The following is a 144,179-nucleotide window of genomic DNA, read 5'->3' as shown; positions in this document are numbered from 1 at the left end:
TGTTTTTTGTGCTGGATATATCTATCTATCTATCCTTCTATCTACCTATCTTCACAACACAGGCCTTCTGGCTACGTGCAAAAGTTGTGCACATTGAAAACGAGGAACCTATGACTAATTTAATCTCTGTTTTCAGCCAAAGGCCAAAGTTGACACGCTCTATATTCTTTAACTGCAACAGTCTTAGTTAATTATACTCTTTGGGCTCACCTGGTAACTGCTGCCCCGAGGACACTAAAGTGGTTTTATGCCTTATATAAAGTGTAAGGAAAACCACACGGGATGTGCCCCAACTTTCATCCCACGATCAAACAGCGTCGGCTGTTTCCGAAAGCATATCTCAAGCGTACATATTTGTTTGAAATCGATTGCACGGCATTGTGAAATGTGGACGCTGACACCTTTGACAAAAGCGATCTTCTCCTTCTATCGTTGGCCAATCTTGGCTTTGAAGGGTTGGACTTGTGTAGCAATTGACTCGTACGGTACCTTCACCCCGCCTGCTCTCACTCGTGGTAATTATAAAGCAAAAGAAATGAGTCAGTTCTATTGTAAAGGGAGGAGAAAAAGGCAAGGTAAGACGAGTCCTTATGTAGCTATGTGTTTATTGTCATTTTTTTTCTTTTGTGTGGGAACCAGTGCCTTCCCCCAGACCCCTCCACCTTTACTAACTGGGGCTTGTGGGTAATTATCAGGAGATGGTGATCTAGGTGACCCGCCACACCCCACATTTAGTTCGGCATGTTGTCTGTGCTCCCTGGGTCGTGCCTGCTCGTCTATGCATGACAATAGGCTAGGCAATGGACCCGGTAATTACAGGCCGGGACGGCTATTCAACGACCCAGCCTGAAACTCTCTCTGAGGAGCAGAAGTCATACCTCGGCTGACCCCATCTCAATCATGCAAACAAACGGGTCTGGGACAACCTGGGAATTCCCATTGGAGAGCCATTTGTAGCGGCCATTGTTGTGTTCGGTGTTGTTGCCCCTTCAAAAGAATATTTTATTGCATTTGAGTTGTTTAATGAACCTCCAGGACTGATTCATTTAGACATGCACACACAGGCATATACATGCATATATAGGCTACATAAAAAAAAGTAATACTTTTAATCAACAAGGATGCATTAAATTGATCAAAAGTGACAGTAAAGACATTTATAATGTCACAAAAGATTTCTATTTCAAATAAATATTGTTCTTTTGAACTCATCATTATTGATAATAATCAGAAATGTTAGCAGCGAATCATCATATTAGAATGATTTCTGAAGGATCATGTGACACTGAGACTGGAGTAATGATGCTGAAAATTCAGCTTTGGTCACAGGAATAAATTACACTTTACTGTATATTCACATAGAAACCAGTTATTTTAAATTCTAAAACATTGCACAATATTACTGTCTTTACTGTATAACTGCACGCTTGGTGAGCATAACTGAAATTTTAGGTAAAAAATAATTATGACTATAAATAAAATGGCAAACAATCCCTAAATTATGTTTTTAAAAGGCCCATTATACCCTTTTGTCTGTTCATTTGTTAATCAAACATACTATTGAAGATAGTTTTCAGTGTGGTGTAGAATGTCACACCGCATGACATGTTGATTTCCCTTATGCAAACAATCCCGAACAAGACATTTTTAATAAGCTGTATTTCAATATGCAAATGCATTTTCAGTTTGAAACAAAATCCGCAAATATAGCTAGTCAACACAGATGTTGCTTGACACTTGCATGCACTTTGCATAATATTCACATTAAATACAGAATGTAAGTAAGCCCGACCTGGTCAAAACAGCCCCAAAAAAAGTTTGTTTGGTTAGTTATGACCACTAGAGAGCGCTCTCATTCTCCGTGAGGGTGGTCTTCACAAAGAGCCGTCATGAGAAGAAAATAAAGTGAAAATAAAGTCCAGTGTGGTTTTTTATACATATCTATAAAACTTACTTTGACAGCAACTCATTTGAACAGCCTTTAAATGTAAATCAACTCTGTAGAAAAAGAAAACAAACTAAAAGGATCCTAAAAAAAAAAAAAATTAGTTACTGGTATATTAATTATACAGGCCTGTTTAACATGTCTGGCGAATTGGAATCTTGTAAATCTGGAAATATGATTATGGTTTGCGTTCGCTGCCCAGAGGAAAATTGTATTGCTCATTGATTGTGATGATGTTTCTCTCAAAAGAAAATAAAGCTATGCACAAACTAGACGATAGCATGCAGTAGGAGAGTAAACTATCAAACGAATGTGGATAGCAACTCTGATCACATGATCCCGAAGAATCTGAGGAGAAATGTTTGAGGTCGTATTTTGACATTTGCTTGCAGACTTTGGTATCTTGGAAATCTGAGACATTTTTGAAACTCTAGAGGAGACACTTACTGAAGAAGCTTACTGAAGTCTTTCTCTCAGAAGAAGCATCTGAGACCAGGAGCCCTTTCTGTTCTCCGTTTAATCTCACTGCTTTCTAGGAGAAACAGATACAAGAGAGTATTTAGAAATTAAAGAGAGCTCATTCGTGTTTTCGCCAAATGCTGAATAATTACATTTCTTGTATCTTAAAAAGAAAAACTTTCTCAATTAACTCTAATTGTAACTCGAAGCCTTATATAAAGCGCAGAGGTCAGATCATGTTCAATCCTATACACATCTGATGGAATATGGAAATGCTGCTGCTCACGATATCCATGTCTTGAGGTTATTCCAGACAGATAAACACACGATACACAAGCAGTGAGTGTTTGACAACCCTGAGCAACTTAACATCTGCCTCTGAGCTTCTCTCAACCCATGATGCTCTTTTAATTAATGAGGAGGCTTTAGCGCCAAAGGCTGCCTTATAACAACCATTACGACGGCAGTGAATTAAAACAAATGTGAGTAAGCGAAGGTTGCCATCCGACTGTCCGTTGAGTGGAAATGACGGCCTCAACAAGGTCATCTTTAATTAATTCCCGCCATTTCCCACCAGGGCATAATGACGTAATCAACCGCACACAAAAAGTCGGGACTTACATTTTCGTTGTGCTCTATGCACGGTTTTTAAATAAAAAAAATTTACTTTAAAAAAGTAACATTTGTTTGTTTAATACCTTTTACTCCTAAATATAAGACTAAATTTGTATTATATTTATACACATTAAATTACAATGCATGTATGAGGGGCCGTACAAGCCAAAATCCATTCTTCTACTGTCACACACATACATTCTCCTTTCACATACATACATTTCTGCTCTCACACACACATACATTCTCCTTTCACATACAGTACATTTCTACTCTCACACACACATACATTCTCCTTTCACATATACATTTCTATACAAACACACACATACATTCTCCTTTCACATAGGCTACATACATTTCTATACAAACACACATACATTCTCCTTTCACATACAGTACATTTCTACTCTCACACACATACATTCTCCTTTCACATACATACATTTCTACTCTCTCACACACATGCATTCTCCTTTCACATACATACATTTCTGCTCTCTCACACACAGTCTCCTTTCACATACATACATTTCTGCTCTCTCACACACAGTCTCCTTTCACATACATACATTTCTGCTCTCTCACACACAGTCTCCTTTCACATACATACATTACTCTCACACACACACACATTTCTACTCTCACACACACTTACATTCTCCTTTCACAAACATATATTTCTACTCTCACACACACATTCTCCTTATATGCCTATATACTGTAAAAAAAGATTAAAAAAATAAGTTGTCTCAACTAATTATTATTAGTTCTACAGAATTTATATATATTTTGTGCAAATATTTACATATACATCATCAATCTATAGCCTATATATGTATAAAAGTGAAGATGTCTGAAAGTGCTTGGACTCAATAGTTTTATTTGTGATAATAACGCAATCAAACATGCCAAGTTGCACGGACATCATTTTTGGCCAGGCTGTCATGCAGACAAATTTTAAACACATGCAAAAACAAGAGAAACCAATGAAATATTCATAACTGATTATGTTGTAGTCAGTGTTTTACCTGTGAGCTTTTAATTTTTTTCTATACCTGTTTTTGTTGTTGCATAGAATAAAACCTGTAGCTGTAGTTTGCCTGTTTTTGCCAAATAATTTTGTCAGATAAAATACCTTAAACCAAGTTTAGTGTTTTGTTCTTCCCTCATATTTGAAATATGTAAAAAATCATATATCATATTTCATATTTCAAAAATCCTCATATTTTGGTTTAATCAAACTCGTAAGGTCATTAAAAACAAATATCACTCATTCACATTGTTATCTTTCTGTGCTAATTTTCACATTCATATATAATGGTGATTTGTTTTCTGTGTCGTAGTGTGTGTGTGTGTGTGACTCCTCATCACATCTGCTTCACAGTCCCAGTAACATGAAACTGTCCCGTCTGCAGCGGTTCAGAGGCAGATGAGTGTGTGGATCAGGGAGGAGTCGTGTCGTCATGATGTTCAGCGCTGGGAACTCTGAGCACATTCAGCTTACACTGGGAACTCTGGGGTTTACCACGCTTAAACATGGACCTCTTTCAGACACACGTAATAATCAGTGTACTGTGGGAAGATAAATTTAGTTAAATGAGGCGGATGTAATGAGGTGCTTGATGACATTTGATGAGTTTGGTCACTATATCTGAGCATAAAGATCTTATTATTTTTTATGTTCCACTTCTGCTTTAATGACAGCAATATGAACACAACCTGAAGATCATATTCTCCGGCGTGATTTGAGATGATCTTGAGCGTCACTGGAAGAATAATAATAAAAAAAAAAATGCAGCATCTATAATATTTCTCATAAATTTGACCAGATTGTCAATATGGTTACAGACTTTTGGCTCAAATTTTTTATAAAATTATTGGCCTATACATTTCGGCTCCCACATATTATAAAGAGAGCAAAACTAAATTTGGACACCTTTCAAAAAGTGAAATATCTGTCAGTGAATTGATATTTTCACTTATATGCATAACAAAGCAAACATTAAATATCAGGAAAATTGCCTGTAAATGCCATGAGGCCTTTCCCATAGATAGATAATATAAACCTTACGCTCTGCTTTGAAATGTGTCATCGGCTAAAAATTCCTCTTTGTGAGTACAATAAAAATCACCAGTAAGAAGAAAAGCGTTGTGTAATCCAGTGGTCAAATGCTGTGTGAACTCATATTTAATCTAAAAGAAAGCATGCTGAAAGCAACATCAGTGTCTTGTTGTACATGTACACACACACAGTCTCTTTTTAGTACAAAGTTCTCGTTTGAAGTTCGCATTCTGATCAGCATGATAAAAATGAAACATTCTCCAAAGAGACTGAAGGGGAAAACAGCTCCTTCACCTCAGGGCAAGTGCTCTTTATCCTCATCAATCTTCTACGCTTGGCTTTGATCCTATTTAAAATGATTAGTCATTGGTTGTTTAGGTAAGGTATAATGCTTTGTCTGTACTAAAACTAAAAACTTCAAAACTGGCAACATTTCTGCTTCATCGGAATACAAGAATTATAGTAAAACTGTTACACCGTGTGATATATTCTCTCTTCTACAAAATAACTTGCATAATAAAGACTTAAATATATGAAAAATTAATCAATAAGAGTGTTAAGGTAAACATTCAGCATAAATACATTAATTTGGAAGTAAATAGAGAAGACTAAACACTTACCGCACAGATATGTTGTTCGGCTTGAAAGGTTTCTTGTCAGCTGTGTAACTTCAGGCCTAAAGGCTTTTCGTATCGACAGAATCAGTTTCATGTTTCCAATCTGCAAAACTGTGGAACAAATGCACACAAATCCATTTCTTATTATAACTGTCTTGTTCTCTCCGTTTAATGTAAAACAATTTCTGTCAGGACCACTATCGTCAAATATGATTGACAATTATAGCAAACAGTTTGGATTGGCGGTATGGTTCTGTTCTGGGCAAGAATCCCTGAGCATCTAGCGATACCCATACACAAAATAAATATATTTGAAATATATTTTCAGTATATATTTTGGAATATATGCAAATATTTGAAATTGGCCCAATAAATATATTTCATACTTACATTTCATATATTTTTGTTATATTTCAGAATATATTTCAATGTATTTGGAATATATGCCACATATATTTTTGACACTTTTGGGGACCCATACAGAAAAAAATACATTGAAATATATTCTGAAATATAACAAAAATATATGAAATATAAGTATGAAATATATTTTTTGGGCCAATTTCAAATATTTGCATATATTCCAAAATATATACTGAAAATATACTAAAATATACTATAAAGTATATACTAAAATATATACTGAAAATATACTGAAAACAGCACAGAACCGACATGAATGTATTGCAGATATGTGACCCTGGACCACAAAACCAGTCACATGGGTACATTTTTTGAAATTTAGATTTATGCATCAGTTGAAAGCTGAATGCTTTCCATTGACGTATGGTTTGTTATGATAGGACAATATGTGGCCGAGATACGACTATTGAAAATCTGGAATCTGAGGGTGCAAAAAAATCGAAACATTGAGAAAATCTCCTTTAAAGTTGTGCATTTATGTTCGTGATTGTGCTGCTCCACTCACAAAAATAAATGTTTTATATATTTACGGTGGAAACTTACTAAATATCTTCATGGAACATGATCTTTATCCTAATGATTTTTGGCATAAAAGGAAAATCGATCATTTTGATCCATACAATGTATTGTTGGCTATTGCCACAGATATACCCGTGCGACTCGTGACTGGTTTTGTGATCCAGGGTCACATATCATTAATTCAAGATTTTAAAGTACAAGAGAATTTATTCTGATTCAAGGGGAATCAGAATGCCAAATCCTGACTGATGAGAGGTGGAGCTGGGGAGGGAGGAGGGTAATTCACTCCTGAGAAACGCGATAGCTGCTGATAAGGAGCTTATATATGTATACGGTGATAGGCGTCGTATTCCTATAGGTAGACGTGGATCAGCTGAGAGTCAGCTGATGCGAGATTGACTAACGTGACCTGCCAGAACTGACGCTATACGCTTAGTGTGTGACACTTAAGGGAATGCTCAGGGTTCAAGCAGAAATGTGATCTTTTTGTTTCAGCTAATTCTGTATTGTTGTCCTTTTCTTTTACCTACTTTTCTAGGTGAATGAAATTCTGGTTATGCATTACAAGTAATTCCTGCGGGTGGATTATCTTTCCTTTCTTTTTTTTTGCAAAAAAAAAAAAAAAACCCAGATATGACCGATATCTGTCACTGTGCTCAATGATCTGAATGTGCAAACAGAAGCAGTTCATATGATGGAGCTTTACTGTAAACCAGACTGACAGTGAAACGCTTCATAAATAATCAGGGCAGTAGATCAGTAAACTGCTGTTGCTAAATGTATGTCATATGGCGGATGAGTTTTCCCCAGATTACTAGATAATATACTTTGAACAGTGGGAAAATAGCCCATATGTATGTTAAATAAAAAAAGGTTTTATTTTTTTATTCAAACCTGTAAATAAACAGAACATTTTGAATAACTGATAATGTGACTTTGCATAAACGGTCAGATCTTCTTGCTTCCATTGAAACTCAAGATGCGCTTTCGAAAATAATCTCAAATCATGATCATCACGTTTTGTTGATGTAGCTCAAGTTCTGCTCTCGTTAAAGCAAAAGAGAAATAAATACTGAGGAATTTTCATTTGCATGTTAAAGTTCACATTTTACTTCTGCAATCTGATGTATTTCAGGCGAAACAATCTATTCAAAAAGAATAAACGTGTGCGCAGGGGTGGGGGAGCTTTATTTATCATGAATAGATTAAATCACATATCGAAGGAAGGTGTTTGGGGATAATGGACTGCAAAACAGCAAAAGGGGCTGTACTTTAAGTGTACTGTACGTTAAGGGAACAATCCATTGTATCATTTTGCAAACATGGGAATGTTACTTTTGAACGTTCTCAGAACATTCCGAAACAAGTAACATTTAAAAAATGTTATATGAACATCGACCTAAAACTTCTGAGAACGTTCTCTGTTAGCTGTAAATAGCATCAGTTTTAAATTCATGTTCACTTTGACATTTTTCAAATCGACTTCATTAATTGTTTTGCTGAGAATTTACTTTATAAATTGTGTTAAAGCAGATAAAAGCAAAATAGAAGCATTATCACTCTGAGACTTGGAGACTTGGACTGCACATGTAATTGAGAAAACGCAAGAGAACTGTTGAAAGCACATTTCTCAAACTCTCTCGTCTCGCTGGGATGGAAACAATTAGTGGAGAACAAAGCAAAAAAAAAATGTAAAGTCAAGAGGAAATGTTGAAAACATGAGTTTGGTAAATGACCTCATAAACACCAGCCTCACCAGCCCAAACACACACACACACACACACACACACAATTCCTGAACAGCTTCGTCTGCGTCCCCCCAGTACGACTGTTTCATCTGGAATTCATATGGGCTTCATTTCACCCCCCTCCTGCAATCCTTCCCCAAACTATTTCCTTTTTCAATTTCCAGAGGAAGTTGTTAAATGGTTCCTGAACCAAACAAGCTTTTTTTTTTTCCTCTCCTTGCTCTCACCCCCATCCCTGCGCTGCCCGACACCAACATTTACAGCCATTACCAACAACAACGTTCAGAATATTACATCGCATTTATAAGCCACTGCGTTTACGCTAATGAGGGGAAAGCCGTCAGGGGTTTTTCAAATAAAACCAGGGGCTGGATCCTTAAAAAGTAGTTATAGGTAAGAAAAATCACAAATGAGATCTCTTTAATGTCTCAAATGTTTCTCTTGGGACATCAACGACATTAAATGGAGAGAAAATGGAAAAGTCTGATTTTTTTCTGAGAAAAAGAACCCCAATAATGTCATGTCTGCTTTGGGGGTTAAGAAAAGATCTCAACAATGTCTCAAAATCTGCTTTTATTCTGCCTTTTGAATTTTTGAGAAACATCTGAGACAAAGATGGCACTTGAATGAAATATAAATGAAAACCCTTAAGTCTTCTGTGCTAATAAAGAGTAACCTCTGAGAATGTTTTTTCTATATACACAAAAGGAACATTGACATCAATGAAATATTTTTCTCCTCAAACCCCATTGATCTCACATGTGAGATGTCAAAAAATGTCTCAAATGTGCTCAGAAGTGAGTCTCATTTTTCCTACAGAATTTTAAGAGAAACATCTGAGACGTCTCACGAGCTATAAAAGAGTGACCTCTGAGAAATGTATGCTCATTTGAAACCTACACATAAAAATCTCTTTATTACCTCAATTAAGTCTTCTAGACTATTCTCAGATTTGCCAAGATGCAAAGTCAGCAATCAAAAGTCAAAATGAACTCAAACATTTCTCATCAAAAATGATGCCCTCCATATTCATTTTGCAGCTCTTCTCATATTGGATAATGACTTATTTGTCTTTTTTAGAATGTTAGGAGAAACATCTGAGACAAAGTTAATACTGAAATTAAACAAAACTCATCTGAGAAATTTAAGAGCAACCAATAAGATCACATGGAGACATCCTCTCTTCTGCTCATATACCAAAGTCTACGATCAAAAGTCACTATGAACTCAAAGTGATCAGAGCTGCGCTCCACATTCATTGTATAGACCTTATGTACCAGAGAAACAAGGGCGCCGCCATCTTTAGAAAATTGTCTTTGAACTTCCGTTTTTGTGGTCGCTCTGGATAATGCTCTATGGCATTGCTGTCCAGGAGTAATTAGCTGGTATTTACTTCATTTAAAGTTAACGAAAGTCATCATGAGGATTGTAATGTTTAAAGTAGATGTCTTAACAAATGTCAGTCGACCGGGAAAGTTTTAAAACGAGCCGTTCATTCATAAATACGCAAGATCGCAGTGAAAATACAGACCGGAAGTCAAAAGACAACGAGCGCCGCGCTGAAAAGGGGCGGGGCTACATACGGGATACGGCCTATCGCTCTATACTCTTCCTGGATGACAACTACTGACTCTATTGAGTCTATTTTTGACTGCACTGACACTAAATAAAGACACTATTGTCTTCTGAAGAGCTGCTTTACTGCAGAATTAACCTTGTTTCATAATTAACTTACTTTACACAGTCATTAAACTAAACTGAAAAACGCCATTATTATCTTGCTACAGCTGCTTTCCAGCAGAATTTGAATGTATCATAGCCTATTTGATGAAGTTTGCTTTCCTGTTTATTACTCTGAAAAACTGCTTTGAAATTTTTTATATTGTATACTAAAAAATAAAGGTTGACTATTTTTATAGCTCCAACAGAAAATTAGGAGAAACATCTGCTAACGAAAAAGCATTTGTCCTCCCGGTGTATTTACAAACAACTCCGGAATTGTTGGTTTCCTCCATCTATTCTAGTGAGGTTTAAATGAATATCCTCTCTGTGTTGAGCTCTGGTCAGTTCTCGAGGGCATGTTGCTTTGAAGGACACGGCGTGCTTTCTTCCGAGGCAGACGTTGGCCATCCCGTGCCTTCCTCTCCAGTCCGTGCCCGCTAACCCTGCTGTGGGACGGGGTGAACCCGAGCTGTGGTGTGAGGGGAACGCTGGAGGTGTTGAGCAGCAGGTCCTCACAGTAAGCTGTGGTGACAGGTGTCAGTGGCACACACACTCGCCGCTCTGACGACTGTCCCTCTCGCTTACGATCCGACGCACGGCACTTTTCACCAGTCATAGAAACACTCACATTTGTTAGCACGTGTACGAACACACACACACACACACACAGACAGACAGACACTAATGTAGCTCAAGGCTCTAGACTTCTGTTCTGGCATCCCACACACGCCTGCTGCCAACTCTGGTTATGTGATGGAGAAAGAGAGAAAACAGCCAAAGTTACCACCACAGTCAATTAGAATGAAAACTACATTTTTGATGAAATTATGAGTGATGTTTGGGAGCTATAATTTTGTAAAAGTGTAGTTGAACTGCTTTAAATTATGGGCATTTTATGCTTTCCTGGAAGGCAGCTGCCTATGTAGGAAGCACACAGCAAAGTTGTTTCATTCTATGAACTTGACCTCGGCTCTATTCAGGCATTTTGCTCGTGTGTGTATCACAGGCCTGGGTGTGAAGAGGGTGTGTGAGTCTGTAATGGGTCACAGTGGGAGACTAGGTTTGGCTCCGTCCATGCGGAGCGGCCATTAGATCATGATAATTAGCTGTTGCATCTCAGTGGGCCCTCGGTAGGAGATCAAATGCTTCTCAGGACCCTCACACACACACACACACACACACACACAACTAATGAACACAACTACCCAATTCTCCTCCTCACCCCATTCACACCCTCCAACAGTGTCTGAAAACGCTCTGTCCTCAGTCCACCTTTTCACACGGCTGTCTGCGTTATTGGAGCGCCATCAGCGCCAGGACACAAAAGCACAGTGTTTATTTAACATTCCTTTTTATCTGGACTAAAAAAATACCCGCTTCTCTGTGTTAGGCCTCACATTTAATTCTCCTTCCATTCTCCTCAGGTTGCAATGCATTTTGAAAAAAAAAAAGGGAAAAATGAAATTAAACATTATTTAAAAAATTAGCATATGAATTTATTCATCTCATAATCATTTACTAGTTACATGTTAGGAACTCCTTCAATTAAAATGTGACTACTTATAAATCTTTAACAGGAAAGACATTTATAATAAATGCTGTTATTTTTAACATTTTTTTTATCAAAGAATCCTGAGAAAGAAAATAACCTCGGTTTCCACAAAAATATGAAGCACCACAACTGTTTTCAACACTGATAATAATCAGAAATCATCATATTAGAATGATTTCTGAAGGATCATGTGACACTGAAGACTGGAGTAATGATGCTGACAATTCTGCTTTGATCACAGGAATAAATTACATTTTAAAATGTATTAAAATAGAAAATATGTTTTTCAATAAAATTAAAAAATATGTTCATAATGCCCATAATCAGCGTACAATGGAAAAATGTTTGATGAGGTAACTTGAAAATATGCGTTATATGCACGTAATAAAACTAAATAAATGTGGACAAATAAATAAAAGCTAATGGCACGGCCTGTTTCATATTACTTTAACATGCTGCTTGAATCTTGCTGAGAAGAAGCAGATTTGCTGTTCTCTTGTGCAACGTGAGAAAATCAGACGCAATGCATAAGGTTTATGTGTTTTAATGTATTCATGTTCTGCTTGATGATGAGGCTGCAGTAGCACTATGTTTTAATTAAGACACTTTGTGCTCTTTGTGTCCCACTAATTAGTGTCAGATTTGAGCAAATATTGCAGCAGGAGACAAAGCGCCAAGTGCTATGATTTTAATATTCGTGAGAATAACCGCAATGACATTTTGACAAGTTACTTTCTCACCAAACGATTCCATGCCATAAAAACAGCGAGTCAATGACGTTTGACGTTTTAATGTGCTTCCCCCCCAAGACCTGGCCAAACCTAATCCCAACAATGTCATTTGCATTTATGCAGATTAATCTTCTAATCTGCATGTCTTGCTAATGAAGAAGACAGAAATTGTGTGTGTGTGTGTGTGTGCGTGTGTGTGCACGTGTGTGAGAGAGAGAGAGAGAGAGAGAGAGAGAGAGAGAGAGAGAGAGAGAGAGAGAGAGAGAGAGAGAGAGAGAGAGAGAGAGAGAGAGAGAGAGAGAGAGAGAGAGAGAGCACTTGGTTAATTAGCAAATCTTTGCTTTGAATTCCTAAAGGTCAAAGTGCCAGAGGCTCACATACGCTCCCTTTATAACATGACATGCAAGAAGTGACAAGTGCACTGACAGCTCGTTCTTATTTATGTTCGTTCATTCTTTCTTACAAGATTCCAAATCTGGTACTCAGAGCATGTTGCATACAAGGTTTTTTTTTTTTTTTTTTTTTTTAAAGTAAATTCTTCTCATTTTGATTTGTTAAAACGCAGGGCTATTTATGTGAAATTGAAAAAATGGTAATAAATAAATAAATAAAATGGCCAAAACATGTCGTTGCCACAAAAACCATGGTATACCATCATGATACAGGCAAAAAAAAAAAAAAAGAGCATGCACAATCCTTCATAGTACTATGATACGTGTTCTGACAGCATCTATAATATACACTTCCACTTATAAATTGTAATAAAAAAAAGAAAATTGTGCTGGAAAAAAAACATTTTCCATGTTGTTTGTCAACTGCTTATATACAGAACTGCATGCATTTGTTGAATAACTTAATATTTGGATTCGATATTTAAACTACATCCACTCGCAGATTTTATCAATAATGCACATTGAAACTAAAGTGGTGCATATTGTAATTTTTAAGTGTGACGGAGGCGCGTTTAGAGCAGTGGCGCACGTGAGGATGCGCTCAATAATGAAATCCAGATGAATCTGTAATTTCCAGAGTAATTCCCTGATTATCCCTGGCTCCGAACACACACAGCACTCATTTTCCCTGTCCTCGAACAACCTTCTTGAAAAGAGTCGACACGCAAAGTCTAGAGTGTGTATCACCTTCAAAGGAAGAAAAGTTAAAGGGGTAGTTCACCCAAAAATTACAGTTCTGTCATGCATTTACTCACCCTCATGACTGTATGACTTTCTTTCTTCCTTCCTTCTTACTTACTTTCTTCCTTCTGTGGAAAAATGATTTCTAAATCTAATATAAAGATAAAGTTATACAAGTTTAGAACAACATGAGGGTAACTGATGAAATGATTATTATCATTTTAAGTGAATTATCCACACAACCATCCAAAAACATGTAATATCATGGTACCATGTTTAAAAAACATGTACTATTATTTGTCAAAAAAAAAAAAACGTTTTAAACCCTTGATAATGTCAAAATAAAATAAAATAAAAAGATCATGACTAGTAATTTGAAACCAAACATGTGAATCTGGTCTGTGAGACTGAACAAAAAGCTTTCTCGCGCTGTCATGGTCAAAGGTATGTTGCTTTTCTGAAGTGATTGACAGCTCTGACAGATGCATGGAGCAAGTGGCGGCCAGAGAGAGAGAGAGAGAGAGAGAGAGAGAGAGCCGTAGGGCCCTTCAGAGACAGTCAGTCAGTCAGTCAGTCTGTCTGGATGGAGAACTGTCAAAACTGAGCTGCTCCAATTGCTTAATAGACAGCTGACAATAAGAATAACATCTCAATAAATGAATGGAGCAGAATAATTTGCAGTCATTTTATTTAAAGGCCTTCAAAAAAGTACCATAGTAACACCATTAGTTGATGCATTTCTTTGTTTAATTATTTCAAAGATATAACACATTTTTTAAATCCTGAACATATTGACATTTTACTTGGGTTTATAGCATTTTAACATAAAACAGCCTGAAATAACCTTGCCATGTTTGCCATATTTAAAGAAACGAACTTGCCTTGACACACCTGGTGTGTCCCAATCGGCCGTAAGTAGACTACGAAGTGGACTTCACGGGGCATTCTGCCATCTGAAGTGAGATTGTCTTTCTTTGATGAAGTTGCTGTTCCAAATGAGCGATTATTGTCAGCGAAGATTATTGAAAACTTCAACGTGTATCGCGTGCTGAGGGAGTAGGGAGCAGTGAACGCTGTATAGGAACCATGTCAATTGGAATGCATCTACAGACATCTTTGTGATGTCACTTCCTGTTTTAAGGTTTTCTTGCCACATGACAGCCTCCAACCTAGACAATTTGCCACAATTTTTTTTTTTAAATAAATAATATTTCAACATGATGGTTAAACAGATGCTTTTTTGGTGTAACCTCTGTCATCTTGCTTTAACACAAAGAGATGCCAATTGTTTATTTGATGTTTTCTGTGATGAGAGGAGGAAAATATAACTGTCCCAAGAGTGTAAACATCACAGAAAACTCAAAGTGGGAATTCAGAGCCGTATCATGGGCTAAACATCTCACTGCAAACAGAACAAAGCTGGATGTAAGGATGGATGGATGGAGAGACAGACATATAGACAGATGGACAGATGGTTTTTTGTACATCAAGTATCATGTCACATGAATGGTAATGAACAGTAGGCCTACTATGGTATGTCTCCAAGTACCATGGTATTTTTCTTCTTTCTATCTATTTCCTTGACAACCATGAGTCATTCTGAACAATAAGAATCCACTAAGTCAATCGTTGTTAAAAGTGCAGTTATAATTTTATAATAGCTTGCATGTGAATACATGCTGTGTGTTTGCTCATGCATATGCGCGCGCAGATGCGCGTTTTATCCCACAAGGTGCGTTTCTACCCGCGCTGGTGATGACTATAAAACAACAACCTCCCCAAAACTGACAGACAGGATTTCAAGAAGCAACAGATAAGACTCAGTATATGGATTAGCCTACATGTTCTCAGCACGCAACTTCTGTCTTCACCTCAGGATTTCAGAGTTTACAAAACGACAAAAGCCGCCCTCTGCACACAGCCCGACTGACAACATTTCCCACGATGCACTGAAACCCAGTTGCTGAACCATGAATCTCTTCTGAAACGACTCTTAAATGCATTTCCAAGAGTGAAGCACGACGGGCATATTTCTGAACACAAATTAAACGGATCTATGAGCGGTGTTATGAGTGAGGCGTCGTGAGAGGTATGCGAAAAGGTGAGCGTTGGAAAGTCTCCTGAAGCACGAGCCTCATGCCTGTGGTAAACAAGACAAGTCGCTGCAGGCTTGAAGATGTTCATGCTTGACAGGAGTGCAACACTTCACTATTACAACTGGAACTGCACTTTATGAAGTTTAGCTGCCCTTACTAACCTGCAGTTTGTGTATTTTGGTAGAAAAGGTCTCGAGGTGAACTTGTCCATGTGTTGTTTTAAAAAGCCTGTGTGCATTCAGACGAGGGAGAATCGTGCGAGTCGTCCTGTTCGTTGAGTTGCGCTCGTAAAACTTCAACGGAAAGGATTGATTCATTGGTTGCTTCATTCTGACGCCCAATAAAAAAGCTTCCTGACATATACTCTACATACCTTCACTTTTTTATGTGTATGGCCTACATTTAAAATATATACACTTCTGTTTAAAAGTTTGGGGTCGGTATAGATTTTTTTATGTTTTTGATATAAGCCTCGTCTGCTCACCAAGGCATTTATTTGATCAAAAATCAGTAAAAACTGTAATGAAATATTATTGAAGTGTTTTCTGTTTGAATTTATCGTAAAATGTAATTTATTCCTGTGATCAGAGGTGAATTTTCAGCATCATTACTCCAGTCTTCAGTGTCACATGATCCTTCAGAAATCATTCTAATATGATGATTTGATGCTGATTCATATTTTTGTGGAAAGCATGATGTTTTTCCGCATTCTTTGATGAATAGAAAGAACTACATTTATTTGAAATAAATAGAATCACTTTGCAACACATTATAAATGTCCATACTGACACTTTTGATAAATGTAATGCATCCTTGCAAAGTATTCATTTCTTCTTATTTTTTTAACTCAAACTTTTAAAAATGAGTGAATTGAAGCATGAACCTGAGACATATCTATCAAGCATAATACAAAAGAGAGGAAATGTTCCTTAGTAACATTAATGTGGCTTTCACTTTTGATGGTCCCTTTAACACAATCTGTTTGACTACAAGTAACGCTGCCCTACATGTCCACTAACTCTCATTAGACTGTTAGTAGAGTATAAGTAGACTGGGGTTAAGGTGATGATACACAGGGCAACTTTTTGAGCAATTTTGCTGGGCAATCTTGCCGAGCGATTGTTGCTTGGGCACTTTCCCATTGAAAATGGGCAATAAATTTATATCTGGATAATTTAGATCGGTCGTGGGCCCTGTGTCTTATCTGGTTGCCCGTTGACGGCAACATTGCCCAGCAACATTGCTCAAAAAGTTGCCCTGTGTATCATCACCAGTAGAATAAGTTGACATGTAGTTGCAAAGTTATTTACAGTCATTAGAACGTCTGTTGGAGGACCAACACAATAAAGTGTTAGCGGATATTAAGCAGACAGTCTACAAATACTCTAATGACTGATAGTTGACATGTAGTTGCAAAAATAGTCAACAGAATGTTCAAAATAAAGTGTTACCAAAATTTGTTATTGATGTCAGAGATTTGGCCCAATATGCCAACCATCAAAACCATAATAACCTATGAACATCCTAGAACACACTCAAAACACCTTGGCAACAGTGAAGCGTTAGAATTTAGAGACATGAATTTGTACTCTTGACTTGCGCCAGTAAGAAATGATCTAGCAACACTCGCTGCGTCTGAAATCGAGTAGGTACTATTTGAATTTGAATTTACTTCGTGACCGTTAAAAAAGTACACTCTATACAGTGCGAATATGGGTAGTATGAATGAAATTCGGACGTACTTCATCCGCCATGTTTTTACTGTCACGTGACCTTCCAGCTTCAGTTGTGTCGCTTCACTTCCATTCATAAATCCCGTCCCGTGGCCTCATGGGATAGTAAAGTGTCCATCGAATGTGCACTTCAGAATCTCAGAGGAAGTAGTTGGTCATCCGGGGACATTTCGTCCTATACGATGTATTCAGACTAGAGGTCTGCTACCCTCTATTAATGATTAAAAATGAACTATTAATGTTTAATGAATAGCCTCGGGTTCGGGTCGGGTTCTGGTTTGTAACTAAGAAAAACTATATAGGCTATACATATGTATAGTTTGCATGCCGTGTGCTTGCTGTGTTGTAACCGAAAGAGCACGTGAGAGAAAAGGCACATGCACAGTTAAATATATATATATATATCAAAGTTTCGTAATTAGTATGTCAGTGCTTTTTCTCTTTTTTTTCTTGTGTGCTGAGGGGGCCACTGTTCCTTCGTGAAACTGTGTTTGTACATGTATTTGTTCAATTATCATTGCAAGCAATCATAAAATACAGCATAATGCAAAAAAAATAAAATAAATTAAAGGTAGTTACTGTTTGAAATGGACTTAGGGTTTGGGTCGGTTTCAGGCTTAGAAATGATTTCGGGTAAGAGCCGGGTTCAGCCCGTGCAGACCTCTAATTCAGACATCCTACTCTTTTGTCGTTCTGTTTTTCTCTTGCTATATAGTATGGAAGTATTTGATTTCAGGTGCAGCGTCTATCTTCAATCACTAGCAACACACTAAAAACCATTTAAAACACCTCAGCAACCATAAACCGTATCTTTGCACTTTGGCTGCTTGATTTGCCCTGAAAACCATAAGAGAAGCGCATCCCTACACCTCACTTTTGCACACGCATGTACACCCAAAACTCTCACACCTGCCTCTCACACTCCTTCCCATCGCGGGATGCTATTATCTGGCGGTCCTGTCAACGCAAACCCACACCTTCCCCAAACACACAGTCGCCCCCCTTCTCCGCAACATGCCGTCCTTTGATGAGGAAAAAACTGGCAGTAAATTCCAGCTCTTTCTGCGAGCTCCTTCTGCGATTAGCGAGGTTAACAAGCTTCCCCAGCTTAAGCTAATGAGAAGCGTCTATACGCAGGGGTCACCGCGGGGCCCCCGCGACTCAGAGCCGAGACGCCCCTTTCTTGGCTCCTCAGTTTCTCCTCCTTTATTTGTCCTTTCTCTCCGCAGAGCCGGCCCTCTCTCCGTCCTGCTGGGGACAGATGGGGGTTCTCATTAAGACAGGATGTACCAATGTGCTGTAAACTACTTTCCCCCCCTTTTTTCTTTTACTCCCTTTTGCTTTCTCTCTCTCGCTCTCTGAGAATCTTTGGTCTGGTGGAGATCAGTTGCAGATGTAGAGGGACTGAAAGCAGACACACTGTCGGCCATCGCAGAAGGAGTCTCGCGGATCACCGCAGAGAGGAACAAACATCTAAATTTACACAGGGCTGTGTGCCACGGGACAGTTGGAGAGTCAATGGTTCTTCTTATCAAGAACCATTTTGGGCTATATGGGGTTTTTGAGTTGGCTATATGGTTCCCTGGAGATGTTTTTTTTTAAAGAACTGGAGCGGTATTACAGAAACATCCCAACTCGGAATCGTATCAATATAGTAACCATGGTGACTTCCGTTAAGTTCTGATTTAGAACACTGAACCTCTGAGATCTTGACTCCAGACTTAAAGGAACAGGTCACCTAAAAATGCTAAAATATAGCTAAATATATATATAATTCTAAAATGAAAATCACCTAAAAATATAAATAGCATATTTTTCATTTATGAGTTTCTTTCTTACGCAGAACAAAACATTTTTTTTTTTTCATACAGTGAACATCAGTGGTGTCCAAAACTACTTAAGATTGGACGTTACCACCCCAAGTTTTAAAAGTTCATCTTTTGGGTTTTGATTACAACCTTTATTTTGGGAAAACTTGAGGGACATATGTGGGACCAGAATATCACAGTTTCATCCAGTGACATGCTAGTACACAGAACTCCACATTATATCACCTGTCAATCATCAGCACAGTGACTCCACACAGCAGCACAAACTTCCTCTTATTGAGCGAGAACATGCCTCAACTTGCATCTGTGTTCGTGTGTCATACATTTACATGTCAGAAATGATAATGTTCCATGTTGAGCAACAGGCAAATACCTGGAACAATGCAATCTGCTGACTTGAGCATCTGAATGTCAATTTATCTTAATTTAAGTATGTGCCATCTCTAAATATCCCTGTTTGAACTTGTGCATATAAAAAAAAGCATAATTTTTTTAATTCTTGCATAATTCTACATAACTAATACTCAAAACATGCCATTCACAACCTGTCATCAGATGTATCCCTGAATGAAAGATGTTCAGCAAGCAAAGACTTTTATGTATCTGGAACTGATTGGATCCTTTAAAGTGGACGTTGCAACCATAATGTGATCGTGACTGTGATAACGGTGATCTTACACCGTTAAAAATGTTAGAGAGATTTACAATGTCAAAAGAAAGTGAATTGATATTGTGCACAACAAGATCATGAAATGTGCATTTAAGTAAAGAGTGTCAGTTTTGAATTATGGTGCCTTTAAATGAGAGACGCCATGGAATAAAGATGAAAAAAAGTCTAAATGCACTCAAATATACACATTTTCCTTGTATTTAAATATGAATTTTAGGATGAAATATTGGTGTTAAACATTATTTATCAAATATACACACACATACATATCATTCACACAGTGGCGTATGTGAGGTCATGCAGCTGAAGTGGGGTTACATGCATGTATGTGTGTATTCCTCTCTCCTCACATTAAACTCACGAGCTGTCGCTGAAGGCAGGACGTCTAACACGATGGAGGACAATGCAAAGAGAATAATCAGGACAGGGCGTAATGATAATTCAATTAAAAGGTCCCCCTCCCCACAGGAACTTGAGAAAGCTTCTGTTTAGATCTAATTGAGTGCACCTCCTAGGGCAGGAGGCGTGGCTAAAGTCCGGAGGGAGACTCAGTTAATTCACTAATTAATCTTCACCAGACTCATCTGCATGGCCAAAGGGGAGACGGAAAGATGGATAGATAAGAGAGACAATACAAATGAACTGTCTTCTGTATTATTGGAAGCTTTTGACCTTCCCTGTTCTTACAGTGCGGCACTGTTTCAAAACCACCTAGACAGCACCATAAGTTAAAGCTCCTAATGTTAAGGTTGTTAAATAATGTTGCCTACTTAACGGAATAGTTCACTTAAAAATTACAATTATGTCATAATTTACTCGCCCTCAAGTTGATTAAAACCTGTATGAGTTTCTTTCTTCTGCAGAATACAAAGGAAGATATTTTGAAGAATGTCGGTAACCAAACAGTTGATGGACCATCATGAATCGTTCTAATGATTGACACGATGACTCACTTCTGCTTTGTCCCTGAATGAATCAGTCGTTTTGAATGATTCATTTGACTGAATGATTCAGTGACTTCAATGGCCTCCGACTGTTTCTCTGAAACGGGCCTCCGAATTGCAAAGGCGGCCTCTGTTTGTAACAGTATTGTAAAGTGAAAAGCATGAAAAATAGTAATGATAGTTTATGATAGTAATGACTTACGTGTTGCTGCATCTTCTAATCTAAAGGAATTACTAATTATTTGGAACAGTTTTCTAAAGTGAAGATCATAGTAACCCACTAGTAATGACTCAAGTATTACCAAATCCCATTACCAAATATTAATTATTTGGAACAGTAAAGTTACGATCATAGTAACCCACTAGTAATGACTCAAGTATTACCAATCCTATTACCAAATATTAATTATTTGGAACAGTATTCTAAAGTGACGATCATAGTAACCCACTAATGACTCAAGTATAACCAAATCCCATTACCAAATATTAATTATTTGGAACAGTATTCTAAAGTGACGATCATAGTAACCCACTAGTAATGACTCAAGTATTACCAAATCCCATTACCAAATATTAATTATTTGGAACAGTATTCTAAAGTGACGATCATAGTAACCCACTAGTAATGACTCAAGTATAACCAAATCCCATTACCAAATATTAATTATTTGGAACAGTATTCTAAAGTGACGATCATAGTAACCCACTAGTAATGACTCAAGTATTACCAAATCCCATTACCAAATATTAATTATTTGGAACAGTATTCTAAAGTGACGATCATAGTAACCCACTAATGACTCAAGTATAACCAAATCCCATTACCAAATATTAATTATTTGGAACAGTATTCTAAAGTGACGATCATAGTAACCCACTAGTAATGACTCAAGTATAACCAAATCCCATTACCAAATATTAATTATTTGGAACAGTATTCTAAAGTGACGATCATAGTAACCCACTAGTAATGACTCAAGTATTACCAAATCCCATTACCAAATATTAATTATTTGGAACAGTATTCTAAAGTTACGATCATAGTAACCCACTAGTAATGACTCAAGTATTACCAAATCCCATTACCAAATATTAATTATTTGGGACAGTTTTCTAAAGTGACGATCATAGTAACCCACTAATAATGACTCAAGTATTACCAAATCCCATTACCAAATATTAATTATTTGGAACAGTATTCTAAAGTGACGATCATAGTAACTCACTAGTAATGACTCAAGTATTACCAAATCCCATTACCAAATATTAATTATTTGGAACAGTATTCTAAAGTGACGATCATAGTAACTCACTAGTAATGACTCAAGTATTACCAAATCCCATTACCAAATATTAATTATTTGGGACAGTTTTCTAAAGTGACGATCATAGTAACTCACTAGTAATGACTCAAGTATTACCAAATCCCATTACCAAATATTAATTATTTGGAACAGTATTCTAAAGTGACGATCATAGTAACCCACTAGTAATGACTCAAGTATTACCAAATCCCATTACCAAATATTAATTATTTGGAACAGTAAAGTTACGATCATAGTAACCCACTAGTAATGACTCAAGTATTACCAAATCCCATTACCAAATATTAATTATTTGGAACAGTAAAGTTACGATCATAGTAACCCACTAGTAATGACTCAAGTATTACCAAATCCCATTACCAAATATTAATTATTTGGAACAGTAAAGTTACGATCATAGTAACCCACTAGTAATGACTCAAGTATTACCAAATCCCATTACCAAATATTAATTATTTGGAACAGTAAAGTTACGATCATAGTAACCCACTAGTAATGACTCAAGTATTACCAAATCCCATTACCAAATATTAATTATTTGGAACAGTAAAGTTACGATCATAGTAACCCACTAGTAATGACTCAAGTATTACCAAATCCCATTACCAAATATTAATTATTTGGAACAGTAAAGTTACGATCATAGTAACCCACTAGTAATGACTCAAGTATTACCAAATCCCATTACCAAATATTAATTATTTGGAACAGTAAAGTTACGATCATAGTAACCCACTAGTAATGACTCAAGTATTACCAAATCCCATTACCAAATATTAATTATTTGGAACAGTAAAGTTACGATCATAGTAACCCACTAGTAATGACTCAAGTATTACCAAATCCCATTACCAAATATTAATTATTTGGAACAGTAAAGTTACGATCATAGTAACCCACTAGTAATGCCTCAAGTATTACCAAATCCCATTACCAAATATTAATTATTTGGAACAGTAAAGTTACGATCATAGTAACCCACTAGTAATGACTCAAGTATTACCAATCCTATTACCAAATATTAATAATTTGGAACAGTATTCTAAAGTGAAGATCATAATAACCTACTAGTAATGACTCAAGTATTACCAAATCCCATTACCAAATATTAATTATTTGGAACAGTAAAGTTACGATCATAGTAACCCACTAGTAATGACTCAAGTATTACCAATCCTATTACCAAATATTAATAATTTGGAACAGTATTCTAAAGTGAAGATCATAATAACCTACTAGTAATGACTCAAGTATTACCAAATCCCATTACCAAATATGAATTATTTGGAACAGTAAAGTTACGATCATAGTAACCCACTAGTAATGACTCAAGTATTACCAATCCTATTACCAAATATTAATAATTTGGAACAGTATTCTAAAGTGACGATCATAGTAACTCACTAGTAATGACTCAAGTATTACCAATCCTATTACCAAATATTAATAATTTGGAACAGTATTCTAAAGTGACGATCATAGTAACTCACTAGTAATGACTGAAGCCAGTGCAAGCATTTGAGGTTTTTGGATTGTAATTTCTTCTGACGGATCTGATAACACCACTAGTGGCGTACCATGATCTTATAAAAGCAAGGTAGTGTTTTGGAACAGATTGTTCTGATTTGGTGGGCTGTTCTGTTTTAAGGCTTATTGGTGATTAAATAAGAGATCTGAGACATCCACACTACTCTGGTGGTAAAGTTCTTCATCATGTTAGTCTTCCAAGAGTGTAACCCGCCTGTCTTACTCCATTACACTTTAATAGAAATGGTGTTTTATGGTGTGCAGTGACTGCTCTGTGCCGATAAGTAGTGTGTGTGTGTGTGTGTGTGTTCTTCGGGGTTACACTGAGCTCTGGGGAAGGACAGCAGTGTGTGTGACAATGTGATGCTCACTGGAAGAGACAGCGATGTAATTTGCCCTTCCAACACCACAGGCTCTTGCATAATATGCCCCCCTTCCACTTGCGGAGCATTAAAGGGCTTGTATGTACATTTCGAACGGCACAAAATAAAACATTCTGTTCTGGCAATCATTTAAAGAATAATAATAGAAATAAAAATACACCATAAAAGCACTGTAATACAGTACTGAACACACAGTAGTGAATTTAGAATTGCATGAGAGTTTATTATAAGTTAATTATCTGTGCACATCAATATATATGTTTTTTAATTCATGTGCGCCCGTAATTTTAAATTTGTAATAACTTCCCTTGCAGCGACATCTCTTCTCTTCTCTGATGACGAGGGCGGGGCTATAACCTGTCACTCACGTGAGATCCACCAATAGCAAACCACAGCCATCCAATCAATTCCCCGTGAACAAATTCAAGCCCCGCCCCACATTAGATCTTGTTCTACGTTTGTTCTTGTTCGATCAGCCGTTTCGCTCGGCTATACGTGTCACGGTGTGGCGCAGGCAGAAGAAGTTGAGGAGACAAAAGTTCCAATACAAACTTTTACTTATAATAATATCCAACGGGTACAGACAGGCAGAAGGTTACACACACTAAAATAGGACTGACTGAACTGAACTGAAGGAACTAAATACAAACACTGATGAACATGATTAACTGAAAACAGGTGACACAGATGACGATGATTAACTGATACAGAAGAACTAATTAAGGTTGACATGGAAACGGATGAGTGGCGGGAAAACAGAACAAAAGACATGTGACTAACACAAACAGAACACAACTGTGACAATACGTCACAACCGGGGAGAAAAGACTATCGCATATTAGGGACACTTAAAGTGCAGGCTATAAGAAGACATGAAATGGACATGTCTATTTTAAACATGCACTTTAAGTCTAATATCAATATTAGTATAACAAACACAACATAATCATTATGTAAATATAAGCAGTTACACTTGCCATGTCTGTAACAGAAGTGCATTTTTGTGTTATTTAACACCCAGTTCGGGATCCCAAGCAAGCAATGAGACTTTCTACTGTATCTGTGTCTATGAGATTCAGTTATATGACATTTCCTTCTGTTACATACATGAATCGGGGCGTTGTCATCACATGCACTATTACGAAAACTGTCCCTGCGCTACAGATGAGAACAATTAGATGAAACAAATTGTGATAAATTGGCTTGGTATGCCTCCTTAAAATGCAATCAATCCAAAGCTCTGCACTGTAAAAGATACATATGATTATGAGAAAGTAAAAATAGACTAAATAAACTAGTCAGCACTGAGTAAAGAAACCAACACAGACTTGTTGCAATAAAAAAAAAAGAAGGTGTGTGTGTGTGTGTGTGTGTGTGTGTGTGTGTGTGTGTGTGTGTGTGTGTGTGTGTGTGTTCCATTCTGTCACTTTACCTCCAGTAAAACCCTGCGTGTTTAAACACGTCTCTCTTAAACTCTCTGACATTAGCATTATCTCAAACTGGCTTGAACGGCAGAGAAGTTACAACTAGATTTTTACATTCTCCTAATAAAACTGAATAATATTTGCTTGTGTTGTGTTGTCACTCAGGCCGTTGCTATTCAGTTGAAAAAATATTTCCAAAGAATAAACTGCAAATGATCACAAGAAACGTGCTGATTATAAAAACTTTTAGGTGCAAACTGAAAGAAAAAAACAGCATTAAGAACTGAATCTAATTGCTTGATTTCACACACACGCATGCACACACACACACTCACTTAGCAGTCAAAATGGGCCCATACTTTAGAAAACATTTTGCAATTTTAAAATAAAATAAAAATCGCTTTAGAGATTAATATAGTGACTACTGTACAGCATAAGTATGTAAGCCCCTCTCAGACAGTATTTGCAGCAGGACATTCCCTCCAGTCTCTGTTATGCTGAAATATACTCTGCTGTCCAGCAAACCGATGGGAACTGAAGCCTGTGACCGCTTGTGTCTGACCATATGCAGTGTGCCACTCAAACACCGAGCCTGACCGCAGCAATACTGTGAGAGATCTACACACAAACACACATTCACACACATAGAGTTTAGTATCAGACCACAGTAGTGCTATCATTGACTTAAACCAAACCTATTAACATTTCTTTCATTGAAATAAAACACAATAAAAATAAACTCAATAAACTCAATAAAACACAATAAACACTTGAAAAAAACCTTAAAAACTACCAAAAATGACAAAAGCACATAACAAAATTACCAAAACTTCAATAAACAGAAAATCTAACAATAAAAGCTCATTTAAAATATGAATAAACGCCATAATAGTATGAAAATATTATGATGTGGGCATGGTAATGCAATTTTTTTGTATTTTATAAACACAAACACTGTTCAAAATATAAATTACTATCAAATTGTTTAATATCGCCATTTTATCAGCCACCCTGGTCTCTGTATATTGACAAACCCACATTGCCCGATGACAAGCGTGCATAGATATAGATAAAGCACAAGATCACCAAACATGAGCATCATTATGCAGATCTTCTGAGATGATCTCCTTGTGTTTAATATGAATGCATTGTGTCATTTGATCAGTGTAAGGAACAGCTGCACCACAGGGCTTGTGCCTTCAGACATGCATACCGGTGCACGAGGAATAAAGACATGCTCCTCTGTCACAGTTTATTATGTTGATCTCAATAATGAGAATCTCGTGCAGCTGAATGTGTGTGAGATATCCACGTGTACAGTCTGCGAGAGCTACAAGATGTGATGGTTTCCTTCTGCGTTTGTGTGTATCCGCCTTGAGAAGCGTGCCGTGTCAGATGAGATCTCAGAGAACTGCAGTGTTCTTCAGCTGAGAGCTGCAGGTTGTGTTGTCCACCTCCAGAAGCTCTAACACTCGTGATGCCAATCCTCCCTCGCGCCCGAACGCCTGCCCTCGGGACACGCCAACACTGCCTGTCTGCATCCATCTTCCTCTCTTCCTCTCTTCCTCTCAACGTCTTCAGACCTTTGCCATGGGCGGCACTTTGTTTTAAAAAAAAACGGTGGTGGGAGAACAGACCCTTTTCACACTTGACATCAACATTAGAGTTTGATTTTAAAAATTATAAATGTATATTATCATGGCATTACATTTAAGAAAAATTGCCATCTTTCTCTCTTCTGACCAGCTCTGAGAACCCCAGAAATGTGAAAGGGGTCCATATGGGTGTTAAGTATTACAGTAATATGCCACATATTGTAATTCATATAAAGTGCATTTTCAATAGTTGGAACTTCCCGTATGCTAATAGACTTCTATTATATCACACCAACTTGAGATTGAGGCACAAATGTTTTACTGTTTTAATGTAATAAATTGATCTTTAAATGATCTTGAAGCTTTTTTGAACAAATCAAGTGCTTTAAATTTAAATGACTGAAGAAATACAATATTTAATAAATAATTACAATATCTTTTTAAACATGATAAAAATTAGATATGTTGAATATATACATTTTGAGTCGTATTTTTTTTAAAGAAATTCATACTTTTATTCAGCAAGAATGTATTAAATTGATCAAAAGTGAAAGTAAAGATTTTATAATTATATAACACACACACACATACACATATATATATATATATATATATATATATATATATATATAAAATTGTATATAAAATGTAGCGAAATTGTTTTATAAATAATGGTGCAAAAGATTTTTTTTTTTTTAAATAAAAGCTTTTCTTTTTAACTTTCTATTCATCAAAGAATCCAAAAAAAAAAAAAAACATTGCATTTTCCACAGAAATCTGAAGTGGCAAAACTGTTTTCAGCACTGATAATAATCAGAAATGTTATCAAATCATCATATTAGAATGATTTCTGAAGGATCATGTGACACTGAAGACTGGAGTAATGATACTGAAAATTCAGCTTTGATCACAGGAATAAATTACACTTTAAAATGCATTAAAACGTTTTTTTTTTTTTTATCAAAAAATATATTGGTGAGCATACGCCACTTTCAAAAACAAAAAAATCTTAAAAAAATTCTTACCAACCCCAAACCTTTGACCGGTAGTATGTGGAAGTGAATTTTGTCTTGGTTTTTTAACTTGTTTAAGCTTGACACAAAAAATATGGCAATGCCACAAGACAAAACACTTTTGTTTTTGGTGACATAAAGTGGTGGAGACAAAATCATCCATGGCAAAAAACACGTTCTCACTGTAAATGACATCTTTGCCATTTACCCATCACTGTACTCTCTCTCTCTCTCTCTCTCTCTCTCTCTTTTTCCACCCTTCGTCCCCCCAGATTTTCTGGGAATATAGCTGAGGGCCAGATGAAGGCTTTGGCTGCCTCTCTGCGTTACCAGCAAAGACAAATATTTCCCAGGATGAGTCCCGTTGCCCGCAGGATGTTTACATGCAGCTCCTCTCCCACCCTCGGCCTTGCTTTGCCTCTTTCATCGTCTTCCTTCGCTTCGACCCCCCCAGACACACACGCAGATACACAGACCAACACAAAGAGCCCGTATCGAGGAGATCACCTTCACACCTGACCTCAGACCTGTGTGATCGAGCACACAGAACAGCCTCTGTCAGTGAGAACATGCAGATCATCCACAACACAATGATACTGTCGAGTCTAGACGGAGGAATGTCTCAAATAAACAGGCTGAATCAACAACAAACTGAAGTGAAAATAAAAGTAGTGATTGGACTGATTTCAATGAGTGCACTTGGGTTCGTGAAACATCGCAGATATTTGATCATTTAGACAAGCAACATCTGTGAAAGAATGCATCATCTGGAAAGTGTACTTTTTTAGGATATTTATTTTTGTGTGCGCAAACATTGTAAAGATACTTAAATAGCTGGATGTTTCACCTACAATGGACTTTCAGAGCTTACAAATAGCACTTAAAACACTCTTTCCACACTGTAGTTTATTTCATTTGACACGTTCTGTGGCGGAAATAGCCATTTTTCATAGACTAATGTCATAGCCATGCATCTGAAATCCACACACTACTATTTTTACACTTAAATACCATAATTTGCTATTGCACAATAACAATATTGTGTTCACCAGGGATATTTACTTTCTGAATGTCACATGTCTCATATTTCATCTCAAGCTTTTCAATGACGTCGCCTCGGTAAACAATATACTAACATAAAACATTACTTGGGGCAAAGTTGCTGGTTGTGGAGACAGTGACGCCATAACTGAGGGAAAGTACAGAAATGTATTTTAAAAAATAATAAATTTAGCTTATGGTTTAATAGTTTATGGTCTTATTTAGATAACTACAATAATAATAATGTAATATATATAGATATGTATGTATGTATATATTATATATATATATATATATATATATATATATATATATATATATATATATATATATATATATAACATTATTATTGCAATTTTTATTACATTACATGTATATCGATCCATATTTTTATGGTGGATTTACAAATTTTAAGATTGAAAATGGGGGATGAATATATCTTAATATATATTAATTTTAAGACTGAAACATCATAAACTATTTCAATATTTTGTGTAAAATGTATGATTCCCTCAAGTATAAATAGCAAAAGTAAAGACGAAACGTTTTAATGTGACCTTCGCAAAACAAAAAGTGGGAAAGTTGAAGTAATAAAACTCAAACCTCTAAACATAAAAGCATGCAAAGTTGAACAACCCTAGATATGGTCAGTTGGCATCCCACCAATACGACACCATTCGTTTAACCAGCAGAACAGATGCCAACTAGAGACTTGAATGAATCAGTGTGAACGAGACACAACACTTTGTGAATACAGAGGCAGAATAGTGTCCTAATGTCAAGAGCAGATCACATAGGCCTATAAGGTTTCGTCAATCTGGGTTGAATCATTACTAAGTGCCTAAATATCTTGTCTTGTTTTGACCTGAATATAAAAGTCTTTTAAACCTCTGGATAGCATCCATCTTTACGCACATAAAAGTCTTTATCTGAAATTAGGCCTGGTTTTGTTGCATGTCTTCTTGATAGAAGGCTAACACTGAGAGGTCAATGAGTGCATTTGGGTTTATGAAGTGAGCCTTTACTTACTAACTAACCATAAATAAATACAACAGACCATGACGGGAGAAGAAAAAGAGACAGAAAGAAAGAACAAGGGGGGAAAAACCCCAAGAAGTGGCATTCGTTTCATTTCAGAGTGTTTGTAAAATCCTTGATTAACATGATCTCACCTAATGCTTCTTATTTTGGAAACATCCGGTAACATTTGTATTCTCTCGTTCTGTAAATCCTTTCAGTTGATTAAGTGGAATTAAGGGCTTTTCTTCTCTCATGCTGCGTGTAAAGGGTTACACTTCTCGCCTTATTACATGTACTGTGTGAATTCAGCAAAACATGTCACAGCTTGACACGTTCTGACTGGAACTCTCTCACGGCTGCATACTTCTGCTGCTTCACAAGACATAAACATAATAATGTGAGAACTCCATTTTTACATTGTCTTATTTTTTTTATTTTTTGGCCCATACAAAACTATATTACAACAATACAAGGGTGATGTGGGTGATTTTCATGGCGGTGCAATGCAGTTACCGCCTGTTTTATCATCCACGTGGCATTAATCTTCTCAGAAAAAAACGAAGACGTGAGATTTTATATATATATAAAACCATTTTTAATTGCGATACTTTCCTTTTCCGCAAGAATTGCATGTGGACATCGGCTTAAATTTGATTAAAATGAAGATCCTAGGAGAATACAGGATACTTAAGTTGTCCACATTTTTGGAAAAGCCTTCGCATCAGGAAAACACTTCTGATGCCTTAAAGTGCACCATATTATGCTTTTTCGAATATTACCTTTCATGCAGTGTGTAAAATAGCTATTTGTGAAGGTAAAAGGTCTGCAAAGTTTTAAATATCAAAGTGCACGACAAATGAAGTTATTGTCTCCTAAAAGACGATCGATTCTGAACTCCCGAAACAAGGCGTCAGTAATTCCAGTCTCACTTCCTGTTACAATCCTGCGTAACAATGTAACACATTTGTATAATCCCAGCCTACGGTCTCCATTGGCTGCCCGCGAACAGTTTTGCCCCGCCCTCAAACACTTTAGCAGTATTACCAGATATGGTAATGGACATTTAGTAAGCTGTAAGCTGTCGACCAATCACAACAGACTAGGGCATCTGACCAATCAGAGCAGAGCAGGCTTGCGGAAAGGAGGGGTTTAGAGAGACTTAATCTTCAATTAATACATACATAATTTCTTCTAGATCTGCTATACAGCAGAAACAAACTTTGTTGGATTATTTTCCTTTTATCGGCTGCTTTGAAACCACCTGTATTGTAATAATCGTTATAAATAAAGGTGACTTGACTTGCTATTAATTAAAATTAGTAGTACTGGAAATACAGAATAAGAACATATTTTGAAATGCAACGTTGAAGACAACTACAAGTAATAGCGGAATATTGTCCCTCCAACTGTTGACTGGAAATCATAAATACCCATCTGTCTTTCCTCAGTGTTTGTCACCACCACCCAGAAATGTGATTTCCCAATAGCTGATCTGTTCCGTAAGCTGAAACATCTGCCAAAAACCAGCACACCTTGTTCTTGTGTTTGCTTCCCTGCCCATGATGCCTCTCAATGAGTGACTCATTGCATCTGTACAGTTTGATTTTTTTTCTCACACCCAAGACAATGAGAAACCATCACAACATGAAAGGAATCGAGTTCTAATTTATTTGTGATAAAGAGAAAACGCACACACACATACCTGAGAAAGATGCATTGGGAGGGACCCACACTTTTCCAAACCGGCTTTTCTGGTCTTTTTGCCTCTCTTCACCACAGTAGCTGTTATATTCATAGCAACTGTCTTCCAGGTCAACTTTAGACAGAGCTGCTGTGACAGTGACACACAAAAGGAGAGAATGATTTGACGACTCGTCGCTCAACGAGGAGAATGAGGAATGTTTTCGACACGTTTGCTTTGAAGGTTGCAACGATAAAGAAATAATTCTCCCAAAAAAAATTACAGATGTGTCATAATTTACTCACCCTCATGTCGTTCCAGTCACATATGACTTGAAGAAAGTAGAATGAAGGAAGTAGAACGTCTGAGCATCTGTTTTTCATTCAACGAAAGTGGAAGGTGATTTATAAACTGGTCTACTTCAGATCTACTTCAGATCAACCATTTTTGACTTAACTAAAGTCATTCGGCCCTGATACAGTAATAATGTGAATAGCAGCTCATATCAAATCTGAGAACGCTGCTAAACATTTCAAACTAAAGATAAAGTTTTTTTTTTTCTTTTTTTTTTTTTTTCTTGGTTTACATTATCTTTATCATCTGCATCTGTATCTTGTTACTGTCCGTGTCTATCTCCTGAAGTGTGTGTGTCAGCAGATTCTTGTGGAGGTCGGACAGGTGCATGCTGGTCGATGCTGAACGTGAAACAAGTGAGCACAAACCTGCAGTGTGCCAGTCTACTCCATTATAAAGTTCCTCTGTTTCTCTTTCTCTCCATCCCGGTGCAATACAGTTACATTTCAGAACATTTTGGTTTGAGAGATTGTCAATTAACCACTAATACTGGCTTCCCAGATGTTTAGTCTGTTCGCTCTGTCTAATGCATTTGTTTTAAAGGATGTTCACCCAAAAATGAAAATGATTTCATAATTTACTCTCCCTTTTTTTTCCCTGTGGATTAAAAGGCTCTTTTCTATACAATGAAAGCCCATTGTAGCTCTGATTCAATTCAGTTCCCTTTCAGTCGGTCACGTTCGACGTAGCGTCTCCGTTCCCTCCTTCAGGGAACCGAGACGTTCAGTTCAACTTCAATTCAATCCAATTCGCCTGGTTTTATGTCAGTGATGCCCCTGAATAAAAATATAGTTCACAAGCCTTATGGACTAAATAGCAGTTTGTAACATTTTCTAAATATCTTCATGTTACAAAGAAAATCATGCAGATTATTTATTTTTATTTAAGAATATTATGATGATGATGATGATTATTTTGCTTTATAGAAAATGGCAGTTTGACGATTTTTCAAAAAATTAGACTGTTTTTTAAGAAAAATGAAAATCATGCAGATTGAGTATTTATTTATTTATTTATTTAAAGGTGACATATTATGCCCTTTTTCACAAGATGTAAAATAAATCTATGGTGTCCCCAGAATGTGTCTGTGAAATTTCAGCTCACGATCCTTTTTTATAGCTTGTCAAATTTGCATCTTTTTGGGTGTGAGCAAAAACGCTCTGTTTCTGTGTATGTCCCTTTAAATGCAAATGAGCCGCTGCTCCGCCTCCGTTCAGAAGACGGTCGATCCTTTACACGAGCTTCGGATACTTGTGAATCTTACTCATCCAAAATCTCAGAAATAACCAACAGTAGGGAGTGCAGCCTTACAGAGAGACCAAGGAAGAGGTTGCAACTTTTAGACGCATCTGGACTGAATGGTTAGTGGATGCATTTGTTGTGGAGTTACATTGATTAATTTCATCGACTTGCATGTACTGTCATGTTTAACTTTTACACAAGCTGACACAGTTCCCTGAGGTCTTTATAAGACAGCTGTGACATGTTTTGGTCAAATAGTGTTCAGTGCTCGTCTGTGCAGCAACGACAGAACAGTTAACATGCTTTGCTCGAACTTTTGCCATTGCATTAGACCTGGTGACACTGTTGTCGCTTGTGAAAAGCAAATGGCGGCGCCGTGTTGGTGTAAACGTGCAGATTTAAGGCCCTTGTACACTGAAATTCGCGTCCGAAATTTTCGCACGTTAAAAAATAAATACGACCTCACGTTATGTCAATCACGCTTACACACTGCCTCCGAAACTTTCGTCCGGCATAAAAAAATTCAAATCGGGTTCGATTTTCTGTGTTTTTCACATCAGTAACAAGCATTTTGAATTGTGTTTTGACAATTCAGAGCCACGGAATGACAAATACGAAAAAAAACTCATGCGAAAATTTCGGACTCATTGTGCAAGGACCTTAAGGGCCGGTAATATTATTCCTATGTCAGAAGGGGAGCGAAATCTGATCAGCTTTTTTTTTTTTTGACATGCTTGCAGAGAAAGGCTTACCAAAACAAAGTTACTGGGTTTCACTTTTCATGATTTCTGGGTCGGCAGATGCACCGGGGACCCGATTATAGCACTTAAACACAGAAAAAGTCAGATTTTCATGATATGTCCCCTTTAAAGGGATACTCCACTTTTTTCGGAAATATGCTCATTTTACATCTCCCCCAGAGTTAAACAGTTGAGTTTTACCGTTTTAGAATCCATTCAGCCGAACTCCGGGTCTGACGGTACCACTTTTAGCATAGCTTAGCACAGATCATTGATTCTGATGAGTCCAGTAGCATTTCTTTCAAAATGACCAAAGAGTTTCAATATTTTTCCTATTTAAAACTTGACTCTTCTGTAGTTAAACCGTGTACTAAGATCGACGGAAAATGAAAAGTTGCGATTTTCTAAGCCTATATGACTAGGAACTACTCTCATTCCAGCGTAATAATCAAGGAACTGTGCGGCTGTACCATGAGTGCAGCAGGCGTAATGATATGACGCAGCGCCTGAAAATAGGTCTAATAGGTTAGACAAACTTAGTCCCGGTCACGTTGGAAGAAGTTACCGAGCTGGGGACTATTTTCAGGCGCTGCGTCATATCATTACGCCTGCTGCACTCATGGTACAGCCGCACAGTTCCTTGATTATTACGCCGGAATGAGAGTAGTTCCTAGCCATATAGGCTTAGAAAATCGCAACTTTTCATTTTCCGTCGATCTTAGTACACGGTTTAACTACAGAAGAGTCAAGTTTTAAATAGGAAAAATATTGAAACTCTTTGGTCATTTTGAAAGAAATGCTACTGGACTCATCAGAATCAATGATCTGTGCTAAGCTATGCTAAAAGTGGTACCGTCAGACCCGGAGTTCGGCTGAATGGATTCTAAAACGGTAAAACTCAACTGTTTAACTCTGGGGGAGATGTAAAATGAGCTTATTTCCGAAAAAAGTGGAGTATCCCTTTAAGGATACTATTATTATGATGACTATTTTTATTATCATCATTGTTATTATTTTGATTTATAGAAAATAGCAGTTTGGAGATTCTTAAAATATCATTTTGTGCTTTTTGTAACAAAGAAAGGACATGAGAGTGAGTAAATTATCACAGAATCATCCTTATGGGTGAAGTAAGTATTCCTTTAAAAATAAAACAACAGTATCACCCTCATCCACACACACACACACACACACACACACAGAGAGAAAACGGTGTGTATGGATTATGATTCTGATAGATCTGATAAAGGATTTGCGCATTCTCTTCATTCTCATTGTTATTTAAAGACAGGAACCATCTGACAAGGTGGCATGGACACATTTCAACAGCATGAAGTCCTTCTGCCAGAAATCTTTACCCTGGAATGTGGTCTGATACAACGTCAAACAGCACCTAAACAAAAGACAAACAAAGCCAGAGTAAACAGTAAATGTATGGTATAGTTCACCTCAGGCAAACACGGTTATGGCATCGTTCATGCTGAATCTATTCGAAAGTTATTTTCCACTGCCTATAAATATACGTTTCATTTACTTGTTTTATGTATGGACAGTGTGGTTTGAAAAATATCCGATTTGGTCGAGCCTTGCTTGGTACTCCACAAGATTGGCACTGACCAAGATGGGGATTGTTTAGTGTGTAATCAAGTTCTCCATCGGAACGAAAATGTGACATTTTGGAAAATCAGCTGATTCTGGCCTGCACCGAATAGCAGTATTTCTGAAACCTAACATTTTAATACAGTTCACCCCTAAAATAGAGTTCTGTCATTTAATAATTTACTTTGAATGTCAAATGAGTTACTTTGCCATACGTTTTATGGCGATTTTTGGCAACATTTTATTTCGACATTGTACTTACTAATAAGTAACTTTGCAACTACATGTCAATAGCAGTCATTAATAGACTTCTTAATATCTGCTAATTTGATGCTCCCCAACAGATATTCTACTGACTGCAAGTAATTTTGCAAGTACACATCAACCTATTCAACTAACCTGAACCAAAACAATAGTGTGTACATGCAAGTTGACATGTAATTGCAAAGTTAAAGGAACACTCCACCATTTTTTGAAATAGGGCTTATTCACCTTCTTTCCTACATTTAGATAGGTGGGCAAATGCATTTTTGTCTCAGTGCATGCATTGATTTAGTTTGACAGGGTCGGCGCGAGCTTAGCTTAGCTTAGCTTAATGAATGGAATCCTTTGTTGCCAGCTAGCATGTCCTGAGTAAAAGTGATAAAAAAAAAAAAAAAAATCTCCTAATTACTTCTTGTGGCCTGCGTATTCACAACGAGTACAAATAGCAATGCAGATTAACACTAGGCGATTTCCTAGGCAGATATTGACTTGGGACTATCTTGACTTCCGTATGTTGACAGAAGCCGTGGGATTTCATGTGTTGTGTGATATCTCTGCGCCCAAGTAGCAGTGCTTCGCCTGTGCTTCCCCCTAATATAGTCCCAAGTCAATATCTGCCTAGGAAATCGCCTAGTGTTAATCTATTTGTACTCGTTGTGAATACGCAGGCCACAATTAGGTGGGGTTTTTTTATATATTTTTTTATCACTTTTACTCAGGACATGCTAGCTGGCAACAAAGGATTCCATTCATTAAGCTAAGCTAAGCTCGCGCCGACCCTGTCAAACTAAAACTAAAACAATGCATTTGCCCACCTATCTAAATGTAGGAAACAAGGTGAATAAGCCCTATTTCAAAAAACGGTGGAGTGTTCCTTTAACTTTGTAGGATATATTAAGTGGACCGTCAAAATAAAGTATAACCTGATAGAATAAGATAGAAAAGTTACTTAGGGTCAGTAGGATGTCTGTTGAGAAGCATTGAAATAAAGTGTTAGCATTTATTATAATAGTCTACTAATGACATGTAGTTAATAATTACTTAATAATGTCTAAATTGGACCATTGAAATAAGGTGCTACCAACATTCCGTTTCCATGTATGTGATGTAATTGATGATGGAATTTTCATTTATGTGTGAATTATTCCTTTCTCTAAGCTCTGTGATTGGTTTCGATTTTAAGCTTTTTTTTTTTTTTTTTTTTTTTTATCCCTTCAGTTACTACAGCTCCAGTCATCCTCCCTCTTTCTATCCAGTTTTGCCCTAAAAACAAGCCCGGACAGCGAACACACCCCCCAGATAAACACATACAGGAAATGAGTGTGGTTGAGCCATGATTCACCCTAGACTGGAAACACTTAATGTCTCTAAGATTCATTCCAGGTTTTAGACAAAGTGTGGCATGTTTACTGCACCAGATGACATTTTTTAGTGGTTATTTGTTGTTTTTGTTTATTGTGAGAGCTTGAAGTAAAAGCGCCCAACTTTTAAGTCACTGCTAATTTTGGTATTCACATGAGTGCATTTAAACTGTGCGGTTCTCTGAGGAAACTTCAGCGCTTCCCATTAGAAAGTGTAATGCGAAATGAATGGATTTTACTTGATGCTCTGCACTGACATGAGTGAATGAGAATTATTATGGACAAATTGGAGGCATTTTGTGTTAAGCTCATAATCACAAAAGTATCATCTCAATTGTGTTTCACATTTGGAGAACAAATGGAGACTTTAAAAAAATATTCACAGAAAGGAAAAAAATTAATGTCTTCTCTCAAGTTTCAGAAAAGTTTGCAATACTTTTTTTTTTTTTTTTTTTAAAGATCAAATGTTAAAAATTGGTCCAGTTTTATAGTTCTTTACAGTTGCTGCATTTCAAAAAACAAAAAATCGAAATTTTTATCTCCATTTTCTTTTCTCTAAAGATTTTTTTTTTTTTTTTTTTTGGTGAAACATCTTAATAAATGTTTCTTTAAAAACATGTTGTGAAATATAAGAAAGAGAAACAGTTAAAGCAATAAACTTTTCATCTGGAAACTGGAAATTTATCAATGAACCTGAATTTGTGTTGACATCGAACTGTAAGCGGTTCCTATCATGCACATGAGTCTATTCTGCTTTATATCACTGTCCCAAATTTGTGTGTTATCAGTATTTAGGCGGAAGGCCTCGAGACCTTTTTTTTTTTTTTAGCCATGCAAGACAGCTGGTTGGAGATGGCAGAACGAGTAATGAGTTTTACCTTTCGCTGAACCATAAAGACTGGTCTACGCCTTTAGGCGCTGTGCCTCGCTCTCTTTGTCTTTTGTAATCTCTCTCTTTCTTTCTCTCATAGTTTCCAAAACAGCCTTCCACATGCTGCTTACCGCGGGATCTGGTTCCTTGTACCTGGCTTAGTGAGTTAGTTCAGTAATCTCCAGGTCAACTTGACACACATCTGGATTTTCACGAAAGCTGAATGTCTCGGAATCATTGAGATTAAAAGAAATATATATTTTCTACTCATCAAGGCTGCATTAATTTGATCAAAAATGCAGTTAAATCAGTAATATTGTGAAATATTATTAGAGTTTTCTGTGTGTACATATAGTAAAATGTAATTTATTCCTGTGATCAAAGCTGAATTTTCAGCATCATTACTCCAGTCTTCAGTGTCACATGATCCTTCAGAAATCATTCTGATATGATAGTTTAGTGCCCAATTATTATTGGTGCTTAATTATTAATATGGTTCTTATCTTATTTTTGCTGCTTAATATTTTTGTGGAAACTGTGATTATTTTTTCCAGGATTCTTTGATGACTAGAAAGTTCAAAAGAACATTTATTTAAAATATAATTCATTTATAACATTATAAGTGTCTTTACTTGAATATAAAGTATTAAATCAAATTTTTTTTTTTTAAAGAATTTACCCCAAACGTTTCAATGGCAGTGTATCACAGTGTCCAAGAAAATATGAAGCAGCACAACTGTTTTCAACAATGATAATAATCATAAATGTTTCTTGATCAGCAAATGTATATTAGAATGATTTCTGAAGGATCATGTGACTCTGAAGACTGGCGTAAAAAAAATAAATAAAGTGAATAACTGCGAAAATATGACTATCTAGTCCATCACTGACCATTCCTAACAAAACTGGAAAAGATTTCCTCAACCTAGCCAATTTAATCTGCTTGTTTTCATGCAACTATTTGTTACTATTTCCTGCATGGAATTAAAAATAAGTATGTCAATATTTCTTCAAGTCCTTCCTCCATCTTGGATGAACATATTCCCTGAGATTGTTGCAAAGCATTTCTCTGAAAAGGAAACGTGATGCTGCAATGCAATCAGATTTTAGAAGACGTTGATGCCAACATATTGGAAGATCCTTCATGTCAGTGTGTGCCGATAATGAATTTTGAAGTAGAGCTTCTGTGATAATAATCTTCAAAGAAAGCCTAAATAAAAGCCAAACTTTGCAGATGTCATCGAGGTTTGCCAGGTATAAACTCAGCAGAAGTAACTCCCTTGAATGGGAACTTCCATGTATATTTAAGCAGGATTATTCATTAGTGTTTCATTATTCATAACATTCAAAATGAAGACACTGTTAGCGGTTGCACTTGCACATCTGTTGCTGTTACTGTAAATAAACCACAATGTGTTTGTCCAGCAAAACCAACACGGATTACACCTGTGTCTTCTTGACTGGGAGCTTTGCCATGTGTTTACTGACAAGTTCTGGTGAAATTCAAAATTCAGAGCTAGACACGCATGAAGACACGTACAGTCATGTATCAGTACAAGATCTGAATATAAGAAAGTATCTCATCAGTTTTATCAGATTCTGCCGTGAGATCCTTGTAGAAAGTGTGCAATCAATGGCCCACATATTATAATTTGTGATAATTCCTCTTCCATAATCTCAATAGCATATAAATTGATACTTTAAATGAGTTTGAGAACATCTTCTAAGCAATGGATGAGCAACCTGACGAATAAAATCTGAATCTGAATCAGTCTGCCTGAATAAAAGGCACAAAGACATGAACTGACAGCATATTAGATACAGTGAACATGCCATCATCTAACACTGCATGATGTGCAACCTTGAGTGATGATGCTGGAAAATAATGTTGATAGTGGTGTAATTATGGTCTTTAACAACCCGTTTGGTTTAGTAATTTGTCCTCGAAGCCTCTTCATACTCGTGTGGAAAATGAAATTGGCTTCAGAGATGGTTAGATAGAGAGGATCAAGTTATCGGAGTCACGATGGGTCAAATCAAAATGGAGAAATACTTCGTCCCATGCTGGGATGAGAAGGGTGTGTATGGGAGTGTTTGGGAGGGTCTGGACGGCCTATTTAAAGCTTGATTCCCCCCACGGAAAGACCAAACAAAAGGTTGGAGGGGGGTCTTAAAACATCCGGATAATAAACAGTTATTAGCTACGCAACATGTTAACCGCGTTTCTGAATGACATTGCAGTAACAAAAGCGATTTGATTAAAATCAGTCATGAACAGATGTGAAACCAAATCAACAGTTGAGTTGAGTCATTTCCTTTTGGATCAGGTATGTAGGAAGAATCTGACAAGAATTAATCACATGCCGTCCCAAAGGTGTATGACGTACTTTCTTCAGATGAACACAGACGAAGATTTTAGGAAAATAATCCATCTCTGTGAATCCATGTGATGGAAGTGAATGGGTGTCGCTCGGTTGACGCTTGAAAAACCACACACAGCGATCGTGACGATAATCCACACGACCCCACTGGACCAGTTGCAGTTGCTGGACAGATGTGGGACAGTGCAGGACATGTGTGAGAGATTTATTTACATTAATTGGAAAGCCTATTTGCCATAACGTTGAATGAAAATGTTTTAAGTCGTCGATAAGCTTTGTTAAAGGTGCTCTAAGCGATGTCGCGCGTTTTTTAGGCTGAAACATTTTTATTTATTTTTTCACATCCAGCAAACATCTCCTCACTATCCGCTAGCTGCCTGTCCCCTGAACACACTGTAAACAAACGCGGTCTCTGTAGACAGCCCAGGCTCCACAAACGGCAACAAAAACAAACTGGCCCAGCCTGGACCACGAAACATAACTAATGGCGCTTTTCCACTACACAGTACCAGCTCGCCTCGGCTCGCCTCGGCTCGACTCGACTCGGCTCTGTTTGGTTTTCCACTGTGTAAAAGTTGTTCCTGTACCTGCTTCCAGGTACTTTTTTTCGTACCACCTCCGGCGCGGTTCTAAGCGGGCTGAGGCGAGCTGAGGCGATACTAAAATGTGACGTGAAATCATGGCAGACTGCTGATTGGTCAGAGAGAATCGTCACTATTCACTGCGTCATCATTGCACGCGCCAGACACAGTATCCTGAATAAAAAACAACAAAAACAAAAACAGCATACACTCAATTTCCTCCTTTGCCCTGTGTGTGTGTAGGTAGCGGGTGTGTCTCGCGTAAAAGATTAAGTCACGGCAGTTTCCTGCGGTGTCGCTATGACGACCAGGTACTATTGTGGAGGTACTATCTGCAATGGAAAACGGAGCGAAAAGCGAGCCGAGCCGAGCTGAGTCGAGGCGAGGCGAGTCGAGTCGAGCTGGTACTGGTAATGGAAAAGCGCCAAAACAGTGTTCCAGCCAATAACCGACAATAATTATTTGGGGGTGGGGGTTGGGGGGTTAGTGCGCGCGAGGAGGAGAGAGAAGCATGAAGAGGGAAGTTAGCTAAAGGAGAGATATTTATGACAACAACTTACGTTAGAATTATATTCTCTTGAATTTTGATATGGCCGACACACGACCAAAGAGACGACGTTCCGATGAACAAATAGCAAAAGGAGAAGGAACGCGCAAAGTCCCGAATTTACATCGGAAAAGCCTGTTTCAGGAAGCACGGAAGGGAGGGGGAGGGGACGGGATGAGGAGGAGGGAGGGTCGAGCTAGCCTCCGTTTTGTCTGACAATACTTTGAACGTCAACAAGAAGTGACGTCACCCAACATCGCTCAGAGCGCCTTTAATTGTGACCGGCTCTGTGACTGGCACTCAATTTGCCCAGTTTGGAGTGATTTTTTTTACTCTACAGGATCTATTCAGTTTACTAAACAGGGCTTGACATTAACACCCGACAACTCGCCAAACGTGGGTGTATTTCAACAGTGTTGACAGCGAGTGACACACAAACCCGCCTCTCCTCACTCACTTTAGTTAAATTTGCTCCGGATGAATATTGTTGGTGTTACAGGGCTTGAATTTCGGCGAGGGATTGCTCATATTGTAATTTTACTAATTCTCGCAGATTTTGTGCTGACGCCCAAAGTGCGGCACATAAACTCAGTACTAAATTGAGGTATTTTTCGCTGCTTAATGCACTTAAACAGTCAAATACACACAAAACAATGCCAAAACGCAGGTCTTGGTGAGTATTCCATTAACTATTCCATAGTTAATATTGTTTCCATATTAGTTAATAGTAGTAGTTGAGGTGTTAATGTAGAACTACTCATAAGGCCTTCATTACTTCCTGCATAGTTACTTATTAATGACGGATCGTTATTCTAAAGTGTTACCGAAATATTTTGTAATGTTATGTCTTTACAGTCACTTTTGACCGATTTAATGTGTCCTAAACAACAACAAAGTGTATAAAATGTCACTGGATCATGATGACACTTACATTTTACAAGTGGGAGTCAAAGTGATGATCAAAATAAAGGATCAACAAGCAGAATCAATGACAGGTGGTTTACTAACAGTCGTTCACATCGTGCTGTAAGCATCCCAGCTTAAAGAAGCGTCCCTGGACCATGAGAATCAACCATATGGTGGATGTGAACATGCAGGATTAACATCAACAGCCCAGTCAACAGAGGAGACGATCTGGCCGTATGTCAACAGTTCAATGGACAAAACATGGAACATACAAAGATTTGCACTGGACATAAAACGTGCCGAATAACAGACTTATTGGTTTTTTATGCATCAAATGTAAGACAATTAAGAGACAATTCCTACCAACAAGACAGACTCAGGTTTTTGTTTAGTTTTGTTGCTACAAAAGATCGAACAAAGTACTCTTAGAAACCCGAGAGCCCTTGCATCTGATAATGGCTTCAATGTTGGACAGGGAATTCAGCCAGGTTGTTTTGATTAGCGCTGTTTAGTGCATCATAGGAGAATAAACAGGACTAGCTGCGTTTTGTTAGGCGGGACAGATGCTTTTAATTAAGCTGGATATGTCTTGTGAGCCGTGGAGTAATTTCTTGCGCAGGAAAGTAGGTAATGGTTGTTTCTGAGAAAGCAAGAACCATCTTGCTGTTTTGGACGGTTCCCGCAGAAAGACGGACATCTGTTGTCTGCCGTGGAGGGGTGAGGAGGCCGCGGCTTCGCTAGCGATCGCGCGGGCTAATTGGCGGTGCGTGTTGTGGCGAGGGAGGGGGTGTTTGGGTGGCTGACACTGGAGACGCAGGCAGACCATCACATTCCCACAGAATGGGTCCAAGAAAGGATGAAGAGGAGAGTCAGTTCAGGATAGCGTACCAAATCTGTCCCAGCCTACACTGTTCTGGGGCGTTTCAGGAAACTGTGCTTTTGTGTAATAATTAACAAGTAAAAAAAAAAAAAAAAAAGAATGAGTAATTAAGTATGACATAATAAATAAGTATCTCATGGGGTGGGAGGTTTCTCGCTTTCTGATTAAAAACACACTAAAATTTAACAGGACTAATTAATTCAATTAACAGGACTAATTTCTTTTGTATTTTTTTAAATGGATTATCCGCCAATTTGTATGTCCACACTGTGTTCTTTTTTTTTTTAAAAGACATTAATAAAAAAATAAAAAAACGACTAAATATTTGTTTCATGTATGTATTTTATGTTTTATGTTTTTTTTGTTTTTTTTTCAGAACATTTTCTGTTAGATAAAAACAGTGACACTACCAGAAAGAATTGACTGATCTGTTCATAATTATTCATTCTAAATTATTGTGATAAAGGCGAACAAATGCATGGCTTCAGGGTTCGGCCTCTAGTTATTAATACTTTGCAAGGCTGTCCTTAATTCCCATTAGTCTTCCATTGGTCCCCAAACAGAGAGTCCCGTCCAAACACAAATGTGAAAGTTTAAAATTAAAAGAATATCTGGGGACTGTTCCTTAAGGATGACCCCCCTCACCCTCCCACACACACACACACACACACGCACACCAGGTGCCTGTATTTCCTTCTGCTCCACCCGCTGAACATGCAGGAAGAATTCTTCGTCGTCTGTAATTTAAATTCATTCCCGGCATTTTCTGCAGGAATTCTTTGTTGTTCCTGCCCCCCGTTAAACGCACACACATCCGTCCCTCCGCCAACTTTTATGTTCCCATTATTTGACTTCCTCATACCAGCGAGCAACCACTCGGCTAGACTCTTGCAACATCCCCCTCTTCCATGTGTACGACAACATCCGACGTTTCCTTCTAAATATTATATTATTCTTAAACATCTTTCCGAAGGAGTGCGCAAAAACATGCAGGCACTGGAGTTGAGGGACTTTACAAACACCATGTAAAGAGCGGTTAGAGTGGTTTAGTCACTATTTCCATCAGTGTCACTGCTAATGACTCCTAACACAAACCAGACTGTGACAGACAGGTCAGAAATGCAAGGAAATGTGTTACTACAGGTTATATATATTGGTTTCATCTAGAAGAGATTCTCTGAGAGCCAGAAATAAAAGTATGACGGCAGACAGCAGTGCCATTATTTATGTGCTTGAGATTTAGTCTGAGAATAGATTTGTTTTCTTAATGCGCATGTACTGTAAAAAGCTGTGCGGCCGACGCAGTCATCCGGAAGCGTAGCATTTTCCGCTATTGCCTTTGACCTGCGTTAGCATAGGTCATCCAATCATGGGTTGCAAGAAAACTAGATATGGCCCTAAACAAATAAGCTTTGCACATCTTAATAAGGATATTTGCATATATTAACAGTAATTTATGCAAAACCAGAACACAAGAGATGGCGTTAACGTTAGCTTAGCATAGCAACACAGCTTCTGAGAAAGGCCTAATGCCTGTGGCTATTTTGACTAATTAAATTTCATGCATATGAGCTGTTTTATTCAGGTATTGGTTTAATAAATAAATGTAAATTATGATGAAAAAAAAAAAAGGTTAAAGGGATAGTTCAACCAAACATGCAAATTCTATCATCATTTACACGCCCTCAAGTTGTTCAAAACCTGTATTCAGTAAATGTAAATTAAATGGCTTTTCATTTTTGGGTTAACTATCCCTTTAAGAGACATATCAGATAAATCTGGTCAAGAGTAAGGACTGATTTAAATGCTTACATGTTTATTTAAATGTAATACGAAAACAGCCTGAATGACTTTGTAAATGAGATTCTGAAGAATTTTTTTTTTTTTGCTCATGCACTAAAAGTGAAAACAACATTGGACCCCATTGACTTTCATGGTATGGACAAAAATAATAAAAAAAGACATTTTTGAAATTTCATATTTAGTTTTCCACAGAAGACAAAACTGCATACCGGTTTAAAACAATATGAGGGCGATGTCATCGATAACAAAATGTTCATTTTTGGGTAACGCCCAACCTCAAGTAATAAACATAATATCACAGAGACTTTTAAAAGTCTGGCCCAGTAAGCTCACAGGATTTAGCAACACCCTAAAATCACTCTGAAACGTTGTAGCATTGCACAAGGACAACAAGCACTCAGCTTTTCTTCATATAACGTGATAAGATTTAATATGAAGAGAGTCTTTTTTTCAACAGTCATGTTTGTCTCCATACGTTTTAAATTATATCGGTTGCCATTTTTAGAGTTGGGCTGCAGCCAATATAAACAAGCACAATGTATCCTCGGGATGCAGCTTCTCATAGAGATGAAGTTATGTCGCAAACTTTTTGCAAAACTTCCGTGTACACTTGTCATCACCACGGGATCTTTCGAAGTCAGCGTCGATGTGGGGGCATGTCTGTCTGTGTCGATCAACACCTTTCAGGTACAAGGAGGAAGTTCTGCCACAAACACTACAGTCGACCATCAGAGCCGGTGTGTCTCAACTTACAGCCTTGTGCAGGAAAAGAATCCGAGTAAGTGCAGGCGGTTACAGTCAACTGTTGGTGTGTGGCAAAGCCGCACATCTGGTCCAACAGGTTCTGAGGGGAGAAGCTCACACTTGCTCTTCTGTCAGTTCAGTTGCATGAGTCAGTCACTCAACGGAGACTAACACACACACCTGCGATCACACCGCATACAAGAAACTGACTTGCTGTGAGAACGAGTTAAGATAGGGGATGGTTTTGATCAGGAGATGCGATAGTTGCATAGGCATATCAACCATCTGAATCTAAACAAAGTGAGATACGCATGCTATCTTTACAAACAAAAGGATAAAGATATGAATAACACGTTGATTGATTTTGCAACCGACCACATGGTGCATTAATAATAAAGTAGTATGATAGTTTTAAAAAAAAGAAAAGAAAAGCGTTGAGTCAATATTCTCTCATGGCTTTGTTATCTCTTCTCAACAGTCCCGTCGCTTCATGAAACCGCATTGAGAGTTTCATAGCAGAGGATTTAAATATGAAAAGAGCACTGCGGAAACTTCACACACATTACTGTTGTCCTGTCACGCCAAATTGCAAGATAAGCGTGGTTATGAACAGAAGGGAACTGTCTGTTTCGAGCAAACATTCGAAGAGTAATCCAGGTAAGACAGGTGTTTCAAATAGCATGAGCGTCCAGTCTTCTCAGAGGAAAAGCTTTCGGGTGACCTGCTTTTCTTTCTTCTTTTTTTTTTACACCGACTGATATTTAATGAGTCTGTGAGCATTGCTGACATTTATCTTAAAAGGGAATCTTTACACACATGAATAGTCTTATGTTCAGCATGCCTCACTGGCACGCGTGTAGTGAAGTGTACAACCCAACGCCATAAACGGGGAGTCTTGGTCAATGCAATTCAAGAGTGTTGAGTTTTTATTCCTACAGCTTCAAACCAATATTACACATATCTATAAAGAATATCGATCCCAGAGCCTAACCACTATATGATAAAAAAACAAACCCCTTTATAAAAGCTTAACACATCTTTTTAAAAAGTGGAACCAAACACCATAATTGTACCAATATTTACAAATCCCATTAAATTACAACATAAATTAGAAAATATTTACATTTGGGGAAAGACAAATGGAAAATGTAACTTCTAGTCTGACGTAAAGGCATCAAAAAGATGCAAAACTGAACATGCACACACACACACACTCACACACAACCGTATGATATTTGATCATTTTAACTTAATCAAAACTCCAACAAGGACTTTTCAATTGTTCTCAGTTGTTCAAAAAGTGGAAATTTAAGCCAAATTTCTTGTGTAATAAAAATCCATTGATCTATTGGGATGTAGGGTTGTTTAGTAATCATATATATCCATGCACACAAAACTGTCACTCATGCTAACAACACTCCCACAAACAGAAGAACGATAACACTGCGTCCAATGAAGTCAAGCGTAGAACAGGTTATAATGTCTCAAACATAATCACATCATTGGTAAGTCCATAAGGAGGTCAGCACCAAGGAGGAGGACACAGAGAAACAAAACTTCCTCCTCCCAGATCGGTAGCGAAAGAAAACATTGTTTAAAATCCACAATAACTCTTGAAATGGTGTCTTTGGGAAACTCAACAACTTCCTCTTTGCAGTTCCCCTCTGAGAGACAACTTCCTGATGACGGTCTGAATCGAGGCGATCGCCCGATACGCAACTCTCTCGACTAAGGCTAAAGCATTGAAATGTGTTTTGTGTGTCTTTGTGGAGGAGAAAGTGCTGGAAGGCCGAGACGTTGGACCAAGAGGGCTTTGAGTTTGATGTCGGGAAAAAACAAAGCAGAACGGAAACAGAATCGACAACTACAACAACAACAACAACGACGACGACGACGACGACGACGTGTCAGATCTGGTAAAAACTGGTAATTCCGCTACAAAAACGGTTATTTCGTTCAAATGGTCCAATCCAGTTCAACCTCAACTCAACAAGTCTCACTTTCTGTGCTTGTCCATCTTATCTACTTTGTTGGTGCCATCGGACGAGGCCTGCGAGGAGTCCCCGCTCGAACCCATGTACATTTTGTCCACCTGTTTGAGCGCCTCGTTGAGGTAGTTTTGCAGCGAGGTCATGGCCGCACAGATGGCCGGAGAGCCGAAGCCGTGGGTGATGAGGCTGAAGTGAGTCAGGCAGCTTTGAATCCCTGGCTCCAGAATGGGAGCTGGCCTAGAGTTTCCCAGAGGAGATCGGTCCTGAGTCAGCAAGTCGGTGAACTCCTTACAGATTTGCCTGAAAGATTAGATGACCAGTTTAAGTATTAAAACCATAAAGCAGACATTTCAGAAGCTTTCTCACAGGCTCTCGATTAGGCGGAGACACAATCAGAAGCAAGGGACTCATTCTTAATGGCTCCATCAAAATGGGCTTGGCCACCCTTAGCTTAATGCTTCAAGAGTTTGGGATTTATGAGAAACGGGAGGAACAAACGGATGGTTACTCACTTGGCTGCCAAGAGCATGGTTTTGCGAGAGTTGATCTCATTGCGTTCCACGTGCGGTCGGCCAAGGTATTCCGCGATGGCCTTCGCGGGAAACTCTGTCTCACAGACATACCCAAAATCTCTCGCCAGGTGTACGGCCTCACCTGTAGACAAGATCAGATGTGAATCAGGTGACTCACGTATAGCGTGTGACTGAACCACAACGGTGAGTCACCGTCGGATCCTTCGGTTTGGATCTGACTCAAAGCGGCATCACAGAAAGACTCGTTTGCTCTCTAAACTAAGATGAATTCAGATGAATAGACTCTCTCTTGTGGACAGTGGTGGTCACACTGTATGTCTTTAATGAGGCTTTGTGGCTGAAGGCGTCTAACGGTCCCCTAGACCCAACAGGCTCTTATTGATAGACTAGCACATTATTCACAGTCGTCGTCTTTAAGGTCAGTCTCTCCTCTTGGCTAGCGAACATGTGATAACAAGCCCTAATTCAGCTTTGAAGGTCTGTAAATAACTACGCCTCCTAGTCATGTTCCTGCTTCAGACCCATGCTCCCATTAGTGGTGAGAATGGTGACATTAAAAGAGAGAGCTAAAAGTATTCTGCATCGCTCCTGGTGCTAGTTAACTCGTGATCTTTGCGCTAATGTCTCGGTGACTCATCGCTTCGCTATACTCATGCAAAAGGTAAAAGTGGAGATGAAATGTCAAGAAATTAAAGATCGCTTACATGCACGCTTGGGACTCTGCTGCCAATACATGAGTAGTGCTAACATATATGACCTTTGCGTGCAATCTGTGTTTTGAGTTATTACTAGCTCTATGGAAGTTTGAATTGGCAACAGGTTTGTTACAATCGAACTTCAAGACATCAATCCAGAGCGTTTGTTTAAGCATTTAGCACAGGGAGGATTGATTAACCCGTCCATTTTGTCACAGGTCATTTAAACCAATTTAGGTGGATTTATTGCAACTTAAGGCTGAAATAAACTATCTGAACAGATTTTAAAACACTAGACATCATACATTTGCAGACTTTGTACAACTGGGCATCATGCACTAAATGACTGATGATCGTCAGACTTTCACGTTGTTCTCAACACAACAAACTCACTCAATGAAATGATTGAACTATATATTTTAGTTTGATAATGTTTATTTTTTTTATTTTTAGGGGATCTTATGGTACTAAAATATATTTATGCATCAGTTATAATCCATTTATTGACTTTTTGAGCATGGACCTGAAAATGAAATAATGTCATAAATCTTGAATGCTTTGGAACACAGACTGAAGTTTGATCTCTTTTTAAAGAAGACAAAAATACCATTTTAAATTTTTATACGAAATATACATTTTCCATGAATCTAATCAAGCTGTGTTCCAAATTTGAGGTTGATATCTCACAAAATTAGCTCTCAGTAAGATTTGGTTTTGTGCGCAGTACCAAAGGTTTCGACTAGATGAAATTCGTCTCCCATTCATTTCCAATTCGGGAACCGCGAACAATACAAGTGTGACTATTTTGAAACAACATTTGTTCTAAAATTGGCTCAAAAATCCTACAACTAGATTGAATCAAAGTCTGAAGCTCAGATATTGTAGTCTGTGCTCATCACACACAGTTTTCTGTGAAATCTGTCAATTTAGACTGCCCAAAATCTCAGACTTTCCTGACTCCCCCAGACTGCAAATCTGTGCAAAAACCAAGTAGGCTTATTCCAGCCTTTAACATTAACTTCATGATATCCTCCACAGATTTTGTAGGCTAAAATATGCTAATGTTCTTGGCATTCATGCTGGTTTTACAGTAACAGAGGTGGACAGTTGACTGATATACAGTAAAGTGCTTACCTTCCACCAGGGCGGTTAGTAAGGTGACGTTGGCAGCCTTTCTGCGACCCGCTGGCAAGTTCAGCCCAATTTTATCCAGTTTCTCCCTCAGGGATCGGCCGCCGTTCTTTGACTTTGCCCTTTGTATTAAAATGAACAAAAATTAGCACATTGAAATTTGTGAAATTCATTAGTGACCTTTTGCTAAACCTGCCAATCCTATGTTAGCAGTCACATTATCAGACAAGCTTTGGTGCATGTTTGCTAAGAAACCCAGATATTATTATAGTCATGGTTATATTATCGCTGAGCTTTTTATTATATTACTGCACATGTGTTTATATAAAGTATGTCCAACTTCACCTGCATACATGATTACTCGCGTATACTGTAAACTGCTCATTGCAACTATAAGGCATGAAGATCTTAAGATAATATAAACATTCATTTCTGTAAAGCTCTGAACATGTGATTTGAAAAGCGCTATATAAATGCATTTGACTTGACTTGATTTCACTTTCCAAAACATGTAAGCATTTAGCAAAATATGCACTTTTTTTGTTTTAACGGCATGTTCTATAAAGCTCGTCTGAGCGAGCCGTGCCGTACCCAAGAGCGAAAGGCTCAATTATCGCAGGTGAAACACATGGATTTTATTTGTTTTGTTTATGTTATACAACTTAGAGGCCAATATGGAAAGAGGTTTTGGCCCCAGATTCATCTTGAATAAACAGGCTCATGAAACAAAATGATGTCACAGCTCAAGTGTTTAAAATGCAGTGCAACAAAAACGCACACAAGCGCAGACAAAAGGCCCACTTGCTGTTTCGGCCACTGCGATATGCATGACTAGAGTTGTGGCCTGGCATCACCCTTCACTTGTGGGGTAAGGGATTGTTAGCAGGAGGCATGAGTAAGTGCCCGACACCTCCCCCTCCCCCTCCCAACGCTTGCGCTATATGACCTACTTAACCAATATCAGTGTGTTTGCGTCAGACACATGGGAACAGACAAATATTCCCAGTAATAAAGGGCAATGCTATTACACTGAAAAACAAAAAAAGTGTTCGTGCTGCATTACATTTTTTATTTTAGTCAACTTGAAATGTGGATATGGATATTTGAGTTGACTCAACTTAAAATTTTAAGGCAGCACGAACAATTACTTTTTTTTAAGTTCAAACTATTTTTTTTTTTTTTACAGTGTACAGTCTGTTGTAATGAAATTAAAATCAGCAACATCTCATCTATACGCACAAAAATGGATAGATAGTATGAAACATATATAATCTAACTTTTTGTTTAACATGATTTCCAAATCTCACAAAAAAGGGTCACATTTCTCCCCAAAATCAAGAGACAAAACATAAGAAATTGCATTTTTGCAGATAGAAAATGTAGCTTGTTTTAAGACCATTTTGCCTCATGACAATTTTCATACTTTTGAGTTTCATAACAATTAATTTCAATTGTGATTCTTATTAGATTATGTTTTACTGTAGCCATTTTTCACTGCATTACAGTAAATGATTGTAATACTTTTTATTGAAATCAGCATAAATGAAAATTACGTCTTATACCACCATAATATATAAATATTTTATGGTTTTATTTCACATCATCATTATGTTGCATTATGGTGCATTATGGTAAAAATGTGTGTAATTGTTATGAAAATAATGTCACTGTGGTATATGCTTCATTCGCTTTGGATTTTGGATGAAACATGACCTGGACGAAGTTCATAATATTCACCCACCTATCTTTATGTTATTTGCTCCAGTCTTACACGTGAATATTCCTGATATTGTCATATAAACAGATTTTGAAATATGACCGTACATGTGCACTAACTGCTCACCTGCGTAAAACCCCTCCGAGCAGAGATGCGTTTAGACACTCGGGTGGAGACAAGCGCCTCTGAACTTCGGCCACAGTTACTTTGTACTTGGAAGTGGAGCTGAGAAGAGAGAGACGGCCAGGTACGGAGCAGAAGACCTCGGTGGGATTTGACACCATTCCCAGCAGGGACTCTTTCTGAAAGGGAATTCCAAACGCATTTCCCTTTGGCAGAGACACCGGACCTGGAGATGAGAAACATATATCGGTGCCGTCAACCAAACAGCTTCAGAAATACAGAAGAGAAAGAAATAAACAGATTAGGGTTTTATGGTAAAAATCTTCTGTATTGTGTCCAACATTTCGGTAACACTTTAAAATAAGGTCCTATTAGTTAACGTTGGATACTAACAATCAGCAATACATTTGTTCCGGTATTCATTAATCTTAGTTAATGTTTGTTGTTAGTTAATGTTATAAATAACCTTAACAGATACAACTTTTGATTTTAATAATGCATTAGTAAACATTGACATAACTACGATTAATAAATGCTTTAGAAGTGTTTTTCGCTGTCAACTAACGTAGTTAACTAATGCTAACAAATGACACCTTATGTAAATAAAATAAAATAATTGTGGATAACAGCCCTGATCATTTGAGTTCATATTAACAAAGATTTGATTTTGACTGCAGACTTTGTCTAAATAACAACTTGAATGGACTATAAGGAGAAATTAGCTTAATTGGCATAAGATATTTGATCAGTATTCAGAGATTCTTTAGAGTGAGAATAAGAATAAATATTATCTGTATTTGCAAAGTGGAGGCTGAAATGGTATAGATGAAGATGATTATGATGTGACATAAATTTTGACATGAACCAGAACGGGACAGCGTGCTGCAGAGCAGTCATCCATGCTATAATCATGACTAAAATATTGACATTCAGACTCGAAAGAAAATCTAAATTACTGACTGACAAAAATGCATGGCAGAATCTGTCAATCAACTCCTGACCACAACACACCACAGACGCTACGAGCCGAAACCTCATTACACTGCAAGAAATCATCTCAAAAATATAGCGTTTTTGCATTCAATTCAATCTTTAGTGCATCTATGGGTGTTTACACATTCTTCTCATTGTTTCCATTTGACAGCTTTGCAGGAATCTCAGAAGAGCAAAACTTCACATGCTTGTGGAATTAATCAGGGTTTCTCAACGGGTAGGTTACAAACCTGTCCTGATGTACGCTTATTATAAAAAGCTGATCATGCATAGTTATTGTAGCAAAATAAACAGGAATATTAACTTTTAAAAAGGAAGGAGAAATGTCAAAGGTCATGCAGGACCAGTTAAACTCAATGGTATTGTGGTGCACATGCATTTGGAGAAGTTAGTCAAATTAGATGTCAACTTAGACAACCTCAAAAGCCATGAACAAAACTGAAAAGACATTAAACAAACATTGCCAAGACACTCTGTTGCACATGTAGGCATTTTTGTTTCACTATATTTTAGTCCTAAATTGGGTCGCCGCTTGCTGTGACATCCTGAAGCAAATAAATCATTGATTCAAGCCACTCATCTCAACAGCGAGTGATACCACAAAACAAACAGACGTTCAAAACTGTTTTTCGGTTTCGCTTATTTAAGATTTCATGTCACAGCATACGACTGAACAAAATACCCATGCGTGTTTAAAAGCAGCCACACCCCGACAACAGTTGATTCTTGTCTTCTTCTGTGTGCGTGCGTGTGTGCGTGTGTGTGCGTGTGTGTGTGTGTGTGTGTGTAGTGGGGCAGAATTGCGTTCTGACAGTGTTCTAAAAAGCAGGCCTAGGCCTCCTCTCTCTGAGCAAACACCATTTTAAGGATTGCCCAACATCTACAACTTTGGCTAGTCTGCCATTTTGAGAGAAATCCTTTCTTTGGCTTTCCATTCATGCTGAAAGAGTGGCAGAATGCCCCGCGGATCAATGCCAGATTAGTTAAATGGAACACATGACCAAAAGGATTAGTGATATATGTATGAACCAGTACCACCTCAACTACGCCTTCCTAAACCCGGAGTCCCACTTAGTTTTTCCACATAAACTTCCCACTGACAGCAAAGGTGTGAGAGTTGAGTCTTTAACACGGTTTAATCATGTCACTTCTGGGTCAAGGCAAAGAGTAAAAAGCTAAAATTGCAAATGCAAAATGATTTAGCTTGAAAGAATCAAGATAAATTATAGTTTTAATCAAATTGCACAAAATTACAGAGGGTTTTTTGACATTTAAAAATAATTTTGGAAAGACCTGCAGTGCGAAATCTTAGTTTAAGGGTCTAACTCTTAACTAGTTGCTTATTAGCATGCATATTACTAGGATGTTGCCTGTTTATTAGTACTTATAAAGCACATATTAATGCCTTATTGTACATGACCATATTCTACATCCCTTACCCAATACCTGAACTTAACAACTACCTTACTAACTATTAATAAGCAGTAATTATGAGATTATTGAGGAAAAAGTCATATTTAATAGTTAGCAAATAGTGAGAATTGGACCCTAATCTAAAGTGTGAGCGATTATTATAAATAGCATGCAAATTCTTTATAATTATTGTGCACGCAGCTTTAATGAGCTCATATTTATTGAGAGACTACATGGAATATTTTAACTTTCATTTGTCACACCATGGGAACACACTGAATGCTAAACGTGATTAAAAAGATGATACACTTTCCCTTAAACATTCATATCAATTTCAATCTTAAATCTACAACAACGCAAGAGATAAGTTCATGTCAGAAAATAAAAATGTAACCAACCTTTTTTGATGACTGTGTGATCAGGAATTACACTACTGTGATCACCTTCATGCTGCAAGAAATGACCAGGAAATGCATCACTATCTATTCAACCCAAAAAAAGAGAAGAGTATTAAATAAACATTTATCACACTGACTCACCTGAACATCATCCATCCCGTGGCCTATATCGTGCAATCCAATGTTATCACCTAGGGAGTCGATTCCATGTATGTGTGGAGGGAGCAGATCTGGTCTCCTGAAGCCATCCCGCCTCATCCCGGACGAGCCCCCGTCGAGGCCCAGGATGGGGCTCCCGAGTCCGACGCGCCCGTGGCCCCCGATGGGCTCTTGACCCTGTCGTCCCGGCCATGACTGTTGCTGGTTAGACGCAGCAGTCTGGTGTAGCGAGTTGATGTTGAACGGGTCGAGGTGAGAGTACGGGTCGCTGGACTGGGAGTACGGCAGGGGCTGGTAAGGAGGGGGGAAGTACGGGGGCTGGAAGTCTGAGCTGGCTGTGTGTGAGAGGGACGGTGGCGGGCTGTAGAGGTGCTGGCTCACCGCTGGGATGTGAGGTAACCGCGAGTTCCCATTGCTGCTAACATCATGTCTTTCCTGCTAAAATAGAGAGTGCACTACATTAAACCAATGCGTATATCTCATTTATACAGACTGATGACATGCATGTCTTTGGAGAAAAGCAATCTGACATAAATGCATGTATTTCACAAGGAGAGCAATTCATATCTGAGTTTTTTTTTTTTTTAAGTCTAAATAGAAAGAATATGCTTTATTTGGTTTCCTTAACATTATTGGTCTTGGAAATTATGGATACAGGCATAATTATTTTTTTATGCAAATTAAAAACTGAACTTTAGTCTTTGCATGTGCTTTAATTTATGCAAGATGCAAAATGATATGCAAGCTCAAAAACATCTGAATAAATGTTTTCTGGAAACATGCAGTTGTTAGACCCTTAAAATTAAAATGCAACTTTGTTCATTTAACCCAAATGTATTCACAGCGAATGTTTGACTCCGGCCAGCTAATTTAGATATTATCAAATGCAACCTTTCTATAGGTTACCTAACCAAACATTTTTACAAGTGTCATTTGTTCTCTTTCTAAATCACATGAATTAAACATCACCAGACATGCTGGTCTTTCAGCTCTCCAGTGCTTTCATGCCTCCTATTGTCTGGCAAAGTTGCTCGATAGTTACTGTCACCAGAGACACATGAATGACAATGAGCGGCGGGCCATTTCTAGACAGCTTAATGGAGACCACATGAATTACACTTGAGAGTTTTCACTCATATTCATATTGAAAACCGATATTCGAAAACAAGCATGCCTGCGCTACTGGATTATATTGTGAATAAAAAAAGGTAAGGAGGGAAATGCACTTTTTTATGGAATCACATTATGAAGATGCAGTCAAATCTGGACGAAAATAAAAACCACGTGCAATGATTGCGTTTCAAATTCAATTTATTATTGCTGACATTGCGCATATTTTTTAGGCCAACAGCCTTATTATTATTAGCTATGGTTATTATCATTAGCCTATTATTAACTGCGGAACTAAATTGCAAAAATAAATATTATTATGCAATTGTTTTATGAATTTAAATGCATTTAGAATTTACTAAATTAACACATGCAGTCTAATCTTTTTCACGTCTATTAAACGAACGCATTTTGGTCTTTGCATGGTTGTAAATGTGCGCGAGGTCAGATTTAAAATATCTAATTACATTTTTTGTTTTGTTTTTGTTGTTGTAAAAAAAAAAAAAACTTTAAAAAACAATAGCATATATTTTCCTACACAATAATGCAACTTCGTGCATGGCTAACCAGCCATCACCAGAGGATAGTTATCTTTTTCCAGAGCTCACTTTGCATGTTATTTGGAAATAGAAAATGTCGAATATCCACATTTTTTTTTACAATTATAAACAGACAACGCATATGCTTAATTCTTTACCCAGATTCTACCGCTTCTTCCTCTTACCTCGCAGTCATCCTCATACTTCACGTTATCTGCTAATTTCCACAGCATGTTGTGTTTGTCGCGCGTGAGTCTCAGATGTGTGGAGATGTGGAGATTATTGCTCGTGTTCTAGAATATAATCCAGAGAGTCCGGCGCGCGCTGCGCAGAAGTGAAGCATCAACTCAGTGTTGAAGAAGGAGGATGAAGGAAGAGAAACTCATGCAGCTCGAGACGACAACTAATTGTGCGCAACGAATTGGAGGGTTCCGGTCCAAACAGACACGCTGAACAGAAGCACTCGACTCCCTCTGACGGACTCAAACTCAAACTCAAACTCAGGCTCGACTCACTGACTCTCTTTACAGTCTCACTACTATATTTGGATGAACCAGCGGTGGGCGGTGACCTAATGCACTGGCTACGTCAGAGCGAGGACCCCGCTGCTGATTGGTCACTGTCAGAGCGACGGACCAATCACAGAACGATCCGTCTGTGCAGAGGGCAAATCTAGCCTGGACGAGAAGTTGCGATGTTTTGCTGTTCACTGAAACTAATTCTACAAACAAAGCATGTTTAATTACGCACTAATTATTATTATTGAAACTAAATGCCATTTACTCCATTATAATAATTACGATCATTAATAATAATAATAATAATAAATATGTGTTTTCCTTGAATTAAAAAGACAGATAGATAGATAGATAGATAGATAGATAGATAGATAGATAGATAGATAGATAGATAGATAGATCTTTTCCATTCAATTTATATGCTGATTATACACTTTGTAAATAAATTGCATTAAAAAGAAAAAAGAAAAAAAATAATATTTATTTTCTGAATATAATATTTTATGTAGGCCTATCATTAGAAAATAAAATGCTACATAAAATACTAAAATGGTTTTAGGAAAATAAATTAAATATAATAATAGTAATAATACTAATACATAAAGAAAGAAATAACATAAAGAAAGAAAGAACGAAAGAACGAAAGAAAGAAAGAAAGAAAGAAAGAAAGAAAGAAAGAAAGAAAGAAAGAAAGAAAGAAAGAAAGAAAGAAAGAAAGAAAGAATCTCCTGCAGCGCGAGTGTCTGTTACTGTCAGATCTTTCACACATCAGAACTACTGTAACCCCGAGGGAGAAACATCTTCTTATATAACCTGCTCAAATCGCAAGGTAAACTTTCACTCAAGGCGATACTAAGATGCAGGAATGCCAGTTGTCATAAGACAATCATTATTATTATTAATAATAATAATAATAATGATAATAGGCCTGGAGAGTCTAGATTTAAAAGAGCCTGGAGCGCAAAACTCTACATTTGTGCCGCTGGTGCAAAACGGAATCACTACGAATTATTTAATAATTAAATGATAGGCTAAATCATCAATATGACATTGTAATAATTGTAAGTAAGGCCTAACTGCCATCCAGTGTTTTATTTCAGCTCAAAACTCACCGTCCCGAAATTAACATAGATGTGACATTTACAAATTAATTTGTCTCAAAATAATATAAATTGCTTTGTAAAAAAAAAAAAATATCGTAACAATTGAAGGAATTAATTAGTTAAATTAAAATTAATTAAAATTAAAAAAGAAATACAAAAATTGAAGCACTTTTCAAATGAAGTAGACAGGCCCAGCGCTGCACGGAACAATGGGAAGCGCTATCAAATACAATACAAATAAATATGAATCATTTGTTTATTTACACATTTAGTGTTAATATATAAATTAACTAGGAAACCGGGGATGGTTGTAACATAAACCCCTGTAGCGCAAACTTATAATCTCACAATTATCTGCTACTGAAAGTTGAGTTGTATAACCGTGTAACATTAAGAGAGAAACAAGGGGACAAAAAAGAAAAAAACATTTGAAATCTTGAACATTAGTTATTTTATTAAATATAGTACTTAAGAATGACCTTGTAAAAAAAAACGTATTAACCTCAAGCGCATTTCAATTTAAACATTTTAATTAAGGGAAACATCTACGGAAAAGTATTGTTTCTTATTCCTTTAAAACGTGTTACATAATACTTAAGCTGTGTGTGTTTGTGTGTATGTTAGTCACTTTAACACTTGTGTAAGCGACACAAACACATTGCGGCTCAGACATCATATTTAGCCTTTTAGAATCATTTAGATGAAAGATGAGATGTTATCTATCAAATTAGCGAAGATAATCTGCTAAATCAAATGGTGTATTGTTTGTTATGTAACATTCGTTAACATGATCACAAATCAAATTATAACCAATAAGCAAAATGTTGTTGTTTTATTTTTAAAGTCTCAAATCAGTAGATTTAATTTGTAAATCCTTCCTTTTGACAGAGGCTTTCACGTTTCTAATTGGCTAAACTGTTGGGTGTTTAATTACCCGGTCTCCGACTGTACATGTGAAATTATGGTTAAGTGCTTGTGTTTTGTATTTATTTATTTATTTAATTTGCTCCTGATCAAATAATAAGACCGAATTAGCCAATAAATGTTTAGATAATTAGAACAATGCATTGATTCCTATTGTCTTCACTGAGAGAATGCAGGGATTAACTGGTTCAGGTTTACACCCGAACATAAAAGCTCAGCAATTTTGCCATTATTAGTAGTAGTAGGCTATAATAATAGTTGTTGGTAACATCTTTAGGCTATACGTTCTGCAAACGCAAGCAGAAGGTTCTGGCACCAGTTTAAACGAATTTAATCCATTTGGCTATTCACAAATGAACAAAACCAATGAAAGGTCGATTATTAAAAATAGCCTTTTCTTTTCTTTCTCCTTTGCACATAAAGAATTGAATTGCAAGCTTACCCGCCAGTCCAGCCTCTCCAGCATCGACATCTGCTTTGCTCGCCGTTCAGTCCCGCAGTGAAGCCGGGAATGCTCTCATCACACGCGCGCGCCTGTCGTTCAGTACACCTGGATGCGCAGGACAGGCAGAGCGCATGCGCGGACTCTCGAACACCTGAACATTCCGATCGATGAGGATGATTAGTCATCGCGGCTCTGTGGAGGAGCAACACACTCTTGCACAACCGCTTTAATTAAAAAGCAAGACAAGACCATCAAAAGAATTCCCACACATTTAGTCTAATCGTTCGTTAAACAGGATACGGATTTATGAGAATGATTGTACTAATTAAGATTAAGGCTGAAGTTGCTGAATTCTTTTTTTTTTTTTTTTTAGGTACAACGAACTTATTGAAGTCATTTCAACTTAAATTACATTAAACGAGTTGAATCTTGTATCATGTATTTGAAAAAAGCTGAAAATTGCTTAACTTATTGTGATGAGTTAAAGTCAGTGTAAAACACGTGTTGTCATCATTTAATTTTTCACAGTGTGACATATTTGAAGTTATATTTCAAAATGAGCTACCTGATATTTCCAGGTTTTCCATGAGAGGAATCTTCCTCAGCCTATATTATTATTTCTTTAGGCCTGCAAGACTTTCTTTAAATAAGCTTTATATGTAACAGCTTCCTTAAACATGTCCCACAGAACATGTACATTCTGACAGTAATTAATACAAGGCATTTTAAAGTTTGACTGACATTCTAGGTATGCATTTCTCAAGCTTTCTCACGCACATTGCTGTAATTGCTGACACACACACACACACACACACACACACACACACACGTTGTTTTCATATTTTATGGGGACTTTCCATAGACAATGATTTTTATACTGTACAAACAGTATATTCTTTCCCACTAAAATAAACCTACCATTAAAACCTGTTTTACTATTTTGCAGTTTTACATAAAAAAAAAAAAAAAACTTAGTCTGATTTATAAGCCGTTTTGTTTAAAAATGTCCCATCTTTGTGGGGACATTTTGTCCCAGTAATGTAGAGTTTACCAGGCCACACACACACACAGGAATTAAGACACATACTAATTAATTCTCCTGTCAGATGGACATAAAGAAACTGCAGAGTCAGATACACCTAATCTAACAGGGATTGACTGGGAAAGCGCTTATTCATAGACATCTACTGCCACCCTGTGGTCAAAAGCAGAATTTGAGTGCCATAACTAACAAATACAAAGAAACAGTGCATGTTTTTCCCAGATTTGACCTTTATTGTATCCACAAATAACGCATCTTTAAAAGTACAATGCATGACTACTGTAACTAGTGGGTGATTTCAGTTATACCGTAACAAGAAACACTCTTTAGATACAACAACAGCTCCTTCAGGAAACACACACGTTCATGTTCCTGAGGATGGAAAACATACAAAGATATCTGCCTATAACTGCAAGTGGTTTAAAACAAGATATTGCTGCAAAGCACAATCCAGTAGAATAATGATAATGGCAAAGACAGTTATACTAAAACACTTAATCATGCAACAAAATTAAGATGATCGAATCAAGGTAAATACAAAATGCAATGTTACTGATGGTGAGAAAGAAATGCATGAATCCAGCAGACAGTGTGACGTGTCTGACCACTAGAGGGCGAGCTTCACTAGGAAGAGCGCACTCAGAAGTGGTACGGGGTGTGTGTGACCCAGTTGGAGATCTGGTCTTTGGTGCGTTTGGCAGAGCTGTGGGACGTGAAGAGAGACTTGTAGGTCTCAGATTTATCACTCATGGCTTGGATGGATCTTTTGCTGCCGACGACGAGACCCACGGGCGCCTTTAACGTCTTCGAGCTCTCGCTGGATGTGGACGGTCCCGGAGCTGAGCGGGAAAAACACACACATCCATTATTCAGCATTCATAAACGTCAGGATGAGATGTTACATGCAAACCACTAACTATCATGGACCTTTATCCATAATTCTGCATGACTGACCTCTGTGTTTAATGCTGTCATAAAAACATAAAAATCTGACAAAAGTGGCATGACTATAATCTTTTCTTAAATTTGTTTTGTTCTCTAAGTCTACTGTGCACATATGGGCTGCTCTCTCTCTCTCTCTCTTTTTTTTTTTTTTTTTTTTTTTTTTTTGAGGACAAGACAATCCCAGAAGCCTGACTTGTCCCTAGATGAATTCACCACTTAATTTGCATATTTGGGGGGAAATAATTTGCTAGTAAATTCCCATGTGGCTTCCACAGATTCGCATGAGAACTCCACAGTTTGAGGAAAGGATGGCAAGCAAGATGTTTTGTCTTGTTATTGATTATATTTTTAATGCATTAATAAGCATTAAGGGTCATAGAGGACCTATGCTTCCATATGCATGCATTTAATACACCTTAAATAGATGCATATAAGCCGCTTTGGATAAAAGCGTATGCCATATAATTATAAATAGATGCAAATATTCAAATGCACTGCCGTACAAACATTTGGGGTCAAGATTTATTTTAGAAAGAAATTACCCCTATTCGGTAACACTTTATAATAACGTTCAGTTGTAAGTCATTTATAAGTGGTTAGTTAATGATGAACTAATCATTTACAAAACATTCATAAATGATTAGCAAGTGATATACTAACATTTAATGTATGTTCTGTAAATTCCGTTACAAGTCATTTACAAGTGATTAGTTAATGAATAACTAATCATTTACAAAACATGACTATGCATTTCATAAATGTTTAATACATTATATAATTTTGTTTGTATGTTTTGCTCACATCAAGTGCACAGTGGTTAAAACTCCATGTGTTTCAGAGCAGACAGCTGTCTATACCCTCACCAGTCAGCACTTACACTGCAGTACACACTACACTACACACTACACACTACACTACACTACAGAAGACAGCTGTCTATACCCTCACCAGTCAGCACTTACACTGCAGTACACACTACACTACACACTACAGAAGACAGCTGTCTATACCCTCACCAGTCAGCACTTACACTGCAGTACACACTACACTACACACTACAGAAGACAGCTGTCTATACCCTCACCAGTCAGCACTTACACTGCAGTACACACTACACTACACACTACAGAAGACAGCTGTCTATACCCTCACCAGTCAGCACTTACACTGCAGTACACACTACACTACACACTACAGAAGACAGCTGTCTATACCCTCACCAGTCAGCACTTACACTGCAGTACACACTACACTACACACTACAGAAGACAGCTGTCTATACCCTCACCAGTCAGCACTTACACTGCAGTACACACTACACTACACACTACAGAAGACAGCTGTCTATACCCTCACCAGTCAGCACTTACACTGCAGTACACACTACACTACACACTACAGAAGACAGCTGTCTATACCCTCACCAGTCAGCACTTACACTGCAGTACACACTACACTACACACTACAGAAGACAGCTGTCTATACCCTCACCAGTCAACACTTACACTGCAGTACACACTACACTACACACTACAGAAGACAGCTGTCTATACCCTCACCAGTCAGCACTTACACTGCAGTACACACTACAGAAGACAGCTGTCTATACCCTCACCAGTCAGCATTTACACTGCAGTACACACTACACTACACTACACTACACTACACACTACAGAAGACAGCTGTCTATACCCTCACCAGTCAGCACTTACACTGCAGTACACACTGCAGTACACACTACACTACTACTATACACAATAGTAAACCTTGGGTGAGCAAACATCTTAAAATCCTGTTAAATAAGAAAAAGATTGCTTTTAAACAGGGCAGTATTACTGATCTTAACTCTATACAAAAAGAGATCAAACGGGAAATAAAAAGGTGCAAACTGGGTTACAAAGATAAAGTAGAAAGACAACTAAGTAATAATAATTTGGGCTCAGCCTGGGACAGTGTCAAGAATATTGTTGGACTTAATGACAAATTAAGGAAAAAGACATTTTTAGAAGGTTTTACGGCCGACTCTACCCTGGCACAGGAGTTTAACAAGTTTTATTCTAGGTTTGATGTCCATGATTTTAGTAAAGAAACGGGTGCATTAAGGGATAGTCTAATTAACTCTGGTCTTCCTACTCTTGTTTTTTCTGAACGAAATGTTGTGAATACTTTTAAATACAGCAAGGTTTGTAACAAGCTCTGGGCCCCGACAACATTAGCAGCCGTATGCTGACCCTTTGTGCGGATCAGTTAGGCTTCATTTTTTAATCACATTTCTAACTTGTCTTTGTGTCAACGTAGAGTCCCAAACTTATGGAAACAATAAATAATTATTCCTATCGCAAAAAGCAACCACCCTAGAATTTTGAATGACTATAGACCTGTGGCTCTAACTTCATTAGTTATGAAGTCCTTTGAAAAAATGGTAAAGAAAGAACTGCTGGGCAGAATTGAACATTTCCTTGACCCCTTGCAGTTTGCATATAGAGCCAACAGGGAGGGTGCAGGATGCTACTATAACTCTGCTTAATCTCATATACAAGCACTTAGAGGGTAATAAAAACCATGTCAGACTGCTGTTTGTGGACTTCTCGTCTGCCTTCAACACTATCCAGCCCCATTTATTGGTGCAGAAGCTCATAGAAAATTTCGGGTTGGACTGCAACTTGGTGGGCTGGATTTTGGACTTACTAACAGGACACAGAGAGTGAGAGTAAATGGACATTTTTCTGGAATTCCAATGACATCAACCGGCTCCCCTCAAGGCTGTGTTCTCTCTCCACTTCTGTACATTATGCACACTAATGACTGCCGGAGTGAACTGACCAATAACTATATTGTAAAGTTTGCAGATGATGCAGTCATATGGCGCTTTTCCACTGCATGGTACGGCTTACTTATGGCGCATTTCCACTGCATGGTACGGTACGGTACGGCTCGCTTTAAATGGTACCACCTCTGTTGAGGTTCACAATTAAAGTTTTAATTTTATTAAATTGAACAAGCGCAAACTTCAGCATTCAATCAAATATTCAAAAAGACTTAATAATAATGTTATTTCTCTCTATAGGCTCGTTTACTACGAATATGACGATCGTCAACTTCATCTTTGCCAGACACTGACAGAAAACACTATTTTATAAATAAAAATCAGTGCACGCGTCCCCGGATTTACAAACGCACATCTTGCTTGTTGCACGCACATTATGTCGAAATAACAAGATATTATGTTGAAATAACATTATTATTAAGTCTTTTTGAATATTTGATTGAATGCTGAATTTTGCGCTTGTTCAATTTAATAAAATTAGGCCTATATATAGCCTATATATATACTATTAATAAATGAGCAAAACTTGGCCACAAAATTTAATATTCAATTATATTAATGATCACAATTAAAGTTTTAATTTTATTAAAACGCGTGCACTGATTTTTATTTATAAAATAGTGTTTTCTGTCAGTGTCTGTGCATGGCAAAGATGAAGTTGACGATCGCCATATTCGTAGCAAACGCGCCTATAGAGAGAAATGCACATAATGGATTACATAAGAGAGTAGCCTATTTCTTTTTGTTTTGAATTATTTCGTTTAAAGACATTTCAAGCTTTGTGTATTTGAGGATGAGATGCGCTCCAGTTAACGTACAATGCAAGTGACCGCTCGAGCGCCTCAATGGTTAAATTGTCTATTTTGCATCTTATTTATTCAATCCAGGCAATTGTTTGATGAAAAAATTATTAAAATTAAGATACAATTTATACAAAACGAAATTCACTTTAAAGAAAGGTTTTCTACAAAACAAAACTTAATGAAGTGGTCAAAATTATGTCTGACTCGCTCCATGTCTCTCTACTCGTGCTGTTCACTTTTCATAATCAACATAGGCAGATGGAAAAAAATAATGTAACATTAACTAAATGCGCTTTTTTAATGGCAGTAGGCTATAGTTTAAAACAGTACATTAGGCCTAGACTCTCTATTTGTAAAGATTGCTGCACATTCATTTAATTCAGAATTTTGCACACACAAGTTGAAAGGCATTTGTTCAAATCAAGTTCACGGATAATTGTGCGTGCATTTATTAATCATTATGATACTAAAATCATAACAAAGTAGGCTATGCTATGTACAAAAAATCAGATGAGCCCAGAATATGAACGCAACGTTTAATTACACGTTAAGAATTTTCCTTCCATATAGTAAACCATTATAAGAACGTTTAATTTAATTTAAAAACATCCACATGCCGAGAATCAAGAGCACCATCCCCTGTGTTGTGCGTTTGAAATGTGGCGCGTTTACGATGATGTCATGGCAGTAGAGGCGGCAACTATAACGATCAGTCCCACCCAGTTTGAAGCGGTACTAACTGCAATGGAAAAGCAACCGAGCTAAAGCGAACCGAACCGTGCCGTACCGAGTCGAGTCGTACCACGCAGTGGAAAAGCGAAGCGAGCCGAACCGTTCCGCGCCGAGTAGAACCGTACCGAGCCGAACCGTGCCGTACCATGCAGTGGAAAAGCGCCACTAGTAAGTTTAATGGACAACACTGAAACATCTTATGGCCCGGTACTACAATATTTTCTAAATTGGTGCAAAGAAGCTTTTTTAGACTTATATGTTACAAAGACAAAGGACATGTGCATTGATTTTAGACGTCCCCATCCAACTCCTGTAAAGACGATTATAGATGGAAAAGAGGTTGAATTTGCTGAGTCGTACAAGTATTTGGGAATCATCACTGATAAAAAGTTCACCTTCGAACTAAACACAGACATGCTGAGTAAGAAAAGTCATCAACGTTTCTTCTGTCTGAGAAAGCTAGCTAAGTTTCAAGTTGACAGATCTCTCTCTTTTATAAATCTTTTATTGAGTCCATTTTTACTTTTTCATGTATTTGTTGGTATGCTTCTCTTAGTTTAAAACGGAAAAACACATTAGCAATGGTAAATAAAGTTAGCAGCAAAATCATCGGGATTCAGCAGATAACACTAACCGAACTGTACAATAGACATGTACTTAAAAAGGCTGAATCCATCATGTCTGATAGTTCTCACCCCCTTCAATGCAGAATTTACGATGCTGCCTTCTGGTTCCCGTTTTAGTCAGCCATCCGCTAAAACAAATAGATATAAATTCTCCTTTGTACCCTCTGCTATCTCTCTGCTTAACTCTGTAAAAAAAAGAGGTGACGTCTGCACGTGAGGTATACTGAACTTAAACTGCAGCAAAACTAATCGCCCCTTGGGGACAAATAAAGGTTTTTGAACTTGAATACCCTCACCAGTCAGCACTTACACTGCAGTACACACTACACACTACACTACATACTAAAGAAGACAGCTGTCTATACCAGACCTGGGCATATTACGGCCCGCGGGCCACATCCGGCCCTTTGTGTGTCCCTGTCCGGCCCCGGCCCAACATATATTATAAAAATATCTATCGTATTTTCCGCACTATAAGGCGCACCGGATTATAAGGCGCATAGAATAGAAGATACTGCAGTCAAACTCGACGCGTCCGCATGAGCGCGAAGGTAATAAAAAAACTAATATCCGTCTGCTCGGGCAGATTCGTCTTAACAGCGCGCGCGCGCCTCCGCATCCGAAGATCTGTTTGGGGAGTTGCGCGGAATGCGCGCGCACTCAGCGGAGGCTCGCGCTCTGTTGCCAGGCGACAGTGAAGTTGAATAGCAACAAGTGGTGTTACCCTCAAAATGTCAGCACACGCTAAGAAAAGAAAAGTTGATAATGAATGTCGTGTTTTTAACAAGACATGGACTGCCAAGTACTTCTTCACAGAAATTAAAGGTAACGCTGTGTGCTTGATTTGCGGTACACAGGTCGCTGTGTTAAAAGATTACAATTTGAATCGGCACTACACGACTAAACACGAGGATAAATACAGAAATCTGTCTGAAAAAGAGCGCGCAAGTGTGTCTGATGCGTTGCTAGCAAAACTGCACACTCAACAAGGACTTTTTACAAAACTTTACACCACCAGAGAAGCAGCCGTTAGGACAAGTTATGTCATTTCTCACAAAATCGCCAGAAAAAGTAAGGCATTTTCGGACGGAGAGTTTATTAAGGAGTGCTTATTGGACTCGGTTGCACTGATGTGCCCGGAGAAAAAGGACGCGTTTGAGAACATCTCACTCTCCCGACGCACCGTGACGAGGCGGGTTGAGGACATCGGTGGAAACTTGGAGCTTCAGCTGAAGAACAGAGCTGCAGACTTTGACTGTTTTTCTCTGGCTTTGGACGAGAGCTGCGATGTGCGTGATACCGCTCAGCTTCTCATCTTCTTACGTGGAATGACTGCAGACTTTCAAGTCACGGAGGAGCTGGCATCCATGCAGTCAATGAAAGGGACAACCACTGGTAATGACTTATTCAAAGAGGTAAATGAATGTTTGGACAAGTTAGGACTGAAATGGGAGAATCTGGCAGGTGTGACAACAGATGGTTGTCCAAATCTGACTGGGAAAAATGTCGGTCTTTTAAAGAGAATGCAGGATAAAGTGACAGAACTTAATCCTGTGCAGAAATTGACATTTTTGCATTGTATTATCCACCAGGAAGTGTTGTGTAAGACAGTGTTAAAGATGAACCATGTTGTTGATGCAGTAACTAAAACAGTTAACTTCATCAGAGCGAGAGCATTAAATCACAGACAATTTGTTGCTCTTTTGGAGGAAAATGAGCTGGAACATGGTGACATCAGCTACCACTGCCCTGTCAGGTGGCTCAGCCTAGGCAAGGTACTGAAAAGTGTCTGGGACCTGAGAGAACAGATTCAGGATTTCTGTGTGAAGAAAGGACATGACATCCCAGAGCTTTCTGATGAGGACTGGGTGGCAGACCTCGGGTTTGCTGTAGATGTAACTGCACTAATGAATGAACTAAATGTCAAACTGCAGTGCAAGGGCCTTTTTGTGCATGAGATGTACAGTGCAGTGAAGGCTTTCATGAGGAAGTTGCAGCTTATCTCAAGCCAAGTGAAGGACAACCTTCTGACCCACTTGCCAACACTAAAGGAGGCCACACCATCAGCCGATCACATCCACAAGTACTCACCCATGTTAGAAGCACTGCATGCAGAGTTTTCAAGGCGATTTCAAGATTTTAAAGCTATAGAAAATGAAATGCACATGGTTTCTTCTCCCTTCAACTGCAATGTGGATAATGCTCCAAGTGATGTTCAGATGGAACTGATTGACCTGCAGTCTGACACACTTCTGGCAGAGCACTTCAGGTCAGCCTCACTGCTGGACTTTTATGCCTCCCTCAAAGAAGAGAACTTCCCACACCTGAGGAGGCATGCTCAGAGGATTCTAGTCCTCTTTGGATCTACTTATGTATGTGAACAGACATTCTCAGTGATGAAGTTCAACAAATCCAAACACAGATCTTCTATCACTGATGACCACCTCTCAGCTGTCCTTCGTATAGCCACCTCAGACATGCAGCCAGATTTCAGTGCCCTTGTTCAAGCCCAGAACAGACTGGATTATTCTCACTGAAAGGGTAAAATGAGGAGGAAAACATTACAATTTATTACATGTCTATAAACATGCTGCCCTTGTTTAAGCCCAGAACTGACTGTGTTAATTGTACTGAAAAGGTAAAATGAGGAGGAAAACATTACAAGTTGCTGTGTTGTTACATTTCTATAAACCTTTTGTTATTCTTTGTTTTTGAAGATTAACAAGTTCAAATTAAATTGCACTGATTCAGTGATTGTTTTTGTTTTATTTGACCTACGCACCACAATTTCACTTAGCCTAATATAAACAGAATTTTATTTTAGTTTTATTCTACTGATTACCAGTACCAGCTATTCATAATATATAATTAAGGGAATTGTACAATGGAAGAAAGCTGAGCAGAATTAAGTGTTATTGTTGGTGTGGCCCTCTGACACGATTCAGGTTTCTCATGTGGCCCCTTGTCAGAATTAATTGCCCACCCCTGGTCTATACCCTCACCAGTCAGCACTTACACTGCAGTACACACTACACTACATACTAAAGAAGACAGCTGTCTATACCCTCACCAGTCAGCACTTACACTGCAGTACACACTACACTACACTACACACTACAGAAGACAGCTGTCTATACCCTCACCAGTCAGCACTTACACTGCAGTACACACTACACTACACACTACAGAAGACAGCTGTCTATACTCTCACCTGTCAGCACTTGCACTGCAGTACACACTACACACTACAGAAGACAGCTGTCTATACCCTCACCAGTCAGCACTTACACTGCAGTACACACTACAGACTACACTACATACTACAGAAGACAGCTGTCTATACTCTCACCTGTCAGCACTGGCACTGCAGTACACACTACACACTACAGAAGACAGCTGTCTATACCCTCACCTGTCAGCACTTACACTGCAGTACACACTACACACTACACTACATACTACAGAAGACAGCTGTCTATACTCTCACCTGTCAGCACTTGCACTGCAGTACACACTACACACTACAGAAGACAGCTGTCTATACCCTCACCAGTCAGCACTTACACTGCAGTACACACTACACTACACTACAGAAGACAGCTGTCTATACCCTCACCAGTCAGCACTTGCACTGCAGTACACCCTACACTACAGAAGACAGCTGAGGCATTTATACTTGACGCAACTGTTTTGTTTTAGACTGAACACCAGACCATATAACTGATTTAGACGCGCAAACTGGGTGCCGGTGTGATGAGATGTACTACTAATATCCGTCTGCTCGGGCAGATTCGGCTCAAAGTCATGCATCTTCGGATTCAGAGGCGCGCGCGCGCTGTTAAGCCGAATCTGCCCGAGCAGACGGATATTTTTTTTTTATTAACTTCGCGCTCATGCAAACGCGTCGAGTATGAACAAGGTATCTTGGTTTACATTTGGACTTTGGATGTGATCTTAGGCTTGAAAAGGTTGGTGACCACTGCATAACGCAAACCCAGTCAAACATTTGACTGCAGTATCTTCTATTCTATGCGCCTTATAATCCGGTGCGCCCTATATATGAAAACAGTTCTAAAATAGGCCATTCATTGAAGGTGTGCCTTATAATCCGGTGCGCCTTATAGTGCGGAAAATACGGTACTAATCAATTGTAAATGTCTTACAACTGAATATACAAAACATACATACAATAATGAACATATCACTTATTAATCATTTATGAACGCATAGTCATGTTTCAGTGACATGTGACACATGAGTTCTCTTCCACTGCTGTCATGATGGATATAACAAAATAAAATACGATAGTGCTTACAGTACTATATAACGCTGTACATACTCCCTGCTATTTATAAATAATATGTGAACCAGTATGCAATGATAAATGTTTCACATGACCAGACTACGTTGTGTAATCTCAGGAATTAATGCAATTGCAATATATTTCTTTCGAAATTTAAATTGCAACATATTTCCATGAGGAGTTTTCCTTTCCTTCCTCCTAAACGATGATGAAATACATCACATCTACATGCACTCATTCTGCCCCTCCCGTACAGATATAGATATAGATATAGATTCCTCATTTCAGAAACCAACACTTACATAGGCTAATTGTGCTTTCTAAAGCATTTACATACAGTTCAATCTAAAATGTAAATCTAGCCACAGCCCTTCTGTACCCTGGCATGCTGGGATACCTGATTCACTGCCGTCGTCTCCATTCAGTGATGTAGATTTAGTCTCTGATGTGTCTTTGGGTAAATCACAGCTTTCTGCCATTAGAAGAGAAAAAAAGAAGAAAAAACAATTAAATATTAAGTAGTTTCACTAGTTAAGTAAAGTACTAAACATAAGTAGTTTAACCATTATAGGGGACGTTTAAACAGCATAAAACATTGTTTTCTGAGAACATGCATGATAATAAGGTTGAGTTGATGCTTATGGATACTTGCGTTAAGTCTCATTCACAAATTATTTAATACAGCATTTTGTTAAAGCTAATATTAAATGTTTAAAGTTTAGTTAGCCACACTGCATGTCTTATTTTTACGTTCATGTTTTAATCTAACATCCTGATGTTAGAAAAGATACATACATATATATACACATATATATATATACATATGAAGAGTTCAGATGCAAAAGCCTCTAAGTGCCATCAGAAATTTTCTTCTAGAATGATCATTTTTATCAAGTTTGTATATTTAAATTCAGTAATTTCACTTAAATGGCAATGAAAATGACCTATTAATTGTCATTTAAGTGAAATTACTGACCTTAAACATATGGGCTTGATAAAAATGATCATTCTAGAAGAAAATTTCAGATGGCACTTAGAGGCTTTTGCATCTAAACTCTTCATATATACATACATATATATACATACATACATACATATATATATATATATACATATATATACATACATACACACATACATATACATATATATATATATATATATATATATATATATGTGTGTATATATATGTATATATATATATATATATATATATATATATTACATATATATATATATATATATATATATATATATGTAATATATATATATATGTAATATATATATGTAATATATATATATATATATATATGTAATATATATATATGTATATATATATATATATATATATATATATATATATATATATATATATATATATATATTACAATGTGTATAACAGCATTTATTTAAAATAGAATATTTTCTAACATTATAAATGTCTTTACTGTAACTTTTGATCAGTTTAACTCATCCTTGATGAATAAAAGTATTGATTTATTTGATTTCTTTCCCGCAAAAAATCAAATTAATATTATTACTGACCCCAAACTTTTGAAGGGTAGTGTTTAATGTTACAAAAGCTTTAGATTTCAGATAAATGCTGTTCTTTTGAACTTTCTATTCATCATAGCATCATGAAATAAAAATGTAAATAACTGTTTTCAACATTGATAATAATCATAAATGTTTCTTGAGCATCAAATCATCATATGATTTCTGAAGGATCATGTGACACTGAAGACTGGAGTAATGATGCTGAAAATTCAGCTTTGCATCACAGGAATAAATTACACTTTACTGTATATTCACATAGAAAACAGCTTGTTTTAAATTGGAATAATATTTCACAATATTACTGTTTTTGTTTGTATTTTTAATCAAATAAAAAAAGCCTTGGTGAGCAGAAGATACTTCTTTTAAAAACATAAAAAAATCGTACTGACCCCAAACTTTTGAACGGTAGTGTATATATATATGTGCAAGACACAACAGTAGGATCTCAGCTTAAAGGTGCATTGCGCAAGTCTCTGAGTTTTTGCAGAACTATGCCCCCTTCTGGCGACACGCGAAACTGCAACCAGAGTTGTGCATGCGGTAACGTGGAGTTTGCGTTGGGGTTTGGGATGAACTAGAAGCCGGTCTCTTTGAATCCATCTTCTACTTTTGCAAAAGTCGCTTGAGTTGTCTTCGCTGATGCGGATAATGGCGGCGAATACACAAACCTGCCAGACATAGCCAGGTGAGCGTGAACGCGCATGACGTCACGCCCAGTCGATTCCGACCCGAATCCCTCTTAATTATTTTACTGTACAGGATTATAGAGGCAATCACAGTGATCATAGAAGGGCTCATTCAGCCCATCAGGCAATTGTTTAAGCATGTATGGGTTAGAAAAACGGGTATTTTTAACATGAAATGTTGCGCAATGCACCTTTTAAATAAAATAACAAGAGCTTTTTGTCAAACTGTATCATACCATGCGACCTTTATTAGTCAATGTGCACTCAAATAGTATGAAACATGGCATTGTACTTTGATCAAATGCTCTGTTAAGAGCCTTTGAACAGTGAAGAAGCTTCTCAGCTTATGCAGCAGATATGGATAATCGATCACATGTACACTTTACTTTATCCTGATTTAAGCTGAAGCAAAACTAAAAGGGTGGATAAAATAAAATTCTGTTAATATTGACATTTGTCCTACACTGATAACTCCAGTCAGTTATTTCTATGTGAAGTTTAACCTTTATTCAAGCCTCACGTATTTACTTACAGTTATACAGGAATGCTATGGGTTCAGTAAAAGTACTTTCCACAGAATCTGTGGCATACTGTCAATCACCACAGACTTGCCCCTCAGTTTAGTAAAAATGCACTTAAATTAGAGGTCTATGGGGCTTTTTCTTTTAATTTTTGGAAAAGTGAAGTTCTTATGTTGTTAAAGCAGTGTTGAATTTGTATCTATAAAGACCCTTCTGGTATCCTTGGCTTGTTGGTTTTGTGCAAAAAGCTACCGTGTTCACAGACAAGATTAACAAGCAATTTTCTCACACTAATCCTATTTTAATACATAAAATGCTTAGGTTTTGTGGCTATACTTTGGAAACCATGTGCTTAACTCAGCGCCTTGTGAATTATTGACAAGCCTTGACTTTCATTGTACGTGCATTTGTGTTTGTTTGCACAAATGTAAATTTTGTTCTGTGGAAAACAACAGCATGTCACAAATATTGCCCATAACACTTCGAGCTGTATTAAAACCCCTTCTTCAGAACTCAGTGTGACTGACACAAAAGCAGAAATTCATCACAAGCTTTACTTCGTTATGCATGTGTGAAGTGGTTACCTTGAGGTTTATCTTGCAGAGTTAATTAAAGTCTAACTTTGTTCAATAGAACAGGGGCGGATTTGTTTTAAGATCATGTCCTTACAGTGAGAGAACGCTCATCCGGTCATAGACGTTTACTTTGCCATTGTACACTACCATTAAAAAAGTTTGGGGTCTCTTCTGCTCACAAAAGGCTACTTTTCATTGATAAAAAAGGAAAAAAAATTAACATTGTGAATTATCTCGACTTAAAATAACCGTTTTCTATGAGAACGTATAATAAAATACAATTGATTCCTGTGATCAAAGCTGAATTTTCAGCATCAGTGTCACATGATCCTTCAGAAATCATTCTAATATGCTGAACTGATGCTCAATGTTGAGAACAGTTTATATTTTTGTGGAAACCATGATCCTTTTTTTTTTTTTTTTTTTTGAAACCATAATCATTTGTTTTCTTTGATCAAAGGAGCAGCATTTGAAATAGAAATCTTTTGTAACATTATAAACACCTTTACTGTCACTTTTGATCAATTTAATGCATCCTTGTTGAATAAAAAAAATATACATTTATTTCAAAAGAAAAAAAACCTTACTGCGCCCACATTTTTGAACAGTAGAGTATGTGTTAACACGAGACTAAGCTTGTCTGAATTACTTTCGATCTTTCAACACAGCTGTCTTGATGATACAATGCCAGTAAAGCCGGTAAACCCAATACAACTTTCCAACAAGGGAAAGAGGCTGTTTACAAAGAGAGAAACTCACCCACTGGAATTATCTCTGTAATGCATAACTAAACATTCAGAGAAAACTTAACAGCTCTAACAACAAAACTGAGATTTTAGGCAGAACTAAAGTGGATTTTTGTATATTGTGCACAAAAGTCTTCTGAAGCCAAATGATAAGTTTTGTGTGAGGAACAGATGAAAGTTATCTGCTCAAAATCTTCCTCTAAAATTCCTGAGCTTTAAAATTCATTCATGCATGTAGCATGCAACTTTAGAATTGTATTGCTCAATATATTACATCACAGAAATGTTGTGGAATCGAATCTTGCAAGTCTCGTAACTTGACAAAAGAGGTTCGAACTCTCAGGTGGAACACGTTTTAATTTCTTTCTTCTATTCACTGACAAATAATCAAAGCATGGAATAAGAAACGGGTGAGTAAATGATACCAAATTTTCATTCGAGTGAACTTTTCCTTTAATTTGAATTCATTTGTACAAGAAATACTGATCAGAAAGTCAGAACTTTACCGTGATTTATAATGCAAACCGTATGTGTTACTGTACCTGCTGAATCCTGCTTCTTGGAGACTTTAGCATCTTTGCTCTTCTTTGATTTCTGCAAAGTAAGAAAAAATAAGAATAGTTTTTAACACAAAAACAGTGCTTTTAAAAATGAAGTGAATGTTTTGTGCTCGTTCAGTCGGTTTAGCAGTTTCATTTCCTCTGCTCTCAGTGAATTAGATTACGGATATGGGTTTGCATTAATGGTGGTTTTTAAATCTCATTTCCCATCAAGCACATCCCAAACAACACAGTAATTCTACACCAGCAAAGCATCAGTTTACTTTCGCAGTTTTAGCCTTTGTTCGGCGCTCCTCCATGGCCTTCTGCAGCTTCTCCACTTCCTCTTTAGTCCCATTCAGAACCACAAGGTCGTCTTCTTGGAAAGGATCTCCACACTATAAAAAAAACAAAAAAAACACAAGAACATGAAAGTTTAAATGAATGACAAATGTAATTATTTAAATAAACAACTGTTTTTGGCACACAAAATAAAATAAAAATAAAAACAAAATAAAATACCATGGTTTACCTCAATCAGTTTCAATCAACCACTGAGATCACGGTGTTCTCTGATACAACTAAAGTGCTTGTGTGTTAAGGTTTGACTAGTCAGTTATTAGCACACTGTAGAAAAATTGTACAAATAATGACATAATTATTGACTTGAGGCATGAGCAACCTTTACCACTGGGCTCAAACTTTGCTAAAATGTTGTACGAGACTAAACGAGGCGTATGATTCATTCAAAGTTATGCTATTTACACATGGAAATATATTCATGGCACTGTCTTGGAGAGAAGAAAAATCAATTGTATCAGAAGGGATTTGCATTGCATTTTAAAACAGTAGAAATTATAGAGCAATCAAACCTGGCATAAGATCTAAGCAATAGATAATACAGCTTTACTGGAAGATGACATAACCTATTTGTCTCAAATTGCCCAAAGTTACTGGCACACAAACATTGATAACTACTATAAAACAAACCTCTCCTGAAGGAAATAAGATGATCCTATGTAATTTGGTGAAAATACACACACAACTAGTCAATCTTTTGGACATATCTACTCAGACTTAATTATTTTCCACACTAGTAGCACAAGTCATCAAAATATTATATAATGGAAGTATATGAATTCTGAAGTCACCAAAATGTAATAATAATAATAATAATAATAATAATAATAATAAGTCACAAATAAGGCTGGGTCTCGTTTGAATATTAACAATTCCGAATGCGATTCTGCTTATTGATTTCGATTCTTATCGATTCCTAATTTCGATTCCAATAAGGTAAAAAAATACCTATATATATAATATATAATATATTAATATTAAAAATAATAATAAGATATCATTCACATTTATTCTAAGTCTTCTAGAAAAACATTTCATTGTAGCTGAATATGTTTAAAAATACCATAGAAAAAATAACTTCGAGCATTATTAGAGACACGTAAACACTCCGTAATTAAAAAAAGAACAAATAAACATATTAGCAATCTCACAAATAAATACAACTGAACAAAGATATGATTGAAACAAACAGTGTTTTAAGATTTTCTGTAACTGTATTCAAATGTAAAATAAAACTTAAACTGATTTGGCTTAGTGCGATTATTTCTTATGTGCAGCTTGTCAGTGAAGCACGGCTCTGTGATCAGTAGTAAATGCTGTTCCATCTGAAAGCACTGAGTTTGAGTCGCTTATAAAGTGCATTTGAAAAAGCAACTGGGCATTTGGTCCTGTAAGTTTTTAGTTTATGTTAATCTGCATCAATGCACTTATGTTGTTTATTATGATCAGAGCCGGACAGTAACGGAGTACATTTACTTGAGTACAGTACTTAAGTACAATTTTGAGGGATCTGTACTTTACTCGAGTATCATTTTTGGGGAGTACTCATGACCTTAACTTATTGTGATGAGTTAAAGTCAATGTAAAAACACGTTGTCATCATTTAATTTTTCACAGTGTGACATATTTGAAGTTATATTTCAAAATGAGATACTTGATATTTCCAGGTTTTCCATGAGAGGAATCTTCCTCAGCCTATATTATATTATTTCTTTAGGCCTGCAAGACTTTCTTTAAATAAGCTTTATATGTAACAGCTTCCTTAAACATGTCCCACAGAACATGTGCATTCTGACAGTAATTAATACAAGGCATTTTAAAGTTTGACTGACATTCTAGGTATGCATTTCTCAAGCTTTCTCACGCACATCGCTGTAATTGCTGACACACACACACACACACACGTTGTTTTCATATTTTATGGGGACTTTCCATAGACAATGATTTTTATACTGTACAAACTGTATATTCTTTCCCACTAAAATAACCCTACCATTAAAACCTGTTTTACAGCGTCTTGGACAACTCTTCTGATTATTCTTTTCACTCCTCTATCAGAAATCTTGCGAGGAGCACTGGTCGAGGCAAATTTATGGTGAAATTATTGTCTTTCCACTTCCGTATTATGGCCCCAAAAGTGCTCACTGGACCATTCAGAAGCTTAGAATGGCGCCTATAACCAATGCCATCATTATGTTTTGCAACAATTAGGTTGTGAAAGGTCTTGAGACAGCTCTTTGCTTTTACCCATCATGAGATGTGTCTTGTGTGACACCTTGGCAATGAGACCTTTTTGTAGGCCATCATTTGGGTCTGAACCAGCTGTTATTAATTTCCACTGACAGGGGGCTGGATTGCTTTTTAATTACTGTAAGTTTTCAGCAGTTGTCTTGGCTTTCCATGCCTTTTTGCGCCTCCCTTTCTTCATGTGTTCAATACTTTTTCACATTATCATTTCACATTATTACACATAACTTAATTTCTGAACTTATTTTTGTTTGTTTCTTTGTATGTATGGCTTACTTGGGTTGTTACCAACATCTGGTGACAATTTCATGTCAATAGCACCTTTGGAAATATATTTACTGAGAAAAATGATGACGTGTTCAATACTTATTTCCCCCGCTGTATCTAAATAAAGAGAGAGAGTTTTACCTACAAATTAACAATTTGCCTGATGTTGTTTCAAGGTCTATATTATGGGAAGCATTGAAAGCATATTTACATGGCAAATTAATATCTTTCTTTTCTTATTCTAAAGAACAAATAACCATGAAGCTCAAAGATACTTCAGATGCAATGAGCAGCACAGCCGTATGGCCATATACCAGACCTGACTTATATAAAGAGACTGCATCTTCAAACTGAATACCTAATATGAAGAAAAAAGGTTGTTAAAAGACAAGTTCTCGATTTGACAGGGTCCTCTTCTTGTGGCAGTTTATAATGAATCCTTTGCTAGTGGATGCTTTCCTCCAACACTCACACACGCTTCACTTTCTTTTCTTCGAAAAGATAAAAAAGATCCTACCCTTTGTCAGTCTTACAGGTCATTTTCACTTTCATTTTCAATGTCGACTTTAAATCATAGTTGGAAGAACGGGCTCTAAACTCATTGCAAGGACTTATTGGTTAATAAAGTGATCAAATGGCATTTATTCATAGTCGTAACACTTTTAATCATTTGCATCGTCTTTATAATGTTATATAAACAAATACTCAGCCAGATGAACATGAAGTTATAATCGCTCTCCATGCTAAATAGGCATTTGACAGGGTAGAGAGGACCACTCTTAAACAGTTTGGCTTTTCAGAAGACTTCAATTCTTAAATTAGGTTGTTAAATGCTTCCCCAGTAGCTTCTGTGTGCACAAATTATACATATTCTGAGTATTTCCCTTTGCAGAGAGTCACCAGACAGGTGTTTTTCTCCCCTTTGTTATTTGCAATTTCGATTAAACCCTTGGCCGTAGCACTTTGTCAGTCTGGTAGCTTTACTCGGAATGGGATTGAGCTTTAAATTTCATTATATACAAATTATATTTTGCTATATGTCTCTAATCCAGATCCATCAGTAGCCCATATTATCTAAATTTTAGAGGAGCTTGGAATTCTCAAGCTATAAGCTCAACATGCATAAAAGTGATTTATTCCCAGTCCGTCTCTCCGCATAGATTATTCCTCTATCCCGTTTAGAGTGGTACATGAGGGTTTTAAGTACTTGGGTATACAAGTCACACACAATCATTTACTGATTTGTTCAAAGCTAACTTTTGCCCGCTCTTAGGTCGTTGTAAATATGATTTAATGAAGTGGTCCAGTTTACCTTTGTCTTTACCGTGTTAATCTAGTTAAAATGTCAGTTTTGCCATGCTTACTGTACTTATTTTTCAAATATTCCTACTTTTATAAGAAAGAGTTTCTTTGGGATAATAAAACCTCTTGTATCAGAAAGGCCTTTTCTGATCAATATCTTTCAAAATATGATGGCGGATGGCATTTCCTAATTTCTTATGTTATTATTGTGCAAGTACTGTTCAGAAAATGATATACTGGGTGACTGACCTAGACCCACAAAGTACTCCAACTGTGGGTGCAAGGAGAACAAACATGTAGTAAATTTGGTCTTCGATAATTAGTTTGCACTTCACTCCCTTTGATAGCAAACACATACATATATAAGATCTCAAAATCCAGTAGTTGCACACACTATAAAAATGTGTCTCAGTTTAGGAAGCATTTTGGCTTGCATTCAGCCTCTATTTTGGGCCCTACTGCTTATTTCCTCCATCCTATGTTGATTCCGTGTTTGGGAAGAGAATGGGATCAGGCTTTTGAAAGGTTATTATTTTTAATAACACTAGCTCTTTTGAAGATCTTGAATGTCGTTTTGCTTTGCCAAGATCCCTTTTTTTTTTTTTGCAAATCAGAAGCTTTATAAAGAAAGGATTTAACTCCATTCCAGGGCTACTCCCTTCCTCGCCCACTGAAACGTTGCTTGATTTAAAGCCAAACAGAAAGGGGCTTATTTCATGTACATGCTCTATTATATCCTCTATAGATCCACCAAATTTAGATGGTATTCGAAGGGCCTGACAGAGTGATTTGGGCATAGACTTTACAGAGAGAGAATGCTAGCCTGGAAATCCAGACCCAAATCCGAAAGATTAAGGGTCTGGCATTGAGTAATGAAACTCGCCCAACTCGAGGGGCGGCACCAAGCATGCATTTGAAAATCTCACTGCATGCAATTGGATAACACTACGACCAATCAATACACGGGGGTGACGTATCCAGAGCCTCATACGCTTAGCTACCAGCGGAGCTAACTGGTAGATTAGACTCTCGCCGTATCCGGTCGGCAAAACTGCAAAGGAACAATTCGAGCGCCGTCTTCTGTTCCTCTTTTAGATAAAAACCCAAGTCTAACTCGTTCATTGTAGCGGCCAAAGCAGTTTCAAACAACTGGTGTTCATCCATAGCCATCTTGCAATGTTTACTAATGACTTCGACGTCGCAGCGCTGTCGTCATCTCGCCTCTGGCCCGCCTATATCAGATACACCGATGTGATTGGTGTAGCTCGGCTACAAGGGCATAGTTAATGAGCATCATTACTCGACGCCAGAGTCACTCGCTGAGCAAATTCAAATTGTGCAAGACAGAGTCTAATCTAATTCAAGATACTCTAAAGACAAACTCAAAACTAGCTAAGATTTATCCCAACGTTAGTTCTGCATGTAGTAGGTGTTCGCATTCACCCGCCACAACAGCTCACGTTTTGTCCTATAATAATAATAATATCTATGTAATTCCTATTAATCCTGAGTTCTTAATAGCTATTTTTGGCACTAGGGCTGAGGGCATAGAACTTAAATAGAGCCTGATCCTCCACTCCCTTCCACTGTAATAAAATTAAATGCCTTGCCAAACTCTTTTGGCAAGGCATTTAACTTTATTACAGTGGAAGAGAGCTGATCCTCCGACACACAGTAAGAGAACTCAGTTCGGTATCCCGTGCTATTCAGTATGAGAGGCGGCTTTCTGTGCGCACGTTTTGGATGTGACAGAAAACAGCGCACGAGTCTTCTTGCGCTTGACTGGTTTTAAAATGCACACAAAGGAATCGATAAGATCAATAATTCCTGACTAAGTAAGATTACAGAATTGGAGTTGATATTACATTCCCAACTCTAGTCACAAAATGGGTCAAAAAGCAGATGTTAAAATGTCGTACAAAGCAGGTAATACCTGCTATGCCTGAAAAACAGAAAAAAATGTTTCACCAATGACTAAGTTCACTGAAAGCCAAACACACACACACACACACACACACACTCATGAATAATGTGAGGAATTCAGCAGCAGCCATTGTCTTGCACACAAGCAGTTCTGGCAAACACAAAAGCGCTAATCTCTCTCGCTGATCAGCAAACACTGGCTGTCGGCTCTTGGGCTCACAACAGGTCACATCTCTTCTCTCTCTCTGAGCTCAGGTGGGAAAAAACAAGGAGGTAATGCTATCATATTTATCTGAAAACCAAGTGCCTGGCAAAGAGAACAGGAGGCGGACAGAGCAAACGGAGATGAAAAGTATGAAGGTAAAAACGGAGAGAGAAACAAATCTGCAACACATCTGCTAAACAAATACTAAATCTGGGTGATGCTTTAAAACTAAACTGGCTAATGCTTTAAATGGTCAGTTTCATGTTGATTTCACTTTTTTCCTGATCATATCGTAGTCAATTTAGTCAATGCACATTATTCCAAATTGTTTTGCGATAATGTACATTTTGGTCTTTAATTTACACAAAGCTAATTCATAGGGACAGCTGAAGTAGTTGTATGGGATATTTTTACAGGGCTTTTTTTTTTTTTTTTTTTTAAAGCTTGACAGTCAATGTTCACATTCAAAGATCAAAGATTGCACTTCAATGATATCTTATTGAGTGTTGTACTGTTTTATTGTTATATGCGTATTTAGATAACCGGGCCGCCTATCTTGACCAGGACACTCCTGTAAAAGATATTTTAAGTTCACCTCCTGGTTAAATAAAGGTTAAATAAATGACTAAAATACTGACAGAATTTAAATTTTATGCATGAATCAAACCAATTAGCAACTTAATCCCCCAAAGCCGTTCACTTGGCAACTTGGCAAGCCTGAATCCACGTAAAGTTGGACGTGGATAAACCAGTTCTGCTCAACACAACAGGTTACAGAATGGGTTAGACATTGTTAATATTACACTGCCATTACCGTTACAAGCATTCTTCTGAGAAAAGAAACGTGGGAGTGTTAAAGACCAAAAGAGGTGCAAATTACGGCTTGAGCTGGACCAACCATTTTTCACCTCCAACCATTTTTCACCTCCTTACGCTCCTCCTCTCCTCTCACGGGGAGTGTTACCGAGCAGCCAAAGCACACAGTCGTGGGAGGACAGTGTCGACATCATAACAACAGCGGCTCACACCCGAAGCCATTTCCTCTCAGAAAGGCAGATGGCACTGACAGTAACTGCTTACATGTGGATTTCTAATCAAGGTGGAGCACGTTAGATAGAGGTAATGTGGAAGTCGGCGTCCCCGAGTACATCTGTGACTGCTTAATCACATTTCCCATTAACAGGAGTGGATACGGCTTGAGCTAAAAGGTAGGGTTCACTGAATCATGGATTTGTTGGGCTGTGTCTAAAAACACTTGCTTATGTTTCAGAAAACCAAAACATGTAGAAGAGAGACTGTGTGGAGGTTTTGTTTTCCTTGTAACTACAAATAAATCTAAGAAAAAAAAAAAAAAAATCTGGCATTTAATTTGATATATAAAAATACATAAAAATGTTAATCTGCATTTAAAGGCTGGCTATTAGTAAAACGACAAACCGAAAACCTGTTGAAGCATAATGTCTTTCCATCTGCATGAAGTTACCATTCTGCTGATCTTTGATTGTACATTAACTTTTGTAAATTTAGCAGGTGCTTTACAATCTAACAACTACTCAGACAGCTAGAAAAATGAATCATGTTTCAACACAAAGCAAGAGACTGACTGCATTACCAATAAAAATCTAGCACAGCACCAGGTGTTTTTCTTTTCAAAGTGTTGTCAATAATATAAATATTTTGACATGTATATCTGAAACAATTCCAGTAGTCCTTTTCTGTAGTATCGATACACTGATACCAGCTGTGCATTCTCGCTCTCCGATGGCAAATCGACACACACCAGCCTGCTCTAACATCCTCTCTCGTTCGGCTCATTCGCTACGGTTTAATAGTGCTTGCATTGTGCATCGTTTTAGTCATTCACGCAAGTTTCGTGCGCGCACCACTGATCTATATAAGTGGTACTGTGAGAACAAAATGTACTTCTTTTTCGTGGCGTATTGTGGTCAAACACATAAAAAAATGCCTGTCTTGCTGGGCATTCAGGTACATACAGTCAGTTCTGGAACGTAAATAGTTGCAAACTAAATCGCATGTTGTGTAACTTCCTAAACTATTTGATTCCTTTCATTTCTGTAGTATTTCTTACCTGAATATACGATACGGTCAGACCCACCTGAAAAAACTTAAAGCCATGTTTACTTATCTTGTCTCTTTATTCTATTGTATTTATTTGCGCTATCATTTGCTATTTGTTCTAATTTTATTACTGACTGCTTACTTGTCTTTTTTGGTAAATGTAAGTCACCGATTCAAATAAAGCTTCCCTGTGTGGTGTGTAAGCTATTAGAACAAAATTACCCAAATTATCAAAACATTTAGAGATCTGCATGTCGGTATATATGACAGTTTTTCCAGTGGTATTAAAAATGGTAACAAATATCAATATTTTTCAAGGTATCGTATCGAATTAGGCAATTCCAGTATCGTACCAACACTAATTCAAAGTGCCTGAAACATACATACAGTACTAAGTTCATTTTGCTGGGTACGAGTTTATAGTTCAAGTTCATGTTTCATCTAAACATTGCCTTAATTAATCATTCCGAGATATAAAATGGCTTACTTTTGAAACTATAAACATTTGCTTTAGATGTTTCAATTTACTGAGCAACTATTACAAAAAAAAAAAAAAAAAAAAAAAAAAAAAAAATAACAAACATCAACTAGTGGTGTTCTCAATTCTTAACCCTCAAAAATCCACGTGACAACATCAGCCAAAACCCACTGCATCCTTCCTGCAATTCGGATGTTTTTGCTGATTTGACACACTCTACACAATGAGAAACAGCAAGCATTAATAAGCATTCTGTGCAGAACAATTAGTTAATCCTTCAATAATAAAATGTATTGATAAAATAGTTGATTAAAGTGTGATCACAATGGTCTGTCGCTTCATCCCTCATCCCTTCATCTCCAATCTTTGATTTGTTATTTTGTTCATCGCAAACAAAACACCCTTACTATATTGTGACGTTCACTATCGGTCAAAAGATATCATCATATTAGAATGATTTCTGAAGGATCATGACTGGAGTAATAATGATGAAAATTCAACTTTGCAAGACAGCAATAAATCACATTTTACTGTATTTTCAAATAGAAAACAGTCGTTTTAAATTATATTATTTCACATACAGTGCAATGCATAAGTTAATATACCCATGCTAAAGTTGACTAAAAAGAGGAATAAAAAATCATATTTTGGAAATTGAACTTAATGCCTTAATTTAAAAAATTAGGAAAAATCCAACCTTTAAGGACACCAATTTTCTTTGTGAATGAATAATGTATCGTACATAAATAAATGTTCTTCCTTAAAATACATGGTGCATAAGTTAGTACACCCCTATGTTAAATTCCCATTGAGAGCAATGCAAATCAAACTAGATTTTAGGCTAACTGAAATAAAACCATGCCAATCTCTAGGTATGGTGAAGGCTATGTGATGATGTGGGGCTATTTTAATTCCAAAGGCCAAGGGAACTTTATCAGGATGCATAGTATCCTGGATCCATGAAGTAACTGGCCTTTAAAAATAAAAATCTGCCTGCCTCTATGGGAATTTAACATAGTATTTTAAGGAAGAACATTTATTTATTTACGATACATTATTCATTCACAAAGAAAATTGGTGTCCTTAAAGGTTGGATTTTTCCTAATTTTTTAAATTAAGGCATTAAGTTCAATTTCCAAAATATGATTTTTTATTCCTCTTTTTAGTCAACTTTAGCATGGGTGTATTAACTTATGCATTGCACTGTATATTACTGTATTTTTTAATCAAATAAATGCAGCTATGGTGAGCACAGTCACACCTTCTAAAGAAATGTTGCGTCATACAGTGCTATCATCGAAAATATGTTCTTAAAACCATTTTTTCAATCCGCTGGATGGCTTCAAACTAGAACTGATTTTGACAGTCATAGCCATATCTTAAACTTCTAAACACTACATGACGCTGATAGAACAGTGTGTGCTTTTCATTCTTTAATGTGCCAATGGACCATGTCAGCGTGCTATACAAGCCCCCCCCCGCGGGTTCATTAAACAACTTACATTACCAAGACAAAACTGATATCCACAGCTCCTTTGTGTCCAGCAACTGGGACCTTTACCAGACCTCGTGGTGAACGCAGCTCTCTGGGGCGCTATTAAAACGAACCCCGAGGGTTTCTGTGCTTAGAAAGGAGTGACACAAGAGAGTTATATCCAAGGGGAGAAGATGTTCGTCCTCTCACTGAGATATTTTATCACTATGCGTCATCATGAGAGATAAAAATGCTCCTGAGTAATGAAGACACCCTGTTCAAAAATACTGCAGATGTTTCTTCATGTACTTAATGATATAATTACTTCTGCTCATGAATTCACAAAACAGCTTAGAGGAGAGCCCAAACACGCATCTACTCTAAAGCTGCTTGGGAGTTTAATGTTCGTTATCCATCCAGATGTTTAAACCTTAGAGTTAGAACTACTTTTCTAGGTGGAAAGGGAATTATATAGATTGCAATTAATGTTTTAATACTGCCCCCTTGTTGAGATAATTGCTTCTCTGATTATTTTGCTCTTCTGTTCTGTTTTAGGAGGTCTATAGCTGCTTTTCAGATGTTGGACTATTATGGTCCAGCTTGAGAACACCAAGTGCAGTTTTCTCATCTGCCTTGGAATCTGTGTCCTAATATGTTCTGCCATCTACCTGAAAGCCAACATATCCAATGTACCTGTTCCTACAAATAACAGCCAATCTCTGCCAGCCTCCAAGACCTGTGATATTCTTCCACCTGCAACTCTTGGGTTTCAATGGCAGCGAAAAGACTGTAAGAGAATCAGCTATGAGCCTAAACCAGACTCAAACTGCACTCGACTGCAGTCAGAGCTACACTTTATTATGGCACCGCTGAGCAAAGAAGAGGAAGACTTTCCTTTGGCTTTCATCATCACGATACACAAAGAGCTGGAAACGTTTGTGCGGCTACTGAGAGCCATCTACGCGCCGCAGAACGTCTACTGCATTCACATCGACGATAAAGCGCTGGAAGAGTACAAGACAAGCGTCAGAAGCCTATCTGGGTGCTTCCCGAACATCTTCCTGGCGTCCGTCAGCGAAAAGGTGACCTATGCTGGCTTTTCCCGTCTGCAGGCTGACATCAACTGCATGAAAGACCTGGTGAAGTCTCCCATAAAATGGAGAAGAGTTATAAATTTGTGCGGCCAGGACTTCCCCATCCAGAGCAACCTGGAGTTAATACGGTATATCCAAGGATCTGAATGGAAAGACAGGAACATGACGCCGGGAGTCAAGCAGCCACCCAGTATGAAGCACAGGACAGTGTTTTCATATGTTGAAAAGGGCAACCATGTGGGAACAAGGGCCAAAGGTCCAAAGAAGGGACCACCTCCACACAATCTGACCATTTACTTCGGGACCGCTTATTACTCTTTGACGAGACCGTTTGTGGAGTTTGTCCTCAGCGACCCAGTGGCCAAAGACTTGCTGGAGTGGTCTAGAGACACCTTCAGCCCAGATGAGCATTACTGGGTGACGCTAAACCACGTGAAGGGTAAGCCAAAATGCAAAAATGAGGTCAAGTCAATAGCTTCAAAGCAGCTTCACAGCAATAACCAACTAATGATGCAAACTTGATCAAATAGAAAGACAAATTCTGTTGTAAAGCAGCTCTAAAAAGATAATAGTGTCTATTATTCAGCTCAAGCAGTTCAGCGTTGATTCAATTCAGTTGTGTAACAGTCAGTGCTGAGAAATGTTTCAGTTATGAAACAAATTTAATTCAGCCATAAAGTAGCTCTAAAAAAAAACAATAATGCCATCACGCAGCTCAATTTAGTTTAAGTGTTGCTCTCATGTGATAGTGTCAGTGTGGTCAATAATTGTAAGACTGGGTGGTTTTTAGATGCATGTTAGTTCCAGCAAGTGATCAAGCAAGATATGAGAAGTAATACTGATGACAGAAAACTGTTCAGAAGCACATCATCTCCAAATCATAAAACTCATCTTCCATGTTTTTTTTTTTTGTGTGTTTGTTTTAGAAGCACCTGGCAGCCACGTAGACGGCGGATGGGAAGGTAACATTCGTGCAATCAAATGGAGGGACCAGGAAGGAAGATCACACCAGGGATGTAAAGGTACAAACACTTCTTGACTAAAACAATGGATTTATAATCAAGTGGTGGGATCTTTAGGCACCTCACGATCCGATCCGATTCTGATTCCAGATTTACTATCAGCTTGCGCCAGCACAAACCCTCCTTTGGCGTTAAAAAACCCCGAAAAGTCAGGATTTAATAGAGAAATGCAGTGAGAAAATGAATGAAAAGGTGTGGACAGGTATTTTTGCAACTGAACTTATTGCATATGCATAGTTTACAGCAAATTAATGGGCGGCAAATTAATGGGCGGAGAGCATTTAAATAAATCATGCAACGTGATTTGCAATAGTCAATTTGCTGGTATTTGTGGCATTGACATGCTGCTATAGGAGGAGAAACCGCAAGAGAACAAGAGCGTGTGAGAGACTTTTCTCCACTCGTGTTCATTTACATTGAATGCCAGAGGAAGATGTTATCCGAACATATCGTTTGGCAATCCACGTTATTTTTAATGTGCCGTGCATGTTGTTAGTAGATTTCCTGCAACTATTATCATCGCCTCTACTCTTTTTAAAGTTAATTTGCGCTGCTCTTGGGTAGACTGCGTTGGTTGTAATGGAAATTAGCAGCTGTTATCTTTAATTTGTGCATCATCAGTAGATCCACCGCAGAACTTTCCACTGCAATCTGTTTATGAGTTTGCAATCTCACGCTAATTTGCTCCGTTTAGTAAATCTGGCCCCAGATGTTTTGTCCTGTCCTTAAGACATAAGTAAAAACTTTATATACATTAATTTTGCATCATAAAAGCATTTGGTGATGCAAGTGCATTTAACCGCTTAAATGCAGGCTTAAGTTTATGTAGGTGATGATGCATTGGAGAATAATTTTCTCCTACACATTTATTTCAGGCTGATCTAATTGAGTCCTTTGCACAGGCATCATAACATGACAACTTCCGGTTACACTTTATTTTAAGGTGTCATTGTTACAGTGTAATTATACATTTAAGTACTGAGTAATATTAATTAACTACATGTACTTACTATAGGGTTAGGTTAGGATTAGGATTTGGTTGAGGGTTAGTTGCATGTAATTATGCATAATTGTATGTTATTACTATGATAAATACATGTAACAAGGACACTGTAAAATAAAGTGTTACCAAATAAAGTGTAACCCTTTATTTTAAGGTGTCATTGTTACAGTGTAATTATATATTTAAGTACTGAGTAATATTAAGCAACTACATATGATTAGGATTTAATTTAAGGTTAGTTGCATGTAAAATTTACTGTCATAAGTACATGTAACAAGGACACTGTAAAATAAAGTGTTACCCAACTTCCCAATACCAGACTTTATTTTCCTGAGGTAGACATAGGGTTGCAATTTCGTGTGAATGGATATAAAAAAAAATCTGTTTGTTTCTACAGGACAATACATCAGAGATATCTGCATTTTCGGGACTGGCGATTTACCATGGATTATCGAAAAAGATAGTATGTTTGCTAATAAATTTGAGACCGCAAGCTTCCCAGAGGCCGTGGATTGTCTGGAACTGTGGCACAGGCATAAAGTTCTCCAGCAAGCGTCTGTTCCCATTCAGCCATCATGGCGTCTCACCACAGAGGTGGAAGTCAGCAACAGCACTCTCACTTTAACACCGGAGGACTGTGTCTGACCAAGCATCACAGAAATGACAGAGACAAGTCACAAAGAAAGAAAAATTTCACACTGTTTACAGGCTTTTCAACTTCTGCATGCTCACAAACCTGAAAAACCAGAAAATGTCAGTTCCCCTTTAGGTCAAACTACCATCACCACATTGTGCATGGTAGAATTGAAGGATTAACAGAAACATTTTTTGCTTTAGAGCGTAAATGTGTCATGACAATATTCACGTCACGTGGCAGTGCAGCTCATGATGTTTAAATGTTGTAAACACACTGATTGTTATGTGAGTGTTGAGTATTGTGGCGTACCGTTAGTAATTTATTTTATTTATTAACTGCTGTATATAAAGCACTGTTTCTCAATTTGATAAACTGTACAATTCCTTTGAAATGAAATCTCTATTGTGAAATTATGATTTCAACATTGTTCACATATTTTAGCGCTGTCATTCAACTGAAGAAAGCCCAGCTGTATACATCAAGCACTTTCATCTCCACTGTGGTCTTAATAAAATGTGCCTCTTTAGTGACTTGGACAGAAAATTCTCTGTTACAACATGGAGCCAATGCAAATTACTTAAACTAGGCGATGCTGAAAGAGGAACACAATACAGCCATTAAAATTTACATCACAACCACTGTCAGACATTTAGTCAAACAGAGTCATGGTCAGAATTATTGGCACCCTTGGTAAATATGATAATCAAAAAAACGTATTGTTTGTTTTTCTCTAATACACGCTGGCCACAATTGTTGGCACATCATTTCCTCTTCATAACTACACTTTTTAGCACATCAGACTAGGAACATGATTTTATCTAGCCATGACTTACTGTTTCTCACAGGAGTATACAAGGAAACACAAAGGCCAAATTCTCTTAATCATCCATCAAAATAAGTAAAACCACAGAAAATAGTTCTGATGTGCAGCAAAAGATTGTTGAGCTTCACAAAATAGACAGTGGCTGGAAGAAAATAGCTATAAAGCATTGAAAATTCATCAGGGGAAATAATTAAGAAGTTCACCAATCAATAGGAAATGTTACAAATCTGCCTGGAAAAGAAGAGTGTCTGTATTGTCTTAATGCTCGCCAAAGAGTTAAAAAAAAAAAAGTACTGCATTCCCACTGTTAAATTATATAATGTACATAGCAGAAATTGGTGAAATTGTGGGCCAATTTTTCTGACAGAGATCCTGGACATCTTGTTCAGATACATGGCATCATGGATTGAAATAAAAATAATGGGCCGTGGTTGGATCTTCCACCAGGACGATGATCCAAAACAAACCTCAAAATTAATAAAATAATTGGTCACTTGGTCAACCTTAAAGGGATACTCCACTTTTTTTGGAAATAGGCTCATTTTACAACTCCCCCAGAGTTAAACAGTTGAGTTTTACCGTTTTCGAATCCATTCAGCCGATCTCCGGGTCTGGCGGTACCACTTTTAGCATAGCTTAGCATAGATCATTGAATCGGACAAGACCATTAGCATCTCTCTCAAAAACATGACCAAAGAGTTTCGATATTTTTCCTATTTAAAACTTGACTGATTTTCTAGGCTGATATGGCTAGGAACTATACTCTCATTCCTGCGTAATAATCAAGAAACTTTGCTGCCGTACTAGGAGTCCAGCAGGCGTAATGATATGACGCAGCGCCCGAAAATAGGTCTAATAGGTTAGACAAACTTAGTCCCGGTCACGTTGGAAGTTACAGAGCTGGGGACTATCTTCAGGCGCTGCGTCATATCATTACGCCTGCTGCACTCATGGTACGGCAGCAAAGTTTCTTGATTATTACGCAGGAATGAGAGTATAGTTCCTAGCCATATCAGCCTAGAAAATCGCAAGTCTTAGTACACGATGTAACTACAGAAGAGTTTTTTTTTAGAGAGATGCTAATGGTCATGTCCGATAGGCTTGGGCGGTATTCGAATTTTGATACCGTCAAACCTCCTCCCTATTTTACCGGGGTATACGGTATTACCGTGACTAATTAAAAATTATGACATAATGGGCTCAGACGGCGTCACCAAACTGTTGGCTTGTGCCTACACCATTCAGAAACTGAATGCCAGATCGGGTAAAAAAAAAAATAAATAAATAAATCAAGCCCAACCCGTGCACGTTGTGTCTGAGTCCGGCCGACGGCATTAACTGTTATTACGAGCCCGAGCCCACCATTATTCAACATAATATCTGTGTGCGTGCAACAAGCAAGTAGTGCCTTTGTAATCCGGTGACGCATGTCCATTGATTTTTATTAATAAAACTTTTCTGCAAAGATGGAAGTTGACGATCGCCATCTCTGTAGTGAACGCGCCTATAGAGAGAAATGCTTATCATTACACAATCAGCGAGTGGCCTTTTTCTTTTCGTTTTGAATTGTTTCGTTTAAAGAAATTGACGATCGGCATCTCCGTAGTGAACGCTATAGAGAGAAATGCACACCATGGATTACAGAGAGTAGACTAGTCTATTTATTTTCTTTTTGAATTGTTTCGTTTAATGAAATTGATGATCGCATCTCCGTATGAACGCGCATAGGGAGAAATGCACATCATGGATTACTTAGCCTAATCAGTGAGTAGCCTATTTCTTTCGTTTTTAATTGTTTCGTTTAAAGAAATTTCAAGCTTTATTTATATATATTTGTCATGTCTGTGAGGCATAGCCTACACTGAGTTTCGGTTAATTTATGAGATTTCAATGCAAGTGACCAGGCATGCCCATCATGTCATGATTATCCAGACAATTGGTTGATGAAAAATTTCTTAAAATTAAGATAAAATATATACAAAACGAAATTCGTTTTAAAGAGGCCTAGCTTTACAAAACGAAATTTATTGAAGTGGTCAAATCGTCCGACTCCCGATGCATCCCATCTTATTTGTGCTGTTCACTTTTCATAATCAACAATATGGAAAAAATAACATTATAATATTTTAACAAATACGAAACTTAATGCGCTTATTTAATGAACCCGAGAACAAAATGCGTCCTGGCAGCAGTGAGTGGACGGTTGTTTCGGAGATGCGACATTGATTTAGAGGTGTTTACATCTCTCGTAGCCTATTTACCGCCTCTCCCTTCTCATTCGGTTGGAACCAGAAATATTGGCAAACTGCAACCACACATAAGCATTTTTTAGGCAATAAATAAATTATATATATTATAGGCTATATAAGTGCCGGTAATGACGGTATTGAAACTGATACCGGTGCTATTTTAAGATCCCGCGGTATCCGATATTACCGTAATACCGCCCAACCCTAATGTCCGATTCAATGATCTATGCTAAGCTATGCTAAAAGTGGTACCCCCAGACCCGGAGATCAGCTGAATGGATTCGAAAACGGTAAAACTCACGGAGTATCCCTTTAACTAAAAAAAAATTAAGGTTCTGCCATGGCTATCCCAATCCCCTGACCTGAACCCTAGCAAACTGAAGAGGAAAGTATATCAACAAGGACTAGGGAATTTGAAGGATCTGGAGAGATTCTTTATGGAGGAATGGCCTCTCATCTGTTATCTTAGCAAAAGGAGGTTGCAAAAAGTATTGAATAAAAGGGTGCCATTAATTGTGGCCAATTAGAGAATGTTTCATAATGAGATTTTACCCCTTTTTTCAATTGTTTTACTTCAACGAAAGGTTTAATTTTTGCCAATTTTTAAAAAATAAAAGATCAAAAGGATTAACACTGCGAATCTATTTTCACAGGCTTCTTAGTTCATATTTACCAAAAGCAGCCCTATACTAAATATTCATACTTTACAGGGTGATTTCTGCTGATTTCTGGTCAGATGTTAAACACAGATTGAAAAATGTCAACTCACAAGCTAGATGCATGTAACACAATACATAACCACAGGTTATGATTAACAGCACCAAGAATAGTTAAATATTTGCTTAGAAATGGATAACCATTAGGGGTTTATATTCTATATTCAAATGTTGGTGAATGTTTGTCCAAGCACAGCACAACAGGCACGCTCCAGTCTGCAGGCTTGGAGAAGAGATGGACTTCAGGATGCAGCCCCCCCCCCCCCCCCCCCCCATTTCCGCCATTATGCTTGGATTAATTGAGACAAATGCCACAGAGAAACGTCAGATAGCTGAGCCTGAAAACAATTAGACTGAGGCATGGGACTGTGAGGTTAATGATTCACTACTGAGAGCGAAAGACAAGTCGCACTCATTAGCCACGGTCCAACTCAGTCCAATCCCGACCGCAAACATGCAAACACACACACAATAGAAAATAGAAAGTGCACACATTACGAGATGACAAATCACCTGCACACAGAAGCACATAGCCAGAGCTGCTGACAGCTTAACTACAGAGTTTATCTTCACCTATGATAATAAATCACTATCCATGTCCACAGCTGGCACTGGATGAGTGGATGAAAGTGTGGCACAGTTATAAAACTAAAGTATTTACGCCATAAAGCAACTGAGCGCATGCTATATTAAAAATACAGTAAAAGTCCCCTATGAATCACTCCCAGGCAGAAATACAAAAAAATATGTTTGTTGGTAAATTAAATGTTCTATTTACATACATTTCAAATTAGGAATAAAATTAAGCTTAAATCATGCACACACAAAAACTGGGGTTTAGGGTCTATTTAACAACAAATCCTGGAAAAAAAACTGGGTAACACTTTATTTTACAGTATCCTTATTACATATGTTACATGTACTTACCATAGTAGTAACAGTAATTTATGTACAATTACATGCAATTAACCCTCAACCAAATCCTAATCCTACCCTAACCCTAGAGTAAGTACATGTAGTTGCTTAATATTACTCAGTACTTAAAGGTATAGCGGAGGATTTTCTTTTTTCGGGTGGATCATCAAGACTATTGGTCCTCCTAAGTGTCAATCATTCTGGTGATATGTTTACGTAAGGCCGTCGTACTGCTCGTGCACACGATTCACACGATGGCGTGCGCTCAAAACACAGGTTGGGCTTCCCAATGATGCCTCAGTCGCGAAGTTTCTACTTGACAGGTAAAGTTTGGCATGCTATTTGGAGAAATCCATTTAAAATCACTGCTAGTAAAAGTTAAGCTATGATTAGCTCGTGCATGCTCTCTTGTGCACACATTTAATAGGCGTTCCCTTTCGGGAGCAGGTAGTGTTGCGCATGTGCATTTTTTCAAAAAGTGGAGAGGGCGGATCTTCTCTAAAATTTGGGAAAATCCTCCGCTATACCTTTAAATATATAATTACACTTGTAACAATGACACATTAAAATAAAGTGTAACCAAAAACATTTTACACGTTTAAAACAGTTTACTCAAAATTATTAAGTGGAGCAGCTGTTTTTCAAAATTGATAATAATAATAATAATAATAATAATAACCTCTTATGTTCACAAAGGCTGCATTTAATAGTAAATAAATAGCCAATGCCTCTATGGAAAACTCTACAGACACACAAAACAAAAACATGTTTGACTTGGATCAAGAAAAATCGTTTTGAATGGCAAGACATTTCAGATCTACTGTAAAACCATCAGCTCTGACATTTAACAAAAAATAAGCACAATTTCCATGAGTAAAGAAATGAATGATCTGAATGATCTGAATGAATAATGTCACTGGTCATTTATTGTCTAAGGTTGCATTTACACCGGCACAAAAAAAAAATCTGATTTTTTTACTCACATCCAACACAGATCAGAATCGTTGTGAACGAGAGCAGACTTTTTAGCATCCGTTCTGAGCCATATTCCAGCCAGAAGCACTCAGGAGCACAGAAACAGGTTGTCAACCTCTACCCCATGATTTTTGTGAATAAAACAGCTTTGCTACTAAAAGCTGCATTATCTTTCTCAGCGACGTGGTGATATAACTTTGCTGTTTTTGTAATTAAACTCACATCTTCACTATTAATGTATATCTTTCTCTCTTGTTAATTCATTTGAATTCATTCAAATAAATGTAATATCACAGCACTACTTTATTTCACGTCAGAATTCTAGATCTACCAAACCATAGATTAAATAAAACGAAAAAGTGCTGCAAACATTCATATGACTTGACAAATTATACATGCTGGCAAGTGAATTATTATAAATAATTTTGTTAACACTTTAGTTTAGGGTCCATGTTGCGTGTGGGTATAATATTGAACCGTTAGTGTGTGTGATTTATTTCTTTTGAGTTCGTAGGTGGAGTTTTGAGAAGGGGTTTTCCCTGCACCGCGGAAGTGAAGTGACGTCATGGGAGTTCCTGCTATTTAAGCCGTGACGGTGTTGATGTCTCTCTCTCTCCGCCTCTCTCGCCTGATTGCCAGCTGGGGGTTTCTCACCTTGTGGCGAGTTCACTCTCGCTTCGCCTCGCCATGCTGGAGCGATCCTTACAATTGTTTTTCTGATTCTATTTTATTCTTTAAAACCAGGTAGTGGTTGTTATTTATTTAGTACAGCGAAGGTAAGCAGTTGCCCGGAAGATTCACCCGTTACAGTTCTTTTCGGGAGCTAGGTAAGAACTCTCCTGGAACAATAGGTGTAGTTAAGGGTTCCTGTTTTCTCGTAGCTGCCCTACCTGTGTTTGTTGATTTATGATTTCTGTTTGACCATCTCTTGAGGTGCTTTATTATCCTCTCATTAAAGCTTATGGCGTGGTTAACGTCAGAAACGCTACCTAATCGTCTGTGATTTTTGATATGTTCGGTCCTTGTCTTTTGTGTGTTTTGAAAGAGCCAAATTAGATTAAGGGCCGTAACAGTCCAACTCTCACTATTATCTAGTCTGGCTATCAGTATTTTCCACTGCACAAGAGGCGTGATCAACGGGCATAGTTCAAATGACTTTGTACGCAATTGGATAGTCCTTCAACCTTCAGTCAGACCAACGATCCAGGTGACATATTTTACAGCGAAAACTCCAGGCAGGAAACGTGTCATCAAACATGTTGGTTTGCAGTATTGATCAGCGGTTTGCAGAAGCAGCAATGGCATCGAGAGTGCGTGACTCAAAACCATGAAAGTGAGTGGTATTTACACCCACTCGAGCGATTTGTTTGCTAAACTAAAGAAGCCATTGAGCATTGTCGAGAGGTTAAAAGGAATTGGATTGGATTAAACCTGCGCCAGGTGGATAAGCCAGTTTGTGATTGGTCCCCGCAAATTTGTAACAGAAGCAGGATAGAAGAATGTACAGGTTTACCCAGTCTAACTATTAACTAGTGTGATAGAAATTTTACATTTAGATGTGTTTTTACTTTTAGAAGTGTACAACTTGTATTAACATCTGTCACTTTATTTTTACTCATAAGCATTTGAAGAAATATATTCATATAAGCTAAAGCACGTTATTAAAGATATGTAATCAAGTTTAGAAAAGCATAAGTTAAGACAAGCTTGCAGGGACAAAATGTTCTGAGTTATAGGAGACTAAGAGTACTCAAGTGACCTACTGTTGGACTTCGAGTGTGAAAGTATGTGCGTAGCTTCAGATCAAAATAAAGATAGACAAAAGGTGTGAATTTTGAGCAGCAGCTGAAAACAGGAACTTTTATGTAGGCATGATATTGTTCTGTCTAGATATAATTTATGCCAGACCAAGATTTTGAACAAGATATTGCCTTTTAAGGTAAACGAATGATGAAGCCTAACCAGGATGTGTTTTGTGTATATAAGCTGGGCAAAAAGCAGAAGGCGGGGCCTTCCCATACCAGATGCGTTCTGTATGTGAATGTCAATTTCTTGCAAGAAATAAAGATCTTTATAACCTTTGAAATCTCCAGCTGTCTTCCAATTATTACAAAAAGTTGAGGAGAGAATTTCCACCACACTAGTTGCTTATCAGCATGCATATTACTACAATACTGGCTGTTTATTAGTACTTATAAAGCACATATTAATTCCTTATTCTGCATGACCATATTCAACATCCCTTAATCCGACTAAATACCTAAACTTAACAACTACCTAACTAACTATTAATAAGCAGTAATTATGAGTTTGAGGCAAAAGTCATAGTTAATAGTGAGAATTGGACCCTAATCTAAAGTATGACCATAATTTTAGGAGGGCTAAGAAGACTATTCTAGACTTACTTTTCTGTATTAGTCATCGTGAGCATTTGTCAGACGAAAGTGAAAACAGACCACGAAAGACTTAAGAAAATGATAGCATGACTTTTGACTCACCTTGTGGCAAATCTCTGTCTTGACTTCTTTGACAGCTCGTTCTGAGAAAACACACCCACAGGTTTGCAGGTAGAAAAACCTCAAAGAAAGAAACACACTGCGATGAAAACACAAGAGCCATCTCAAGGAAACAGGAAAACGTCAAAACAGGAAAACAAAAACAGTTGCTTCGAATTTAAAGAAGCATCTATAGTTATTGTTTTTGTGTATGTCATGTCAATAACCACAAGGAACAAGTATAACAATTTTACTGTGTTGCACTTCAGTCACATTTTAAAATGTCCCACTTTAAAATGTATGTTATTAGATATATCAATACCAAGAAAAATATCAAACCGAGTAATCTTTGTTTTTAAGAAACAGCACAAATTGGTGTCGAAAGTATGACCAAAATCTTCTATCATGGTGTAAGTATCGGTAATATCACAGTAACAGTATAAATCACATTAGTTATTAAATATTAATCACATTAATATAATATTAAATCAAATATAGCTAGAAACAGGGTCATTATACCAATATTGTCATTATACCAATATTTCAGTAGTCAATAAAATTATATTTTAACAGCCATTAGCTAACATTATCTCACAATGAGAAATCTATATTTTTTTTACAGCATTTATTATTTTTTGTTCATGTTAGGGTGCATTAACTTATGTAAACAGATACAACTTTTGATTTTAATAATGAGTTAGCAAATGCTGAAATGTTAATAAATGCTGTTGTTCACAGTTCATGTTAATGTAGTTATCTAATTAACTAATTAATATAAAGCATTCGTTCTGAGAAAAGCTCTAGCCGCATTAGTTTTAGATGACATTCGCTTTGATATTTTCAGTAACACTTTACAATAAGGTTAAATTTGTTAACATTAGTTTATACGTCAGGTGTCATGATCTAACAATAAACAATACTTGTACTGCATTTATTTAATAACCTTCTACATAACATATACCAATACATTTTTAACAGTTGTGTAAATTAACACTGGTTAATGCACTATTAAATGAACATGAATTAACAACGGACACTGGTATATTTTAAACTTATATTATTTTAGATTAACAAATGCTGTAAAAATTGTTCTGTTTTATTTCACGACACCTAATGCATCAACTAATGTTAACCAATTTAACATATTGTAAAGTTTTAGTGCATTTAATAATATTTAATAGGAGTGCACCGATGTATCAGCCAATAATTGGTATCGCCTGTCTAAAGCAAGTATTTTCAGTATCGATCGTTTAAAAAAAACAGGTGATGATCATACATGCATAGTATACATCCGGGTTCGACATTAACGCCTTTACTCGGACAAGCGAATGACCGATTTACTTGTCCGAAAGACAAGCACGGGGCAAGGCTTAATGTCGAGCCCTGAAAGATGATCGCTGCTATCAAAAGAAGATTCAGTTGCATTGTGGTTGAAGTCGACAGCAGCCACTGAGCTGAACGGATGTGGCCTTACTTGTGTTTTCCATTCATTTCCAGTCCCACCACAGGACAGATGAACATGGCGAGGTTCATGTCTTCATAACAGTCCCCTTTAATGTTCCTTCTCTCGCCCTCCCACGCGGAGTTATCAGTGAGATTCAGCTCCTTCACGTCCTGTGAAACACACCAGGATTATTATAGTTAACCTTTGAATCTCTGATAGGGGATTTACACCTAATTTTGCCCTACCTATTGTATATTAAAGGGGTGGTAAAATGCCCTTTTCACAAGATGTAAAATAAGTCTCTGATGTCCCCAGAGTGTGTGTGTGTGAAGATTTAGCTCAAAATACCCCACAGATATTTTTATACAGCATGTTAAAATCGTCACTTTTTGAGGGTAAAAAAAAAAAAAAAAAAACTTTTTGTGTCTGTCCCTTTAAATGCAAATGAGCTGCTGCTCCCGGCACAGGGGGGCGGAGCTTCAACAGCTTGTGTCCTTTTACCTCACACACACATGCACTGAACATTTCAAAACTTTCAGCCTTTTACGTTCAAACCGGAGTCAGACAATGATGGAGAGACTCAAGAAGAAGTGACAACATGTAGAAGCAACAGGACATTTCTGAATGGTTAGTTGAAGAATTTATGCAGCTGATGTGGAGTTAACTATCTTCTAGTCATTGATTAGCATATTCTGTCATGATAATCTGTGTTCCCGAGGGCGGGGTTTATGTAAATTGTAGGGTTGGTGATGTCACTAAACATGGAGGAATGTGGTGTAGTCTCGACCAGCCGTTTGTTGTAGTCCTTAAAAAACAGTTTCTTTAAAAGCAAATATCTCTCTTTGCTTTGAACTTTGAGCGTTGGAACTTTGCAGATGTTATGATCAAACAGCAACATTACACACTAACTAAAGTTAGAAAAGTGAAATCATAATAAACCACCCCTTTAAAAAGCTCCCCATACCCTGCATGTGCAGTGGTGTAAATGCACAATTTTGGTGTCATTTAGCAAGAAAACCTTTGAAATTACTTAAAACACTGCTGAAAATTATACATATTATTGTATGTTGCCTGACCAACAAAAGGCGCTTTTGAGTTTTTTGTTCTGAATTCGGTCTCTGAAAGTGTATAACTATGTGCTCTAGCAAACTCTAGTTTCCAGCATGTGGAAGAAATGTTGTATGCAATAGGGGTTGAACAGACTAATCGACTTAAAAAAAATTTAAATCGATTGAAATGCCTGAAATGTACAATGAGATTAAAAGCAACTCCTTTTCTAGTACTACCAATATGTAGGATTTTTGTAATAAAATATTCTTTCACTTTCACAGTGTGATATATTTCATGTATTTGTGTGTATTTAAATTATCCCAAATGTTCCCAAGGATTTGTAAATCCAGAGAAATTCCAGTTTTAAATAATGGCTCGTCCCTTGTCATTGTCGGCTATCAATGACGTGATAATATCCCCAAATTCAACTGAAAATGCAACAGAATCCCTCACAACAGCACAAATCTGCAAAAAAGGTGTTGTCTCAAGCACATACTAGTAATTACCCAATACCTAAACTTAACAACTACCCTAATAACTATTAATAAGCAGTAATTAGGAGTTTATTGAAGCAAAAGTCATAGTTAGGCTAGTTAATAGTGAGAATTGGACCCTTATCAAAAGTGTGACCAAAATTAAAATAGAAAATATATGTATTAACCGGTAACAATGAAAAATACTACTACAGCATTTATAAATCTTAGCTAATGTCAATCTTAATTTTTTAAGATCAAAAGTTAGGCCTATCGGTTTAACATTCGCTAAATGCACTAGTGTGAACTAACATGAATATGATTTTCTTAATTAACTAACATTAACAAAGGTTAATAAAAGCTGTAAAAAATATCTTACTCTTTATTAGGTCATGTTAGTTAACTAAATGTTAACAAATGAGACCTTATTCGGCTTATGCAAAGTGTTTTTAAAAAGAAACCCATCATCAATGATACTATAATAACACTGAAACACACGTGTGGAGGCGCATCGCCCGATGAAAAGCTTATTTTCACAGCCGGTCATTGATCATTTGTCAGTGTGTACCGACCTTGATGCCACGAATGTGCGTCACAACCTCAGTGTTCGGCCTCTCCGCTGATTTATCCAGCAAGTACTCAATGATCGCATCTTTATTATACAGTCTGGGGGGAGAAAAAACACTTTACTTAAAATTGCTTTACTATTTATTAACACTATAGTAACAAGGTTTTGGCAGAAATATTATAAGTACATACTAAACAATGCAGAGTAAAAAAAAAAAAAAGGTACCATAATTTCACACTGATTTAGGTGTCACAGATTAAATTCTGCAGAGAATGGATTTAAATGTGGTAAAATCTTATTGGTTGCTGAAAGACGCTTATTCAAAATAAAAATTCAAATCCTATTGAAAACTGTGGGGCTTTTTCGTGAGGATCCATCCATGGCTTGACCTGTGGTTACTCAGATCTTATTTCAGATACCACATTTAAAACAAAGGCTGGTTTGTATGCAAGAATGATGGCCAATCTTTATAACAGAGGTTATGTAAGGTAGAATGTCATTAGCGGTCCAAATAAATCCCAACAAAGGTAATCATCATGACATTAAGCAGAGGTCTTGAAGGTTTTAATTTGCGGTAATGCCCATCGGATGATAATTCTGTTATGCATTCATCCTGCGTATTACTTGTATTTTTTTTCGAGGCCACATGATGCCAAAAAACCTTAAACAACTGCTTTAACTGGCTGTACTTAAAGGGATATTTCACCGCTGGAAAGATGAATGTGTATTTAAATTGGGTCATTTATGTAGTAGAAATGTGAAATTATTTTAGTAAGTTGGTGCCTTCTAGACTGAGAAAAGCCAGAAAAAGTGTTTTTGGCTCATGTCGATGAAAGACAACAACTCCCAGAATGCACTTGCTTCGTTGCCCTACGAGGCCACTCCCAAGCCACGCCTACCGGTTACAGAGGGCAGTATCGGAAGAAATGATACAACTAGGCTACTAGTCGACTCGAGACTGAAAAGACGGTTGCTGAGTCCCAATTCGCATACTATCCGTCCCAAATAGTATGCGAAACTAGAATTAGTACGTCCCAAATCGTAGTATGTTGAAATGAGTATGGTCTACTATTTCCGGTTAGAATTCGAAGTGCAGATCAACAGTGATGGGAATAACGGCGTTATAAATAAACGGCGTTACTAACGGCGTTATTTTTTTCAGTAACGAGTAATCAAACTAATTACTGCTTCCTCTATTACAACGCCGTTACCGTTACTGTCAATAAAAATGCGGCGTTACAGTTGAGCTCACTGAAGCGGTTTTCATCCGAGTAGGCTCTCTCTCAGCCATAGGAGCTGCAAAGTTTTTTCTCTGGTGTGTGAGTGTTTATGAGGCGCCGGACTGGACAAAAGCGAGGCGAATGCCGCGAGCGCGCTCGACAGTGCGCGAGAGAGACCGAATGTGTCCGAGAACGCGCTCGACAGTGCGCGAGAGAGACCGAATGTGTCCGAGCATAAATACTTTATTTATAAATAAATTACACATTTCAGCATTAGAATAATATATGTAGCATATTGGTATCATATGCAATGTTTTAATTAGTTTATATAACATAAACTCCAAAATAACCTGCAGGGAACGTTCAAACATATGTGTTTGACGGTTGTGAACACGTGCGGCAAACATGACTAGAATTTGGCTAAAATAAATAACCTCTGATGATGACGTTCTCTGTAGGTTATAAAAATAAACACACAAAAGATTATATTGTATTATTATTATTTTTGATACATTGTTCAGTATTATATTGAGAGCACTTTTTGTTAAACTTACTATTGTGAGGAAGAAAATACTTCAAGTAGGCTATGAATGTGTATGAATATTTTTATAAGGCTACTATTTATTTATTTTTGGTACATTTCTTAAGAAGCATGATTTATTTTTAGACTTATTTGTTGGCCAGTTTTGGTCTGTGCAATAAATATTAAAAGTTCTAAACCATCTATTATTTTTTTGTTCCACTATAGTAATGATAATATTTTAATATTTAAGTTAATCGGTGTCTCTCATATTGTCCCACAGCAACATTAAAATAGTGTAGATTAGTGTACAATGTTTAATAATAATAAGATGTTCTATTTAGTGTCCATTTCATTCATGTAACATTTCATATTGGGGGTATCCAAGAAATTTCTTATATTTAAACCTTTTTTTTTTTTTTTTTTTTTTTTAAGTAACGCAATATAGTTACTTTCCCTAGTAATTAGTTACTTTTGTAATGATGTAATTCAGTTACTAACGCAGTTACTTTTTGTGAGAAGTAACTAGTAACTATAACTAATTACTTTTTTAAGTAACTTACCCAACACTGCAGATCAATGCACACTCTAACGGCTAATATTGCCCACAACCCATTGCGTGCGGGAGGGAGGAGCTTTGTGGTGATGGTGGTGATGTAAACATGGCAGCCGGTGTGGTGAACAATCGAGTCCGACTGAAGAGATGAGTCAGAGCTGCGTCAATAGCAGAGGAGAAAGACTGCGAAATTTAAAAATACGACTGTATTTTTTTACACACCGGATGCGGAAGCGGAGATACGCCCTCAGTTTTTAAGTGTAAGAATTCAAATGTTTAACCCCAATTAAAGTTATATTTTATTGTCCCGTAATATAATGGGTTTATGTTGTGCCAAAAAAATTATTTATCTTGTAGGGTAAATAAAAAGGCTCTAGTACAGTGTCATGCAAGTGTCTTTTTTTATGTATTTCTTTTGATGTTTCTGTCTTAGATTTATACCTTGCTATAAACCCTTATGAAAGGAAACACCTTTTACTACACTAACCATAGTTTAACCACACTGACTTATTTGTAGTAATACTGTGGCTGTACAAATGTTAACTTTATCAGTCCAACCAAAGAAACATGGTTACTACACTTTTACTATAGTAAAAGCATGGTTCATTTTCATCGGGGTATTTTTGAGTATTATACTGCTACATAAAGTATAAAATACGTTAAACAATAGTTATACTATAAACTTTAAATATTTTAACTCAGAAAATAAGTAGTTTTCGTCACACACATTGCACATGAACGTCAGACCCAGCCGCCTCACAAACGACCTGCGTTTGGTTGCTCTACGACGACGCCCTGCTTCACTCCTCAATTTGGTAAAACACATTGTAAATGTATTGTGGAAAAAAAGATGGGAATAGTAAATAAAATTATATTGGACATATAAGAATGAATGTAATGTAAAATGTTTTGTTAACAGTCGCGGTGTGCGTAACTAGGCGACCACGTTCTCGTTCACGTTGCATGACGTCATCGAAGTATGTCCCAGAACGTGCATACTCTTTTGCTACACACTCAAAAGTATGTACTTTTTCCTCACAAAAAAAGTACATACTTTTAGGTCGTAGTATAAGTAGGCGAATTGGGACTCAGCCGGTGTTTTATGGTGAGATCCCCCTATGGGCGGGTTGAAGACATGCGGGACGAGCTCCTCCTACTGGCTGGAGTCTCTCGCCTCTGGACAAAAGAGCCTCTGATGAGCTGAATGACGATTTTTGTGTCATCTGAGGTTTTTTTCCAGACACTCAATCCAGAAATCTCTCATCTCAGGGGGACGTGAGGGAGGGAAGCACAGTCATTCGAAAACACTACCGGGTTTCTACTGATACAAAGCGTAATGCTAAACGGTGAAGTACCCCTTTAAGCACACACACAAGTAAAACATGAAGATAAATGAATCGGTACCTGCCCAGGTCACAGGCGACTATAGGCCGCTTCAGCTTCTCCTGACTCAACGCACAGTATTTCCATTTGGCAGCGAGTTCTGCATTTTTATCGACCTGTAAAACACAAGTTCGGATTTATTAGCCATAATACTACTAGAAATTAAAGATGTCTGATTTATGAGGGGCCATAAATAAAATGACACAAACAACATAATTCAGAATGAGATTTACAAATATTAACGGCACTCACAAAAAGCCTTAATACAGACTCTATAAATGAATGTTGTGAAGTTTTTGAGCTAAAACTAATCATGTTTACAAGTATTCAATTCCAAATGTTATACAAAGTTACATAATTTGGTAACACTTCACGTGAACTAACAATTAATCTCAAATGCATTTTTAAGATTAATGGTTGTATTACAAACTAACATGAACATTTATATTAAGTAACATTAACAAATGTATATATGCTGTAAAAATATAATGCTCATTGTTAGTCAAATGCATTAACTTATGTTGACATGAAACATAGTAAAATGATACTGATAATATTCAATATTTATACTTCAATATTTAACATTAAACATAATATTTGATTTGTGTGAATCTATTTTTGTGTAAAATGTTACATTTATTTGTGAACCTCGTTGAATTTATTGGCATGTTGTTCAGTATCTGTAACTTTGTAAGGGTTTATAAATGTAAATAAATAACACCATAGTTACGTATTTTAATATTTATGACGGTACTGTTGCGTTTCCATACTCATAAATCAAGTTATTTAAACTATACTGTAAGAAATGCCATTGTACTATATGGCAATACTAATGTCATGATACTGACATTCATGTAACATTACCATAATATAAACATCACTTACAAAAATATTATACGGTAGTATTATTGTGTATTTCAAAATACTACAGTATGTATAGTGTGTTTGTTAGTATGTATGTAGCTTAAGAAAATATAAAAGTTTAAAGTCAACTCACTAGCTATAGCCAAGTCGTGCTACAAAGCTACATGCTAATATCATGAGGTTTATTGACGAATAATCGAGCGTGTAAAGCAAGTTTTTTACCTTTTCAACCTTTTTCGGTCCTTTAACTAGTTCGTGTCTTTTGGGAATGGTTCCGCCGTCGCATCCCATGTTGAAAATACGATTAAAACGGTTTTACTGAGAGAACTCTATGGCTGAAGCTAAAAGAGTAACTGTAAACAACCGAGGAGCTTCAGTGAGGAGCGTCAGCTGTGAGTTTCCGTTTGTTTTTCAGATACCGCCGCCTAGAGGGCGGTTTAAAAAGTGCACTTCAGTTGCATGTTGATCTAAACACACACCACTTGATGACGCTAGAGGGTCGAGATCAAATCACATGGCGGGAAAGGAAATGACGAAAGCGATCTTTGAGTTCAGAAAGAGTTATATTACCTAGTTTGGATTGACATAATCATTGCCTTTAATATAATGTCATGCAGCTGATAATGGCATAAGGAATAAAAATAGGTTTCATATCCTTGTGCAACTGGGATAAAAAACAAAGAGTTAAATGACTACATTCATGAGCTAAAGAATAACAATAGGCCTAACACACTGATAGCACACAGACGTCTATTTCTTTCATCTAGAAGATGTATTTTTTAGTGTTTGCTCATCTGCAATATGTCTCAAAGATGTTTCCTGTCAGATGTTATATGACATTTGGAAGATGTTTTGAAGATGTTTATGATTTAGACTGTATGTAGCCTAAAACTGCTTTTTAAAAGATGTTTATCAGATGTTTATCTGTGAAGCGCTCTTTAAAAGACATATTGGAGACGTAGGTGACGTGTGCTGGAATATTGTTCTTCAGAACTCCAGTACTTGATTCTGCACAAAACACTTACAACAATACTAAAGTTCTACCTGACTACTAGTTATTTGTAATGAAATGTTCTATTATGGTTCTTACATGGCACTCCAAGGTACTTCCAAGAATACCATGGTACCAAGGTACAAAAACAGTACACGGCCAAATCTACTTGATGTTATCATTGTATTTTGATAGGCTTACCTTGAAATGCGCTACAAAAAAGCAACAACAAAGTAGCATAACTATTACTTTTTTGTATTTTGTCCTCTGTACCATTGTTATACCGTGTTTTATGTAGGCTACTATGCTAAAATGAGTATATAATAGAGTTCCATAGTGTTTTCATACCATCACTGTACTGCCACAGTAAGAAAAAGGTGTTGCAACAAGCTTGCAAATGTGTTTAATGCACGTTAAGTCGCCCTGTTTTGGCTCTTCAGCTAACTGATGTCTTTTAGGAATGGCTTGACCGACTCTTAATCTGAGGTCACATGCGTGTACGACCAGACCCATCCATGTTGCACTGTTTTCATGGCAATTCTGGCGCTGTGTGGACAATGAATATGAATCGAAATGGTCAGTGACAGGCCACTTAGTCTAATTGTGTAGATGAGAGCTAAAAGTTGTCTTAGGAGAGGAGGTGAGTGCTAATAAAGTCTATTTCCTGTGCCTTCAGGAACGACTGATTGGTTTAACATTGACGTGCACATCAGAGTGACCATTAGTTTGTGCAGCGGTATGTAAGGTACGACTGTGGCCATATAATTCATTACAGTGCATGGTGTAAAACATGAATAAGGTTAAGTCGGTGTTAATGACAATGTGTGTTTATTTTTTATAATATGAGATATAATAATAATGAATGTGAGAATATTAATGGGTCATTTTTCATTTAGTTTGACTTTATCAAATAAAGCCCATATAGTTCATCTCCATTATCTATTTGCTCTACCAGTAATTCAGAAATTGCGTTATGTGTCTTATTAGATTATGTATGCCTCTCTCATGGCTAAATGTTTTGCAATATGGATTTTCATTAGATCAAGGAGTGCTCTAATCTGTTAGTACACTCTTTCAAATACTTTAAAGTGTCTTTCAACACAGTGGTGCGGATCCATATGCGTTTTCTTGCGCTCTCAAGCTGTAATAAACAAATTCACTCCCTTAGACTCACGTCTGAGCGCGCTCTTAGAAGTACAGCCATTTATCTGAATTTAATTGCCACTACATTTACCCTTCAAATTGAGTTTAGCTCGAAGTCAACATGAAATCAAAACTGACCTCATGCGCTTTCTTATGCATGTTCCTGGTTTTATTGTGCACGTGATTCCAAAGGTATTTCAAAACAATAGCAACATTTATTCAGCAAGGATGCATCAAAAGTCGACGTTACAAAATATTTCTATTTCAAATAAATGCTGTTCTTTTGATTTTTCTATTCATCAAAGAATCCCGAAAAAATAATCATAGTTTCCACAAATATATTCAACATTGATCATAATCAGAAATATATTAGAATATCATTAGAATGATTTCTGAAGGATCATGTGACACTGAAGACTGGAGTAATGGTGCAGAAAATTCCAACTTTGATCACAGAAAATCAATCATATTTTTAAAATATAATCACATAGAAAACAGCTCTTTAAGATTGCAATAATATTTCACAGTATTACTGTATTTTTGATCAAATAATTGCAGCTGTGGTGAGCAGAAGAGACTTCTTTTGAGATTTTTTGAGAAAAATGTGTTGTGACTGATCACTCTTTGCAGAAAAACATCGTCAAAAAAATGTCATCAAATGTCAAGTCATCAAAAATGGTCAGTTTTGAAACTTCAAGATAAAAACATTGATGCAAATTCTATTTTAAAAAAAAAAAATCTAAATTCATGGCTACTTTTAAATGCTTGTCAATAGAGAAATAAGCTCTTTGTGCACAATGGTAATTTACCAGCAGGTGCTAAAAAAGTTAACTAGATCAAATCAAGTTCAAGCTACTTACTGTCTCACTGTTTAAGAAATATGTCAAATGATGGAAGTAAAAGAGATCAGAACTGTGTTTTATATTTATTTTAAAATGCTGTGACTACATCAAACCCTCATGTGAAACCACATCGAGTGAAATGTGTTTCGAGAGAATCTCGGAGCGATTGAGACGTTTAGCTTCAGCCGAGGTGTAATCAGGTTGAACGGGCGCGTGGAGATGATGCGTGTTTAATTGAACACATCAGGGTTCACATGGCACTGAATCAAATGCATGTAGCATGTCTAATTGGCCAGGCATCCCAGTGTTTGGACTGGCCGTGTCCCATCCCAACTCGACCGGTCTTCTGCAGGCCAAATTGTGAAACCCAGAGGAATGTTGATTTTTTTTTTTTTTTTTTTTTCTTCTTTCATGCTTTAGCAGGAAGCGTAGCATACCGAAGAAATCTTGGCCGGCAGAAACTGTATAGACATCATGCAGCGCATTCGGGGTTAAAATAATAAGCCTCATAGTGCGTTCAGGGAGGGGGAAGCGTATCTTGATTAGGTTTCAAGAAGTAGTCCATCAAAATATCGAGGGCCATGTGCATTTCACGGCAGACACTTTGAAAACGAGAGGCTTTCTGCGCCTTATTTCCTCTGGATGCACCTGGATAAAGGAGGGATGGAGCCAATTTGTCAGTTATTACGGCAAATATTTGTGGATTTTTAAGGAGGTCATTAAATAACAGTCATTGTAATTTGCTCCAGAGAGAGCTCATTAGTATAGGGCCAATACAGACTTAATTTCCTATGAATCATTTATAATAATTAGTAGGAGTTCTTGCTAATGTTTATGACTTAAAAATGGACAAAACCCCCACAGACTTACAATAAATACTTGCTAGAATATCACAAAGACTCTTCACTTTGGCCAGTAAGCAACCAATCAGAGCAAAAGACTGGATTATGTTAATTTATTTGGTATAACAACCACTTTACAGCAGTTTACAATGCATTCAGGGTTTATCAGTTTGTGTTGTGTTGAATACTGTCATATTATAACATCTTGTAACCACATATACTGTAGTAACTTTAACAAATGTTAGTATTGTGCTGGTGAGTTTTTCGATAATCGGATTGCATATCATTCATTCTTTTAATAACTCAGTGTTGCATATGTCATAGTCACGTCAATGAACAATATTGTTTAAGTGCACAAAAACCCCACACAGCATTAAAGCAAGACACTACAAGTATTTTAACTAATAGATATATACTTCCCCAGTTGATTAAAGGTACAATATGTAAAAATAATTTGCTTTAAAAATAGCAAAAATCACTATATCTATGTTATATATATTTTTTTGTTGTGTACTTACATTATCCCGACTGTTTCCAACAACTTTCAAACCAGGAGAAATTTGTAATTTAATTCGAAGACACGTCACGTTTCTTTATTTCCGTTTTGTCACCGTCAATGGCGTCATATCCGCGTTCTCCCTGGTTTCCGCTTGTATTGCCATAGCAACCAGAGCCCTCTGATAGTAACCAAGGTGACAGACGTGGACAACTGTGTAGTTCGCAATGTCTATCTGCACGCTGTTGTTGTTTCGTTCAAACATTATGGACCATGGCAAGCAGACTTTGGATAAAAAAGCAGAACTAAAACGAGAATCAATATCAGCGCTGTGTTTTCGAGATGCCGAGAGCTCCCATAGACAGTATATAAACGAGAGCTCCACGTCCGAGACTTCGACCGCTCCTACATGTACTTTATTAAACAGGTGAGCACATTTACATAAAACTAATCAATGTTATATAGTTCAACAATGATAAAATGTTAGAATATGATCTGTATGTTATTCTAATGTTGATCTAGCTCACTGCTAGTCTCATACAGACAAACTAACACATACATTTCAACACATTCAAATGCAGTTTAGTGTGATAGTGTAATGTTAGACCAAGTGAAACAGCGCTGCGTTACCTCACAAGTTTAATTTGTCTAATAAACTGACCTGTGAGTTGTAATTCTACACTTGCGTGTAGTTCGGTAGAATGAAATGTCCTTATTCCTTTTATATCCGCGGGACTCGCGTCGCGTGTGGAGCTGATAGCTGTCTCTTAGCAATCCCGACCTGCTTCATATCACAGTCGTGATAAAAACATCGATGTATTCACTCATCCATAAACATTATTAGATCGGTCGGCTTGACGTTGACGACAAGATCCATAATTCTTAGCAAATGTTGCGACATCAAACTACGCCTTTGTTATTGTAAGAGGTTAGCGACCCCTAGCGGCGAAAAAAATTACATATTGTACGTTTAATTACATTAAGACAGTTGTTTTCCAGTATTCTGAAATGTTATGTTTAAATATGCAAATGAGCCACACACTTGTTTACATTTCCAGAACAGAAATATGAACATTGGATTGTTTCATTTTGTTGACATATTAGATTTAAAGGTTTTTATAGAGGGATATCTAATAGATAAAATAAAGACTTAAATGTGTACTTTGGATGTTTTCTTTCCACTAGTCTGAAAGAAGTTATATGGAAGCAAAATATCCCAAAATCTCAAAATTTACCAGTGCATGAAAAAATAATGGTTTTGCTTGTAGTTCTTTAAGAACAATAACGAAATATGCAATTACAAAGACAATGCCACACATTTTTCCAAGTTTTCAAGACAAGGTTTGGGGGTTGCACTAAAGCACGTCGATCATCACTCCACCCTCGTTTTTCTTCTCCTGTGTCTCCTGAGTTACCCTCAAAACTCACTTCTGCAAAGTTAGGAAATACAACTCGTGACAAACTCCTATTATCTAAGTCAAAATGTCCTTCGTCCGAATTAGATTGCATGCTTTCAATGCATCACCTCACCATCTGCTGGGTCTTTGTGTTGCATTGTGGGTAACGTAGTCCAGTGATTGAAATTTTCCAGATTGTTTAGGATCACCAAAACGGGAAGGCCCACTACAGAGTATTCCAGCGAATATTATATTATACCCATACGGATGATGCACGCTCGCACCAATTTTCCCTCATCAGGATAAAGTTGTTGTTTCCACTGCAGTGGAATATCCGTAATTGGCTAATAAAGAACGCCTGAAGCCTCGAGTGCAGAGGGAAACCCATACGTCTGAAAGTGCATCGGTGAGCAACCCCCAACTCCTCACCGGCTGCTCAGGCCTTTTCCACTCCAGTTAGGCTGATGGGAGAGGAGAGGGTTTCTGACAGCTCCTTGGCCAGGCAGAGGTTACCCACCGGGCCTGGGACATACCTGTGGCTGGGGCGAGTGTGTGTGTGTGTGTGTTTGAGAGCTTGGCAGACATGCGCAGAGCCGTGCCAGACCTCCTCTCCGCGCACCCCAATAATAACACACTCCCTGTCTGAGCGCATGCTTCTGCATATCAATGAGGAGTACTTTGCTTTTCCACATTCACCACTCAGACCGAAAGGGAAATTCTCCACATTGGGAATCTGCATGTGTGTGTTTGCCAAATGGATGAACATGGATGCCATTTTACGCTAGTCGTTGGGGAAGACGCTTGTCTGTGAATTTCCATGCGGTTTAGCTCTCATGTATGCACAACTTTGCTGCGTCTATTATGGTGTCTTGAACAAATGAAACCGTCGTTCTGTTTTAAAACGTAGTAAACTGTCATGCTGAGCTAGTTTTTGATTGTTAGTTTGCATGCACGTCTGTAAAACCATCGATTTTGGCCATTGTGTCATCTTGAGCTTTGCATTTTCACTGCAAAAAAAATTAAAAATCGTACTCAGTGTTTTTGTACGGGGCCCCTAGAGGGACATGGTGATGGAAAAAATATATGATCGGGGGGGAAATATGTTTTGATGCCTTTGCGCCCGTTTGCTAAAGTTTTGTGTTCTTCTGAGAAACCTATCTATCTATCTATCTATCTGTACATATATATATATATAAATATATATAGTGTTTACGACAAAGCTATACTGTTTCTTATTTTATTTTTGGCCAAAACAAAGTTACTTATTTAAGGCAGCATAAGTTTTTGCATTAAGAGCATGTCTATGATGCCGTCTAGTCAACGCTCACTATAGTCTCAGGTTTTCTCCAATATTCATAATGTTTGCAGCAATCTTTCTGTCTTTCCATGTGTTTCTCATAAAATTGAGCGTCTAGTCTTGCATACATGTTCCTGTGCTTTCCTCTCAGGACAGGCTCTGTCTTTACAGCACAGACTAATCAGCTGTACATTTTTCTTTTAAAAAGGAAAAGGAGACAAGGAGTTAAACCACCAATGGCCATTACACAACAACTCTCTCAGAAGACAGGAGAGGGATGGGAAGGAGGGGCCAGAGAGAAAGAGAAGACAAGTAAAGAGCTCTAGGGTTTGACAAATGATCTAATAAAGGGGCAGGAGGATTATGGGCCAGGCGCCCTTTGGGAAGAGGAAGTGTACGGGTAAATATTTTTAAAGGCTGTCAATAAATTGGCAGAGTTGAGAGTAGCTCACATGAGGAAGATCATCAGGAGCTGGCGGTCTGTAACTGGGAGAGAGAGAAAGAGACAGAAGTACAATAATAAGATGCATGTGTATATGAAGAGTTATAAGTGCCATCTGAAATTTTCTTCTAGAATGACAATTTTTATCAAGCCTGTATATTTAAAGGTGCATTGCGCGAGAGTCTGAGTTTTCGCAGAACTACGCCCCCTCTGGCGGCAAGCGAAACTGCAACCAGAGGTGTGCACGCTCACGGACCACACGCACACGCACGCTTGCACGAGCTCGAGCTGGTCATAACCCAAGGAGCATCAGCCGCACAAATCTTTTGTTTACAATCATAATGTCTTCAGAGGTAATAAAGTTTTAAATCTGCAAGTAATTTAAAATATGTGAAAGGAAAGGCAATTGAGTAAATAACACACTTATGTGTGAGGGAAAAAATGGGGGTAGTAGAAAACTTCGTTTTTTATTCCCATCTATCTCCATGTTGAACTGTGTTATGTGTTTACTGTATCCACTTATGACTATTATTATGGAAACACGTTCATGAACAATATAAGTTATAACTTTGTAAAAGCTCAAAATTGTAATCATGATACCATACCATACACAGTCGGTCAACAAAGTACACCCAAATGTCTCAAGGTAATAAACAATCAAGTGGCACTATGACGTTACCATAAAAGCCAAACAGGCTAATCCGCCGAAGATTTGCGGGGGTTTAGCCTGTTTTATTGATCAGCTAAGTAGCATATTCCAATAGCAATACATCGTAATTAAGCAGTAATTTGCTCAAAATTTGTGTCTAAGTATCTAACTTATATATCAGCATTTTATATCACAATCATTCTGAACCTGATCACTGACAATGGTAAGTTAGTAAAACCTATTCCGATTGTACATTTATCTAGCTTACGCTAAAGCATTACACATTTTATGGATCGTCATTTATTGTCATTATTGGCCGTATCAGACATTAGAGAATGGGATATATCTTACCTTTTTATCAAGAAAAAAGCCAACTGAGGATCCCGTTTGAGCCCTAGAGCAGACCGGAGATCTCTCCATTTGTTGAAAGCCTTCCCTATGTTTACTCTCGTCTTACCCCGACGCCTGTCTGACTCCAATTTGGACCTTTTGGTTGCACTAGACAAAAGTGCTCTTTTTTTTTTTTATCTTACGTGGAGTTTGCGTTGGTGTTTGAAATGAACTACAAGCCGGTCTCTTAGAATCCATTTTCTACGGAGAATGGCGGCGTCGGCGCATACACAAACCTGCCAGACATATGAGCGTGCCGTGAACGCGCATGACGTCACGCCCAGTCTCAGATTCCGACCCGAATCCCTCTTATTTATTTTACTGTACAGGATTATAGAGGCAATCGCAGTGATCAGAGAAGGGCTCAGTCAGCCCATCAGGCAATTGTTTAAGCATGTATGGGTTAGAAAACGGGTATTTTTAACATGAAAAGTTGCGCAATGCACCTTTAAGTTCAATAATTTCACATAAATGGCAATGCAAATTACCTATTAATTGTCATTTAAGTGAAATTACTGAACTTAAATATACAAGCTTTATAAAAATGGTCATTCTAGAAGAAAATTGCAGATGGCACTCAGAGGCTTTTGCATCTGAACTCTTCAGCCTTTTTAAAAAACGCTTAATGCATTTTCTGAGAAAATACCAAATTAGTCTTTGCACTTTCTGTTCAACCCCAATATGCTATGACACTATTCCGTACAAAAATAATGTTTTAAGCATATAATATATATATTTTTTAATTACATATAAAAAGATAAACAGTGCCTTATATCACTACTAATGAGCAAGCCAAAAACAACAGTAAAATTAATTTAAAACCAAACCTTTTACCAAAATAAAATTTATAAGCAACATTTTTATGTTTTGTGCTACAGAAATTTGTAGTGTGGTGTAATGATATTTAGCTGATCAAATTATATATAATCCTTACAGAAGAGACAATATTCTCAGATTTGCCAAGATATTAAAGTCTGCAAAAAATGCTTTTCTTACTGGTTTCCAGTACAAATATAAATCAAGATGCATTTACTAAATTTACTAGTGAAATTATATAAGATTTTATGTATTGTTTTCCGATGGAATTAATCAAAATTAAGTGAATTTTTGCTTAAAATAAGCAAAATGATCTGTCCATGGTGTAAGAAAAATAATCTTAATTCAAACAGACATTTTTCTTACCCCATGGACAGATCATTTTGCTTGTTTTAAGTTTTGCTCAACTTAATTTTGATTTATTTTCCCAGAAAACAAGACATAATACCTTATGGCATTTGACTACTTTATTAATCTTGATTTAAGAATTTTTTATATATTTGGACTGGTAACAAGACAAAAATACAAATTATTTGCAGTGCAGAGATAGAGATTATGAACACATTTTTCATCAAATCCAAGATTAAATGATCCGAGCTGCTCTCCACATTCATTTTAATTCCTCTATATCTAACTATTGACTCATTTGTATCAGTTTTTATGTCTCCAAATCAATTTTATGACTCGTGTATTTTTGAGACAAAGTTTAATTAAGCCATCAAAGAGCAACCTGTGAGCAACAAAATGTTCTTTAGAGTAATTGCATCTTTTCAGCACAGCCACAAAGTGGACAACAGTTCATATAAGCCTCTGAATGTCACAGTTTACTGCTCCGCTCAGGGTTTTTATATTTCTTCAGCAGGCTTCGCCTCTTCTGCTTTCTGTTATCGTTCTCAAGCGCTCGGACTTTGAGCCTATAAATGTCACGTCCTCTCACTTTCCCGCACCATTCATCTTGGCTGGTTAGTCAACAGTTAAAGCTGATTTAAGCAGTTCATCTGCGCTGGCCAGGGGCCGGTTGTTCCCCGAGATGAGGAGAGGAGGGAGCTCTCGGGGTCAGCCCGGGTCACTCAGACCTGTACACACTCCAGGAGAGGAGAGGAGAGGAGAGGAGAGGAGAGGAGAGGAGAGGAGAGGAGAGGAGAGGAGAGGAGAGGAGAGGAGAGGAGAGGAGCCGTCTGTGTGGCATACAGATAAAACAAACACATTTCCTCCAAGCAGGCAAGATGCCTATTTTTAAGAGTGAAAATTTAAATCAATGTATTGTTTTATGTGAATGATTAGGCAGGATGATTTTCAGATCATTTTGAAGCAAAAACTCTAGGCGACAACATCCATTAGTCAAAAGTCTTGTGGACACATATTTAGTATAATAGAAAATGATTTCACTTTTCTAACTTTAGTTAGTGTGTAATGTTGCTGTTTGAGCAGAAACAACATCTGCAAAGTTACAACGCTTCAAAGTTCAAAGTAAAGGGAGATATTTGCTTTTAAAGAAATCGCTACACAACAAACAGCTGGTAGAGACTACACCACATTCCTCCCGGGTTAGTGACATCACCAACCCTAAAATTTACATAAACCCCGCCCTCGGGAACGTGATTTATAGATTATCAAGACAGAATATGCTAATCAATGACTAGAAGATAACTACACATAAGCTTCATAAATTCATCAACTAACCGTTCAGAAATGTCCTGTTGCTTCTACATGTTGTCACTTATTCTTGAGTCTCTCCATCATTGTCTGACTTCGGTTTGAACATAAAAGGCTAAAAGTTTTGAAATATTCAGTGCATGTCTGTGTGACGTAAAAGGACACAGGCTCTTAAAGCTCCGCCCCCTGTGCCGGGAGCAGCAGCTCATTTGCATTTAAAAGGACAGACACAAAACTTCACATACACACTCTGGGGACATCAGAGACTTATTTGACATCTTGTGAAAAGGGCATTATACAACCCCTTTAATTTTTAGTTTTTTCAATAATGCATAAACATTATTCTCTCAAAAATACAAACATGTACATACATGTTGCTCACATTTTATGGTAGCCCTGTTTGTGCTAAATAGAGTGTAATTACACCTTTGCCATTAATATGTTTATAAGCACAAAAAAATAAAAAATGTCAGGGCATGTCAGAACATCTCAAGGACCCCAAAAACACCTCAGACCCCAGAGGGTTTAAAAAAAAAAAAATCATTTATTATTTTTTTTAATTTTTATTTAAGGTTGTCTTGTTACACAGAAACAGCATCAAATTCAAACTAATGCGGTTTAGAAAGAAAATAAACATTACTACACTGGGTGTTAACTCTGACACATTTCAACGGACAAATAAAAAGAAATAAGAAAATAAAATGAGAGAGAAAAAAATGGACTGCAGCAAATTCAATTTCAGGACCTCCCAAGATTTACTCTAGAAAAAAAAAATATTTCCTTTTAAAATGTGAAATCATTGCATCACATGACATTACATTACAATAAAATTAAATTAAACAAAATCAAATAAAATAAACAAATGAGGTTTAGAATAAAATATCTTAACATATTACTGCATCGGGTGTTAACCCAGACACATATCAAAATAATAATAATAATAATAAACATGGCAAGAAAATTTGATTTCAGGACCTCCCTGAATACACCCGTGAAGAAAATACCACTAAAATCAGCCTAAAATAAAATAAATAACAAAAATAATGAAATAAAATAAAATAATCCCAACCGTGACTGCTGGGTTGTCAGAAAGTGTTATAAATTGTCTGCTGTTTGTGGGCTACTGTACGCCTCACAGCGGTTAGTCCTGCCAGTCCAACATACTGACATATTTCAGAACTTTAATGGTCCGTATGTGTGAAGTGATCTGCAAATCATGAATGTCGTGCTAGCACACACCTCATTATTCACTCTCTCTCTCTCTCTCACACACACACAAGATCTTTCCATGTCTGACACTCCTCCTCGGTGACCTGTCACGATGACGTGCAAAAATATCACACTTTATGGAGTCAATGAGGCTGTGCTGCACAATTAATTAATTAAATAAATAATAAGGACAATGATAACGACTGGCGGTTAACTAGCTGTGAAAGTGTTGATTATAGCATTGGGATCTAGTGTTTTTGCTGTTGTTGTTTGAAGAGATGGAGCATCAACCAATCACAGACATGTCTGTACACTAGCCAATAGCAACAACCAGTCATAATGAGTGAGTCTGATCTGCAGATGCATGTTTCAAGTGACATGAAAATGAGTGCTGAATCATCACGTTTTTTTTTTTTTTTTTTTGCTTGTCCAGTTAATGAAATTTAATAGCGCAATAGCGATTGACTTTTAAAACGCATCTAAAGACATATCTTTTTATACAGGCTTTTTTATAACATGTTTTATTGAGTCTTTACTGCACTTTATCTGTAAATGTGGCTTGTTTGCTGTGTGTTTTGTCTTATGTAGGGACCTGTATATTGCATGTGAGGTGACCTTGGGTGTTATGAAAGGCGCCATTAAATAAAATGCATTATTATTATTATTATTAAATGAGTTAATGCAACACTATTCTTCATGATTTTGCCTCAACTTACATTGCCTCAATGTTACTGCATTTCGTTGCCTTGTACCTGTACTTGTGTAATGACAATAAAGTTGAATCTAATCTAATCTAATCTAAAAACTTAATTCCATTGCATTCAATCCACTTAAATTGTCCAATGGAAGTTTACTTAATTCATTTGTGTGGACAACAGGATTCATTAGTTTTTGCATGAACTGATTGATATCAAGTAGTTTAAGTTGAAAGTGTTTAATACTGGGATTTACAATAGTTTCTAATATGTCATGTACACTTTACTCAGTAGCCTACTATAATTTACAGTAACTAGCTTGCAAACCTGCAACCCTTCTAGCTAGCTGGTACAACTTATTAGTAATAATGAGTAATGTAAAATCATACTGATGCTATTTGGGTCACTTAAAAATGAAAGATATTAAAGTGGCGGGAAACTAAGACAAAGGAACACATGTGACTAATGAATACAAACTAAAAGTCCATGAAAACGAAACTACAAACACAAGTGAATACGTGTGACATCCACATTCATTTTATAGCTCTATTCTCTTACTGTATGATAAACTCATTATGTTCAATTTGCATGTACAAATCATGTTTTCTGACAATGAATTATTTAACTAAACCAAGAGTTAAACTGTGTTAATGAAACTGAAATCATGTCAATTCGAAACACCTTTTTGAAAGACACTTGAAGCTTTTCTCTCGATGTCTGAGGTCTCCGCTGATCTGACCACAGCAGCGCAGGTGAGATGAAGAAGAAAGATCCTCAGGCAGACGGAGAGATGATGAAGGTGAGTTCATCTGTGCTCTCGTCCTCCTCGTGTGCTAAAAATCCTCTTTAGTCGCGCTCTTCTCCAGCTGGATCTGCTCCTGGAGCTCCTCATTCATCAGACAAACATGCAAGACAAGCCAAGACCTTTTTCCAATATATTTTTATAGTTGTATATATCTAGTATATTTCTATAGTGCTGATCTAGTCTGCCATTAAACTTTATTATACGGACATGAATGATGCCTCAAATCAAGCTTGTCAGTTTATTTATACAGTATAGTGCTTTATACAATACAGATTGTTTCAAGCAAACAAAAATATGTTATGAAAGTGTTATTACTTATTTTTCGTGCATATGCGAATATTCCATTTTATGCATTTGCAAACATAATAGAAATGTTACTTTTGAATGTCTGAACATTTTGAATATGATAGACGAACGTCCAAGAACATTTTGAGAACGTTATCAATGAAGTTAAATTAACATTCTATTAATGTAATTGAAAGAAATTGATAACTTTGAGAGAAGTTTCTGAGAACGTATCCATGTTGTGGGTTATTGTTGTAAATTTTAATCATTTATAAAATAAATTCAACTTCAGTTAAAGCAGCGCTTTAGAAGATAATGGTGTTATTATTCGGCTCAATTCAGTTCTTATCCGATAGTGTCAGTGCAGTTAAATCGATAATATTACTAGATATTAATAGTCTTTTAAACAATTAAAGGAGTGCTTGGACGTGGAGGATAAAACATGGGAGAAAAAATGTACAAATACATGTTTTCACTGAACAGTTCATAAAAGAGCCACTTTTTTCTTAATGTGAAGAACATTTTTAAAATCTTCCACACTCTAAAAACACTGGGTTAAAATATTACATTTCGGGTTGTTTCCAACCCAAGGGCTGGGTAAATATAGGACAGAACACATTTTGGGTTAATTTTACCCAACAAATTGGGTTGTTTATTTAACCCAGCATAATGGGTTGATTTAACCCATTTTTATTTTTACTATAGTTCAAGATTTTTTTTATTTTACTTCATACATGAATTAATGGTTTCGGATTAACTTAAACTCGTGTAGGTGACTCAAATCGACGATGGGTTGATGCCCCTGTATGTTGCTTTGGATAAAAATGAAACGATATACAGAACAATAACAAATTTGTAATACAAAAAAATATACACAAACCTGTATTTTAACAAAGACATGCACAGCCATAAATAACTCAAACACTGGGGTTGTTATATCTGACCCAGGATCTGGGTTAGACAAAAACTGAAAAAATAACCCAAAAAATTTACCTAAAAGGCTCAACCCAGGATCTGGGTAGAAAAAATAACCCAAGATTTTTTTAGAGTGCACTATGAAGAACCTTTTGTGCAATGGAAAGGTTCCATGGATGTTAACGGTTCTTTGGAACCATCAATAAAGAACCTTTATATTTTTAGACACCTGAATATGGCCTTACCTTACTGGCCCAAGCATCGTAGTGTCATTTTTTGTTTGGACTAGTTCTTCATGTTCTTTGCCTCTTCCTCTCGTCCGCTTCGCCAGCACACATTCTCCGTTTACTCGAACACACAGTCACCGTAAACTACAGCCAAACACAAGAAACACACACGTTATCCTGCAGCGAGCGCACAGCACAGCCCGACACCTCACTAAATCAAACATCTGTCTTTACCAATTACCCTCAGCTCTCTCTGTGCCCCGATGGAGGCACGCCAACGTATGGGCTTTCTACCCACCGTCACGTCTACACTGAGAGAAGATGTCATGGTGGAACAATGAAGAGCTTTGCGGAACTGGACAGCGTGCAAAATGACTATTTTGAAAGGTTTGATGGCCTTAATTTCGGTGAGCGTATTTGCCATCCATCTCTCTCTCCAAACAGGCTTTGCAGTTCATTTGCTTTGGCAGTCGTCTCAGGTTTGTGGTTTATATTCAGGCTCTCGGGGCATCACGGCCGTGCCATGCTTTCAGAGCGGCGTGACGTCAGAAACAAGAACGATGCAACTTTCAGTGAGTTTAAAATCTGTATCTAATCAAACTCAAAGTTGCAAACTCACTAAACTTTGCCATTTAACTGCAAAAACATGCATTTTATCCACTAATTGCCCAAACTAAACAAAGTGCATTCGTGATGGTATAGCACTGCACTGAGTATTTATGTATTTATATCCTTAATGGCAATAAATAATGTACATTTATTCATGAGGCAGATGCTTTTATCCAATGCTACTTGCAAATGAGGAGTACAACATACAAAAACGGTCTCCTTTCTATATAAATTAGGCTTATTATAGCACAAAAGCCCTCAGTTTTCTACTTCTACTGATGTTTTTGGCTACTGCATCACAAAAAGGTGATTGTTTGATTGTTGAAAGTGCGTTTTCTGTCAAAAAAAAAATAAGATAAATCTATTTTTTTCAGAGAAATCTAAGAACATTTAGTGAAGTTTATGTAAGTGGGGCAAGAAAATTAAACCAAACAAGGACAAACAAGTTTATAAACTCATGATTAAGAATCTTATGAGATGAAGATGCAACTGAAAGTGAGTTCAAAATACTTAAACTCAAAGGTCCAAGGTCACTGAAAACTTCACTGTATCTGCTATATTTATGTGCACATGCATTTTCTTTAAATCACCCACAGACAAACTAAACAAAGCATCTGTGCTGGAATAGCGCTCCAATGTGAGTATTTATGTCGTTAATTACAATAAATTATGATTTCTTAAATTTCTTTATTTAGCAGATGCTTTTCTCTAAAGCAACTGCATGAGGAATACATCAAACAAATGTAAATGAGGATTATTAAAGACTGTCCTTATGCATAAACTCAGCACATTCAGTCTGGCTCTGTTTCTTCTGATCAATGAAGATCAAACTATGGAGAACAGCATCACATAAAAGTATAGTCAAGTGCACTTTCAGCATCTCGACATCCTCCACTCAAATCCAGCCGGAAAGATGGGAAATGGCGTCATGTTAATTGCATTCAGCACTAATTTTGTGGGCGTGTTTGCGATGTTACCCAATTTGCATAATTCCTTTAGTCAATGGGGTGCTAAAACAACATAGACAGCATGTGCAAACAAACAACACTAGTAGTTCTATTAGTTTATTTCGCTCTGAAAACCACCAATCTTAACAAAGGACCATTTTTATCACTACATTAGAAATATGATATATTTCACATAATTAACATAAACCTGTATTCGCAACACAATTAAATGTTTCTGTAATACAATATTTATTTTATTTATAATAATATATTTTATATTTATTAAGCAGTTGAGAAAGTTAACTTTTTTAAAATAAATTAGTTAAAATTATTATTATTGTTGGAATTATTATTAATTATTTAAATATTTCACAGCTTTAGGACAAAACAGTGTTTGCAACACAATTAAATGTTTCTATAATATGATTAATTTCCAATCGTAACAATAGAAGTTAGAATTTATCCATCTGGATCACAAAAATGTATATTATTGCTTAATGCATTAAACAATTTAGGTGGAGAAAGTTCATCTTCATTTGAAAGATCACAATTTCTTTTATTCTTTGCAATGATGTGCATTTTATTCAGAAAGTAAATGAGATCAGTTTTGCTTTCATCATCATCATCATCATTATCATGGCAGCGAGCCTGTTGTCAGTGTTGCATGAAGAGCATTTGCCAGCAGACCATCATCCTCGCGGCCTGTGCTGTGCGCTCACCAGGTTTTATTTTTCATCCGAGGGGGGGGGGGGGGGGGTGAGGATACCCCGCTGTTTGCACTCCACCCTCCGCTTGTTTCAGCCCAAGTTTGAGCTGCTACGTTCTGTCAGTTGGCACCAAGGCTCCTTCCCTCACATTCATCGATTAATGACCTCGCTTATTCAAAAACAAACAACGGCAACTTCCCCCTGGTATTCCAGTCAAAACACGCCAGGCCGGCCGTGTCCGCAGCACCCCGGACAAATCAGCACCAGATGTCCCTGCGCTGTTTTTTTTCTCTTTCACCTTCCCTCTTTCCTGTCTGGAATTCCACATTCCGAGAGGACGGGAATATGCCTGGATCCTCGACTATCTTTCAAACCTGTTAGTGAGAGTGTGAAATGAGACATGCATTTCAGACGTGTGTTGCTCTATTTACACATGCATGCATGCACAAACATTTAAGCACGCATAAACAAACATTTAAGCACGCAATAACACATATGCTCACATTTAAACATGTATATACAAAAATGTAAGCATGCAAAGTTGCTCGAACTACATTTCAAATATACCATCCAATACAGTGCAACACATACCAGCACGAAAAGCACCCGGAGGAGGACGCATTAAACATTTAGTGCCTCCATGCATCAGTGGCATGCAGCTCTTTGAAGCTGAGCATGTCTCAATAAGGGCTGACAGTATGCATCAGCTCCTGCCAAAGAGACAGCAAATCAGCCCATTAGCCCACCCAAAGCCGTCCAACACCCTGCCTGTCGACACACACCATTCACACCGCTCCTTCAGCCAGGAGGGAAGACTAATTTACTTTTCCACTTCAGTGCTATAGGAAAACAACAGCCCTGCAGTGCCTAAACAAAAGAGCCACTTGAGAGGTGATAGCAGCACCTCTGGAAGCTTCCCGCTCTCAGATAAAGCCTATTTAGCAGGAGAGTAAACACACACGTGCACTGTCTCTCTCTCTCTCTGTATGACGGAGGGTAAATAGCTCCCAGTGTTGTTTTTAGGGCTCTGAATCAGAGCATTTGAAGTCTGAGACGGTTTGATGGGGCTGGATTTACGGCTGTCTCCATCTCTTCTTACCCCTTTCACTGACATATAAAGAGGCCAGAGATGTCTTTGAGGAGCTGCGGATGGTTCTGATGTTTGGTCGGGTTAATAAAGCTGCCTGTAACGTACACTTTCAGGACCTTTTAACACTGATTCACTTTTGCTTTACATACATGATTTGTTAGCACTTTATCTTTGTCGGAGAAGCATCTGTTTGTGGTTTTTGCTGTCATTCAAACTAGCTTGTATCCTCATTTCTCATTTTTACAGCAGAAATTACACAGGTAAAAGACTTAAATAATACATAAATGAATGTGATATAAATAAACAAATTAACTTATGTTTTCTATCATATTAAACACTTGCAAATCATCATATTCTAGAGTCAGAGAATATTGAATTAATCTGATAGTTTGTTAGCATAAACAAAATTCAAAGCTAAATAATAAAAATACCATGAAATTATCATACATTTTTAAATACCACAGTTTTGGACACTACAAAGATGGTAATATATGGTATTCTTTGAGTTACCTTGCAAATACCTTTAAATAAATAAATGATTATTAATATTATATCACTGTAAATGAATATATTGGGTGTGTTCAGGTATGGGGCAACATTTTGGCCAAAATCTATACATTCAAAAATCATTTAAATGTTAGATTTATGATGCTATACTACACAACATTATGAAAGTGTAATGATATCGGTCACAATTAAAATGTAACTACCTAAAGAAAATCATTTCAAGTATAATTGTTAAGCTTGCAGGGTTCGACTGCTGAACAAATATGTCCCAGCTGTTGAATTCACACTTTATTAAAGCTAATGGTACATTGACATTGAATGATATTGCATTAAATACTCATCCAGACCACGGTGTGCGGGACCACAGATGATCCCGGACGGCCACAATGGCAGGGGTTTGAAGGGGAATCCTGTGGGAAGGAAAAGCTCTCATTGCTTAGGATCTGCTTGTGTAAACAATCGGGTTAATGAAGCTCACCGCTCCTAATCCCCCCTCCCCCCCCCTTGACCCGCACACCCCTGGCTCGACTTAATCCCACCACACAACCCCAACCTGTCAATCACACAGCCCCGGGGCAGTGTGTGTGTGTGTGTGTGTGTGTGTGTGTGTGGATCAAGGTGAATTTCAGAGCCTGAATCATACTCAAGCCCAGTCGAGGGCAAAGAGGAGCACAAGTTTAATCAACTCCACATGAATGTGTTTCGGCACTTCTTCAGCATTAGAAACACTTACGTCATGACCCAATGCTCTGGCTTTGAAAATCAAGGCATTTATGGACCTTATTACGAGCACATATAGAGTATGGCACATGCCACACATGATGATGTGCATTGGGAGAGATGTGTTAATGGACAATATATGAATCTGTGAACAGATCTTGGTTAGATTTATCCTAAATGTGTTTGCATTCCCTGTTTGGAAAGAAGCGCAGGAATTGTGTTGCTGTAACCTCAGTGCTTGTAACCTCAAGCAAACCTGTTGTTGTATAAATATACATGATGTACCCTGTGCCTCTTAGTTAGCTCTGGGCTGTAAAACCAGCAACACCATCTCTTCCTTAGGAAGTGTTTACAAATCTGCTCCCTACTTAAAACTTTAAAACAATCCTTGAGAGCAAACAGAGCTGAGAGCTTTAGGAGCGAACACAAATCTGAAGTGTCTGAGGACATTATTTCCGTCCCCTGAGAAACATTTATTACAAGCAGAGCAGAACGAGGCGGATCCATTACAACATCATCATTTTAACCTGAAGGCTGCTTGCCCACTGGTTTCATTATAAAGCAAACCATACATGTTCTTTGACCTGAGTAAACATGAAGTTTGAAAAAAGAAATTTGTTCTGGTCAGACAGTCATACTTGCTCTTAAAAATAAAAGTTCTTCGATGATTCTTACAAGCAAAGAACTTATCTTCTCTTCGTATCCATAAAAGAAGTCCATATAAATTAAACAATGATTTAAAATTCAATCAGATGACCTCAGAAGACGTGGAATGTAACGCAGAAGACGTTTAGGGTGTTGCTGTATGAACCGTAATTAAATGTAAAAATTATTTTGCAATGGAAAATCTTTTAAAAAGACTTTTTTTTTTGTTCTATCATCATGACTCTCATCCTCAGGTGTTTCTTTAAAGCGCCTGTCTGTCTTCTTTCCATGTCCTCACACTTCTCTCTTTATCTTGTAGTCGTTGTGTTGTCTTCCTTTCTCTTTCCCCGTCGAGAACGTTTTCTTTGGGAGGAGGGTTCAGGCACTTTCTAATAGCCAGATTATTGTGATGAGGTTAATGTCTCTCTCCTTCTGTCCATCCTCATTCATCAGATGAGTGTGAAGCTTGTGGCGTTCAGACAGACACCTTGAAGGATTGAGAAGAGTTTAAACACACCAAAACCTTCTGAAACACTCGACTTTATCTTTATATCACTGTTCTAGTGTCAGTCTATGAAGAAACTGTCAGGTATAACCTCCTTCCTCATATGTCTTGGATGAAGGATCTGTGATGTTCAGGATGATTTGGCTTTTGAGGTTTATGCAAGTCCTTTGACAAATGAACTGCAATGTAAGATCTATTTATAACCATAACCAGTGTAATGCATTGCAAGTCATAATGTAATTTAATTAATTTTCTCTTGTGATTAATTACAGTTACTTCTGATGCAATTGCATTAAATACTGTATAGACAATTCGGTAAAACACTTTATTTTACAGTGTCCTTGATACATGTACTTACCATAGTAATAACAGCAAATTATGCATAATTACATGCAACTAAGCCTCAACCAAACCCTAACCCTATAATAAGTACATGTAGTTGCTTAATATTACTCAGTACTTAAAATATATAATTACACTGTTGCAATGACACCTTAAAATAAAGTGTAACCGACAATTCTATATAAAACAATAGAGGATTTAACATAAAAATGTAATGTTAAAATGCATGTTTATAATCTAACCTTCTCCCTTTAAATACTTTGGTCAGTTCAAGATTAATTTATGCAATTATTAAAGAAGTAAAAAAGCAGTTTCGAGTCTGTCCTTGTAATGTTCAACTGGTCGAGGTTGATATGGAATTTTGAGTAATGCAATACTTTTTAGACTAACGTCAAGCTATAACAAAAAGCTATTACTGCAATCATGGACCATCATAATACCATGATTTTTTAATAACCTGGTATCAGATGATACTGTAGTGTTATCATCTGATACCAGGTTATTAAAAAATCATGGTATTGTGATGGTCCATGATTGCAGTAATAGCTTTTTTTTTACTTAAAAATATATAGGACTGAAATACCATGTTTTAATATTTATAATTCCAGGAATACCATGGTAGTACAAATGGGTAAATGTCCAAAAAACATTGTAGTACTATGCAACTTATTGGTGCTTTGTTGTTACCAAAAAAAAAGGGTAGCACTTTATTTTACAGTCCTGTTCCCCATGTACATACTATGCACTTATTATAGCAATTACAATAACTGGGTAATAACAAGGTACTAACCCTGAACCTACACCTAAACCTAACATTAGCCCATGTAGTTACCTTATATTAGCAGTAGGCTACTTTCTAAGGTAAGTATGTTGTAAGTGCATGTGAGTGCATAAATAAAGTGCAACCCAAAAAAGTTGGTAAAATGCAATTAGAAATCAGACATGGTCATACCATGGTACTATACCACAGTATTGAAATTAATATACCATAATACTTCAAGGTACTGCCAAAAACCCATGGCCTTAAAAACAAGCAGAGCCATGACAGGTATAAAAGCGATGCTGTGATGGATATTGCTTACCGTGTTTTCACTGGCATCCAAAAGCTGTATAAATCTCCTAGATCACTTGTAATTTTCCACAGCTCGTGTTGTCATGGATTACCATGGTAAACGTGTATAGTGAATTTTTACCTGCGTGTTTATGTGTGTTTGTGCATATGAGAGAGAGAATCGGTGAGCAGTGAAGGAGAAGAGCTATAGAAAATAACGGCCCTGAAGCAAGATCCAGAAAAGCAGCCGTGGTCTGATGGAGCGATAGAGCTTTTCCGTGTCATGCAGGAATCCTGTGCCAAAAACAACATGGCAACTTTACCCGAGCCGTGCGTTTGGCAGAACCGGGATCCGTTCATCCCATCAAGCCCTGTGTCAGGGTGGTGACATGGGCCGTCTGGCACAAGGCTGGAGCTCCCATAACCAGAGGCTTTATGGAAGACCCTGCCGGTTATTATTTCTATTAGCAGCGTTTCTTCTCCTCCCAGAAGCCAGCGCTCGCTCTCCACACATGGTTCTGCTCAGACGGGCCCGTGTTTGCTTTACTTAAGAGCTTTTTTGCCAGATACCGTTCTGATATTTTTCTTCACCGTCCCCTCTGGTCTTTTCCTCATCCTGGCAGTCTTTGTTTTTGTGTTTGTGGAAGTGATGCCTTTTAGCACGCTCGTATTAGCCTTTTGTGTTTATTGGATTTTCATTTCTCAACAGGAAGTAGAGTGGTTCATTAGAAACAATTAAGCTGGATCTGTAGTGTTACAGGTGGTCTTTCCTGTAAAAATGAATTAATGAATATCCCTAAAACAAGAGCAGTTTAAATAAAGAGCAAAATTGTATTTTATATAAACACTTATTTTCACTTAAATGTACAAAATAGCATGATTCCAAATGTTTTTATTTTTTTTTATTTTACAGTACTTTTTGGCATGATTGTGTTTATACAAAGCATTATATACAAAACAAGAAATGAAAATAAAAAGACATATTAATACAATAGGCCAAAACAATACAATAGTAATAAAATAAGGCTCTAAGTAATTAATAAAAATGTTAATTAGTAATTAATTAATTTATAGTAATTAATTAAAATGTTATATATATATATATATATATATGCTATATAATTTAAATTGTTTACTTAGAGCCTTATTTTATTACTATTTTATTGTTATAAATATGTATATACAATCTAATTGTGCATATACTGTATATTGTTGTTTTTTTATACACCATATTAAAAGGCTATATGACACTCAAATGGTGAGTACACACACTCTAATACATGGTGTTACCACATCAAAAAATGATTTAAGTCCAAATAAATGTGTAATTACCATGGTACACCTCTAAAAACTTCGGTATCACTGTGATATTGTTTTGTTTTTGTGAAGCTCACTGATTCTCCACAAAAGAAAGTCATGCAGGTTTAGAACAATGAGGGTGAATGAATGATGTTAGAATTGTTATTTCTGTGTGAACTAACTCTTTAAATGACTGTATTCTCAGTAAATAGTCTCTGAAAGTTTTACATCTGAAGTAAACTGATCTTGTTTTAAGGATGTTTAAACATTGTAACTGAAAAACAAGACTTCTGAAGAACTCTGATGGTCTTGTCTGACAGTAAGTAGTTTTGACAGTAACATGTAGAAGTGAACGTTTCGGGTGACTTACAAGTGCTGTGATTGACACAAACATCGAAACGTTGGAAACACTGTAACAGAATATGACAAACCTGAATCAGACTGAGCTCTTCACAAAACTGAAAGCTCTGATATTTCTCATGATGAGCCACGATTCTGAGTTATTGAGGATGAAAAGCAAGATTTATTTAAAGATTTCTTACACACTTATTGCTTAACTCCATAGTTTCCTTTAAATATCAACATCTCAGGTGTTTCTTCTAAACATTACAGACCCAACATGCGACATATAGTAAGATTAGATGAACGTGGAGAGCTGCTCAGATCATGAGATTGAGATCTCCATCTTTGAAATTGACAATCCGAGCACAGTTTGAAATCTCTTCTGAAACTCTAAAGAGACTGGTCTTTTTCTCAGGAGAAACATCTGAGAGGCAAGTCTCCATTTGTTCTCTGTTTTATCGTATCTCTATCTAGATGAGACAACTGCCTGCCATATTAAAGATCTCATTCGATCCAGATCTTCAAATCTGGCTGGGGATTGTTCTTTCCCGTGGGTATTTTCCCAGTCACTTGTGTCGTAAAACATCTTTTGTGTGTTTGGATACGGCCTGTATTCTTGTGTATGACAGCACAACAATGGGGAAATTCCCCCAAGTTTTCTTCTGGACATAATAATAGACATCCGAGAAGGAGAACAGCAGAACTAGTTAACATCAGCCACAAGCAAAACAGAGATGCTTTCTGAGGGCAAATAGACTGCAAAAAGTGAAGAGTGATAGGAAAGAAGTATTCCGTAAAAGGTTCTAAGAAAGGTTTCCGATAAGTTATAAAAACATTATTTCTGGATGTTTAAAATGTGTTATGTTTTAAAAACACGTTGGTTCTGAATATAAAGGCAACATTCCATTTTATGGGAATGTTACTTTTGAAAGTTCTCTGAACATTCTGAAACAAGTTGTAACATTTAAAAAATGAAACTAAAACGTTACATGACCTATGTATAAATGACATTTTTCGGTAACACTTTATTTTACAGTGTCCTTGTTACATAGGTTACATTTAGTGTAAATTATGCATAATTACATGCAATTAACCCTCAATCAAATCCTAATCCCACCCTAACCCTATAGTAAGTACATGTAGTTAATTAATATTACACAGTACTTAAATATATAATTACACTGTAACACTGACACCTTAAAATAAAGTGTAACCCATTTTTCTACTAACATTTTGAGAACATTATTAAATACCAGATAACTCAGAACGAAAGTTCTATTAATGTTACTGGAAGAACACAAACAAGAGTGATAGGAAAGAAGTTTTCCGTTAAAGCCATAGGTTCTAAGAAAGTTTTGCTGACGTTCCCAATCAGTTCTAGATGTTTAAAATGTCTAGTTGTTTTATGTTTTAAAAACACGTTAGTTCCGAATATAAAGGCAACATTCCATTTTATGGGAATGTTACTTTTGAAAGTTCTCTGAACATTCTGAAACAAGTTGTAACATTTAAAAAATGATACTAAAATGTTACATGAACTATGTATAAATAAAAAAAATCGGTAACACTTCATTTTACGGTGTCCTTGTTACATAGGTTACATGTACTTACCATAGTAATAAGAGTAAATTATGCATAATTACATGCAACTAACCCTCAACCAAATCCTAATCCTACCCTAACCCTAAAGTAAGTACATGTTGTTCATTATTATTTCTCAGTACTTAAATATATGGTTACACTGTAACACGGACACCTTAAAATAAAGTGTAACCCATTTTTCTACTAACATTTTGAGAACATTATTAAATACCAGATAACTCTAAGTTCTATTAACGTTACTGGAGGAACATTAGGAAACTTCTAGGAACGTTCCCTGTTAGCCGGGAGAGATGTTTAATTGCATGAGTCCAAATGAAAGTAAACATGAGATATAGGCGGTTATGAAAAGTAAATGCCGTTTTGTTCAATAACCACCCAGAATTGAGGTCTTTCTCCATCTCAGGGCTTGAACTGCACGGGGGTTGTAGGTGAACAAACATCTCCACTGAGATCATAACACTCCACCCTTAAACCTCCTCTGTTTTTCTCTTTTAAATCCACATCATCACTGCACTGTCCGACATCTGTCCGTGTTCATCTTGGAGGAGGAAAAAAACACTGGTTGCTTTCTTTGCAGAGTCCATCAAACCCTGCAAACACTCTGGAAAACAGAGCAAATCTCTTTTAGCTTTAATAACTGCGAGCTGCGGTCGAGAGGTCGCTCAGACTGCGTCCACCAGCCGCTTCGTCTGGCAAACAATTAAAAGTTGTTTTGATGGTTTGGACTCGATTGAACTCGTACAGTAACGACTTATTGTTATGTCTGGAGCAAAATATGAAAATACGGCGCCTTTATTGAGGAAATTAAATTCACTGTGTCATGTGAAGCCAGAAGGGAAGGACACTCCCTTCGTGAGCTCATCAAAATGGAAACGCGCTGATAGTCGTATATGTGCTGTGGTTTAACATGAGAGACAAGGAGACCCTCCACTGCAAATAATCATATTTTTGTCTTGTTTTCCACCACAACCATCCTTGAAAAAAGATATGTTTACTTGAGAATCAAATCTGATTGATGCTGGTTAAGAAAATGATTTTATAGGCAGTTGCTGTACCTTCTAAGTATGCAACTCCTCATATGTGGACAATTTGGTAATCATGAATATGCAACCCGTAATTTATTCCAGTAGATGCTAAGATATATATAACAGCAGTGTTGTTATTGTTAAAATAATTTCTATTAATTGAAATAAATAAAATATGCAATGCACTTTTGTGTGAGTGCCTTCATATTAGAAAGTGCATGTATACTGTCTATAGGCGGCTCATAGGTTTTGGAACAGGTCTAATGTTGTCCATACTTGTGAATGTGTCAGAAGTGCGGGTCGGTCCGGGTGAAAGGCCGTGCAGAGGTCATTTGCTTAAAGCATTAATATTGATCTTAAAAGCGGGTTAGAGAGAGGCCGGGGAGTAAGTTCATTTCTGACAGTGTCTTATAAAGAAGCGCGCCTCAGGTGGTTTTGGAGCGAGCGTGAAAGAAACTGAAGGAAGGGGGAAAGACAGAGACCTTCCACTATTTTTGTTCTCACACACAAGGGAGGGCAGGGCAGGTGAGCGGGGGTGTTCGGCGCTTCTCAACGCCCCGGGTGACGAGAGAACACGAAGGTGTGAGAACAAAAAAAAAAAAAAAAAGACATTCTGTGCATTTCCTCTCCTGTTCGCCAACTGGCTCTAGGCTGAAGATTTCCCAAACCCTGCCTCTCTCGGTCTCTGGCCTTCGCCTGTCACTCAAACCGATGTGAAAACTCCTCCCACTGAGGCTCTTCGACGCTCGACACCATGAGAACCTGCATCAGATCAGGTACTTTCTGTCTCGTCACTTTCACCTGCAGTCTGGATGATGAATTCTTCTGTCTGTATTTACAGCACAGGGTTCCTGCTGGAGTAAAATTACCATTCACTCTCAGAAAAAAAGGTACAAAAGCTGTCACTGGGACAGTACCCTTCAAAAGGGGTTCTAATATGTACACGTTTGGTACCAATATGTACCTTTGAGGGACTTAAATGCACTCTTTAGGTACAAAGGTGTACCTTTTGAAAAGGTACCGCCACAGTGACAGCTTTTGTACCTTTTTTTTCTGAGAGTGTTCATTTTCTCCACAAAGAACTGATATTTAGCAATGAAACATTAATGTTTCAAGCCAGACCGTGATGATGCTTGAAGATGCAAGTCAGTGTATTTCAACTTTAAATCGTTCAATCACCAACTTTAGAATAGCATTTCTGCCATATATAGAAACTCCCATGAAGCATTGCACATGCCACTCTATATTTGTTGATCCATATTTCAATAAATGTTTTGCAATAATTTTCTTTCATATACAGCCCTTTTGAAAAAGCTGCTTTGAAACAATACACGTTGTTTGAAAGCTGCTGTATAGAAAATCATGTTACTGTTTAAAGTATCTTAATATATTCATGCCATAGTTGTATTTAGCAGGGTGATAACATGCTTTACATTTGTATAATAAATAATGAGGTCAATAGTTTTATATTGCACCATGGTTTCTGATTTATGCCATTTAAAATGCATGATGTAAGGAATAGCTGATGTAAAAAATTTAATAAAATAAAATAAAATAAAAAACATTGTACCTTCAATTTAAAGTTGTCTGGTTTTGCACATTCGGCTGGTTGGTTTGGTTCAAGGCTTAATGGCAGAAAGTTTTTGTAATTTATATGGACAAAATTAATGAAAAAAAAAAAAAATGCTTCCGGAACAAAATGATGATGAAAAGTGAGTGGTCAGATAGCAACATCATATTTTAACATGCATAAACAACAAATGCAAGTATTAAAATAATCCAAATATGTACAAAATGTACAGTCAGACATTCATTATCACAAATAAACCCATGTAGTTTCTGACCTCCACATTCAAACAGTGTTTGTCCTTTGAGCTTTAACAGGGCATGTGTCTCCAGTGGAGCTGCGGTCACGCTCCGTGAGTTTATGTGCTGTGTGTGTGTGTGTGTGTGTGTGTGTGTGTGTCTGTGAGGGGAATATCCTGGAACGCCTGTCAAACCACATGTAATTAGAACAAGACTGCCATGACCGACACAACTCCAACGCTATTTACGATTTCTTTAAAGTCAACTTATCTTATTTTAAGATTTGTCCTTTGTTCTTTGGTTCACCACACATTTCATAAATGACATCAAGACTCACGCAGTGGAAGGTTTAATCTAAGAGCAGCCAAACCTTTCATTTTCATTTATAGTGAGAGGGTAATGTTAACATTCAGGCTTGAACTGTATCTCATCGAGTACAATGTTGGCAACATCATGGGTGAAAGCTTCCATGAATTGAGTTTCTACAAAATGATATTTATTTGTATTTTTTTATATTTACTTAATATAACTGTATATATATATATATATATATATATATATATATATATATATATATATATATATAAACGTGAAAAAATATATATCATTTATTAGGCTATAAATGCACATCTAAGTATATATGTATATAAAAATAAAATGTAAACTCTAAAAGTAAATATAATAAAAATGTAAATAAATTTAATTTATTATACACAGATCTGAGAATAAAATGTTTACACTATTCATATATATACTGTATACATACATACAGTAGATTGTATTATTGTGTATTGATGAAATTGATGAATGAGAGCGAAATAAATGATTTTTTCTTCTCCTTCTTTTAAGATTTGATTCATATTGAAGTATTGAGAGGTTGTTCACAAATGGAAGTCCAGGTTTACATCCGTTTCCACCAGATGGGTAATCTATTATTAATAATTTCTCAAAGCTGATTGGAATCCAATAACATATCAATAATTCATGCCACTGTGATCAGGCTAACTTAATTACAGGACTAGTTAAAAGGTTTTAAGTGTCCAGGTCTTTCTATTAGTGCAGTCAGGTTATTGATACGCCATAAGGACGGTGTGTCAGAGATCACCGCTAGTCGCTTTAGTATTGATGGAGGCTGAAACGACTGTGACATTTGAGTGAAAAATTTGGCCACTGAAACTCCAAAGTTTGTTCTCCACCATTTCTTCTCTTTGGTTTCTATTCATTTAGGATAGTGTTTCTTTACCTTTTCAAGTTTCTCCACACTGAAAGGCTTCCTAATGCGCATTAGAATTGATCCAAAACACAAAACTGAGCATTCTGTATAGGAGAACATGAAAGAATACAAAAAATCTCTTTTGATACCTCAACTGATTCTCAGACGGAAATGAGATTTTATCTCCAGCTTATCAGATGATTCTCACCTGTTTCATCTGGAGTTTCAGGAGAATTCGTTATGATTTCTCAATCTGTGCTCAGATTTGCCAAGATACCCTGAAATCAAAGGTCAGAGATTTCAGCATGAACTCAAGAATTTCTCATTTAATGATCTGGGCTGCTCTCCACATTTATTATATAGCTCTATACTCTCACTGCACGATAACTCGACTATTTTGTGTCTATTATTGGTTATTTTTGTGAATTTTATAAGAAATATTTCAGAGCTGATCATCAAAAATCTAATTGATAAACAAGCATTATGATAAATTAAGTTTAACTGAGAATTCACATTAAATAATATACACACACACTGAAAAAAATGATTCTAATGAAATTAATAAAAAAAATTATTGTAAGTGGTTGCATTCAATTGATTTGATCTACATTTAAACAAATGCATTAAGTTGAACTTAATAGTGTTAAGCACACATAGGCTACATATATTTATAACATAAAATAAGTCTACTATAAATATAAAAATAGATTACAATTTAAAAACATATATATTTACGCACCCACTTAATCATTTATCCGATATTAAAATGGAGTAGCATTACATATGTGCTGCTGTCACGCCTATTTTTCGACGTATTGAATAACAGCATTCCTGTGAATGTATTGCGAGCTCTTAAAGCACGGTTTACCCGCACGTTTCAGTTGCAGGCCTGCGCTGCTGTTGTGAAGGCAACTGTTGTCTGGCAGCTCTTAAACAGAGACGTGCTAATGCCAGGACCTGCTGTATTGTCTGGTTAACAATGCTTCAGCGCCTGTGGCCATGTGAAACGCCATCTTTCTCAGAGCCCTCCTACCAACACCCAGCTTACAGAGGGCACAAACAAACAGAAACACAAAGCTATTGAGAACAGCTTCTATTCATTTCCTAACAGTCGCCTATGCCCGAGGGGAGGATACAGATACAGAGACGCACACACACACACACACACACACACACACACACACACACACACACACACACACACACACGAGAACAAGCTAAATGAAAATACCGTCATCATTTATTCACCCTCTTACTGTTCGGTTTCCCATACTGGCAAAAATATGATTTTAGAACATTTGCTTACATTCCCATTAAAGGGATAGTTCAACCAAAATTTTTAATTCTGTCATTAAATATTCACCCTCAAAACCAGTAAGACTTTTATTCATCTTCGGAACACAAATGAAGATCTTTTTGATGAAATCTGAGAGATTTCTGTTCCTCCATTGACAGCTACGCAACTACCACTTTAAACCGCTCGAATCATATGGATTAGTTTTACAATCTCTTTATGAACTTTTTGAAGCGCGAGAATGAACCTTATTGGTTCTTACTGAAGCTCAAATGTGATGCGTAACATGAGAATGAACCTCATTGGTTCTTGCAGAAGCTCAAATGTGATGCGTAACATGAGAATGAACCTCATTGGTTCTTACTGAAGCTCAAATGTGATGCGTAACATGAGAATGAACCTCATTGGTTCTTGCAGAAGCTCAAATGTGATGCGTAACACGAGAATGAACTTCATTGGTTCTTGCTGAAGCTCAAACGTGATGCGTAACACGAGAATGAACCTCATTGGTTCTTGCTGAAGCTCAAATGTGATGCGTAACACGAGAATGAACTTCATTGGTTCTTGCTGAAGCTCAAATGTGATGCGTAACATGAGAATGAACTTCATTGGTTCTTGCTGAAGCTCAAATGTGATGCGTAACATGAGAATGAACTTCATTGGTTCTTGCTGAAGCTCAAATGTGATGCGTAACACGAGAATGAACTTCATTGGTTCTTGCTGAAGCTCAAATGTGATGCGTAACACGAGAATGAACTTCATTGGTTCTTGCTGAAGCTCAAATGTGATGCGTAACATGAGAATGAACCTCATTGGTTCTTGCTGAAGCTCAAACGTGATGCGTAACACGAGAATGAACCTCATTGGTTCTTGCTGAAGCTCAAATGTGATGCGTAACACGAGAATGAACTTCATTGGTTCTTGCTGAAGCTCAAATGTGATGCGTAACACGAGAATGAACTTCATTGGTTCTTGCTGAAGCTCAAATGTGATGCCTAACACGAGAATGAACCTCATTGGTTCTTGCTGAAGCTCAAATGTGATGCGTAACACGAGAATGAACTTCATTGGTTCTTGCTGAAGCTCAAACGTGATGCGTAACACGAGAATGAACCTCATTGGTTCTTGCTGAAGCTCAAATGTGATGCGTAACACGAGAATGAACTTCATTGGTTCTTGCTGAAGCTCAAATGTGATGCGTAACACGAGAATGAACTTCATTGGTTCTTGCTGAAGCTCAAACGTGATGCGTAACACGAGAATGAACCTCATTGGTTCTTGCTGAAGCTCAAATGTGATGCGTAACACGAGAATGAACTTCATTGGTTCTTGCTGAAGCTCAAACGTGATGCGTAACACGAGAATGAACCTCATTGGTTCTTGCTGAAGCTCAAATGTGATGCGTAACACGAGAATGAACTTCATTGGTTCTTGCTGAAGCTCAAATGTGATGCGTAACACGAGAATGAACTTCATTGGTTCTTGCTGAAGCTCAAATGTGATGCGTAACACGAGAATGAACTTCATTGGTTCTTGCTGAAGCTCAAATGTGATGCGTAACATGAGAATGAACTTCATTGGTTCTTGCTGAAGCTCAAATGTGATGCGTAACACGAGAATGAACTTCATTGGTTCTTGCTGAAGCTCAAATGTGATGCGTAACACGAGAATGAACTTCATTGGTTCTTGCTGAAGCTCAAATGTGATGCGTAACATGAGAATGAACCTCATTGGTTCTTGCTGAAGCTCAAACGTGATGCGTAACACGAGAATGAACCTCATTGGTTCTTGCTGAAGCTCAAATGTGATGCGTAACACGAGAATGAACTTCATTGGTTCTTGCTGAAGCTCAAATGTGATGCGTAACACGAGAATGAACTTCATTGGTTCTTGCTGAAGCTCAAATGTGATGCGTAACACGAGAATGAACCTCATTGGTTCTTGCTGAAGCTCAAATGTGATGCGTAACACGAGAATGAACCTCATTGGTTCTTGCTGAAGCTCAAATGTGATGCGTAACACGAGAATGAACCTCATTGGTTCTTGCTGAAGCTCAAATGTGATGCGTAACACGAGAATGAACCTCATGAACATGAACATGCTTTAGCTTCCGTTTGCCACAACTGATGTGTGCATTGATGAATGTTTATATGTGAATTAAAGCCTAAATTCAATCTGTTCATCATTTAAGAGTTGTGTCAATCTGTTCATTCATATGGATTAGTTTTATGATCTCTTTATGAAGTTCTTGAAGCGTTGAAGTGGTGGTTGCGTAGCTGTCAATGGACGGACAGAAAGCTCTCAGATTTCATCAAAAAGATCTTAATGTGTTCCGAAAATTAATTAAAGTCTTACGGGTTTGGAAAAACATGAGGGTGAGTAATTAATGACAGAATAAAAAATGTTGGGTGAACTATCCCTTTCATTCTGAATGTTCAAAATGTCCAGTATTTTTAGTTATGCGAATGTTAAGAGAACATTCCATTTGAGAACATTCCATTATGAGAATGTTACTTTTGATTGTTCTCTGAACATTCTGAAACATTTAAAAAACTTTAGACGATTCCTTTCTTTGTTCCTTCGTTTTCATGCTAACGTTTTGAGAATAAAGACCAGATAACTCTGAAGAGATGTTCTATTAATGTAACTGGACGATTGTTTGTTCATATAGCCTTTGAATGTTCTCTGACCATTATGAAACATGTTAGACGAACGTTCAACTAAACAATGTATAATGTTAACGTTTTAAAGTAAAGAAGTTTACAACTTGTTGCCAAAACTCTAAGAATGTTCCCTGTTAGGTCTGTGTTCTTGAGGACGCAAAAGTATAAGTTATACAATGACACACTGACATAATAGTGAGAAAATTATAACAGAAATGTTCATTTTGGGGTGAACTATATCTAAAACAAACAAAAAGGTGTAGTAAAACACATACATTCATGGACGTACATACTGTAGATATCAAACAGGGACAAAAAGGATGTGTTTTGCTGAACCCACACACATACACACACACTCACACATCCAGTCATGTTGCATGAAACTTCATAATATCCTGCAGCATAATGGAGACAGTGAAACACGCATTAGTCATGGCTGCTCCTTTAAGAGCAGGATATAAAAAAAAATCCCCCAGTACATGAGCCTCGGGGTCAGGTGCATTTTTGACTGCCGTGGGAACCACAAAATGAAATGTGTGAACGTATCTGTCTCACCTCTGGGGCTGGGCCGGGGAAAAGAGATGAGACGCGCTGTGAAAGACACACACTTGCACTTTCACACAGTCCTGATCTGTCGTAAAGCGTTCAGACTGCTCGTGGCCCGGGTTAATAATAAATCATCTGGGGGCTGTTAATTTCAACAGGCCAGAACAGGTGCCAATCAAACGCTTTCGCCAAGAAAACCATGGGAATATCAGTTCAGAATATCAAACATCTTCAGACTGAAATAACAGAACACAATATTGAATTGGTCATATATGTTTAGAAATAGATAAACAAAATACTTCTAGAAAGTTGCCATGCTCTTCACCCAGTGTGATACTCTCTCCAAAACTATATGATCGTGCACGCAGTTATCAAACACTCAAACTACTGAGAGAGATTACATTGAACATTTGTGCTTTAAAATAATACGTTTCTTGCATTGTGGGTTCATTTAAAACATAAAAAAGATTATTAAAAATTGTTGCAGTTACATTACTTTATTCATGCAAGTTTAATCTAAAATCTCACGGGGGGATGAGCCCTAAAACTATCCACCACGCCAGATAAGCCAATTAATTTTAAATGTGACAAACCACAAAGATAAAGACTGACTTCTGACACTGATTAAGGTTTTAATTTTCAGTAATTCTTCATGTCTGCGTCACTAGCGTCTATTCAATATCTGTTGTGGGTGTGCTTGTTTTTGGGATGTTTCACTGGTTCCAGAATGGCATTTTTCACATCGACAAGACAAGACTGAATACGAGTTCATGGGATAATAGCGCTGTGTTTGTATCAAATGGCTTCCTGCAAGGCACTCTTGAATCAGTGCATATTTGACGGATCATACTTGGAAACGGTTCTTCATTTGTTTTTAAGCCAACATACCGGCACAAAGATTAGTACAAACCTTTCATTCAGATTCCTGAGGAAAAAATACATTTCTTAAACCCATTATAGGACAATTTTAAACTCAGAGTTAAGAAATGTTTCACCCTAGTAGGTTACACTTTATTTCCATGGTCCACTTAAAGTGCCTTGAAACGCGCAGCATTATTCAATGTGTTGATGTAATTGACACTGAAACAGGAAGAGAGGGCGGGGCATATCTAACAGCTCCTCCCCCTTTTAAAAATAGCCAATAGCGTTTCGATTATATATCACAGCTCGGCTAGAGCCGTTGAGCTCTGTAAAGCCGCAGTTTCCTCCTAATCTCTAACCGTTTCTCCTCCTAATCTCCTCCATATCGCTTTAATATACAGCATTCTGTGCAGAATAAAAAAATGGTCTGTGGCGACATGATCATATGATTAACTCTGTGCTGTCGTGTCTCTGGACCGGAGTTGCAGCGGTTCGCGTGACACTAACATGAAACCAGACTTCATTCGAACCAATCGAAAGCTTATTTACACTGTCTGAATCGTTCCCTAGATAGTGCACAATGTGCCATTCACCATGCAGAAAATAGTAATTGTGACTGATTTTAGCCTCAGCTTCAGCGTCTATTTATTGTGTAGGGGCGGAATTGGATTGGACAGAAAATTTGATGAGAAGCTAGAGTGCAGAGTGATGTCATCAAAATCAATGATCCATGCAAATTTTGTCATTGTTTTGGAGCACTCTAGCTAAGAGTAAGGCTTACATATTCATACTAAAAGCCAAAAAGCGATTTCTGAGAAACAATGTTGAAAGTGGATCTGACCGAGCACCAAAACACACTTGTAGCCAATCAGCAGTAAGAGGCGTATACACTCACGATGGGGGAGGTGCCTGTGTGTTTGTGAATTTGGGGGCGGAGCTATCAAGATGGGGCGTGACCCTTTAGGGTAGGGGTGTGTTTGTTTTGGTGATTTCGAATATCAACAGCGTTTCTCAGAAAGCGTACCTTTAAGACGTTCTACTAACTGTGCAACATGTCAGACTAACTCTCATTAGAGTGTTAGTAGAGTAGTAGGGTTCGGGTGTGTAGAATAAGTTGATACTGTATGTAGTTGCAGATGTAGTAACAGTCAGTAGAATGTCTGTTAGGGAGCAACACAATAAAGTATTAGCGGATATTAAGCAGACAGTCTACTAATTATGTAAGGACTGCTAGTTGACTTGTAGTTGCAAAGGTTGTTATAGCTAGTAGAATGTCTAAAGTGGACCATCGAAATGAAGTGTTCCCCGTTGGTATTTTTCAAGCCCTTCTTCAGAGAATCAGCAGTGAAAACCTTAAATGTGACACTTAAATGTTTAGGAACAGAAAAACAATGCTAACCTCATTAAACATTTATGCACTTTGTACAGTTGCAGAAACATGCACACTGTGATTATTTTAGCTTGCATTCAAAGGAAAAAAAAACTTTGTTTGTCTAATCAATGTTGTTAATAACCTTCTATTCTATATCTATTTATTACAACAAAAAAATTCCACATGTACTGGTGCTGGACTAACTGGGACAGGTCACGGCACTTCCATATGGTTGCCCCATTGTTGGTTTGATTGCTTCTATTGCTCTCCTCATATGTAAGTCGCTTTGGATAAAAGCGTCTGCTAAATCATTAAAGGTAAATTTAAATGGAATATTATAAACATGCAAATAAGAACATTAACCCAGGGTTTAGAAATATACAGTGTTAAATCTCAAATCCTGACTGACCGGATGATTCAAAAAAATGAGACAACCCCCTGTATTTGACTGTGTAGACGGCAGTGGAAGTAAACGGGCGGTGATTTTAAGGGGTTTTGTTGTGGCGGTATGGAGGTGGGCCCGTCGGGTCAGCGAGGTCTCCAGAGAGATCACTTCTATCTGAACTTTTATCGGCTGAAACATCTGTTGTAATTTCTGTCAAATGAAACTTTTATTACCTGATCATTAAAGTCCTGGCGATGGAAAAAACAGATGTCCGCGCTGCTCTTACGACCGCTGCTTTTTATGGTGTTGGTGAAAATTGAACCAAAGGGAGGCCTCCCCCCCCCCCCCCCCCACCTCCATTATAAAATTAAGGGGGAAATGATTTCCACATTCCATGGACAAGAGGGGCACTAGTGGGGCGCTGTGAGAGAGGAGCAACCTGTGTGTGTGGGGATAGAGGACTAGCACACACACTGCAGAGAGAGAGAGAGAGAGAGAGAGAGAGAGAGAGAGAGAGAGAGAGAGAGTGAGTTTATTAGTTCAGAAGAATGGCCTGCTGTGAAGGGCTCTACTGTGTTTATTAGTGCCGCTCCAAGACTCAAGTACATTAAAGGAGTTGTTCTTTATGACATTTACTTCAGTCATGTGAAAAAGCTGCCACCACATTGATAGGGTGTTGCTGTGTGGTTTCTGAGGCACTCTTGCCTGTATACATCTGGTATTAAGAAGCGTTTTGGTCGATCGGATCACATGGACGACGCTAAATAAAGGTGTAAACGGGGTCTAAAGCGTTTTGAGCTTGTCCACTTTCGACCACTGGAACGCATTCGACTGGATTGCTTTCGTAGTCTAAATGCTCATGTGGTCGAATGCGTTCAAACAGCCACAAAAGACCACATACTCTCCACCTCTCTGACTTAATGCGTAAACATTATGAGAAGAGCGATAGCCAGACGGGATTTAAACTGTCGGCTGAAGACCCAAGTTTGGTCTGAAGACGACAAACGTACCAAGCACGATGTTCTCTCGCCATTCCTGATTTCTAACACACACACTCACAGTGTTCGGCTGGTCTTGTGTCTGTCAGAGCAGAAACTAAAGCGGATGCTCTCCGTGTGTCGTCTCCGGGTGAGTTCATATGTAAATTGCGCGAGCGTATTTTGTCAATTAGATTGAAATATCTAAAAAAAAGCATATTCATTTACCCGCCCCTCAAATAAATCAAGACAGAAGTGGTAGAAAGTGGACAAAAAAGACCAAACAATAAAACACCAGGGATTGTGTCTCCCTTTACTTGTGATCCAATCGACCAAAACGCATCTTAATAGCAGGACTAAACAGGGCCTCTGAGTGTTTTTAGGCCCAATCCCAGTTCTATTTTATATCCCTTCGCCTAGCCCTAACCCTTCGCCTACCTCTTACCCTTGCCCC

At 37.3% G+C, this 144,179-nt stretch overlaps 3 protein-coding genes across 11 annotated transcripts; 1 reads left to right on the top strand and 2 right to left on the bottom strand.

Annotated features, from left to right (window-relative positions):
* Positions 1–45,339: 45,339 nt before the first annotated feature.
* tfap2c (transcription factor AP-2 gamma (activating enhancer binding protein 2 gamma)) lies at positions 45,340–59,943 on the bottom strand. Of its 6 annotated transcripts, none has more exons than XM_084425098.1 (7): positions 59,873–59,943; positions 55,269–55,674; positions 55,078–55,161; positions 52,277–52,499; positions 50,437–50,555; positions 48,587–48,728; positions 45,340–48,374 (listed from the first exon to the last, which is right to left on the bottom strand). In XM_084425098.1, exons 1-7 carry the CDS (start codon positions 59,900–59,902, stop codon positions 48,080–48,082), a joined length of 1,299 nt encoding a protein of 432 aa, XP_084281224.1. In that variant the 5' UTR covers positions 59,903–59,943; the 3' UTR covers positions 45,340–48,079. The 6 variants fall into 6 exon arrangements, with proteins under 6 accessions (XP_084281224.1, XP_084281222.1, XP_084281219.1 ...); XM_084425096.1 differs by having other exon boundaries at positions 55,078–55,129; positions 55,219–55,674; positions 59,873–59,937; XM_084425093.1 differs by lacking the exon at positions 59,873–59,943 and adding an exon at positions 57,071–57,435 and having other exon boundaries at positions 55,078–55,129; positions 55,219–55,674.
* Positions 59,944–61,127: 1,184 nt separating this feature from the next.
* On the bottom strand, positions 61,128–106,546 carry rtf2 (replication termination factor 2). Its single transcript, XM_084425432.1, has 9 exons — positions 106,343–106,546; positions 105,278–105,372; positions 101,582–101,675; positions 99,517–99,656; positions 98,046–98,124; positions 76,063–76,176; positions 75,782–75,833; positions 71,552–71,626; positions 61,128–61,756 (listed from the first exon to the last, which is right to left on the bottom strand). The coding sequence occupies exons 1-9, from the start codon at positions 106,409–106,411 to the stop codon at positions 61,557–61,559; spliced, it is 918 nt and encodes a 305-aa protein (XP_084281558.1). The 5' UTR covers positions 106,412–106,546; the 3' UTR covers positions 61,128–61,556.
* gcnt7 (glucosaminyl (N-acetyl) transferase family member 7) lies at positions 75,525–90,399 on the top strand. 4 transcript variants are annotated; one of them, XM_084425430.1, is made up of 5 exons: positions 75,621–75,649; positions 82,133–82,237; positions 86,669–87,646; positions 88,134–88,229; positions 89,630–90,399. In XM_084425430.1, the coding sequence occupies exons 3-5, from the start codon at positions 86,704–86,706 to the stop codon at positions 89,875–89,877; spliced, it is 1,287 nt and encodes a 428-aa protein (XP_084281556.1). In that variant the 5' UTR covers positions 75,621–75,649; positions 82,133–82,237; positions 86,669–86,703; the 3' UTR covers positions 89,878–90,399. The 4 variants fall into 4 exon arrangements, with proteins under 4 accessions (XP_084281555.1, XP_084281556.1, XP_084281557.1 ...); XM_084425429.1 differs by lacking the exon at positions 82,133–82,237 and having other exon boundaries at positions 75,525–75,649; XM_084425431.1 differs by lacking the exons at positions 75,621–75,649; positions 82,133–82,237 and adding an exon at positions 83,065–83,201.
* Positions 106,547–144,179: the final 37,633 nt, after the last annotated feature.

This window comes from Rutilus rutilus (genome assembly GCF_951802725.1).
Source record: "Rutilus rutilus genome assembly, chromosome: 12".
NCBI lineage: Eukaryota > Metazoa > Chordata > Actinopteri > Cypriniformes > Leuciscidae > Rutilus > Rutilus rutilus.
The sequence above is the reverse complement of the archived record's forward strand: the minus strand, read 5'-3'. Positions and strand labels throughout refer to the sequence as shown.

Bases quoted from the DNA above. Each gene is read 5' to 3' on its own strand.
- tfap2c (XM_084425093.1), bottom strand. From the start codon at position 57,118: ATGCTGTGGAAATTAGCAGATAACGTGAAGTATGAGGATGACTGCGAG. The intron at 55,675-57,070 runs GTAAGAGGAAGA...TCTCTATTTTAG, and splicing joins AGTATGAGGATGACTGCGAG to CAGGAAAGACATGATGTTAG. The intron at 48,729-50,436 runs GTAAGCACTTTA...TCTTGTCTACAG, and splicing joins ACTAACCGCCCTGGTGGAAG to GTGAGGCCGTACACCTGGCG.
- gcnt7 (XM_084425429.1), top strand. From the start codon at position 86,704: ATGGTCCAGCTTGAGAACACCAAGTGCAGTTTTCTCATCTGCCTTGGA. The intron at 87,647-88,133 runs GTAAGCCAAAAT...TGTTTGTTTTAG, and splicing joins GACGCTAAACCACGTGAAGG to AAGCACCTGGCAGCCACGTA. The intron at 88,230-89,629 runs GTACAAACACTT...TTGTTTCTACAG, and splicing joins ATCACACCAGGGATGTAAAG to GACAATACATCAGAGATATC.
- rtf2 (XM_084425432.1), bottom strand. From the start codon at position 106,411: ATGGGATGCGACGGCGGAACCATTCCCAAAAGACACGAACTAGTTAAA. The intron at 76,177-98,045 runs GTGAGTCAAAAG...TTTTTTTTATAG, and splicing joins AGACAGAGATTTGCCACAAG to TGTGGAGATCCTTTCCAAGA. The intron at 71,627-75,781 runs GTACAGTAACAC...TTCTAATGGCAG, and splicing joins CAAGAAGCAGGATTCAGCAG to AAAGCTGTGATTTACCCAAA.